Source organism: Staurois parvus, unplaced genomic scaffold (genome assembly GCF_062004578.1).
Source record: "Staurois parvus isolate SC_StPar_1 unplaced genomic scaffold, SC_StPar_1.0 ptg000361l, whole genome shotgun sequence".
Classification (NCBI taxonomy): Eukaryota; Metazoa; Chordata; class Amphibia; order Anura; family Ranidae; genus Staurois; species Staurois parvus.
In genome coordinates this window covers 13,704-157,882 of record NW_028318157.1, presented here as the reverse complement: position 1 = coordinate 157,882, position 144,179 = coordinate 13,704, and the positions used below count along the sequence as shown (strand labels likewise).

Sequence of the window (144,179 nt, the reverse complement as noted above, 5' to 3'; positions counted from 1 at the left end):
CCCTATGAAATGCCCCTGGTACCTTTTTTATAGGCTTTTTTGAGTGTGGGCAGGACAAGGACACAGGGGCCCCATGATCCCCTATTGCCCGGGGGCCCCATGAGTTGTCAGTCCGCCCCTGCCTCCAGCGCCATTTCCTTCACTTTCACCACATATGCCTAAGCCTTTTGTTTTCTTTCATCATGTGTTTCTCATTGTTTTTCAATAAATTTTCCACATATTGCACTTAGAGGCGCTTTTCTCATTTTTAGATATTGCCAAATTATCTGTAGGGCCGTATCAAACCGGAACACGGGCCGCAACTGGCACGCGGGCCGGACTTTGGACATGCCTGCACTAATCCCAGGGATACTGTATGGTTAAACATTTAATGCCTGTCCTTGTAAAATCCTAAAAATAAAAGAATCCCATGGAATATACATGATCTCTACATAAGTAGAGCCATAAGGCCACTTTCACACGGGGCAAACCCGTCAGCGGATCCATTTACTCGGCGCGAGATCTCTTCCCTGATTCCCGCTGAGCAAGCAGATGATAGGTCCATGTCCGCTCCGTTACTGCAGAGCAGACACAGACACAACCTGCTGTCCTCTATGGGCAGTCGGATTGAAACAGATCGCCTGTCCATTTCCATCCGACTGCCATCCGATCCTTTCCGACGGAGAGAAGGGGATGGATCCCCATCCGTCTCTTTTTGGCGGATCTGATTGGATGTTGGCGGGTGTGGATACATGTCCATTTACACCCGCCGCTCCATAGAGGAAAATAGAGGTTCTGATCGGGTCCGCATGAAAAACGGATAGGCGGACCCAATCAGAACATCTGTGTGAAAGGGGTCAAAGGGTATGCACAGGATTATTCTGACAGCAGCCATGTTAGAACATTTTGGTTCAGCCAGACCAGTCAGATTTACGAGTGTGTCATCTCTAATTTAGGAAAGGGCGACTCTTTCCAGCCTCTTAATAAGGTCCTGATTAATGTACTGTACCATGATAATTCACTCTTTACAGGTCATGAATATCTTGTCAGATCTTTCATAAAGACCCCCCTATAAATACACCCTGATATTTATTAGCATTGTTAAACTGACATGACCATTGTTATGGGAAACTGCTACTAAGATCCTATAAAAAGATCATCTCATAAATATAAATGTAATAATACCTTTTCATTTTACGAATATAAATGTTATCCCAAAAAACGAGTACATCTTTATGCAAACTCTGAATCAAATACAAAATTTGTCAGTCATGTGATTTAATTAGGTTTTTTATGAGATGAGTGACTTAAATTATTTTATAAAGTTTTAGTTTGACAAATTTGACATTGTAAAGCTTACCATATACAGTAAGATTTTGCCTTTATGATTCAAGAACAGGTGTGTTAGGAAGGTCTTAAACAATCCACTTGGCCAAATCCACAATGAGACCCCTTATAGGTAAAATTTATTGAATTAGCCCGCCAAACTCTTATCCTGCATGGGTAGCAATAACAGTCTGATGGGGGTCTTAATGTGTATGTAAACCCTAACAATAAACATTGGTCTCTTTAACCATGTGACCTCCAGAAGGATTTACCCCCTTCATGACCGAGGCATGTTTTGCTAATTTATCTGGCAATTACTCAGTCATGCAACACTGTACATAAATGAAATTTGTATAATTTTTTTCACAGAAATAGAGCTCTCTTTTGGTGGTATTTGATCACCACTGGGTTTTTTATTTTTTTTATTATATAAATTTAAAAAAATAAACATTTTGGGGGAAAAAAAACAATGTTTTCTAATTTCTGTTATAAAACATATCCAATTAAATCAGATTTCTTCATAAATGTAGGCCAAAATATATTCTGCTACATGTTATTGGTAAAAAAAAATTCCACATCTAACACTGCGTTTTTTGGAGTCACTATACTATTGGGGACACTAGTGTAGCTCTGATCATGATCAAGATACTAATCTGTACAGACACTATACTAGTAATGACAGTGATCAGCAATATACTTTAAGGTGTGACTGTGATAGCATGGCAGGCAATCTGGTGATAAATTACACTGACTGGGAGGGACACTAACTGACACTGATGTCGCTAATGACACTAATAAAGTGATCAGTGATAATACTGTACACTTTACTAATGACACCGGCTGGATGACAGGATTGATTACAAGGGCAATCAAAGGATTAACTGTGTACTCACAGATCTGGCTGGGTCTCTCCTTGCTGTCAGTTATGAATGGTAATTGATAGTAGGGAAAAATCCAGCCAGAACCTGTGTGTTGTGTTTACACACAGATCTCAGTGCTGTGATTGGCCACAGCCAATCAGCAGGTATACAGCCAAAATAATTGGTTGTAACCTGCTGAGAAACTCATTCTGTGTCCAATCACAGCACACATCAGCAGGGGGCACGTGCATGCACCTCTAAACCAAGAAGCTCACCTGGGGTAGCCACCCATCTGCAGTAAATGTACTGCTGGCAGTCGGCAGTCGGTTAATATACCATTTAAAGCATTTTGTTATACATTTTTAAAAACTGCAAAAGATACCAGTTGATCCTGCTAGAAATCCAATGAGCTGATAAATTCCTGTACACTATACAATATCATCAAGTACTCTTGTCAGCCCGGCCCAGTTTAATAAACTGAAGAACATCTTCAATCCATGTTATGCAGTCAAAGTGTTGCTAAACCCAGGACCCTGCATTCATTCTATCTGGTCTCCGACAGTACACAGAGCATGGAACTACAGAGCGCGAGGAAAGTACTGCTGAGAACCGGCAGTTGTCAGAGCAGGGATTAGCACCCTGATGATTGGTGCCCAGCAGTGCCCCCCAACAGTTCCACCCACCTGTGCACAGCAGTGCACCCACCTGTGCCCAGCAGTGCCACCCAGCAGTGTCACCTACCTGTGTCCAGAAGTGCCACCCACCAGTGCCCACCCACCTGTGCCCACCAGTGCCACCCACCAGTGCCCATCAATGCAGTGTTGCAGTGTTGCCAGTCAGTGCCATCAGTCAGTGCCCAGCAGTTGCGCCAGTCAATGTCTAGCAGTGCCGCCAGTCAGTGTCCAGCAGTGATGCCAGTCAGTGCCATCTATCAGTGCTGTCTATCAGTACCCATCATCAGTGCCGCCTATCCGTGACACCTCATTAGTGCTGCCTATCAATGCAGCCTATCTGTGCCTTTCAGTGCTGCCTATCAGTGCCCATCAGTGCCGCCTATCAGTGCCCATCAGTGCTGCCTCATCAACGCACATCAGTGAAGGAATAAATTACCTGTTTGAAAAATGTTATAATAGAAACAAAGAAATTTAAAAAAAAAAATTTTGCACTTTTTTTGTTTATAGCGCAAAAAGTAAAGCGCCCAGTGGCTATTAAATACCACCAAAAGAAAGCTCTATTTGTGAGAAAAAAAATGATAAAAATTTCATATGGGTACAATGTTGCATGACCGTGCAATTGTCAATCAAATTGCGACAGTGCTGAAAGCTGAAAATTGGCCTGGTAAAGAAGGGGGTATAAGTGCCTGGTAGGCAAGTGGTTAAGGTAATAACACTCCTCCATTGATAAGGTACGGTGAATGACAGAAAGTGTGTTACTGGCTGGATGACCAGGTTAAAAAAAGGAGATAAAACCCTTAAAAAGGAAAACTAATGGGGTTTACTAGACCTAAGGACTGGTAAGCTGCAATATATCAAATTTTTTTCTTGGGTTCAGATATGCTTTAAAATGGACCTGTCTTTATCCATGGCACAGTAACAGGTTCACTTAATAGTAAGCCTCCATCCATTGTGCTGATGCTTCATTTCCCAGCAATCCCACACCACTCTGTCCGCCTGCTGGAATGAGTGAAATACTCAGTACTTTCAGGTTTGGGGAATCACGTGACTCTCTGTCCTTCGCCCCATAATACAGATCTGGGTGGTGGAGCTGTCATGTTGCCCTGAAATCTGTTAAAAGTTCGACCATTTCATCCTACAGCTTTCACAGTGCTCCTTTACTTGGCTTTGGCAAAAAAAAAAGGCAACTAGAGGGTTTGGCGGGGGAGGGATATCAACAGCATGGTGGGGGGGGGGGGGGGGGGGAGGGGTTGGTCAGGCTATTAAGTTAACCTGGCTAAATCCAAGACAAGACGATAAAAGTATCCATTTAATGATCCTGAAGGATCAACTAGAAGTGGTCACATTTTCCTTGTTATCTTGTAGGACCTGTAGGTTTGTATCTGCGTAACCTTTTTGTAGACAGCCGGGCGTTACCACTATTGGATGTCTGTCATCTCATGCACTGGATGATTAGAGAACTAAACAATTATAAGGAATCAGGACTGGCAACAAATACTGTTTACAAACTCATTTACAGTGCGTCTGTAGCCAAACATTCTTTTCAGTTTTGGATAGAGTAGAAAATGGATAGGACCCCTGTGGGGATGTTTTTACTGTATGTGTCCCATTGGGGAAATTTCCCTTTACTTCCAGACCTTGAGACACAACGGGAAGTGAGAAGAAAACTAACCCTAACTAAAAGGGTAGGTGTCCCCTTTGGAACCTTTCCCCCACCTTCTGTTCCAGTGACAGCCATAGATTACTGCTGTCCCATCACTCTCTGCCCTAGTTAGGGACAAATCTCCCCAAGAGGAAAGGGCAATGAAAAGCCTCACAGGGGTTCCAATTCTAACTGTTCTCTACTCTCTCCAAATCTAAACAAAATGTTCTATCTATAGATGTACTTTAACTCCAATATATTTCAGTATCCAGGTTGTCAGAACGGTAGAGTAGGCATATGTTTAGATATTTTGGTTTTAATGTCACTAAGTCAATGTTTCCCGAACCCTTTCCCATGACGCTAATAGATGCTTTGCATGTGACCACAGGTTGTAAAGCCTTACCTATGCCCAATTAAGTGACTATCCTGAAGTGATATACCTAAATGAAACAAAGCCTTCTACATCAGTTGTACCAGTTTACCTGCAGCAATCTCTTCTCTACAGCATATTGGTCTATATTAGCTGGTGTCCTTATGGGTTGTTGGTCGTTTGGAGGATTGTGGAAGGTTTCCCTTTTATTTTTATTGTGGGTAAGAGCTATATATGGCTTCAATAATACCCTTGTTGTTCTTTTGAATATGAATAGATTTCATTTACTATTTTTTCATTTTTCTTTATTTGTGTTTCGGCTTATTTTATAAATACCCATTGTGTTTTGAAACCTTGATGTCATGTGAAGTGGTGGTCTCTCACCAATATGCCAATATACACCTCTGTCTGCTGTGTGCGATACCACATATATAATCAAGGTAAGATGAAACACTTATATAATTGGGATTGTATATAGTCATCCATATAACTATATAAATATATACATATAATTATTTTTTTTTTTTTGTATTGTTGCATCTTTTGTTGTATCATTCAGATTAGATTTTATATATTCCCTGAAGGATTATAGCTATCCCTTGTGCTATCTGTGGATGTTTGGAGGGGAGCCTCCTTGGAGACATCTAACCACACTCTGCCTTAGAGTTTTTGTACAAAACACATTGAGAATTTGAGGTATCAATGATACGTTACTCCCCCTCAATTATTGTAACTTGTGTCTGCACTGTTTTTTCTGTTATTTTGTTGTCTGTATTTATTTCAGACTTGATTTCAGAGAAATAATTGATAAATCCCTGAGGAAGACTTACAAGTTGAAACACATTGGGGTGTTTCTCTGCATATACTGAAGCAATACATGTACATGACCTCCATATTGCATACACAGCATGTAACGTTTTTCTCCTGTACGTTTTTAACATAAACATTGTATATGCTGGGGTATGTTGGGATTTGGGGACTTTTTTTTATCATTTTGCATAAATAAAAGCTTGATTTACTTTTTACACTACTATTTGCTATATGTTTTGGTACCCTAAATCCTTATTTCCTCATTATTCCATCTGTGGTTTCTATTCTTCTCTACAGCTGTTCAAAGTCCAGAATTTATACAATATGTCTTGGGTTTCAGAAATCAGGGGGCGGGGAGTTGAAGTTTTACTCTGCAGATCTCAGAGAAGAGAGCTCTGAGAGCTGATTGGAGGAGAGGGACACCCCCTCCCTTCACACAGTACACAGGACCAGAGCGGAGGCTGTCAATCACAGGCTGTGTGCTGCAGCTCCCTCCACATCCCATTTTTATCTCTGCTGTTGATTTCTTGTGTCCTGTAAATCTTTTGCTGGTTCTCCTCTCAGACCTCCACTTATTACAGGATGCAGTAGTGACATGTAGGTCAGCAGATGCTCTGAAAGACCACCTGCAGTGTATATCATCCTTTTTCAGCCTGTGCAGTAGGGCTACATTCACATGGGTGCAGATCTGAAGATGGTTTCATTTGCGGCATGCAGTTGTGGCTGTATACTGCCTCTCAATGCAGCAACACTCTGATATGGCGGCATACAAACTGGCCAATTAGCTGCGGTCAGAACTCCACAGAAATGCCTACTCTGGGCGCACATGATCTGCCTTCAGGGTCAGCAAGAGGCTCTATTCGCATGTAACTGGATGAGCAGTTACATGCAAAGAGCAATGGTGCCGGACATTCATTTGTACAGAGTACAAATTTGACAGCTGCTGACAGTCACTCACAGTTTGTGCAGGAAGTGTTTACAACCGCCAGCTTGAATCTATTGATTATTGCCGGTGGCCACCCCTGGCTGCTGATATGTCGCTGTCTTAATGGAGCCTTAGATATTAAACTGTCCATTCTCTGAATGATCACAGAAGATGCTAATTGAAACCTGACTAAGCCCTGGTTCACACTGGATGCGACTTGGCATGGGATTTGCATGCCCTGCAACTTGCAAATCGCATGTCAAGTCACACCCTATTGTCCGCAATTGAAGCGGTCATATCAATGCAGTTCCGACTTGGCCGGAGCCGCACCGATCTCAAAAGTAGTACATGCACTACTTTTGGTGCAATTTGCATAGACATCTGTATCAGATGTCTTGCAAATCGCACCTGAAATCAGCGGGTCCCCCGACTTTGAAATCGTGCGACTTCACTGTAAGTCACACGATTTCGAAATCGGGCTTGATGTGAACGGAGGCTTAGACAAATTCCCTGATCTATATTAAAACAGATCATGAGAAGATTATAAAGCACGCTGTAGGGTCAGGTTTGGCAGGAATGGGAATATTTCCTGTATACCTATAGCACCCAGTTCCATCTACCCCATTAAGAATCAATAATTTCATCTCCCTGTAGTGACATAAATCTTTCCACTTGCTTCATCTTTACTAAGAAATGAGATAAAACAAGGATAAATCTGCAAACCCTACACTGCCAATTATTAATTGTAATGCTCAGGTTGTCTGTATCTCTATGGCAGCCATTCTCAACCAGGGTTCCATGGAACCCTACGGTTTCTGCCAGTTCCTTGAGCTGTGGCTAATTGACCCCCCATTCGATGGAGTCTGCATAGTTGCAGGACCAATGCCACTTGGCAGAGTCAATGACACAACACCAGTGATCTTTTTAGCTATTTGCATTCTTCCCACTGACCATCTATGTAAAATGCATTTTTCTCATTGATCCCCAATGAACTGGTTTTAACAAGGTTTCCGAGACCTGAAAATTATTTTGCAGGTTCCTCTAAGGCAGGGGTCTCCAAGCTTTCTAAACAGTTTACTGTCCATAAGACTTTAGGGGGGGGGGGGCAAGATTGTGGCCAGTGGGAGTAGAAATTTTCCTGGCATCAGTGGAATTAAACAGTACTTTCTCATCTTTGTCAGTGGGCGGAATAGTGCCCTATTGTTGAGGTGGGTGGCAGGAATTATGCCCTGTTGGTGTCAGTGGCCACAATTGTGGCTCATAGATTGTAAGCTCCATGAGCAGGGCCCTCCTATTCCTTCTGTATGAAATGTCTTGTAATTGTATTGTCTTCCTTTATATTGTAAAGCGCTGCGCAAACTGTTGGCGCTATATAAATCCTGTATAATAATAATATCAGTGGGAGAAATAGTGCCCCAAGGGCCAGATAAAGGCAAGTGAAGGGCCACATCTGGCCCTCGGACTGCATTTTGGAGACCACTGCTCTAAGGTAAAGAGGCTGAGAAATAAAGAAGAGAAGAAGGGCCTCTAAGTGCAGTATAGGTAACTTAAATGGGTAAAAAATGTAGAACAACTCACATATAGCATGTATAAAGCAGGCTCAAGAAGATGGGAGAACGGCTGTGTCCGTGCTTTGACAGCCGCGTCTGCCCTCAGAGGATTATGGATGTAGGAGAGAAGCCGGCTGGCGGGTGGAGTCTCCTAAAGATGGTGTCTGGAATGCACGTTGAGGTGCGACATCGGCGTCAACGTGATGACATACATGGACCAGCATGCCTAGCGACGCGTTTCGGAGCATGCTCTAGACCTCTAAGGGTGGAAGCGAGCTACCTTATCAAGCTGATTGTTCTTTATTTAAGTCTTTTGTTCTTTATTTAAGTCTGTATTTAAGTTTTTTTATTAAAGAGGCTGAGAAAGACTGTTCTACAAAATTATCATATTAGAGAGATGTCTCCACCAAGTGGCTCAAAAGTCACATATGGCTCTCATCTACTCCTGATATGATGCCCAGAACCCTGATCTGGAGATGCTCATGCCTGATTTATCTTAGCTGTTTTATATACTGTCTGAAACCAAGCATACAATATCTTAATATTTATCAAATGTTTAACCATATGCAAACATAACATGTTTTGTATGCTCATTTTAGATTTTGCAAACAGTCCCTATGAGACATCATTAAATAACAACTCCAGAAAAACTTGGAGATAAAGTGGGGAAACTTTAAAACCTCTATCAGGTTTTATTGTTGCACATTGGGTTGATTTTCCCCCTTAGGCTGGCCATACACTACACAATTTTCTGTCCAATTTCCTTTAGATTTACCTTCAACTTTGTAGTGCAAGGGCCTGCCTAATTGGATACAATTGAAAGTGCTGTTAGGTTTGACCTCATATTATATGGTTTTCGGTAAATCTAAATCAAACATCTCAAGAAAATTGTATAATGTATGGTCAGCCTAATTACTCTCTGCCCTGGGGATAGGCAAGCTAGACCGACAGTGATGGAAAAGCTCTCCAACATGGGACAGAGAAAGCAGATAAAATTTAGTACAGAGGGGAAAAGTCAGAACCTCTGTGTAGTTTTTATTGCTATCTGTGCCTGATTAAATGGGTGATCCCCCCCCGCACTGCTTTGGTGTCACCGGCATAAAAAGGAAAGAAAATCTGCCAAGTGGAGTCACAGACAACAATAAAAAGCTAACAGAAGTTTTAAACCTTTCCCTCTCATTTCAAAACAAAAAAGGGGTTTTGGCTGAAGTTGTGCTTTCTAATCTATTTTAAATTCCAGTTCTATTAAGAAGGTATAGCACTGTATTATGTATACAGTTACACGCACACAGTATTCACAAGGACGTTCCACACTGCTGTTTAATGATATGATCATGTACCGTCCCTTCTTTTTTCAAAACCGAAAAAAAAAATGGTTTTGGCTGGAGTTGTGCTTTATTTTCTATGTCATAACCCAGTTCCATCAAGAAGGTATAGCAATACATTATGTATACATTTACATGCACACAATTTTCAGAAGGAAGTTCCACATTGCTCTTTAACAAAATGATCATGTACCAAGTACAGAGATATAGCATGAAAAACATTATAAAGTATACACACATTACATCATTGTTCTGTTTTATCAGGCAAAGTTGTTAGAAAAAAAAAATATATATATACATATATAAATGCAATTTTTTTTTTAGTTCTGAATGTTAAATATAATTCATAAGGGGATCCCAGTCACCTGCATTATTCTTAGTGAATAGTTATTTTACTTACCTCTCCCAGGTTTTAATATACTTCATTCTGCCGTCTGAAGGTAACAGTCACAAAAAATTGATGAAAAGCTTCCAGAATAGAAACAATTTAAAGTGGAAGAATAGTCTGTATAAGCTGCAGCTCTCTCATGATGAAGAAATAGATACCTCTAAAGAGGCAAATGTGTGCAGATCCTTCCTTAAATCTGTCACCTCCTTCCCCTATTAAACATCTCATTAAATGTTCCAGCATGGCAATAAAGCTGCTAATGTGTATACAGATCCGCCCAGTGTACATTACGTAATGTTTCTCACGACATATGCCTATGTCATACCATCAGTTGACTATGGCCCCTTTCACATGGGGCGGACCCGTTAGCGGATCCGCTTGCTCAGCAAGGGATCTGTCTGCTGACCTTCGATGAGCCAGTGGATGACAGGTCCATGTCCGCATTGCTTATGCAGAGCGGACACGGACACAGCCCACTGTCCTCTATGGGCAGTCAGATGGAAACAGAATATGAAATGTTGGGTTTAAATATTCTTTAAAGATATCAGTTATTTTGTACTTTTTTTATAAGTGATCACATACCGTCTGTTCTCAGCTGCATAAGGAGGTCAGGTAGGAGAAACAGCAGCAAACTGAACTTCTTCGTGAATGGCTGTGCAGAATGGGGGGAAAGAAACTTGATCATTGGATTAGCTCCCAGCACAGCCAGAAAACTGATCATGCTGTGCTCTCAGTGTCTAGTGTAGTCAGTTTTTAATAGGAAAGCACTGGCAGGAACACCAGCGATTTCACACAAGGGAAGCAATACAAAGAGAACAGGATACTTTTTCATACAAGTACAGCAGGCACATATCAGGAATATGAAATGTTGGCTTTTCATATTCTTTAAAGATATGTTATTTTATATTAATAGCCTTCTGAGCTTCTTAAAAATTGTTAGTAGGGTATTACAACACTTATCTAAACCAATTACAAACAAAAATCCTGCATGTTACACACTACCTCTCCTCTCCTTGGGTGACGACATTCACTTATTTATTTATTACAGGTACTTATATAGTGCTGTCAATTTATGTAATGTACAGCGCTGAGCTAACTATTGGCGCTTTATAAATACTGTATAATAATATAAATATATAGTACATTCACATCAGTCCCTAACCCTCATGGGGTGTACAGTCTAAGGCCCCTAACTCACATTCATACATAAACATACTAGGGATAATTTAGACAGGAGCCAATTTGCCTACCAGCATATCTTTGGAGTGTGGGAGGAAACCAGAGTACCCAGAGGAAGCCCACACAGGCACAGGGAGAACATGCAATCTCCAGGCAGGTGGTACCATGGTTGGGATTTGAACCAACAACCCTAGTACTGTCAGGTGGAGGTGCTAACCATTTAGCCACAGTGCTGCCCTCACTTCACTCACTCCACTGTATCTATGGAGGAACCATGGTTGTTACACTAGGCTGATCTGATTTGTGCTGTCAATGCATCTTTCTCTCTTGGATACCATTGCATTGAGGATTGGGCAAGGAATCTGTAATTTCCAGAAGACAGCTTGGAAGTAAGATAACACTGTTTGATACATTTCTGGCACGATCAACAGGTATTTTCTGCACTTCCTGAAAGTCCTAGTCTGAAAAAAAAGAAAACAAAGGCAACCACCAAATCTAAGAACAGGCAAGTTGCAATATACTACATTTTGTTCTTGATTTTAGATATCTTTTAAGAGTTCTGCTATAAAAACCCATTAAAAGCTATTGACCTTTTATTCATTTATAATGTACATTCAATCAGGCACGTAACAAAACACTCCGTATATTCCGTTCTTCTCCTTAGATCTTTTCTTTAGCAGTAATATTAATCATTTTTACAAGATAATTGTACAATGACAAGGAAAAAAAAATAGTCATCAAGTGCACATTATAGGATGGAGTCACTCATAAAGCCTGTTACGCAAGCACAGTCATCATCGTCATCATCATCATCTTTGCTCTCCTAGTGACCTCAAAGTAATTAGTAAACATTCCTGTATGCAGAATAAGGCTGCCCAGAGTCAGATATTCGCATACAGGTAGAGAGAAACTTGTCCATCCTCTAATCCGGAGCGCTAGGATCTGCTACAATGCTCGGCCATTCATTGTGCCACAAAGGCAGGACTATCAAGGATCAGCTGTACTAACTGAGATTTTACAATAAAATGGACACTGATAATGGCCTGATCATTTTAAGGAACTCTTACACCAAGAACAATGATTGTGATTTTTTGGTCGTTTATTATGATGCTTAGTATTCTATAGTCTTCTGTTGAAAATTTAATTGATATGGGGTCATATGGGCATTGTGTTCCTGCATTCGATGTGAATTTATATCTACTTTAAAGCCCATCTCCACTCAGCTAAAACATTATCACTTGCAGTGGGGCTGTGCCTGTACTGCAAAGGTTAATTCCTCATTTTGGTCTAAGGGAACAAAAGAAGAAGATATACTTACTTGATCCTCCACTTCTCCCTGCAGCTACACCTGTCCCTGGAACTTTCTCTTCCTCACACTCCAGCGGTCTACGGACCTGATTTTAATAAGACCAAAGTAGGGTCCATAGCCCCGCACTGGACGTGATGATGCCAAAGGACAGTTCATCACGGAAGCGTGGAGGAGAGCCATCTGCTAGGGAAGCGGAGGATCAGGTAAAGTAAATCTGTTTCTCCTCTCCCCTATAACCCTTGCAGTGCAGGCACAGCCCCACTGAAAGGGATAGTTTAAAATTTTTCTGGAGTTGTGTTTCACTGCCAGGTCCATATGGTGTATGGATCTACAGAGCTGCTTCCAGCAGGCCACCTCCATACGCCATACGGACCTGCACTCCTCCTCTGCTATGAGCTTATGGTCACTTCAGGGACCATAAACTTATATCAGAACTGTTCAGGAGACTCTGCTGAACACACCAATAGCTCTGATCAGTGGATGACAACCCGCTGAACACACCAATAGCTCTGATCAGTGGATGACAACCCGCTGAACACACCAATAGCTCTGATCAGTGGATGACAACCCGCTGAACACACCAATAGCTTTGATCACGGGATGACAGTTCGATGAATACACCAATAGCTCTGATCAGTGGATAACAGTCCGCTGAACACACCAATAGCTCTGATCAGTGGATGACAGTCCGCTGAACACACCAATAGCTCTGATCAGCGGATGACAGTTGGTTGAACACACCAATAGCTCCAATCAGCAGATGACAGTCGGAAGAACACACCAATAGCTCTGATCAGTGGACAATAGTCAGCTGAACACACCAATAGCTCTGATCAGTGGACAATAGTCAGCTGAACACACCAATAGCTCTGATCAGTGGACAATAGTCAGCTGAACACACCAATAGCTCTGATCAGCAGACAACAGTTGGTTGAACACACCAATAGCTCCGATCAGCAGATGACAGTTGGAAGAACACACCAATAGCTCTGATCAGCGGATGACAGTCCGATGAACACACCAATTGCTCCGATCAGCAGATGACAGTCCGATGAACACACCAATAGCTCTGATCAGCAGATGACAGTTCGCTGAACACACCAATAACTCTGATCAGCAGATGACAGTTCGCTGAACACACCAATAACTCTGATCAGCAGATGACAGTCAGATGAACACACCAATAGTTTTGATCAGTGGACAATAGTCAGCTGAACACACCAATAGCTCTGATCAGCGGATGACAGTCCGATGAACACACCAATAGCTCTGATCAGTGGACGATGCCCCCCCCCCCAAAAAAAAGCTCACTCTCATAGCCAATTGATACAACCCTCACTGGCCATTACTCTACCCCCCCAAAAAAAACATTTTCTCCTCTCAGGTCTTAATCCCCCCAAAAGAAACCCCCCACGAAAAAGACTCACTTTCACAGCCCAATGAGACAATTCCCACTAACACTTCTCCCCCCCCCCCCCCCCAAAAAAAAATACTTGCTCCTCTCAGGTGATTATGGCCTGAGAGGAGGGAGGCTTTTTTTTGTGGGGGGGGGGGGGAAACAGTGGGTTAGGGTTGTCTCATTTGGCTCAGATGAAGTAGTGAGTCTCTTTTTTTTTGTAAATGGATGTATTTTGTTTTTTTGGGGGGTAAAAACAGACTCACTCCTCCGTCACAGCCAAAACAAAACAACCCTCACCTGAGGCTCCCCCCAAAAAATGTTGCTCCTCTCAGATGATGCCCCCCCTCAAAAAAAAGACTCACTTTCACAGCCAAACAAGACAATCCCCACCTGCAGCCCCCCCCCCAAAAAAAAATCTCCCTCCTCTCAAGACATGATGAAGGGGAACAATGGGTTAGGGTTGTCTCATTTGGCTGTGATGGATTGAGCTGCTCTTTTTTGGGGTGGATCATTACCCCCCTTCCCCCCAAAAAAACAAAGACTCACTCCTTCATCACAGCCAAATGAGATAACCATCACCTGCTGCCCCCCCCCCCCCCCCAAAAAAAAATTGCTCTTCTCAGGTCATGATTTCCCCAAAAGAAGACTCACAAGCAAATGAGACAACCCCTACCAGCACTCCCCCCCCCCCCCCAAAAAAAAATAATCGCTTCTCTCAGGCCATGATTACAGAATCATGGCCTGGGAGAAGGGAGATTTTTTATTTTTTTGGGGGGTGGGGAAGAAGTAGGTGGGGGTTGTCTTATTTGCTCTGATGGAGGAGTGTTTTTTTTTTTCAGATTTGAGATTGCTAGATAGAGATAGATTACTGGATAGATGGATGGATGGATAGGATAGATAGATAGATAGATAGATAGATAGATAGATAGATAGATAGATAGATAGATAGATAGATAGATAGACAGACAGACAGACAGACAGACAGACAGACAGACAGACAGACAGACAGACAGACAGACAGACAGACAGATAGACAGACAGACAGACAGACAGACAGATAGACAGATAGACAGATAGATAGATAGATAGATAGATAGATAGATAGATAGATAGATAGATAGATAGATAGATAGAAATATGGATTATGCATTAGTCTTGCTACAGTAGACAATTTCTTTGTATTTTGCAGTGACTTTTGCAATGTATTGATGCTTATCCCTTGCTTATCCACAGGTCTCATCTGTTGCTGCTACAGTAGCTTCATCTAGCAAGCCTAAAGAAGACGAGCATTAAACGAAGCACAGGATTCCAAAGGCCATTGGGAGAGTCGGAGGGGAGAAGTATTTTGTTCCTGTAATCTACCATTATTTCAATTTAACGATACGTATTGATAAAGATAGATTGCTAGAGATAGAGAGATAAACATATGAATTATGCATCAAACAGTCTTTTTATTGTAGTCACTTCCTCTGTATTTTGTAGTAATAGTTTTCTTTTTTGACACTTGTCCTTTTCTTATCCTCGGGTCTCATCTGTTGCTGGCAAAGCAGCTGTTGCTACATCAGGGGGCACTGCAGTAGGTGCTGCTACTGCAGCTTCATCTAATTAAACCAAAGAAGAGGTAATGTGCAGAAACGTTTCCATTCCAAAATATTATAATATGGTGTCTTTTCACAGGCCCTTGCTATATGATCCTCGTAATCCAGTTCTAAAGAGTTGAATTTATGTACATCCTAAAATTGTCAGTGGATGATCTACATCCATGTTATGCACGAAGTACTGGTTGTGATCCAAACAGCAGCTGTTTGCCCTATTTGCGAGTCCAAAAAAAACCCCCGTTGTCAGAAAGCTGTGATGGGTGGAACCAGTAAAAAGGTGTCATATAATAAATCCGTATTCAGTAGCGATAATTCTTTGACTGTTATAAGCACATATTATGACACAGAGTAAAGGAAATTATTTCAAGATGAAAATGTTCTTTAGTAATTCTGCATCCTGTGATTGCTGAACCCATTATTATTTAGTGTTTCTAAATATTATGCCTGTTTCTCTGATTTGTAGAGCACTCATTGATACATTGGATAGACCAGAAGGTGTTCCAGAATGTCCGAAATTCACTGGACCAGAGGTAGATTTTTTGATGTGTAAATGCAAAATTTGAGCAATTAGAGAAAACGCCTGATAAAACATCAGCATACATGGCATATACACTCACCAGCCACTTTAGTAGGTACACCTGTTCAATTGCTTGGTAACATAAATTGCTAATCAGCCAATCACATGGCAGCAACTCAATGCATTTAGGCATCTAGATGTGGTAAAGACGACTTGTTGAAGTTCAAACTGAGCATCAGAATGGGGAAGAAAGGGGATTTAAAGGATAAGTTCACCTTTTAGACAAAAATAGTAACTGCACATTTTTTTTCAGGTAAACAAATGTGCATTTATTACTTTTATTCAAAGGAGCCTGGAAAGCATTGCACCAGTGACCAGTATATTGCTGATGCCATACAGGAAAGGGGATTTTAAGTGACTTTGACGTGGCATGGTTGTTGGTGCCCAACAGGCTGGTCTGAGAATTTTAAAAACTGCTGATCTACTGGCATTTTCATGCACAACCATCTCTAGGGTTTACAGAGAATGGTCCAAAAAAGAGCAAATATCCAGCAAGCGGTAGTTGTGTTGAGAAAAATGCCTTGTTGAGGTCAAAGAAGAATGGGGAGACTGCTTGCCATGACATTCAGTTGGTAGGGTCAGAATTTGGGGTAAACAACATGAAAGCATGGATCTGTCCTGCCTTGTATCAACGGTTCAGGCTGGTGGTGGTGGTGTAATGGTGTGGGGGAGATTTTCTTGGCACTAGCAAGGTGTACCTAATAAAGTGGGCAGGAATAGAGGGAAAACTTCCAGTGGGAACACTAGTTCTGGTAAACTGGGTTAGCCACATCCAGGATATGATTTCATCATAGGATAGACAGTCAGGACAGAACTGAGGCCAGCCAGGCCAGCCAGGTCTAAAACTAGTCGTCAAAATCTGTCTGCAGTAACAGATGTTCTGCCTTTAAGATGGTCTCCTGCATTAGACGTGTGGTGAACATTTAATTCTCAGACATGAGAATTTTTAAAATGAACGTGAATGCCAGGTTTCTCACCAAAGATACATTTACAGTTATGCAAAGTATATATTTTTACAGTTACATATGTTGCATTATATGTTGCAAAGTGCTCTTTAAGTCTACCTACTATTGAAAGTTAAAAAATAATGCTGGGTTATCTCACTGTCATTTCTATCTTAATATATTGATGTTGATGTAAATGCCCTGGTTTCCAGGTAGGCAGTTTCTACACCTAAATGGACCTCCATGCTCACCTTAACTTGTACTGTAATGTAAAAGAAATTTTACTTGCATTTGACACATGGAAGAAACATATATTTGAAATATATTTAAAAAAATATTCTTCCCAAATATATTCCCATATATTTTAAATGCTACAATTTTGCCATATATATATACAGTATATATACACAGTGGGGCAAAAAAGTATTTAGTCAGCCACCAATTGTGCAAGTTCTCCCACTTACAAAGATGAGAGAGGCCTGTAATTGGCATCATAGGTAGACCTCAACTATGAGAGACAAAATGAGAAAAAAAATCCAGACAATCACATTGGCTGATTTGGAAATAATTTATTTGCAAATTATGGTGGAAAATAAGTATTTGGTCACCTACAAACAAGCAAGATTTCTGCTTCTCACAGACCCGTACATTCTTCTTTAAGAGGCTCCTCTGTCCTGCACTCATTACCTGTATCAATGGCACCTGTTTGAACTTGTTATCAGTATAAAAGACACCTGTCCACAACCTCAAACAGTCACACTCCAAACTCCACTATGATGAAGACCAAAGAGCTGTCGAAGGACACCAGAAACAAAATTGTAGACCTGCACCAAGCTAGGAAGAGTGAATCTGCAATAGGCAAGCAGCTTGGTGTGAACAAATCAACTGTGGGAGCAATAATTAGAAAATGGAAGACATACAAGACTACTGATAATCTCCCTCGATCTGGGGCTCCACGCAAGATCTCACCCCGTGGGGTCAAAATGATCACAAGAACGGTGAGTAAAATCTCAGGACCACACGGGGGGACCTAGTGAATGACCTGCAGAGAGCTGGGACCAACGTAACAAAGGCTACCATCAGTAACACACTACGCCGCCAGGGATTCAGATCCTGCAGTGCCAGATGTGTCCCCCTGCTTAAGCCAGTACAGGTCCGGGCCCGTCTGAAGTTTGCTAGAGAGCATTTGGATGATCCAGAAGAGGATTGGGAGAATGTCATATGGTCAGATGAAACCAAAATAGAACTGTTTGGTAGAAACACAACTCGTCGTGTTTGGAGGAGAGAGAATGCTGAGTTGCATCCAAAGAACACCATACCGACTGTGAAGCATGGGGGTGGCAACATCATGCTTTGGGGACGTTTCTCCGCAAAGGGACCAGGACGACTGATCCGTGTACAGGACAGAATGAATGGGGCCATGTATCGTGAGATTTTGAGTGCAAACCTCCTTCCATCAGCAAGGGCATTGAAGATGAAACGTGGCTGGGTCTTCCAACATGACAATGATCCCAAACATACCGCCCGGGCAATGAAGGAGTGGCTTTGTAAGAAGCATTTCAAGGTCCTGGAGTGGTCTAGCCAGTCTCTAGATCTCAACCCCATAGAAAACCTTTGGAGGGAATTGAAAGTCCATGTTTCAGCGACAGCCCCAAAACATCACTGCTCTAGAGGAGATCTGCATGGAGGAATGGGCCAACATACCAGCAACAGTGTGTGCCAACCTGGTGAAGACTTACAGGAAACGTTTGACCTCTGTCATTGCCAACAAAGGATATATAACAAAGTATTGAGATGAACTTTTAATATTGACCAAATACTTATTTTCCACCATAATTTACAAATAAATTTTTTCCAAATCAGCCAATGTGATTGTCTGGATTTTTTTTCTCATTTTGTCTCTCATAGTTGAGGTCTACCTATGATGCCAATTACAGGCCTCTCTCATCTTTTTAAGTGGGAGAACTTGCACAATTGATGGCTGACTAAATACTTTTTTGCCCCACTATATATATATATATATATATATATATATATATATATACTGCATGTTGAAATGCATTTTTATTACAAAGTATATGGAAAATATTTTTAAAAATACATTTCAAATATACTGTAAGTCTTTAAAAGTACAAATCTACATTTTTGGAATGCATTTACAAATATATGTAAAAATATATGTTAAAATGACTTTTTTATATGTTAAAAAATATCTGAAGAATATATTTTAAAAAATATATTTTTAAAAATATATTGAATATGGCCAAAATGATAGCATTTCAAATATATGGCAATATATTTGGGAAGAATATTGTTAAATATATTTCAAATATATTTTTCTTCCATGTGGGTTGACACACCAGTGCTGAGATCTAGCTGTTAAACCAGCAGGTGACAAGGTCCATGCTTGGCAATCGCACTGGAAAACATAACATTTCAGGTCCAGTTTACTTCTAGTCTATTCACACTGTTTTCAATAATGCCTTGATGAATAGGGCACTCTTGGACCACCCAAAACACATGCATCTTTTTAGATTGTACCCCTGACTTTTAGTGGAATAATGTTGTAACAGGAAGAAGGGTCAGCCGCACACCGGAGGATAGATGAATATAGTGTATATTTATTGATCCATAACACAAAACACCAGGACATGAATACAGGACCTGTTAACACGTTTCACACAATCTTAATCATAACAAAGAAAACAACAAAAGTGCTGTCTAATATAGGTATTAGTTAATAAAGAACACCTGTCCTAATCAGCACTCCTGAATCCTGAGGATACAGCTACTACATTGTAACAAAGCATATAAAACCAATGTATCAAAAACAGTGATCTCAGAGAACAACAAGAAAGGAGGAAAAGAAATAGGAAAGCGAAGTGGAATAAAAAAAGAAACAAAGAAAGAGAAAAAGAAAAAAGAGGGCACTGTTGGACCACCCAAAATGCACGCAACTTTTTAGATTGTACCCCTGACTTTTAGTGGAATAATGTTGTATCTGGACCTCTTAGCAGTGGTGTGGCAATTCAGTTTATTAACTGTTTTACTGAGGCCTTGCTAGTTAATGAAAAAAATGCCGCAACCCATGGATCTTTGATTGCTTTCATGTTGTTTAGTTAGCTCTTTACCTTGCAAGCGTTGGCTACTGTTGTCTTATAGTGAACAGTTAATCTCAGCTATATCATTTTTAATATATTAATATGTTGTAATCCTATACCCCCTTAAGTGTTTCTTCAGAGTGCATAACTGTAATCTATGTCATCAATCCTCATAGCTAGAGTCCTCCATCACTTATTCATTTTGCTGCCCTTTGCAATATTCTTTCTAATTAAAGAGGACTGTGGAAATAACCTAAACTACATATTCTAGACGAGGATCTACCATTGTTTTGTAAAGGTGTTGAATGATTTATATATGGAATGTATGCAATTTTTTTAATGCATGAGTAACCCACAGGCTTTAACGGTAGTCTGTCATTGTATGCCATTGCAAAGTCTATGATCTGTGGCATGTTTTGGGTACACCAATATGGTAATGATTCTGTGTCTGCGGACACAGAGTCAGTATGTTGTCAAGACTGCAGACATATATCTGGTGTGTCAGTATGGTGCTGACTCTGTCTGCAGACATATATCTGGTGTGTCAGTATGGTGCTGACTCTGTCTGCAGACATATATCTGGTGTGTCAGTATGGTGCTGACTCTGTCTGCAGACATATATCTGGTGTGTCAGTATGGTGCTGACTCTGTCTGCAGACATATTTCTGGTGTATTAGTGTGGTGCTGACTCTGTCTGTTAGTATGATAATGATTCTGTGTCTTTGGACATTTTATGCTGAGTCCATACACTGCTGAGTCTGTCTGCAGACATATTTCTGGTATGTTAGTATGATAATGATTCTGTGTCTTTGGACATTTTATGCTGAGTCTGTCTACAGACACATTTCTGGTGTGTCAGTATGATACTGATTTTTCGGTCTGTGGTGTGTCAGTATGGTACTGACTCTTTGTCTGCGGGACATGTTTTGGGTGTGTCAGTACGCACTGACTGTTTGCAGGGCATGTCTGTGGTGTCAGTATTGTACTGAGTCTTTGTCGACATGTTTTTTGATGTGTCAGTATGGGACTTATCGTTTCTCCACAGGCATATTTCTGTTGTGTCAGTATGTTACTGTTTATGTCATCATGGAGATTTCTGCAGAGATGACTCTGGTTGTTAATGTTATATTCATTCAGATTCCAAAAGTGCGAACATTATTTGGATGTTGTAATATTTAAAAAAATTTGTAAACTAGTTTTGTATGCTGTATGCTTTGTGTATTTATATTGAGAAGTAAGGTACCAGGGGGAGGATGACAGCTAACACCAGTTAGCTGCCAAGGGCAGTATACACTCACTGGTCCTAAAAAGAAAATATAACCAATGAGCGGCAGTTCTGTGGACAAAAATGCCTTGTTGATGTCAGAGGTCAGAGAAGAATGGGCAGATTGGTTCCAGATGATAGAAAGGCAACAGTAACTCAAATAACCACTCGTTACAACCAAGGTATGCAGAATACCATCTCTTAATGCACAACACGATGAACCTTGAAGCAGATGGGCTACAGCAGCAGAAGACAACACCAGGTGCCATTCCTGTCAGCTAAGAACAGGAAACAAAGGCTACAATTCGCACAGGCTCACCAAAATAAGACAATAGAAGATTGGAAAAATGTTGCCTGGTCCAATGACCCATGAGTTTCAGATGCAACATTCAGATGGTAGGGTCAGAATTTGGTGTAAACAACATGAAAGCATGGATCCATCCTGCCTTGTATCAATGGTACTAGCTGGTGGTGGTGTAATGGTGTGGGGATATATTCTTGGCACACTTTGGGCTTCTTAGTACCAATTGAGCATCGTTTTAACACCACGGCCTACCTGAGTATTATTGCTGACCATGTCCATCCCTTCCACACACAGATTAGTCAAAATTCTCATAATAATTTGATGTAATATACTGTAGACGATGATATATTATAGTCTTTGCAATTTTACATTCAGGAATATTATTTTGAAATTTTTGGACATTTCTTAAATGCCCAATAGAGTTTAGGGTTTGTAGGTTGTGCTCTTATCCAGCTCAGTCAATAGGTCAACAATCTGCCAATGTTTTGTCTGTGACTATGGAAAAACTAATAAATAACACTTATAATCAGGGGCGTAGCTGCAGGGGTCACAGTGGTCACAAATGCGACCTGTGCCGAATGTGTGCGCGCAAATTTTGAAGCCAAGCAGCCAGAATAGGAAAGGTGCAGCATGTTGATCGATCCATCCATTCACTGTGAGAGAAGTCTCTCCTTCCTTCTCTCTACAGCAGTGGTTCTCAACCTTTCTAATGCCGCGACCCCTTAATACAGTTCCTCATGTTGTGGTGACCCCCAACCATAAAATTATTTTCGTTGCTACTTCATAACTGTAATTTTGCAGTGGGAGGACTAGTGCCACATCATTGGTGTCAGTGGAAGGAGTAGTGCCCCATCACTGATGTCAGTGGGATGAATAGTGCCCCATCGTTGGTGTCAGTGGGAGGAATAGTGCCCCATCGTTGGTGTCAGTGGGAGGAATAGTGCCCCATCGTTGGTGTCAGTGGGAGGAATAGTGCCCCATCGTTGGTGTCAGTGGGAGGAATAGTGCCCCATCGTTGGTGTCAGTGGGAGGAATAGTGCCCCATCGTTGGTGTCAGTGGGAGGAATAGTGCCCCATCGTTGGTGTCAGTGGGAGGAATAGTGCCCCATCGTTGGTGTCAGTGGGGGGAATAGTGCCCCATCGTTGGTGTCAGTGGGGGGAATAGTGCCCCATCGTTGGTGTCAGTGGGGGGAATAGTGCCCCATCGTTGGTGTCAGTGGGGGGAATAGTGCCCCATCGTTGGTGTCAGTGGGGGAATAGTGCCCCATCGTTGGTGTCAGTGGGGGGAATAGTGCCCCATCGTTGGTGTCAGTGGGGGGAATAGTGCCCCATCGTTGGTGTCAGTGGGGGGAATAGTGCCCCATCGTTGGTGTCAGTGGGGGGAATAGTGCCCCATCGTTGGTGTCAGTGGGGGGAATAGTGCCCCATCATTTGTGTGACTAATACCAACAATGGGGCACTATTTCTCCCACTGACACCAATGATGGGGCACTATTTCCTCCCCCCCCCCGCACTGACACCAATGATGGGGCACTATTCCTCCCCCCCACTGACACCAACGATGGGGCACTATTCCTCCCCCCCACTGACACCAACGATGGGGCACTATTCCTCCCCCCCACTGACACCAACGATGGGGCACTATTCCTCCCCCCACTGACACCAAGAATGGGGCACTATTCCTCCCCCCACCGACACCAACGATGGGGCACTATTCCCCCCCCTGACCCCAAAGATGGGGCACTATTTCCCCCTCCACCACACTGACATCAATGATGGGGCACTATTCCTCCCACTGACACCAATGATGGGGCACTATTCCTCCCACTGACACCAATGATGGGGCACTATTCCCCCCACTGACACCAATGATGGGGCACTATTCCCCCCACTGACACCAATAATGGGGCACTATTCCTCCCCCCACCGACACCAACGATGGGGCACTATTCCCCCCCCTGACCCCAAAGATGGGGCACTATTTCCCCCTCCACCACACTGACATCAATGATGGGGCACTATTCCTCCCACTGACACCAATGATGGGGTACTATTCCTCCCACTGACACCAATGATGGGGCACTATTCCCCCCACTGACACCAATGATGGGGCACTATTCCCCCCACTGACACCAATGATGGGGCACTATTCCCCCCACTGACACCAATGATGGGGCACTATTCCCCCCACTGACACCAATGATGGGGCACTATTCCCCCCACTGACACCAATGATGGGGCACTATTCCCCCCACTGACACCAATGATGGGGCACTATTCCCCCCACTGACACCAATGATGGGGCACTATTCCCCCCACTGACACCAATGATGGAGCACTATTCCCCCCACTGACACCAATGATGGGGCACTATTCCCCCCACTGACACCAATGATGGGGCACTATTCCCCCCACTGACACAAATGATGGGGCACTATTCCTCCCACTGACACCAATGATACTTACCTTGCTGACCCCTGCTCCAGCCTGGGCTCGCTCTCTCACTTACCTGTCAGCTGTCTTCCTTCTCTGGCCGCTCTCCTCTTCACTTACTCCGGCAGTTCCCTCGATCTTCTTAGATCTACGCGCGCTGCCGCTCGGCTCCTCCTCTCCAAGCTCCACCTCCTCGCCGGTGATTGGCCGCCTGTGTGCCTCTCCTGAGCTACAGTTCCGGTGGCCAATCAGCGGCGAGGAGGCGGAGTTGTTGAGGGATCCTGGAGGTGTGGCCAGGTGACAGCAGCGTATCATCCCGCCCACACATCGACTGAGTCAGAGGAGCGGTGTCTCGATTCCTAAGACCATCGGAAATATGTGTTTTCCGATGGTCTTAGGCGACCCCTGGGAAATGGTCGTTCGACCCCCAAAGGGGTCGCGACCCCCAGGTTGAGAACCGCTGCTCTACAGCCTCTCAGTGAGTACTCTGATGTAAGGGGGGACTCTGCAGATATAATTCTTCCTTTATTTTTCTTTTCCTTTCTTCTCCTCTTTTCTTTTCATTCCTTCCCTTCTCTTCTTTTTTTTTCCTTCACTCCCTTCTCTGTTCTTATCCTTCCTTCCTTCGCGCTCTTTTTCTTTTATTTTCCTTCCTTCCTTTCCTATCCATTTCTTTTTTTCCTTATTTTTCTTTGCCTTCTTTCCTTTTCTTTCTTCTTTTCCATTTCTTTCTTTCCTCCTTTTTTTTTTTCTTTCTTTCTTTCTCTTTCTTTCTTTCTTTCTTTCTTTCTTTCTTTCTTTCTTTCTTTCTTTCTTTCCTTTCTCTTACACTTTCTTCTCTTCTCTCTTTTCCTTTCCTTTCCTTCTTTCTTTTCCTTACCCTTTCTTTCTTCTCTTTTTTACAGAAGACAAAACCTTGGCAGATCGTTGACTTAGTAAATGTGCTCGATGATAGTTAATAGTTTTGCCACAAAAAGTGCAAAAGGCATAATCCTTGCCTAGAGAACTTTTCCTTATAAATGCATATTTAGGTTATCCATCATGGCCGGATCTAGGGGGGTGCTGGGATGGCTATGCCCCCCCAGATTTCAGATGCCCCCCCCAAGGCCATCAGGTCCCCCACTCCTGCCCCCAGGGCTGCTGATAAGGGGACACATTCAGACAGGGTCCCATAAGGTCTGCGTCATGGAGGCTGTACATAAGATTGCCAATATACTCTTTTAATAAGAGATCGCCTGTATTGTAATATATGTCCTCCTAGGCCACCCGCATAGTAAGATAGCTGTCTAGGACTGAGGAGATCTTGAGTGGCATCAGGAGGGAGGGGCGTAGGAGCAACATTCAGCTACCCATTGGCTGAGGAGGCAGCAGGAAGCAGACGGCACCGCCTCCCTTTGCCTCTTCAGCCAATGGGCATATAGGTTGTGCTGTCCATCATCGCAATCAAGTCTTCATCCCGCAGGCTTGGTGGATGGATCGGCTCTGCAAAGATCTTGCAGTGATTGAGGGGAGTGAGGAGCAGGCATGAAGAAGAGTGTTTTAACCCAGCAGCTAGAACTTTTAGAACTGCCTGTGTAGTACATAGCTTGTACATCTCCCCCCCTTTAACACCAGTCACTGTAATGCTACCTATATTTCTGTCCTATGCTGCATAGGTGTCAGCTTATTGTCACACTATTAAAAGGACAGCAATATAAGTGGCATTGCAGTGACTGGTATTAGGCTAGGTTCACATTAGCCAGTGCTCTAAAAAGCAATCCATGGTGGATCGCTTTTTAGAGTGCAGCTAAGAAGCCATGGTCAGGCATTCAGGTGCTCTGGGGGCCCTGACATAAGGGGAGGGGGTGACTCTGGGGACCCTGATGTAAGGAGGGGAGCTCTTTAAACCCTGATTGTAAGGAGAAGATGGGCCCTGATGTAAAGGGGGACTCCGGGGACCTGATGTAACTAGGGAAACCTTGGGGACCCTCCTTTAAGGGTCAAAGCTTTGCTGAACAAGATGGAGTTAGAAGCTGATTGGCTACCATACACAGTTGCACCAGATTCTGAATGCTCCAGTTTTAGTAAATCCTCCCTATTGTGTCCTTTAAAACACATTAGGAGATGAACCATCTAATGGATGGTGAGATAAACTGCACCACGGTCCGAAAACAGTGGAGTAGATTATCCCCCAAACATCTTGCCTGCTGTATATTTTTGGATGATTTCTCCCTCTGTGCTATTTTTACAATGGGAAACTTTTTCTCTACATGGCTCAAGCAACCTCTGCCTCCACCTTTTCCCATTAATTTGGCTGAGCGTGGGATAAACAAGCACAGACATAGTGGCTAGGTTGCTGTGTTCATCGGGTACACAGCACAGTTACCTTGGCTGAATTATTGGATAGGGTATGACTAGCCTGCCTTGGTGGTATATTTTTAAAATTTGGAAATAATACTTTTGAAAAAACATTTGCATTAATTTGTGCAAAATACAATGTCAGGCTATATTGTCTTCAATATGGCCAATATTTCTCTTTGTGTTATGGCCACTAGATGGAGCTGACAATCATAGTATATAAGTATGAATTACAATCGTCAGCTCCATCTAGTGGACATAATGTTGTATTTTCATGATACAATTTAATTTGTATAAATGAAAAACATTTTACTTGGATGGAAATTAACATCATAACATTCTTTTTTTGCCACCATTCACACAGAACAAATGTACATGCAGTTTCACATAAATAATAGCGCTGGCATTTTTTTAACCACTTGCCCTCCAGAGGATTTACCCCCCTTCTTGATCAGGCCATTTTTTGTGTTACGGCGCTGTGTTACTTTAACTGACAATTGCGCGGTCATGCAACACTGCACCCAGATAAAATTTACGTCCTTTTTTCCCCATGAATTGTGCTCTTTCATTGGTATTTGATCACCTGTGCTGTTATTTTTTGCGCTATAAAAAAACGACAATTTTGAGAAAAAAAAAACACAATATTTGGACTTTTTGCTATTAAACATGTCCGGTAGAAAATATTAAATCAAATTTAATCACAAATTTAAGCCAGAATGTATTCTGCTACGTCTTTGCTAAAAAAAGAATCCCAATGCGTGTAAATTAATTGGTTTATGTGAATGTTATAGCGTTTACAAAATGACGGTATAGATACTAGGATTTTTTTTTGCCTACTAGTAGTGGCGGCCATCAGCGACTTTTAGCGGGACTGCAGCGGGCATTCTGACACGGGGGGAGGGGTTAACGTGAGGGGCGATCAAAGGGTTAACTGTGTGCAGGGAGTGTTTTCCCACGAATAGACAAATGTGTTTGTTTAGGAAAAATCTTTCATCTTGCTCCTTCATAGCTCCTTATCACTATGATTTTCTAATCATTACCCTACTAACAGGGGCGGACTGACAACTTATGGGGCCCCCGGGCAATAGGGGATCATGGGGCCCCTGTGTCCTCACCCACACTCAAACCACACCCAAAAAAGCCTATGAAAGATACCAGGGGCATCTCATGGGGCCCCTTACTGACCCCGGGCCCTCGGGCAGTGCACGAGTTTCTGAATGGTCAGTCCGCCCTGCCCACTAATGATTAGAAAATCAAATGAACATTCCAAAAATGAAATATTGTGAACTTCTGCAGGTTTATTGCCAACCTTCTTCATGAAGCCCCTCTGGCCAGTCCCCATGACGCAGGAGGGTGTTTTGGCTAGATGTTTTCCTACCAGCCCAGTGCTTGCTCATATGTACACACATCATATTTACACACTAAGTACACACCTATATCACTGAGAGGATGCAAATGCTGACATTTGAGAATGACATATTCTGATTTTATGTATTTCATTTTACAATTAGAAAACTATCATATTGAATCCTTGTTTTATCTAAAGCAGAAATCCAGGAAACAATTTTTTGGCCCGTGCAGTGGGGCTGTGCCATCACTGCCTGGGGCCAATGCTCATTTTGTTCTAGGGGAGAGGACACAGAAGATATACTTACCTGACCCGCCGATCCTCCTCGCACAAGACTGGTCCTTTTGGCACCTGCCCCCACGTAAATCGGCTGTTCCTGACGTCAGCACACTCGGTGCACGCTCCACAGATAAGAACAGTCCACCGCTGGACCATGGGGGAGCACGGTTTTCCATAGGATTGGCGAATCAGGTGAGTATGAGCTTAGTTCTCACCCCTAGAAAAAACAAGCTGCCGATCCCTGCATTATGCCAATAAATGGTTTTCCAGCTTACGGCCCACACCATCCATACCTTCTCCTTACCTCCTCCTGTCGGGCCCAAGGTAAAAGAGGGACAGGGACATGTAGGAGCTACGTTACTCTCTTCTGTCTACCAAGTATTTCCAGTGGTGACAGGGTATCTTTAAGGCTGAATTCTGTATAGGAGCCTCTTGTAATAAGGACCACTCACTGCTCTCTCTCTCTCTGCTTGTGTGGGGTGACTGGTCTTGTCTCCGCCCCCTCCTCTAGTTTTCTGCAGACAGCCTATAGTGTGTGAGCCTGCTGGGCCTCTCCCACAGCTCTGCTCTCTGTACAGGGAATGGACAGCACAGTGATGATGTCACTAATACCTTTACTAGGTATTATCTGGATTTGTAAAGGTATTTGGTGCACAAAAAAGAATTTATATTCTTTTTGGCTTCTGAGGAATATATTTAAATGAAAGTCCCTGTGCCCCGAGTTTGGCTTTAAGGGTTATGGAAATGCTGTGTATTTTAAGCCAGCTCTGATTTGTAATGCAAATGAGCCTAGACTACTGGGATGACAAACGAAGAAAAGAACTCCACATTTTAAACCAGCAACTGGGAAGCATGCTGCTGACTTACACATCAATCCTCTCCAGCTTTCTGTTGCTAGGTGAGTAAAACACAATATATAGTGTACATAAAATGATTATTTCATATCACATGAATGTTGTAATTGATCCAGCACTCCCAATCTATTGTTCTGTAGATGCAGATAAAGACACAAGCCAATCGATGTTTGTTTGCACTGTACATGGCCCTTGGCTTGTGGCTTTATCAGCATCAATGGAACAAAAGTTTGGGATAACAAAGATATTGTGAACTATTAAACTTCACTGTCTTCATGTGTTGTAGTGTGTACTGTACACAGTGGTGACGAGATCTCTATTCCTCTGTACAAGATATAAAGGAGTGCTTGAAAAGGAACAGATGAAGAGCGTAGGGTAGTGAGCAGGGCCAGTGCTTTCACTAGGCAAACACACCTAGGAACGCCTGGCTGCAACACAGGCTGGCAATCTCTGTGTGGGACACCGCCACGCCATGAATGATCCTTTAGCTGAGGGGAGGGGCGGAAGAGGGGGGGAAAGAAAGGACAGAGGAAGATGGTGTCTGGAGCCAGTGTAGCAGCTGAGCTGCCACTCCTTCCAGTGTTCCTCTCAGACTCAGTCCCTTACTGCAAGCCGTCTGGCAGCTGCTGATGATCACTGTGGAGTTCCAGCCCTTCTCTTCCCATTCATCAGCAGAGGTGGAGCTGCACCTGCCGAGGAAGGTAATGTCTAATGTCTCATGTCTGTGTGAGTGTGACCCGGCCTGCCATCCATCACATGTACAATGTGTCGGTGAGTGATGACATCATCACGATCCCACAGCCTGCTCTTCTAGTGCCTGCTGATCTGTGCCAGTGTTGGTGGTGGTGTGTTGTGTCAGATCTGTCACCGTGTGGGATTACTCAGTTCAGGTGTTCACTGTGTATATGTGTGGGCTGGGCTGCCTGTTGTCACAGAATTGCCTGGGGAATTCCAGCCTGGGATCTGTCAGAGTGTGGATCCATCATCCTCTACTCACTGTAACTGTCACCCTGCCACAGCCAACCACAGATACAGTCCGTCCATGACACTGATTTTGTCTTTAATATTGGTGCTGGTGGCATTTTATGGTATTGATTTTTGAAAATTAAAAGTAATTTAGCAGTTTTATGTTTTGTTGATTTAATATTTTCTGTTTTTAAATGTATTTGTTTATTTATTTATTGGGGGGGGGGCGCAAGTAGCTGGTCTTGCCTAGAGCGCAAAATAGTCTAGCACCAGACCTGGTAGTGAGGGTACAAGTACACATCATCTGAAATTGTTAATTGCATACCATTTTCTATCTACAGCACCTCAGAATCCCCTAAATCTGGGCTCTTTGTATGCCAATACTGACTTTTTTTTTAATTCAAAAGTCATAGCTGTGCCACACCCTCCCACTACTTCATGTACATTCCTGTTGGTCAGAGGGACATGGGGAGGGTGTGGCCAAGCTCAGACCCAACATCATAGCAGAGAACCAACCATGCAGCAGGTTTTAGGATACAAATTGTCAATATGGTGTGATGGGTGCAGCCTGGGCTGAGATAAACTACATGGATGGAAAGCAAGGAAAGGGCCAAATCATCAGGACAAGTTCTATAGCTTTAGAGACTGCTGAAGAATCCAGTCTGGCACACTTAATTCAGCACTTCTGAGAAACTAACAAGGTCTCTGGGTGACAAAGAGACAAAAAGAGCAAAGTGCAGAGACTAGGTGTAGTCAGTGTATAAACATTTATTAAAGTGATTCTAAAGGAAATAATAAAAAAAAATGGATCAACATCCCATACTTACCTGCTCTGTGCAATGGTTTTGCACAGAATAGCCCCAATGCTCTTCTTTTTGAGTCCTGGCTCCTCCCCCCTCCTGAGTGACCCCAATAGCATCGATCCTGAATACGGCTGCCAGACTCATTCACCTTTCCAACTGCTCCGTTTCCGCCACCCCCCTCTGCCAATCCCTCCACTGGCTTCCGATTGCGCAACGGATCAAATTTAAAATCCTAACACTGACGTACAAAGCCGTCCACCATACTGCCCCGAACTACATCACTGACCTAATATCCAAGTACCGCTCAGCACGCACACTCCGCTCCTCACAAGACCTCCTTCTCTCTAGTTCCCTGGTCTCCTCCTCCCATGCCCGCCTCCAGGACTTCTCCAGGGTGTCACCCATCCTCTGGAACTCCCTTCCCCAACCCATCAGATTATCACCTACTCTCCTCTCCTTTAGGCGCACCCTGAAAACCCATCTCTTCAGGGAAGCCTACCTCACCCCCTGCTAACTTGCTGACCTCCTCCACTCTTCCTACCACTCCATCCCCCACAGCTATCTCCTCCTGTGCCACCATCCCCTCCCTTCTAGATTGTAAGCTCGAAAGAGCAGGGCCCTCGATCCCCTCGTGTTTTGCATTGTATTGGTATTGTTCGGTCACATGTTATGTCCCCCTTTGTAATGTACAGCGCTGAGTGAACTATTGGCGCTTTATAAATACTGTATAATAATAATAATAAAATAGCAAGCCTCTTGCTATGGGGGCACTCAAGCAGGCCCACTCCTGAGCCGCTCCTCTGTATGTCTCCTGCTGCTGTGTGAGCCAATGAGGAGAGAGATACCTGGGAGAGCCGTTGTTTTCATGCACATAGCTGGGTTGAGATTGAGTAAGTATAAGGGGGGCTGCGGGAGAGCTGCACCCAGAATGTTTTTTATCTCAATAGAATGCATTAAAGTAAAAAATACTTGAGCCTTTACAACCCCTGTAAGGGAAGACAATTAGCAACTCTCATGACATAAAATAATTTATGCTTCTCATAATTCTCAAAAGGATTTCCAGCTGGGGAGCAGGGCCATCTTAATAGCATCATGGCTACATGTTTCGAGGCCCATGCCTCTTTTTCAAGCCAGCTAAGAATCCTTTTGAGAACCGTAATAAGCATAATTTGTTTTTCTTCTTGTTAGTTGCTAATTATCTTCCTTTAATTAATGTTTATACACTTAGTCTGCACACTTTGCTCTTTTTGTCTGTATGCAGCAGGTTTTAAACCTAGTTCTTCCCTCTTTTTTCCTCACTTTATACCCTTCCCATTGTCTTCCCATATACACTATATTGCCAAAAGTATTGGGACACCCCCCTCCAAATCATTGAATTCAGATGTTCCAATCACCTCCAAGGCCACAGGTGTATAAAATCAAGCACCTAGGTATGCAGACTGCTTCTACAAACATTTGTAAAAGAATGGGTCGCTCTCAGGAGCTCAGTGAATTCAAGCATGGTACCATGATAGGTTGCCACCTGTGGAATACGTCCATCCGTGAAATTTCCTTGCTACTAAATATTCACTGTCAACTGTTAGTGGTATTGTAAAAAAGTGGAAGCAACCGGGAACAACAGCAACTCAGCCACGAAGTGGTAGACCACGTAAAATGAGAATTGGTAGACCACGTAAAATGACAGAGCGGGGTCACCGCATGCTGAAGTGCAGAGTACACAAAAATTGGCAACTGTCTACAGAGTCAATAGCTAAAGACCTCCAAACTTCATGTGGCCTTCAGATTAGCACAACAACAGTGCATAGAGAGCTTCATGGAATGGGTTTCCATGGCAGAGCAGCTGCATCCAAGCCTTACATCACCAAGTGCAATGCAAAGTGTTGGATGCAGTGGTGTAAAACATGCTGCCACTGGACTCTAAAGCAGTGGAGATGTGTTCTCTGGAGTCACCAATCATGCTTGTCTGTCTGGCAATCCAATGAATGTGTCTGGGTTTGGCAGTTTCTCGCGAAAACATTCTATTTTATCGTCATCTATATGGTACAGTTCCTCCATTTTATATATCTGATCCACCTTTCTTATCCGATGCGATACTTTTGGTACTTCTTGTTCCCTCCAAAATTTGGGGATCAAACTTTTTGCTGCATTAATATAATGCAATAACCCAGAATTTTTGTACTTTTTAACCGTTAGCTCTGTTCCATGTAAGAGACATATCCCTGGGTCTTTTGGTATTTTTATCCCCGTCACTTCCTGTATTTAGTGTATTATTTCCTCCCAGTATTCCTGAATTTTATAACACTCCCACCAGATATGTACCATCGTGCCCTGTTCCCTACCTCCCCGCCAACATAAAGGTGAATTGTCCCTATTTTGTTTGTGAACTATATCTGGTGTCATGTACCACCTCGCTAAACATTTGTAATTCATCTCTACATCCTTCATATTTACATTTCCGTGTGTTAACTTATATTTGCTTATCTCCCTCTATCCTAAAACCTAATTCTTTTTCCCATTTCTCCATATAAGCAGGGATCGTGTTTGTTGTCAACCTTGTAATAATTTTATATATTTTTGAAGTTCCATGTTTCCCATCACCTCGTGTACTAAGTAAATGTTCAAATGGGTTCCACTTTTCTTTTTTCCTTAAGGGCCTAGGGAGTTTTCCTATGAAATGCTTCAGTTGACAATACCGCCACTCATCCACTTTAGTAAACAGCTCAGTTCTCCTTTTCATTTCCTCTATCTCCCTTAGAGAAAAAGAGTAATAATGATAATAATAGTATGTATTAATCGATACAGTATGCATATTGTAATGTGATGTTTTATCCTTGAATTCACAGCTGTAAAGGATGAAACAAGTGTGGAGGCTGCAGGTAAGTAGAGGTGTGGTCTGCATGAACAATGTTCCAAACCCAAATACATATCTCTGTCATACAAAGGGAATAGGTGTAAAGAGCTATAAGTATTGCCACAGTAGGCATATTTCAGCCACCATTGCTCAGTGAGAGCGACCTGCTAAATTATTTGGTTGTAATAGACAACAAAAGCTGGCCATACACTATATAGTTAGATTGTACAATCTCATTTAGATCTACCAAAACATGTAATATGAGGACAGACCTACTGTGGGTATAGAAAAGGATCACCCCCTGTAAAATAATCACATTTTGTTGCTATGCAACCTGAAATGAAGACAGACACTGTTTTTGTTTGTGAAAGATAAAACACCAACATGTCAGGAAATTTAAAAAAAAAAAAATAAAAAACAGAGTCGCTGTGTCAGTATTTTGTTGAACCAGCTTTTGCTTTAATTCCAGCCTTTAGTCTGTTGGGATATCTCTCTACTAACTTTTCATATCTGGACTTTGCAATATTTGCCCGCTCTTTTTTGCAGAACTGCTCAAGTTCAGTTAAGTTTGTGGATTGCAGTCTTCAAGTCATTCCACAGATTTTCAATGGGGTTTAAGTTTGGGCTCTGACTAGGCCATGCAAGGACATTTTCCCTTTTCTCCTTCAACCACTGTGTGCTCATTTCTGTTGTGTGCTTTGGGTCATTGTCATGTTGGAGAGTAAACTTTTTCCCCATTGACAACTTTCTGGCAGAGGGCAGCAGATTTTCCACAAGAATTTGAGTATTTTGCCCCATCCATTTTTCCTTCTATCCTGACAAGTGGTCCAGTCTCTGCTGCAGAGAAACACCCCCATAACAGGATATTACTACCTCCATGCTTTACTGTAGGAATGGTGTTACTTGGATGGTGAGCTGTACTGGATTTCTGAAAGACATATTGTTTAGTGTTCCGTTTTAGTCTCATCTGACCATAACATCTTTTTCAATGGGGCCTCAGAATCTTCAATTTGCATTTTGGCAAAGCTCAGTGGTGACTGCGTGTGGCCTTTCTAGGAGTGGCTTTTTTCTTGCAACCCTCCCATATAAGCCAAATTTGTGGAGAATTTGTGATATTGTCACACGCACACAAATTCCTGCAACTTGCTGTAGGCCTCTTGGTAGCCTCTCTGACCAGTTTCCTCCTTGCTCTTTCATCCAGTTTGGAGAGATGGCCTGATCCAGAGAGGGTCTGTGTTGTACCAAACACCTTCCACTTCTTAATAATAGACTTCACTGTGCTTTTAGGCATTGATAAAGCCTTTCACATTTTTTTGTATCCATCTCAAGACTTGTTCCTCTCCACAACCTTATCCAGGAGATCTTTTCACAGTGCCTTACCTCCCATAGTTGATTGTTTGCTTCAGTTGCACTACCGGGGACTGAAATGCTCCAGGAAAGCTCTTTTCATGCTGAGCTAATCAAAATGACCACAGCTGATCACAGTTGAAAGTCAAATGGCTTTGTGTATGTTATTGAGAAGGCGATACATAGTCACACACAGGTAGGTAAACACAGCAGATCAGGCCTCAGGACACACAGAACAAGTTGAATGACATTCAGCAATTTCTCCCAGTGACACATCCATTTAAATAAGCAGCTGGGTGCCAAGGGAGCACGCAAATTGCTACCTGCAAATACACACACGGACAGACATGCGCCAAACTGGCATGGTGCATCCGGTATTGCTCTTTCACCTACAAGTATGAGCAACAGTACAATTCACATGCCCATGAGCATAAATCTGCACTAGCTTTTTGATTCTCAGAATCCGGTTTGCCTTACAGCCTCTCTATGGTGTATGCAACATGAGTTGCATGTAATATTGATCAATTGCACACAAAACATTAAAAGAGAAGTATGGGATGATTTTTAATGCCAAATTATACTTGCCTAGGGGGATACAGCACTCTAAGTGTGAGAACTGAGCGATCACATGACCACTGATCGTTGAGTTCTCACTGCTGCTGTGAGCAGAGAGCGGTGACTGTCAGTCACCGCTCTCTGCTCTGCCCCCCCACGCTCACTAGAGCGCTGGGCTGTGGAGGGGGAGGGAGCGGGTGGCTCAGGCTCTCAGCGGATCACTGAGAGGCTGAGCCAGGTGGCGCTCCAGACTCTGGGGTGAATCCTGGCTGGATAGGCTGAGTGACATCAGCCGACAGCGGACTTCAACCCGCTGTCAGCTGAAAACAGGCCACAGGAGTGCAGATTTTACAGGAGATCTGTGATCTACAGAAGTACAGCCAAAAGAGCTTCTCCTTTAAACACTACTATATGCTACTTGCATAGCTCACACTACAAGGAGACCTTTATTCTATCCTATTAACAATCACTACTACTAAACTGGTGCACAGATTCACTTTCACAAGCAATCAGTACGCCCCAGAAGATGCTGAACACTACATAACAAATGGCTCATATTTGTAGAGAAAATAATGTAATGAAATCACATTGGATAAGCACAAAAGAATGTGCAACTTTTTATTTATTGTATGTATATGTGAATGATTTTAATGAAAAGACAACAATGGTTAACTAGATATTGATGCTCTTTTCCAGTTGCAAATATGGCTCTCCAGGGTCTTGCCTTTCAGTCCAGCTCCAATCTAGGCTGGGGAGAAGCTTACCTGGCAATAGATAATAATACCAATCCCAACCTCTTGTACGGGTCCTGCAGCCAGACTACCTATGAGTTCCAGCCATGGTGGACAGTGGACTTGAGACGTGGCTATCTCATCAATAATGTTACGATTACCAACCAGATGAGCAACCAGAAAAGCCTTCTGTCTGGGGCCGAGATCCATGTTGGAGAAGACATACAAGGCTATGGAATATATAACCCAATGTAAGTAAGGCACAGAGATTGTGCCTAGTTTGTGGCAAAAATGTTGTAACGTTTTTGAGACCACCAAAAATAAATGTTATTGATATAATCAACAGATTCTCACAAGCAGTCTCAAATACTACAAAACTATTTCCTTGTGTATCAAATCAAAAAATAATACACTACAAAAAGCAGCTCACACTGATACATACTCATACAATGTGCATGAATTCCAATGCATTAACATAACAGTGCCACGCTTTCTTTACATATATGTGAATGCAGACAAATTATATAAAAAACAGTGATAAAAAGTCTCTAAATATAGTGATTTCTTCAACTTGAAAAAACTTCACAATTCCATATCTTCATGCAATTTTAATCCTCCACCACAAACACCAGATGTGCCCTCACCTGGAGTTTTTGACCTCATATATAGTTTGGTCAAAAAACGCATGTGTCCCTTGAAGTGGACATAAATAGGCAGGTATATCCTGGAAATGGACTCTTCTTCAAGAGATCACCGATCCCTTTAATCTTTCCTCCTCCATTCAGCATACATGTCAAAAAAACGAGTGAATTGATACCATACAACATAAAAAGAATAAAAAAGCTTGGTTATTGACAAAAGCAAAAAACAGCTCTTGATATCAAAAGCAACCAATTGCATGCTCCTATTTTGTACTGCTAATGGAGAATGGGAGAAGATGAAACCGACTGAACGGGCAACAAAAAAATTTCATTTAGACATTTATACTGTATGATTTTCCCTTAGGTATTTATTTACAGTGCTTTGAAAAAGTATTCATACCCCTTGAAATTTTCCACATTTTGTCATGTTACAACCAAAAACGTAAATGTATTTTATTGGGATTTTATGTGCTAGACCAACACAAAGTGGCACATAATTGTGAAGTGGAAGGAAAATGATAAATGGGTTTCAAAATCTTTAACAAATAAATATGTGAAAAGTGTGGCATGCATTTGTATTCAGCCCCCCTGAGTCAATACTTTGCAGAACCACCTTTCGCAGCAATTACAGCTGCAAGTCTTTTTGGGGATGTCTCTACCAGCTTTTCACATCTAGAGTGACATATTTGCCCATTCTTATGCATTCTGCAAAATAGCTCAAGCTCTGTCAGATTGGGTGGAGAGCGTCTGTGAACAGCAATTTTCAAGTCTTGCCACAGATTCTCAATTGGATTTAGGTCTGGACTGTGACTGGGCCATTTTAACACATGAATATGCTTTGATCTAAACCATTCCATTGTAGCTCTGTCTGTATGTTTAGAGTCGTTGTCATGATGGAAGGTGAACCTCCGCCCCAGTCTCAAGTCTTTTGCAGATTCTAACAGGTTTTCTTCTAAGATTGCCCTGTATTTGGCTCCATCCATCTTCCCATCAACTTTAACTAGTTTCTCTGTCTCTGCTGAAGAAAAGCATCCCCACAATATGATGCTGCCACCACCATGTTTCACAGTGGGGATGGTGTGTTCAGGGTGATGTGCAGTGTTAGTTTTCCGCCACACATAGCGTTTTGCTTTTAGGCCACAAAGTTCAATTTTGGTTTCATCTGACCAGAGCACCTTCTTTCACATGTTTGCTGTGCCCCCCACATGGCTTCTCGCAAACTGCAAATGGAACTTCTTGGCTTTCTTTCAACAATGGCTTTCTTCTTGGCACCCTTCCGTAAAGGCCAGATTTGTGCAGTGCATGACTAATAGTTGTCCTGTGGACAGATTCTCCCACCTGAACTGTTGATCTCTGCAGCTCCTCCAGAGTTACCATGGGCCTCTTGGCTGCTTCTCTGATTATTGCTCTCCTTGCCCGTCCTGTCAGTTTAGGTGGACGGCCAAGTCTTGGTAGGGTTGCAGTTGTGCCATACTCTTTCCATTTTGAATGTTCAAAGCTTGGGATATTTTTATAACGTAACCCTGCTTTAAACTTTTCCACAACTTTATCCCTGACCTGTCTGGTCTGTTCCTTGGCATCCATGATGCTGTTTGTTCACTAATGTTCTCTAACAAAGCTCTGAGGGCTTCACAGAACAGCTGTATTTATACTTAGATTAAATTACACACAGATGGACTCTATTTACTAATTAGGCGACTTCTGAAGGCAATTGGTTGCACTAGATTTTAGTTAGGGGTATCAGAGTAAAGGGGGCTGAATACAAATGCACACCACACTTTTCACATATTTATTTGTAAAAAATGTTGAAAATGATTTATCATTTTCATTACACTTCACAATTATGTGCAACTTTGTGTTGGTCTATCACATAAAATCCCAATAAAATACATTTACGTTTTTGGTTGTAACATGACAAAATGTGGAACGTTTCAAGGGGTATGAATACTTTTTCAAGGCACTGTAAATGGCTGGTATGAAAATAAGAAAATCTGCTTGTTGCGACCAATCAGATTGCACAGGCAAGATTTAACAAGCATTCCACTGACAGCTTCACTTTTGCTTTAGTTCTTCTAGCTATGGTTTGCAGCTAACAGCCCTTGCCTCTTTCTTTACAGCTGTGCTATCATACCTTTAATGTCCTCGGGAGAGACTAGGTCATTTCCATGTGGGGATATATATGGACGTTACATCACAGTGGTCATACCAAACCGTAGTGACACGCTAACACTATGTGAAGTTCAGGTGGCTGTTCTGAACATGCCAGGTATAATGACTTACAGATAAATTGATTGCTGTACCATATGTCTATGCATGTAATTCTTTTAAAGATATATAAATAGCTCCCCTTCATATACAACAGGGGTCCTCAAACTACGGCCCGCGGGCCACATGCGGCCCGCCGAGGACATTTATACGCCAGGCAGGGGCGCATCTGCCACGAGGCAAGGGACTAGGGTTTGGCAGGTCGCGACCTAAAATCATCAGGAGGGCAGCCGCCGAGCAGAGGTGTGCAGTGTCCTGTCTCTCCGCCCTCTCCGAGCTGCGGAAGTTTCATGTGTGTGTATGGGGCCGGGAGAGTGCCGCTCCTTTGTGTGCGATGATCGGATCAGATAGGATGGGGATGGCCGGGGATTTACAGCGGGATTTACACCCGGGGTGACATGTTGTCTGCCAGTCTGGGAGGGGGGAGGTGAGGAGGGGACAAGTTAGTCTGGAGAGCGGCACTTTTCACACATCTGGGACCCCGGGCTGTCACCAGGATATGAAGGTGACTCCGGACTACACATCCAGGGAGGGGGCATTCTACAGGAGGACCAACACACTCCTCATATATGGAGTCTATCCTCGTTATCAGTATTCACCCAAAACTCTCTGTGCTCTGCTTCATACATGGGGGGTCAGTGTATATAGAATAGATGGGGGAAGGGGGGGAGCAGTGTATATAGAATAGATGGGGTCATGGGGGGGTCAGTGTATATAGAATAGATGGGGGGGTCAGTGTATATAGAATAGATGGATCATGGGGGGTCAATGTATATAGAATAGATGGGGTCATGAGGGGTCAGTGTATATAGAATAGATGGGGGGGTCAGTGTATATAGAATAGATGGGGGGGGGTCAGTGTATATACAATAGATGGGGTCATGGAGGGTCAATGTATATAGAATAGATGGGGTCATGGGGGGTCAGTGTATATAGAATAGATGGGGGGGGGTCAGTGTATATAGAATAGATGGGTCATGGGGGGTCCGTGTATATAGATGGGGTCATGGGGGGTCAGTGTATATAGAATAGATGGGGGGGTCAGTGTTTATAGAATAGATGGGGGGGTCAGTGTATATACAATAGATGGGGTCATGGAGGGTCAGTGTATATAGAATAGATGGGGGGGTCAGTGTATATAGAATAGATGCGGGGGTCAGTGTATATACAATAGATGGGGTCATGGAGGGTCAGTGTATATAGAATAGATGGGGTCATGGGGGGTCAGTGTATATAGAATAGATGGGGGGGGGGGTCAGTGTATATAGAATAGATGGGTCATGAGGGGTCCGTGTATATAGATGGGGTCATGGGGGGTCAGTGTATATAGAATAGATGGGGGGTCAGTGTATATAGAATAGATGGGGGGGTCAGTGTATATACAATAGATGGGGTCATGGAGGGTCAGTGTATATAGAATAGATGGTTCATGGGGGGTCAGTGTATATAGAATAGATGGGGTCATGGGGGGTCAGTGTATATAGAATAGATGGGGTCATGGGGGGTCAGTGTATATAGAATAGGTGGGGAGGGGGGAGTCAGTGTATATAGAATAGATGGGGGGAGAGGGTCAGTGTATATAGAATAGATGGGGTCATGGGGGGTCAGTATATATACTGTATACACTGACCCCCCCATGACCCCATCTATTCTATATACACTGACCCCCCCACCTATTCTATATACACTGACCCCATCTATTCTATATACACTGACCCCCCTCTCCCCCCATCTATTCTATATACACTGACCCCCCTCTCCCCCCATCTATTCTATATACACTGACCCCCGCATGTATGAAGCAGAGCACAGAGAGTTTTGGGTGAATACTGATAACGAGGATGTACTCCATATATGAGGAGTGTGTCGGTCCTCCTGTGGAATGCCCCCTCCCTGGATGTGTAGTCCGGAGTCACCTTCATATCCTGGTGACAGCCCAGGGTCCCAGATGTGTGAGAAGTGTACACAGATCTGACAGGTGTCCTGCATTTACCGTATATATCGCTCCATAAGACACACTTGGGGGGAAATGTCTGTGCGTCTTATGGAGCGGCCGGCCCAGTATTCCTGCCGCCGTTGTATGTCCGCAGTCTCTGGTCATCTCATGTACTGTGTCTGCATTTGTTCATAGTTTTTTTTTTAAACTATAATCCGGCCCTCCAATGGTCTGAGGGACAGTGAACTGGCCCCGTTTAAAAAGTTTGAGGACCCCTGATATACAACACCACAAATCTCACTGAGCAATTTCTATCATGCAGTGATAATGTTACAAGTGAAACAGGCACCAAATCAAATAATGAGAAGAATTAGATATATTGTAAATTGATTCAATTGGTAACCAGGCAAACATAGGGTAGTTTTAACATTGTAATAACATTACCTGACATGCCAGGCATTTACAGCCAAAGTGTAAGGCAGGTTTGGAATTTAGCCCTCTATATCAGCATACACAGTAACACCACCACCTGAAGTGCAATGGAAAGCAGTTAGTGGGATAAAAGTTATCAACTTTACTGGATCTTTACTGCTAACGTGCACTGATGGTGGTTTTGTTTGGCCTAAGCGGATTGGATATTAGGCACAGACCATACTGTATGTAGATGGTAAAACTAGTGGGACTAAAGGGGAAGGGGGCTGCTGGATAATATACGATACGGGCAGTCTCTAATATGGTTTTTCTGCTGGCTACCATTGGGGTCTTTTAAGAACGTTGGTGCACTTGACAAGAGTACCTTTAGAGACCTGCAGACAGTGAAGCATACTAGCTTATTTCAACATCAGGTTTGTGGCATCAGTCAGCTATGGTATCATTTTAATATTCTCATACATTCAAATGCATGGATGTCCTGCTCTCAGGGGCTCTGTGTATGACAGCAGAAAGAAATGTGGGTTGCGGCCCCCTCACTACCTCATGGAACGTAGCAGTAGGTTTTTGCAATGGAGGGGGGCCTTCAGCTCCACTCTGTTGAATCTGGCATATATCGGTCTGTAGTGATGAACCCAATGGATGCTCTCTCGGCGACAGTGTGAAAGAAAGCTATGATGCCGGCTCTGCTGCTGGGTGACTTCTGCTCCAGCAAATGGATGGTGATGGATTCGACCAGCTTGGCTTCTCTACAGACAATGATCCAACATATGTGTCTGCCTAGACTCCCATGATGGCAAGAGAGCAGGCTTTTCCCAGGTGATTCTATTGAGCTCCTCCTGTGCCCAAGAGCATGTTGATATTTGTGAAGGTCAGTTGCTCCTTTACATGGCTAGCAGTGTGGACTACACCTCTCAAGAGTCCCAGCACTCTGCATTAAAGGCTAAGTCCACCTTTAAAAAATAATAATAAATGCACATACAGGTGAAACTCAAAAAATTTGAATATTGTGCAAAAGTTTTTATTTCAGTAATGCAACTTAAAAGGTGAAACTAATATATGAGATAGACTCATTACATGTAAAGCAAGATAGTTCAAGCCGTGATTTGTCATAATTGTGACGACTATGGCTTACAGCTCATGAAAACCCTAAATCCAAAATCTCAGAAAATTAGAATATTACATGCAATCAATAAAACAAGGATTGTACATAGAACAATATCGGACCTCTGAAAAGTATAAGCATGCATATGTACTCAGTACTTGGTTTGGGCCCCTTTTGCAGCAATTACTGCCTCAATGCGGCGTGGCATGGAAGCTATCAGCCTGTGGCACTGCTGAGGTGTTATGGAAGACCAGGATGCTTCAATAGCGGTCTTCAGCTCTTCTGCATTGTTCGGTCTCATGTCTCTCATCTTTCTCCTGGCAATGCCCCATAGATTCTCTATGGGGTTAAGGTCAGGCGGGTTTGCTGGCCAATCAAGCACAGTAATCCCATGGTCATTGAACCAGGTTTTTGTGCTTTTGGCAGTGTAGGCAGGTGCCAAGTCCTGCTGGAAAATGAAGTCAGCATCCCCATAAAGCTCGTCTGCGGAAGGAAGCATGAAGTGCTCCAAAATCTCCTGGTAGACAGCTACGTTGACCCTGGACTTAATGAAGCACAGTGGACCAACACCAGCAGATGACATGGCTTCTCAAATCAACACAGACTGTGGAAACTTCACACCAGACTTCAAGCATCTTGAAGTGTGTGCCTCTCCATTCTTCCTCCATACTCTGGGTCCTTGGTTTCCAAATGACATGCAAAAGTTGCTCTCATTAGAAAAGAGGACTTTGGCCCACTAAGCAACAGACCAGGTCTGTTTTTCTTTAGCCCAGGTAAGAAACTTCTGACGTTGTTTGTTGTTCAGGAGCGGCTTGACAAGAGGAATACGACATTTGAAGCCCATGTCCAGGATCCGTCTGTGTGTGGTGGCTCTTGATGCACTGACTCCAGCCTCAGTCCACTCCTTATGAAAGTCCCCAACACTTTTGAATTGCCTTTTCCTGACAATCTTCTCCAGGCTGCGGTCATCCCTGCTGCTTGTGCACCTTTTTCTTCCACACTTTTCCCTTCCACATAACTTTCTATTAATGAGCTTTGATACAGCACTTTGGGAACATCCAACTTCTTTTGCAATTACCTTTTGAGGCTTTCCCTCCTTATGGAGGGTGTCAATGATGGTTTTCTGCACAACTGTCAGGTCAGCAGTCTTTCCCATGATTGTGATTCCTACTGAACCAGACTGAGAGACCATTTAAAGGCTCAGGAACCGCAGGTGCTATGGCTTAAGTAGCTGATTAGAGTGGGACACTTTGAGACGAGAATATTGCACTTTTTCACAATATTCTCATTTTCTGAGATTGTGGATTTGGGGTTTTCATGAGCTGTAAGCCATAATCATCACAATTATGACAAATCACATCTTGAACTATCTTGCTTTGCATGTAATGAGTCTATTTCATATATTAGTTTCACCTTTTAAGTTGCATTACTGAAATAAATGAACTTTTGCACGATATTCTAATTTTTTGAGTTTCACCTGTATGTTTGAAGGTAAAAATGGGCATTTATTTTTTTTTCCTAGGAGACAGTAAAGCATTGCAACCACAATCAGCAGTTCAGGAGTGCAATGCCAGGCTCCTGCAAACTGTCAGCCTGTATCACCAATAGAGGCAGTTACTGAAGTCGAAGTGGAAGATCAATGAACTACAAAAGCACTCACCAACGCCCTTGTAGTTCATTGAGAACTACAGGCTGTCAGCCGTAATGGAAGATGGTAGTTGTAGTTCATTAGTTCACAGAACTCTGTGAATGAATGATGTGGCCATGTGGGTAGAGCCGCAAACAGCCGTACTGTTTTGAATTCTGACAGCAGGTGCAGGGAAAGGATCCCCCTCCCGCTGTCACAATGGAAGATTGGTTCAGGGTGGCACCTAAATATTGGTGTAACATAACATGTTACTAAAGGTGAACTTATCCTTTAAGGTCTATGGGCGCACTTAACTTTGGATCTCTCCCTGCTGGCTGGAAGATAACTGTACAGCAAAACATCAATATCTCCGTGAAGGGAAAGACAAATATAAAAAAAACAATATTTCCTTTTACACGCTGTTGTAGTCCAGAACTTGGCTACACACACAAATATATATATATATACACACACACACACCACACACACATACAGACACACAGTGGGTAAAATTAAATATTGAACATGTCACCATTTTTCTAAGTAAATATATTTCTAAAGGTGTTATATCGACATGAAATTTTCACCACATGTCAGTAACAACCCATGACATCATACATCCAAAGAAACCAAAACAAATAAGTTCAGAAATTAAGTTATGTGTAATAAAATGGTAAAACAGAGAAAAAGTATTGAACACGCTAACTGAAATGTATTTAATACTTCGTACAAAATCCTTTGTTGGTAATGGGAGCTTCAAGACCCTCCTGTATGAACTAGTCACATGCATTGCTCAGGTGTGATTTTGGCCCATTCTTCCACACAGTCTTCAAATCTTGAAGGTTCCATGGGCCTCTTCTATGAACTCTGATCTTAGTTCTTTCCATAGATTTTCTATTGGATTCAAGTCAGGTGATTGGCTGAGCCATTCATCAGCTTTATTTTCTTTCTTTGAAACCAATTGAGAGTTTCCTTGGCTTTGTTATTGGGATCATTGTCTTGCTGAAATGTCCACCCTCGTTTCATCTTCACCATCCTGGTAGATGGCAGCAGATTTTTATCAAGAATGTCTTGGTACATTTTTCCATTCATCCTTTCTTCAATGACATGAAGTTTGCCAGTAACGTATGCTGAAAAACAGCCCCACACCCACAATGGGAACGTGGGCATCGCAACTGGACCACAGAGCAATGGAAGAAGGTAGCCTGGTCTGGTTAATCATGTTTTCTTTTACATCACATTGTGGATGGCAGGGTGCCTGTGCGTCGCTTACCTGGGGAAGAGATGCAGTAGGGGAAGAAGGCAAGCCAGAGGAGGCAATGTGATGTTTTGTGCAATGTTCTTCTGGGAAACTTTAAGTCCTGCCATGCATGTGGATGTTACTTGACATATACCACCTACTTAAACATTGTTTCTGGCCAAGTACACCCCTTCATGGAAATGGTACTCCCTGATGGCACTGGCCTCTTTCAGCAGGATAGCAGGCATTACCACACTGCAAAAATGGCTCAAGAATGGTTTGAGGAACACAATAAAGAGTGTGAGATGTTGACATGGCCTCCAGATTCTCCAGATCTCAATCAAATTAAGCATTTGTGGGATTTGCTGGAAAAACAAGTCCAATCCATGAAGGCCCCACCTCTCAACTTACAGGACTTAAAGGATTTGCTGACGGTTTGGTGCCAGATACCACAGTATACCTTCAGTGGTCTAGTGGCATCCATGTCTCCATGGGTCAGGGCTGTTTTGGCAGGAAACAGGGGAACCCACTCAATAATAGGTGGGTGGTCATAAAGTTATTGCTGATTGGTGTATATAAATATACTCGTATACTGTATTTAGTCACAATTTTATTAGGATATTGTCTCTTCTCACAATCCTTAAGCTGACATACAGTTGTGTTCAAAATAATAGCAGTCAGACATCACTAACCTGATCAATCACTGTTTTTGGCAGAAATTATATTTCTACATGTCAAATAATTTACAAGCAGGTGTAGTATAGTAATAGAAATCCAACAGACCAAACAGTGATGACATGCATGCTGCTGATTCTGTGTAATGGAATCACTAATTGAAATGTTCAAAATAATAGCAGTGTGGAGTTCTACTAGTGAGGTCATTCGTTCTTTGAAAAACAGGTGGCAATTATTGCCTTTATTTAAGGAAGAAAGGCAGCAAATGTTGGACATGCTGGTTACAGTGCATTTCTCTTTGAAATTCTGAGGAAAATGGGTCGTTCCAGACATTGTTCAGAAGAACAGCGTATCTTGATTAAAACATTGATTGGAAAGGGGAAAACATATAAAGAAGTGCAGAAAATGATAGGCTGCTCAGCTAAAATGATTGCAAATGCTTTAAAATGGCAACCAAAACCTGAAAGACGTGGAAGAAAGCGAAAAACTACCATTCGAATGGATAGAAGAATAGCCAAAATGGCAAGGACTCAGCCAACAATCAGCTCCAGGAAGATCAAAGGTGGTCTAAAGTTACCTGTGATTACTGTTACAATTAGAAGACGCCTATGTGAAGCCAAGCTATCTGCAAGAAGCCCCCGCAAAGTCCCGCTGTTGAAAAAGAGACATGCTGAAGAGGTTACAAGTTGCCAAAGAGCACATTGACTGGCCTAAAGAGAAATGGCGCAACATTTTGTGGACTGATGAAAGTAAGATTGTTCTTTTTGGGTCTAGTGGCTGGAGACAGTTTGTCAGACGATGCCCAAACACTGAATTCAAGCCACAGTACACTGTGAAGACAGTGAAGCATGGTTGCGCAAGCATCATGATATGGGGATGTTTCTCATACTACGGTGTTGGGCCTATTTATCGCATACCAGGGATCATGGATCAGTTTGAATACATCAGAATACTTGAAGAGGTCATGCTGCCTTATGCTGAAGAGGAAATGCCCTGGAAATGGGTGTTCCAACAAGACAACGACCCCAAACACACCAGTAAACGTGCAACATCTTGGTTCCAGACCAACAAGATTGACGTTATGGAGCGGCCAGCCCAATCCCCGGATCTTAATCCAATAGAAAACTTGTGGGGTGACATCAAAAATGCAGTTTCTGAGGCAAAACCAAGAAATAGAGAAGAACTGTGGAATGTATTCCAATCATCCTGGGCTGGAATACCTGTTCACAGGTGCCAGAAGTTGGTTGACTCCATGCAACACAGATGTACAGCAGTTCTCAGAAACAGTGCTTATACAACTAAATATTCATTAAGTGATTCAAAGGAAAGAAAAATCTTCAAACACTTTTCAGTTTATATAGTGAATGTTTGAGTTTGTAAAGAAGAATACAAACACTGCTATTTTTTTGAACAGTCTAATATTCACTTTTCTTCAATTTTTTTTAGAGGAACAACACAAATTTGATATATTTTTCTTCATGTTTTGATTTGGAATAGAATGTGGAGTGTTCCCAATGCATTTGTGTGTATGGAAATAAAAGCTATTAGAAGGATTTTGAGCTTTATTCACTTTTTTCAACACACTATTATTTTGAACACAACTGTACATACACTATAGGTCTACCACCAACTATGTAATGTAAAGGCCTGTATAATTGGATAGAAATTGATTGCATTGTATAGGTTTGTCCCCTTATAAACATAGCTTTGGCAAATTTATGGAATCAGATTGTAATGTGTATGGGCACCCTTAGACAAAGGGATACTTGTTGTGAAGAACCCCATTGCAATTTGTAATGTTCTTTTTGTGTGGTCTCTCTCTAAACATAAATAGTAAATTTTCTCCTAATTTTCTTAACAGATCGTCAGCTCGGACTCAAGATCAAGAGTGTGTTTAATGCTAGAGCAAACCTTTCAGCAGAGGTTGTGATAACAAAGGTGAGTCAGCTTCTCCCACACAAGGAGGACCCATCTCTCCCAAATGGATGGCACTCAGATAATGATATCTCCATCTCATTTATTTCAGTTCAAACAGCAAATTGCAAACAAAGTCAGAACATTAAGCGGGGGGATCATCGATGTTCTGCAGAGAGGTGGGTGTTTAGGTCATTCTCAAAGGTTTTCACTAAATCAGTGTATTGTTGATTCTGGTAAACCATGACACTTCTTTATAACCTATCTTCCCAAGGCAAAGGCCTATTGAACGCATGAGGTGGGGAATAACTGCTTTAAACGGAACTTAAATTTGAATTCCAGTCTATCAGAGGTTTATACCACTATTGCAGGCAAGAGTTGAATTCTAGTTAAATCTAGGGAAAGTTTAAAGCAGAGGAATACTTACCTTATCCCTTGCTCCGGCATGCTTCTCCCTTCTATACGACCAGTCCCACAAAGCTAATTCTCTTCACCAGTTAAGTAGCCACCCCCCCTCCCTCCACCATTGGTCCTGTGCTGCACATGATGAAGTTAGGGACCCACCAACATTATGACAGCAGAAGAGAGTTCTGGCTCTCAGGGGAGTGAGGAATAAGGTAAGTATTCTGCTACTTGTAAACTCCACTAAACTAAACAAGCAACTAACCCAGAAGTTCAGCTTTAATCACAGGTATTTTGCTTTGTAGAAAACTATAATGATCAATTTTATGTTCCCTATGCCTGCCAAATGAACACCATAGCTCCATGGGAGGTAGTCTCCCATCAGCAATGACTGTGGTTGTAGGAAAGGAAATAACATCATTTATAGCCCACCTTAGTCCTCCATTAAGGGATAAGTCACTGCTGATAAGTCCATAAGCTATAGAACATGCATGTTTTATCAAACAAGCTTGAGAAGGAGCCTTTATTTCTATCTGCAGGTTGGTGTCTAGAAGACGAAGTAATATTCTTTTCCACCATTAGATTTGCTCAACCCCCTGCCATACTGTGCAAAAGTATGATTTTTGCATCTCTTGTCATTAGAGTGGTATATGTTCTGCATTTTGAGAGAAGACAAAAAAGTGGCCATGGCCATACCTCTACTTAAAAAAACAGCACCTCACATTTATAAAACACAACAATGTGTGTGTCCACTGCACTCTCTGATTCCGGGAGTCAGAAGCCAGAGGATCTTAATAAAAATGAATTTCAAAGGAAAAAGAGTTGAGCTCAGTAATGTGACTTATACAGTCCTCCAATCACAGAGCCTTTTCTGCTGTTAAACAGAGAACTCAATGGGGTAAAGCAGGCTCCAGTTCCCTGATGATTTTTAGGAGTTGAATGTGAGGTTGCACTTTGCAGTGTCATTATTTCTGCTCTTAAAACTAAATGTGTGAATCTCATCTATGTAACTGGGGTGATCCCAGTATAGGATCTGGGTTAGTTATTCTGCTTATCCCTAAAGCTAAATTCAAGTCAATCATGAAATACATATGTGTGAGCTGTTTCACCTGCCTGTTTATTTAAATTGTGTTCATTTGTGGAATCCAGGCATGCCTGCCAGACAGAAGTAGCAAGTCCTAGACCTCCTAGCAGGCTACACTGTAATTTAGCAGTGCATCCCTGTCCAGGAAACACAACGTCATATGATTGAATAATAAAGAAGCAGTGGTGTCTCACACAGGAGTTTGCCCCCAGACTCTCCTCGCTTATAAATCTGTTCCCCCAGGTACAGCTCTATGCAAACTAATGGGCCAAGATTGGCTCCTATTGCTGCCCTTCCCCACCCAAACCTTCCCAGTCTGCATACTGCTGTGCTGACACATATGTGAATTATATGCAAAGATACATTTAGTAAATACAGAATTGGGCTAAATGAGGAGTCTGTATAGAGATATACTGTGCAATAACAAGTCAACCTTTTTCCCCCACAGATAACCAGACCTGTATACTGATGAAGACATAACCGGACTGTCCTGTCCTAGCAGTGTGTCTGTTCAACTGGGTTATTTTATTGTTCCCCAATAAAGACAGCCAAAACACTGTCAACAAAATAGTCAAGGTGTATGAATATACAGTATATTTCCTGGCCACTTCATGTCAAGCGTACTATGGGTCAGCTCCTCCTCCTCCGACATCCATAGGATCACCCATAACATAGCTAATAAAAAAAAGAGAAGGTAGATTGCTGCTCTTCATTTTGCTCAGATTTACCCCACCCGTGTTTAGCCTCTCCTGGAGTGCAAGGCTCTGATGTCAGAGGTAAACTCTTAATTTAGTGGCATCCTATAGTGCTGGCATTTCTTTGTTAGACCTTATTTACACACATGGGAAGGGTGGTAAAAAAAAAAAAAAAAAACAGGTGGTTGAGCTGTGGTTTTACCACTCCATTTCCCCCTGAACTAAAAGATAACATGTAGGCAGCAGGGGTCTCACACTTACTGCAGCCGCAATGCTTAGTTTCATGGGCATGGCAAATTTAGCTTCTCTGGTCGAAATGTAGGCAGCACCAGTCGAATCTTTTACTGCATGGGACTACTCCGAATCTGCAAACCAAGTGCTGGGCTCTTGCTTGGGCACAGTATTTCGATATAAAACCCAGCTTGATATGGGGGAAATAACTGGCAGGATAGTCTCCCACACTCTGTACTACCATATTCAGAGACATGGTCCACCACAGATTGCCCAGAGGGGAGGTAGAGACTGCTGCCTCTCTAAACAAGGCCTTGGGATCTAAATGGCTTGTTACTCTTTGTTTAATGGCAGGGAGATAATAAGGTTCAGTGGTTGGCAGGTAAATACAGCAGGGAAAATAATTATTTGATCCCCTGCAAGTGTGCTTACATACAAAGAAATGAAGGGTCTATAATTTTTATCATAGGTGTATTTTAAATGATAGAGACAGAATATCAACCAAATCTCCACAAAAAACACAATACAAATGTATTCGAGTTTTAGGTCAGTGAGCAAAATAAGAATTTGATCCCCTACCATCCAACAATTCTGGGTCCCACAGACTGGTTATGTGCTTATGTGGTACACAGATTAGTCCTATCAATATAAGAAGGTGCTCCTAACGACAACTCGTTATATGTATAAAATATACCTATCCACAGAATCTCATTCTCTGTAGACCTGTACAAGGCTGGAATGGGCTACAAGACCATCAGCAAGAAGCTTGGAGAGAAGGAGACAACTGTTGGAGCGATTATTCACAAATGGAAGAAATACAAAATAACCATCAATTGCCCTCAGTCTGGAGCTCCATGCAGGATTTCGCCTCATAGGGTAAGGGTAATCATAGGAAAAGTGAGGGATCAGCCCAGAACTACACTGGATGAGCTTGTTAATGATCAAGGCAGTTAGGCCCAGATTCACCAAACAAATGATATGTAACACAATATTCCGCTATGGATTGAAATCCTTCAACGCCCACAAGGTCCCCCTCCTCAAGAAGGCACATGTACAGGCCTGTCTGAAGTTTGCAAATGAACATCTAGATCAGGGGTCTCCAAACTATGGCCCTCCAAGTGTGAAGTACTACAAGTCACATCATGCCTCTGGGAGTGTTGCCAGTGGCTGTCAGAGTCTTGCAAGGCCTCGTGGGACCTGCAGTTCCTCAACACCTACAGGGCCATAGTTTGGAGACCCCTGATCTAGAGGATTGGGAGAAAGTGCTATGGTCAGATGAGACCACAATTGAGCTCTTTGGCATGAACTCAACTCGCCGTGTTTGGAGGAAGAAAAATGCCATCCTTACAGTCATGCACAGAGGTGGAAACATTATGCTTTGGGGCTGTTTCTCTGCTAAAGGTACAGGCCAACTCTGCCACATGAAGGGGCCAATGCACAAGGCCTTGTATTGTATTGTAAAATCTTAGATGAGAACCTTCTTCCATCAGCCAGAACAATGAAGATGGGCCATGGATGGGTCTTCCAGCATGACAATGACCCAAAACATACCGACAAGGCAACAAAGGAGTGGCTCAAGAAGCACACCAAAAGGTCATGGAGTGGCCTAGCCAGTCTCCAGCCCTTAATCCTATGGAAAATTTATGGAGTGTGCTGAAACTTTGAGTTACCAAGCAACAGCCAAGAAACCTTAAGGATTTAGAGAAGCTATGTAAAGAGTGAACCAAAATCCCTCGCGAGATGTGTGCAAACCTGGTAACCAACTACACGAAATGTCTTACGTCTGTGCTTGCCAGCAAGGGTTTCTCCACCAAGTACAAAGTCATGTTTCGCTTGGGGACCAAATACTTTTTTTACTTACTGAATTGCAACTCCATTTAGATCATGTGTTTTTTTTGCATTTTTGGTTGATATTCTGTCTCTGTCATTTAAAAAACACCTATAAAAATTATAGACCATTCATTTCTTTGTAAGTGGAAAAACATACAAAATTTGCAGGGGATCAAATTATTTTGCTCACTGTATAGGCCATGCATGCTGCTGGCCCAATTTTTCAAAGGAAGCAGAGGCTTTCAGTTGGCATGTATCTTCATTACACTCCTGTTCTATCTATATGCAGGCAAATATCTATTGTCTTTGTCCTGAGCAAATCTTATTGTGGCTATATCATGTTTTAGCCACAAGTCAGAACACTGAGCCTGGGCACCAGGCAAGATGTTTGTGTGAGATTGCAAAATGCATGTTATCCAAATTAGTGTTGAGCTTAGGGTGTCTGTAATTTGTGTTATTTAGAGGGAGAAATTCAGCAAATTCACATACTGATTTCTCATCTCATCTTCCTTCACACATCGCAACCATTATTTTACCGAGTTGCATCGGTACGACTTTCATCTCACAGATGCTTCATATCAAGGTAGCACCATCACCATCCTCAAAAGGGTGTATGCTTGGAAGGTAGTACAACTTCTTTTACCAGGCAGCTTCTGGGAAAGGTCTTTGCTATTATTCTTGGAAAGTACAGATGGGTAAATCATCCTTAAGTACCTAGGTCCCTGCAGGTGGCCTTCAGAATTAACACTTTTCAGTGTAAAATGTTACAACAAGTAGTATTCTGCTGGATGGAACAGAGCTTGCAACATAGTCAAATTGTACCTGGGGGAGGGAGGAGGAAGAAGAAAAAAAACAAACAAAAACCTTTTGGATGGTTTTTGATTGGTGCACCCTCAGCAAGAGGGGTGTCTGAGTTTAGAACCTTTTTCAGCTGAAGAGCCTTTTAAACCAGAGTTTTCAGGGCAAAGTGGTCTTAAGTCCATCATCTTAATGCCTTTTCAACAAAGCTTGGAGTCAGCGGTCCCACTTTCCCAGTAGATGGAGAAGAGATCAACCTGTTAAATCTGCTTTGATTTCAGCATGCCAGCAAGCATTTTTTTTTTTTTTTTTTTTTTTGGAAGGGTCCAAAGAAGAGTTAAGCAAAGTCAATTAGGCAATACATAAAGCATGTTTTACAGCTAGGACCTCTGCCATCGAGTGCATTGGTGCCCATTCTAGATGATGTGGCTACACCCTGGGCAGCTTATGCCAGAAGATTTTTTTTTTTTTTTTTGTTAAGACTGCAAGTTGGGTTTTTGTCAAATACCTTCAGGAGTCACAATTTTATAGACATGGCTCCTTTTGGGGCCTTGGTATCATCAGCCAGGTCTTCTTGCTACATTTCATAGTATGCCAACAATAACTAGCCAAGAATATGAAAAATTGGATAGATACTTGCTATAATTTTCATGTCAGCATACAATCCCACCCTTGTTATCTGTCACAAATTCTGGTGACAGAACATAAATGGGATAAACTTTAGTTAGATGGACCTATAGGGGTCACAGGGAAAGTGCCAACTTGCAGAATGCCGGCATGAAGACATGCCAGGAAACAGAATTATGGTAAGTATGATAAAAAAAAAAAAAAGGGAAATTCACTGTTCATTACACACACCATGCGGCAGGTGTCAATTTTAAGAGCCAAACCTCACTGGTCAGTAGAACAACACGCATCAGTGCGTGCATGATGTCATTTACCTCTACTATGAGTACAAGCAGTAGCACAGAAAGAGGGTACCTGGAAAGTATTTAAAGCAAAATAAAAGCTGTCACTCTGGTGTGTACTCTGCAATCTTGTATTTATTGGCGGGTAACAGATAACAGCCATGTCAGCCCGTTTCAACCACTCTGGCCTAATTCGTGACTCATGAATATGGCCAATTTGACTGAAGTGCATTGACATTTATGGCTGTCATCTGTTACCCGCCAATAAATACAAGATTGCAGAGTAATACACCAGAGTGACGGCTTTTCTTTGCTTATAAGGATCTTGTGGATGAGGAATCAGTTGCCTCTGCGCCAGTGATAAAGCTACATTAAAAAACACTGGGAGGTAGTAGCACCTACTTTCATGTATTTGTACCTGGAAAGTGTTGCAAATAAGCATTTAAAGTAAACTATTGCTAAGAGCACCATGAAAGCAGCCATTGCAGTCCTACTTCTGAAAATGCTAGTTGCCCATTATACTGATCCACTGTACAAAGTATTAGGGCAGTTTCTGTAAAGTCAGGTCTTGTGCACACACTTTTTCTGTGTTATTTAGATTGAGGTCAGAGGTCCAGCATTGCATCCAAGTAATTAACATTTTGCAGCATGAGAAGTCACCAGTGGGCAACTCACGGGTTTTTCTTGCCCACAATGTACTTTATGTGAATGCCACAGCCATCACCTAGTGTATAGGATACTCATTTATAGGCCTGACATGTACAAATGGCACTTACCTAGAAACGGCTTTCTACTTCTGTAAAAGGACTACACAACAAAACATGGTTGGGCACATAAAACAATGGAAAGGTCTTCAGATTTTTAGAGATTCCTTTGTCAACAGTGGTGAACAGAGACCACTGGTATGCAGACGGCAATTTATTACTGCTAAAGCAGGCATGAAATCCTCATGGTTAGAGAAAACAGGTGGCGCACACACCTAGTGCATTATCCAAGGTTTATTGTAGGAGTGAAAGAATAAAAAACATACTCACAGACAAAGCATGTATTTAAAAAGCATAGAAAAATGACAATGGCCACAACGGCAGGCAAGGTGTTCTCACTGTCAGTGCGGTCAAATGGCTGATGCGTTTCGGGGACGAATCCCTTTCCTCGGAGTGGATGACCAACCTCTGATGCTGATGTATGATGACTGGAAAGTAAGAGCCTTGCTGTTGATGCCTGAGTGGGATGGTGTGGGAGTGTGCTTTATGCCTGTGGGGAAATGGCTGCTGGAATGCAAACCACGAGACACTCCCACACCATCCCACTCAGGCATCAACAGCAAGGCTCTTACTTTCCATTCAGCATACATCAGCGGTTGGTCATCAGCTCTGAGGAAAGGGATTCGTCCCCAAAACGTGTCAGCCATTTGACCGCACTGACCATGAGAACACCTTGCCTGCTGTTGTGGCCATTGTCATTTTTCTATGCTTTTTAGATACATGCTTTGTCTGTGAGTATGTTTTTATTATTCTTTCACTCCTACAATAAACCTTGGATAATGCACTAGGTGTGTGCGCCACCTGTTTTCTCTCTATCCAGTGGCTGATTTCCCCGTCTGAGGAGGGCTGCACCCCTGAAGCATTTCCTTTGCTTGTCGCTGTCCTGGTACCCTTGGCTTCCATTTTGGCTGTGCATATCCTGAGGCGCTGGAGAGTACATACGATATCCGGTTCGGATGAAATCCTCATGGAACCATAACACATGATCCCTTGTCCTATTCGATATGCTGTGTCAACACTAGAAATTCTGAAGGACCCTCTGAACACTGGTATATACCCTTTCAAGCAGACTATGCAATAAATAGGGATATTTAGTTCACACATATTGCAATACATGCTTAAGCTGGCCAACTGCGTCAAAGTAATCCCTCTATGGCCAGTCCTACTCTGCTCTGCCTACGCAAATACTACTGTGGACACAATGCTAGCATAGGGGAAAAGACACAATGGGAGAGAGCTACAAGGTTCAGGTCTGGCTACTGACCCAACAAACAAGAGATACCTGTGCTCAAATCCCAAAAGCTAGTGCATGCATTTATCCATCAGGTGCTAAGGGGGTGTAACCACATATTAACACTAGAAATTCTGAAGGACCCTCTGCACACTGGTATATACCCTTTCAAGCAGACTATGCAATAAATAGGGATATTTAGTTCACACATATTGTAATACATGCTTTTATGCTGTGTAAACAAACACTTTTAGCTGTAGGTTTTTAAAATGTCTAGGTGAGACATGAACATTTTAGAGTTGGACACTGAATACAGCAGGCCAGGTGAAACCCAAACAGTATTTTATTTAATATATATAAAAAAAAAAAATGTGGGGGGTTTCTCCCCAGACAGACATGTTTCTGAAAATCCTTTAACGTTACATGAAAAAAATATATATATATACTTAACAAATGAGTTTGATGCATCCTTACAGAATTGTTTTCAAGCCGGTTGGCTTTACATTGTCCTACGGAAATTAAAGCTCCCTTTGAACATAAATAAACCCCCCAAAAAATAAAAAAAATCTTTAAACTGAATTGGCACCTGGAGGTTAATTTACTAAAGGTTGTTCACTTTACAAGGGAGGTTTCTCTTGGCTTTGTGGTGAAAAAGCCATGTATAAACACACTCAATCATGTGAAAAGAAAAAAGGTAGGAGGAAAAAAAAACAAAACAGCACGCACACACAGGTATTTTTGCTTGCATGTGATTGGATGATGGAAGTCAACAGAGCTTCTTCCTAATCACTAAGCCAAGGGAAAATGCTCTTGCAAAATCAACCTATTTGCCTTTAGTAGATAAACCGCTATGACTCCAAAGAATCAGGGTTTCAAACAAATCCCAACAACACATAAGTAAAAACTTCCATACCAGCCTGCAAAATGAAATTGAAAAAGTCTCAGCATACTTGTAGCACAATAGCCAACACAGTCATAAAAAGAAATGAAAGCCTGGCTTGAGTGCAATACCCAGGTTTCATCTGCTGGTGTCAGTGTTGCAACAGCTGATGGTAGGACAAGCCCATCAATAAAACAAGTGGAAAAACATAAAAGTCACAATATTAGTTTGATCATGAGTTTTTAAAGGCTTCTTCTTTAAAGGTTAGCAGGTTATCACATTAGCCTGCAGAGAAAAAAAAATTTTTTTTTGGATCATTTGTGAAACACCCAAGTTCTTAAATGTGATCTATCTGAAAAATAAGGGATACACTGATCAGCCTGAACACAAGGCAACAGTGGCCGGTAGTCCCTGTATGGTCTGATAAAATTCTATCCCAGTAGGTCACTGTTTCTGCTGCACGGCCTCCTTCCTTGCTGCGTCCTGAAGTAACTGAGTGTCCACCTCATCAGCCGGAAGCTGGACATAGCGTACCACTGAGCCCCGGATGAAGCAGTTCTTCACAGACAGCTGTTCAAGAAAGCAAAAGGGCCAATATAAAATAGAAGAAAATCAAATTCTGGTTCAGGATGCTGAGCCAAGATAAAGATATGAAGCAACACAGCTGCAGCAATGCATATAGAGATGTTCCTGGCTACAAACATGTAGCACTTGTAGAAATGGCACCCTAGAGTGCTGGATGGAAGCCTGGACTGTGATTTAACTGCCATCCTGAGAGTTCACCAGAGAGGAAATGTAATACAATATGTAAATTGTTTCTAAAATGCGTGAGGATCATCTGCGTCTGGCTGCAATAGAGTTACTAATCCAGGAAAGAATGAAATCAGAACTCCTGGGTCAAGACAGCCAGGTAACTAACCCCCCCCCCCATTATAATGGCCCTTATAAATCTAATCTCCTTCACAAAAGTACAAGGAAAGGCTACAATACTTCTGGTGAGCATTAGAAGTAGAAGGCACCTATGTCCCTTATGGTAACAGTGGCTCTGTTTGTTCATTAAAGAATATTAAACCCAAAAGCAAAAAAATGTATATTTCAGCTTGCCAATCCTTCGATGTAGTAGCTGCAATAGTTTTTTGTTTTCCCTGGTTATCCAGCTAGTAACACTTCCGGTCTTAGTGTGTCTGCACTTTGGATGCAGTAATAAAATAAGACACCTTTGGACAGCAGCATTGCCAGTCTGCGTAGAGGGAATTGTTAAAAGCACTAGCAGATTTAGATGGATTTGACTGACAAATTGAAGCTGAATGCCACACTTCATAAGTAGTTACAGCACACCGTTTTGTTCCTTTTGGGATAAAGGTTTTACATAAATTAATAAAAAGCAGACCATTGTATGCACGCCTCTCAGTGGTATATGGTTTGTCTTGACAGCTTGGTCTGTCAAAGCAAGTTGAAAAACAGACTTACTGGCTGGATCAACAGGTGAAAAGAAAAAAAAAAAAAAAAAAAAAAAAAAAACCCCACACACCACAGCCACCATATCGAAGAATTCTTAAACCCAAAAACAAAATGTATTAAATTGTGGCTTAACAAATGTATTTTTTTGGTTTAATACCACTTTAAAAGTAAGGCCTACAATAGACAGTGGCCACACACTAAGCCACCTCTGTCCACTTCTGTGTGAATAGGCTTTCAAAAGAATGTTTGGTGTGGAACATACGGCTTGAAAGCTTCAGGCATTGTATTAGTATGGACTCAGGAATTAATAAATATACCCCTATGGATGGGCTGATAGTTGTGCATGGGCAGCTAGAAAAACTGGGACTCACCATATGCGGATATTTCTCCGGGTCTGTCACACTGATATCTGTCAGTTTGATGTTTAGGTACTAGAAAAATACATGCAGAAGTATAATGTCGCATTAGCATGGATTACATATAAACAGAAAAACAAAAGAAATTAGAGGTTGCCATTGAGGGCTTCTATAGTTGACTGGCAGTCACGCAGATCCTCTGCCTACAGTACTTTCTAAGCCAATCGGCTATATAAAAACAAATATTATATATATATATATATATATATATATATATATATATTTCTAACTTGCTACATATATGCTCTAGGCTACAGTCCCAGGAACAACTGAAGTCAGAGAAAATTAGCTAAGTAGCTTTCATAAATAGATCAGTAATTCTAGCCTCATTTCATATTGGGTAAACTAAATCCAAACTTTTTTTAGCTGTTTTGCATAGGATAGGGCTTCATTTACATGGCTGCTGAGGCCTGTAGCCCGTGAATGAGCTGTGTAGTTATGTGGCTTGAGCTGCCAGGTGCTATGTGAAAGCAGTCCATGTTTTGTGTATAGGGATGCAGCAGCCCTTTCATGGACTACAGGCCCCAGTGCCCATGTAATGAGATCTAGGGGATGGTTATAACACCTGTCAGATTTTGCCATCTATGTCCTGGGGGGGGAAAGGGGGGGGGGGTCCCATAGCCACAACAGGAAGAGGAAATCACTCCAAAGTGAGTAAAATCCCTGGTCACAAGAACTAGTGCCCCCGCTTGATGCTTGCCTGTCTATTCCTGTTCTGCTAATCACTCTCAAAACTTGGATTTTCTTTCACTTTCTATGATGATTGTCACCGGGACAAAGAGGGTGAATCTCCCTGACTGGGACACAGACCGCAATAAAACACTGACAGGTGTGCCGATACCTCTCCACTCCAAGACAAAACGTTTGGCTTTCAGTTATGGGCTTGTTCACACTACAACGCGGCAAGGTAGACCCATGGTCCTGGGCGGTTACCCGCACTCCATTTTGGTCGCAATGCCTTTGTGATCTGCTGCAGGGGTTAAAAGTTAACGACATGCCAAATGCAGGTCGCAATCATACTGCGTTTACCTGCTCCAAATCGCATGGTAGAAAGCAGTTGCCATGCGTGCCAAAAAGTAGCACATGCACTACTTTTGGTGTGGTGCAACTTCAGTCCATTCAAATGAATGGGCTTGAAATCTCACAGCACAGAGCCACACATGAATTGCACAGGAATGCACAGCACGTTCCTGTGCGATTCAGCTCGGGGCATGGTGTGAACTGGCCCTGAATGTTTACTTGTAAAAGAAAGACTGCAGACCTATAACCAAAATAAATATCCTAAACCAGATATCATCATCTTGGACTTCCTGGGAAACCATTATACATGTCTATTAAAAAGGACAATGCAATAAACCATACTTCAAATACAAGCAGAAAAAGTTCTTCAGTCTTACCTGGTCAACTGAGTGTAGTGTACCGCAAATACTGAAATATGAGAAAAGGTATTAGTTCCAAAGCAGCAAAGGTGCTTTAATGTCATTTTCACATGTGAAGCTTTGCATCATCACAAGAGTGTCACATCACTACCCTTTACTACTGGGAGACATCGTGCAAAGTAAAAATGTCTGCTGCCATCTGGCCAAAACTCTCACACAGATCATTATTAGCTCCTGCCCCTCACATTTGCCTACTGTAAGGAACCACAAAACACCAGTACCTATAATAGAACCACCAAAACAAGCTGCAATAGAGCTGGAATCAAAATGTGCACCCTGTAAAGATGGTATTAACCTAAGTTCACACTTTTTGCAGGTTAAAAAAAAAAAAAAAAAAAAAATGCATTCATTATTTTGTTAAGCATTGCATCCACAATCAGCAGATCACAGGTGTAATGCCACAGTCCTGCAGACTATCTGTATATCTGAATGCCCGTACCTCCAATACGGGCGGGCAGTTACACAACGACAGGAAGCTCAATGACTACCTAGAGAGCTCAACAGCGGCCTGGTAGTTCATTGAAAACTACAAGCCAACAGCCGCAAAGGGTAGTTTTCCCATTCACAGAATACTGTGAATGAATTACATGTTTCTTTTAGATTGTGACATCCAGTGGGGAGGAGAGCGGAGGACGGTGCATCTGTAACATGTTATAAAACAACCACTTGCCCTCCAGAGGATTTACCCCCATTCCTGACCAGGCCATTTTTTGCTTTACATTAACTGACAATTGCACAGTCATGCAACGCTGCACCCAGATGAAATTTACGTCCTTTTTTTTTCCCCCATGAATTGCGCGCTTTTGGTGGTATTTGATCGCCTGTGCGGTTATTTTTTGAGCTATAAAAAAACAATTTTGAGAAAAAAAACAAAAACAAAAAAAAAAAAAAACAACATTTGGACTTTTTGCTATTAAACATGTTCAAAAATTTTAAATCAAATTTAATCAAAAATTTAAGCCAAAATGTATTCTGCTACGTCTTTGCTAAAAAAAAAAAAAATCCCAATACGTGTAAATTAATTGGTTTATGTGAATGTTATAGCGTTTACAAAATGGCGGTATAGATACTGGGATTTTTTTTTTGCCCACTAGTAGTGGCGACAATCAGCGACTTTTAGCGGGACTGCGGCGGGCATTCTGACACGGGAGGGGGAGGGGCGATCAAAGGCTGTGCACAGCCATCCCGAACAGTGTGCCCGAGCTGACAGGGAGGAAGACTGATTATAAACAAAACAGTCTTTCTCCCCATTGGTGATTGTCGGTAATCACTGGTCAGGACCCGGTGATGGACGTCCACGCGCCCCCTAGCCGGAAATGCAAAATCATGTACACATACACACGTGATTTTGCACACCCGTGCCACCGTGTACCAGTACATCTGCTATACAGCGGCGGGTAAGCGGTTAAAGGATAAGTTCACCTTTTTGTATGTATACATAAATGTTTTCCTTTCATTTCTATTTTAATGGGTTGTTATACAGGGTAAGAGTTTACATATACTTTAACTGCTACCAAAATCAACCATGTGACAGTGCTTGTGTTTGGTTAGCACTTAAGCAGGGCTTCTGCTCTTTTCTTCCAGCAGCCAAAGGGGAGAAAAAGAAGAAAAAAAAAAAAAAAAAACACCACTACTGTTACTGGAGGGTGGCATTAAAGTAGTACTAAAGCATATTTTTTCAGCAACCCACTGCTCATCAACTATGTACTGTACAGCACATTAACTATTTGCTAAACAGTTCCCAAACAAACACTCGCTTTTCAGTGTACTGTCTCAGTTCCTTGTATGCAGCTTCCCCAAACATCCTGCTGAGGAGAGTGCACACATTACAAGGCCAGATTTATTCAGCGGGACAGATCTTGCGCCAGCATGAACACACCCCCAATGTTATTTATTTTGTATTTACGTAGTAATCTCAGGCTGCATGGGTGTGCAGGCAAAGGCAGCATCAGCATATTCCCCTATAGTTCACTGGCAGAAGCAAGCACAAGAGCCACCATAGAAACAGACGGCGTGGCAGAGCTCAGGGGATAAGCAAAAGTAGTATGCCCAAAGCTTTCTTTGGCCATAGTTCTCTTTAGGGTCGCAGGAGTACACTTACTTTTGAACTCCCGTGCCCAGAATCAGCTGGCAGGGGATCCACCCAGATGCCTGATCCTTATCTGGCTCAGGCTCTCCCTTGCCCACGGACAGTCATTGCTCTCAGCTCAGAGTGGACTGAGAATTGACCGGTTGGTGATGAAGGTTTAGTTCTCAGGCCTCGATCCAGCAGGGGACAACTGCAGCATCACATCTATTCTGCAACCATATAGGTATGCATGTTTTTTCCCCTTTTGTTTTGTTTATTCCCACACTTTTCCTTTAACATCATAATATCAATATAAAGATGTTAAGATTAATTTTTCTGTGTCTCTGCACGGACAAAGCACAAATTCACCTTTAAGTGAAATTCTGTGTGTCACCATGAATTTTCCAAGGATATAGCTCTATGGGAGGGTGAAGAATACAACAAAGCCATCAATGAAGAGAATACTCACCTCAGGTCATTCTTCAGCTCCACTACAACATCCTTACCCACAAGTGATTTGAAGAAGGAGTAAAACAACTGCAGAAACAAACAACAATGCAGACAAATTAATGTCAAATATTTCAGAATGTTAAAAATAGCTTAAAGTATACATACGTAAACCCTCACCTTCTAAAAACAACCCAGTAAATTTAAAATAGAAATGAAAGGCAAAATATTTGTGTATACATATAAAAAATAGTGGTGCACCGAAACTAAAATTGTAGACCAAAACAGAAAATTCAGGATGCCCTAGGCCAAAACAGTTTTTTTATAAATAATTGTATTATATTTGACTTTTTACTTATTATGAATTTAAAATATACAATCCAGTAACAGAATATTTTTTGATAGTACTGAAATATATATAAAAATTAAAAACTTAAATAGAGGCGAATTTGCATTGAAGTCAACGGGACGCGATTTAGCATTGAAGTTAATTATCTGAACCTGTGCCGATAACCCTATTTTCAGCCAATAATTTTTGGTGCCAGATAGATTGATGCTTCACTTCTCCATCAAGACCAACACCACCATCAGTCCCTCCCCTCAAGCCAGAATACTAGGTGTCATCCTAAACTCCAATCTATCCTTCCAGCCCCAAACGCTGACAAACTCATGTAGACGTCACCTCCTCAACATCTCCAAAATACGACCGTTCCTAACCTCGGAAACCACTAAGCAACTCATTCACTCCCTCATCATATCACGACTCTATTACTGCAACTCCCTCCTCATCGGCTTACCCCACTGCAGGCTATCCCCGCTTCAGTCTATCTTGAATGCTGCGGCCAGACTCATCCACCTTACTAACCACTCCGTATCCGCCACCCCTCTCTGCCAATCCCTCCACTGGCTCCAGATTGCCCAACGGATAAAATTCAAAATGCTAACATTGACTTATAAAGCTGTTCATAAAACTGCCCCAAACTACATCACCGATCTGATAACCAAATACCACCCAAAACGTACTCTCCGCTCCTCACAAGACCTCCTACTCTCTAGTTCCCTGGTTTCCTCCTCCTGTGCCCGTCTCCAGGGCTTCCCCCATCCATCAGACTATCACCTACTCTCCTCACCTTTAGGTGCACTCTGAAAACCCATCTCTTCAGGGAAGCCTACCCCGCCCTCAGCTAATTACTGAACTCCTCCACTATTCCTACCACTCCATCCCCCACAGCTATTTCCTCCTGTACCACCATCCCCTCCCTCCTAGATTGTAAGCTCCAAGGAGCAGGGCCCTTGAACCCCTCGTGTATTGAATCATATTGTTATAGTACTGTCTCGTGTATAATGTACAGCGCTGAGCAAACTGTTGGCGCTATATGAATCCTGTATAATAATAGTAAAGATAAGTACCTTTTTTTCCCCAGTTTTATAAGTGATCACACACCCTCTAACCTCCTTATGCAGCTGAGAGGTGGGGGGAGGAGAAAAAGCAGGACACTAATCTTCCCAGTGAATTGCTGTCACTTCCAGCACTCCCACAAATTTGCCTCTTATCTTTCATCTCCTTGTTTTTTTACTCACCATCCTATAAATGGATGCCCAGCCTAGTCACTCTACATAGTGCTTTGGTCTTGTATTTCCTTTATGTTCTCCCTCTCACTTTTTTTTCCCCTTCTCTCCGGTTCTACAATATCTCCTTTTCTTCCTTGATGCTAGGTACCTCCTAGGCCAGGGGTGGGCAAACTTTTTGACTTGAGGGCCGCAATGGGTTCATATATTGGACCCGGGGGCCGGACCAAGAGTAGACTTGCTTTAACAACCACTACTTACTGTGTAGCAGGGGAAAAGATGCAGGCCGCACAATCGCCACCAGTCACCAAATGAGACTGCGCAGTGCTTTCTTATTGGCTCAATCCGTACTCCCCCACAGCCCCGCCCCCCACTAGCTGCTGGCCGGCCCAGCCACTACCATGCCATCCATAGTAAGTATAGTTATATTCCCCCATAGTAAGCATAGTAATTAATCCCCCATATTAATTCATCCCCCATATTAATTCATCCCCCATATAGTATTTCATCCCCCATATAGTATTTCATCCCCCACAGTACTATTCCCCCCCAAGTAGTAAGCCAAGTCCACCCTGTGTCAATTCACTTACCTTTGCTCCGTGCGTTCCTCTCGCCGTGTTCCCGCGCCGTTCCAGTCTTCAGGGCGGACTGTGAGAGGAGCCTAGCTCCCCTCACGTTCGTCACGCTGCCCCACCTACACACATCCTGACAGCCAATGTTTGCCTGCCCTGGCTGTTTTTTTTTTTTAATCACGCTCCGCGGGCCAGATTAAAAGGTCCGCCGGGCCGTATACGGCCCGCAGGCCGTAGTTTGCCCATTGCTGTCCTAGGCATTTCTTGTTTACTTGGTCATTGCCATATTAGGCTGCTTTTACACTGGTTCGCCTCAAAAATGCTTGAAAAATGACTAGTGTTTTTCAAGCAGAACATCCTGGATATCCGACTTACTTTTGTTGCTCAAATTGGGAAGATTTGCACGTTTGAGTTCACAAAAAAAAAAAGGTATTAAAATACCGTCAGTTATCAAGTCATGTGGTATTTTAGTAGTGAAAACCATTCAGCGTTAATGTTTCAGCTGTCAGTAGTGTTGAGCTCAGTTGGGATCAGACATGAGTCCAAACCAGCCTAAGCAAGGGGTGTGCACACATGGCTGCAGGGCAGGGAATGCCCTGCCACCTATGATTGTCTGTCGGCTTTGACAACATCATGATTTGACAGTTCAGGTGGGTTCTGACTTGTGCCCAAACATGCCCAAGCTCATCACTTGTTACCAGAACAGGAATAGGAGGGAAAATCTTCTAATGGACACACATGATGTATTGCAAACTGTCTAAAAGGGGACTTTTGTTTACTTTGGAGAGAAAATTCACCCCTTGCTTCCTGTTTTTGTACAGGACAGGAAGTGAAGAAAAATCAATTCAAAGGTTTCCCAAAACAGTTACATTCAGGAGATGCTGTAAATGATAAGGATCACAGTCACTTGTCTGCTCAACTGAAGTATCAAGCAATCAAATGGCTGGTGTAATAACTGATCACATGTACAACACCATGGCAACTGCAGATCAGACAGAGGCCAAGATGGCAACTTGCTTGGCTGTAAAGGATAGGGGCAGTGATAGGCATGTTATACCTAAAGGAGGTCTTCTTCCCTTTATAGAGATGAAAGTCAATTTCAGCCTAGACATGCAGTCCATGCGCACTTTCCAAATCCCATAACCCATACTTCTCACCCAGTCGAAAAACTTCTCACGTCCCATAATATAGATAGAACTCTGTCCACTATTTATGTTAGGCTGTAAAGGTACTTGCAGCACGACATGAATTTATCTTGCTTGGCAAAAAGATACCAATTCTAACCGAGGACGACTGGACTGAGGGGCCTTCAACAATATATTCCTCTTATTATCTCAGCTAAAAACAGATTTGTACAATTAACATTTCTCCATAGAGTGTATTATACGCCCCAGAGACTGATGGCCATTTACCACACGAATAATGAGATTTGTCCTAAATGTTGCCGGGAGGTGGGAAATTTTATACATATGGTCTGACCCTGCTCATTGCTCCAAACCTTTTGGAGAACAGTGGTTGCTGACAATGTGATTAGTGACATCACCATAGCCATGGATCCCTTGATTTTACTACTGGGTGTAACCGATAACTTGCCCACCACCACTCACACTAAATTGTTTAATTTTTATGCCACATATTATGTAGAAAAACGTATTTTGTCGAAGTGGAAACTGACGGAACCTCCAACGGTCTCTGCATGGCACTATATGATCAACACCACTTTGCCAGTGTACAAGTTAACCTATATGGGGCATAACTGCCCTAAAAAGTTTGACAAGATATGGTCATCCTGGGTTGAAGCTAGGCACCTCACGATGTGATACTCTGACTCTAGGCCATTTCCCTTTTTGTTGCTCATTTGCTTCTGTACTCAGGATCTCTTCAGGGAATCTCTGGATATAGGCCCTTCCTAGCTGTACACCCCACTCGTCTATCCCACTCTCCCTGCCATCCGTTTCCCCCCCCTTTTCCCTCTCCAATCCCTTCCCCCATACCCCTTCCTTTTCCTTCTCAGACATTGGAACAAGGTGAGGATAGCTAGTGTGCAATCTGTCTCGTAATTCTGTTTTTGAAGCTCATGCTCCTTGTATTGCTAATACGATTCAAATGTACCTTGGTATAATGTTTCAATAAACATTCCTTCTGAGAAAAAAAAAAAAAAAAAAAAGACTACATTTACAAAAAAGAAAATCGGCTACTGTAAAAACAAAAAAACAAATACGAGCACAGTGCCTGGAGCTTCAGGCATCATCCTGGTTTAAGTCTTTTAAACTGGAGACCGGTCTTAGAGTGGTTAAAATGAAACCCTCCAGCTGCACGCTGTCAAGGCTGACAGGACTTCCATCCTCACCCAGTCTTCCTTCCGGGTCTGCGGGCTCTGACTGTTTGAATGGCAGAGCCGCTATGATGTCAGTCCCACGCATGCGCACATAAGCACATGACCGCATCACAGTGCTCTGAAGGGACAGCAAACTCAATATACTGTTGCTTCAGAGACCAGTGTGCCTGCACTAGTGATGTTACTGGATATAAAAACACATGAATATCTCCTCAACAGTGCACATTCAGAAGATATTCATTCTACCTACAAATATACTTTGTAGCTTTTACCTACAGGTAAGATAATAAAGTGACATTTCCTAGAACTGTCACGGTATAGGGTCCTGGTTAATCCTCTCATTAATGTCCCCAATATTATTTATTAATTCCCTCATTAATCCCTTGTGTCTAGAGGAAGTGCATCCTCCAATTAGTATTCTACTCCTGTGTGCCAAAGGCCCCTAGCTGTAATTATCGCGCCCCCTCCACAAAAGGTCCCAAATTCAATTAGTGTATCCTCCCCACTGTTATCCTGTTTACAGCTGCAAATTCAAATATTGTGTCTCCTTGTCCATCCTGTCTTGTGCCCAGATGTCCTACATCCCTAATTAGTGCCTTACTTTTGTATTAAGGTATTCTCCCCACTGTTATCCTGTTTACAGCTGCAAATTCAATTGTGTTTCCTTGCCCATCCTGTCCAACCAGTCTTTTGCCTAAATATAATATCCTCCCCACTGTCCTCCTGTTTACAGTTACAAATTCAATTACTGTATTTCCCTTCCTGTCCATTCTCTCCATTGTCATCCAAAATGTCCCTAAACTCAATTAAGGCAGTCCCTCCATTGTTATCCTGCTAATGACCCCCCCTCTACCTCTCGTCCTGCTCGGGGTTTAAGAGGTCAGTGCTGGCCGCTCCTATTGAGCCATTCTGCTGTGCAGCCACTGAGGGACCCAGCTGCGGCTGGACTCTAGTGGCCCAGGTTCTGCCTGGGACCCCCCAAGCCTAGGGGGAAGATCGCCTGCCACCTTATCCGAGACCCCAGTCCAGGGGTAGGTTGCCCGCCTGTTGCCCTAGACCCCAGTCCAGTGGTAGGTTGCCCGAGACCCCAGTCCAAAGGTAGGTTGCCCGCCTGTTGCCCGAGACCCCAGTCCAGGGATAGGTTGCCCGCCTGCTGCCCGAGACCCCGGTCTGAGGTGTAGTCACGGAGGGAGCCCAGCTGAGGCGGGACCCTCATGACCAGGCTCTGCCTGGGGGGAGGGATCGCCTGCTTGTTGCCCGAGACCCCAGTCCAGGGGTAGATCGCCTGCCTGCTGCCCGAGACCCCAGTTCAGGGGTGGATTGCCTGCCTGTCGCCGGGGACGTCAGCCTAGAGTGGAGATTGTTTGCCTGCTGCCGAAGACACCAGTCCAAAGGGGGGGGGGGGTTTGAAGAACGCACAAGCCAGCCTGCCTGAGACGCCTCGCCTGTCCCGGACCTCCATACAGGTATCTGTGTCTTACTTTCTTATCCCTGGGGGACCAGACACCCTGTTGGATCCGTGGGCACATGCTTTCCCGTTTTACCTGAACTGCTTCTGGAACAATTCCGTTTTACCCGAACTGTTCCTGTGATGACCCTTGCCCCTTGTGGGATTACCACCTGCCACAGAGACATTTCCTTTGCCCTTGGTGCTGGTCTACAAGTATCTTAGCCCCTCCTCGCTGTCACCCACCTATTGGCCAGGACTCGTCCCTAGTTAGCGCACAGATCACTCTTCCTGCCATTTCCCCATCGATTGCTGCATGGCAGGCCTTTTATCACTCTGAGTAGATGTCATGTGACAACCTCCATGTCATGCCATGCAGCAATCAATGGTGAGCTGTGTCCTCGGACACGCCGCATCACTGATCAGGGTAAAGAGCCAATGATGTTGACTCTTTACCATGTGATCAGCTGTAACTTTCATGTAAGGGCTCATGTACATGGGGCGTTTGGAAAACTCTTCTGAACAATGGAAACTGACTGCTGGAAAATGTAGGCCAGTTTAGCCACGTTTGCAAACCGCGTTTAGAAGCGGTTTTAAAAGATAACCTCAGGAGACCTCCCAAAATGCACCGAAAAAAACAGTAAAAAAAATTAACTATTTGAGACATTTTGAGAGGAAGAGAGCAGTAGCAGAGAGCAGTATGTGTTGAGATGACCTGTCTTTTCTGGTTGTATTCACTATGGATCACATCATGGGCATAATGCGGCACGTTCTACCATTTTTTTCCTTCACAAGAAACCTGGAACTGACTGCGCTGGTGTACCGGGTCCATTTGAATACATGGAAAACACTTTGCATGCATTTTTGATGATGAAAAAAGACTCTGGACAGCATCTGGACATGAAACAGTTCTAAAAGCGGTTAGCCGCATCTACAAGCGTTTGGCATTTGAAACGCCGGTAAAATATACTCCTGAATGCAAGCTTGATGCGTTAAAAAAAGAAAAGAAAAGAAGACTGTAAACGACGATGTGTACATGGACACATGGGAAAACATTAGGGAGAGTTCAGGGGCTGCTGAAAAAGAAACCCAGAAAAGCTCCTTAACGTGAGTTTATCAGCTTCCGTGTACATGAGCCCTAAATCAATTAATTTACACATACTGGGAATTTTTTTTCAGCAAAGACATGGAGCAGAATACATTTAGGCCTAAGTTTATGATGAAATTTGATTTTTAAAATTTTTTTACTGGACACGTTTAATCACTTGCCTACCGGGTACTCCTACCCCCTTCCTTACCAGGCCAAATTTTCAGTGCTGTCGCACTTTGAATGACAATTGCGCGGTCATGCAACATTATATCCATATGAAATTTTTATCATTTTTTTCTCACAAATAGAGCTTTCTTTTGATAGTATTTACTTGCTGCTGGGTATTTTACTATTGGCGCTATAAACAAAAAGAGGGCAAAAAAATTTTGCAAACAGGTAATTTTTCTCCTTCACTGATGTGCATTGGTGAGGCTGCACTGATAGGTGGCACTGACTGGCACCACTGCTGGGCACCGATCATCAGTGCCCTGATGATTGGTGGCGATCCCTGCTCTGACAGCGTGAGGAAAGTGCAGCAGAGAACTGGCAGTTGCATTTCCCAGTGATCAGCGTGTCATTGGAGACGGCTGATCACGTGGTAAAAGGCTGCTGTGATTGGCCTTTTACCACACCACATGATCGGCTGTGTCCGTCATTGGAGACGGCTGATCACGTGGTAAAAGGCTGCTGTGATTGGCCTTTTACCACACCACATGATCAGCTGTGTCCATAATACACAGAGATCGCTGGGGGCGCACAGGAGAGCGGGTTCTGGGAGAACATCATATGAAGGCCTCCCAGAACTGACCGGCCACAGAGCAGCTGTCATTTAGCTACCTGCGGTCGGCAACTAGTTAATAGCAAAAAGCCAAAAATTGTTTTTTTCTAAAAAAATTGTGAGTCTTTTTTGTTTATAGTGCAATGAATAAAACATACAGGCTATCAAATAACACCAAAAGAAAGTTCAATTCATGGGGGGAAAAAAAAAAAGACGTAAATTTCACTTGGATGCAGCACTGCACGACCACACAATTGTCAGTTAAAGTAACGCAGTGCTGTATTGCAAAAAAGAAAATGGCCTAGTCAGGAAGGGGGGGGGGGGGGTGGTAAATCGTCTGGAGGGCAAGGGGTTAAATACCACCAAAAGAAAGCTCTAGATGTCCCAAAAAATTGATAAAAATGTCATTTGAGTACAGTGTTGCACGCCCGCGCAATTGTCATTCAAAGTGTGACAGAGGTGAAAGCAGAAAATTGTCCTGGGCAGGAAGGGGGGAGCCCAGTATTGAAGTGGTTAATGTCCTCCTCTACACTCACTCTCCTGAGAAGCTCAGAGCCAACCTACCAACCCTAAACACGCGCCCCATATTGAACTGACAGGCTGAGTAAATGGCGAACTTGGTGCAACTACAAGTCCCAGCAATTCAATAGTCCACCACCTCATCAGACATCACCTGCGGCTTCGCGCTCTTACCATGGTGACGTCACCCTCCGCCGGTCAGAGCCGATCTCCTCTACAACCGCCTCAGACTCACTCAGCACAACCAGCACTTCACGTTTTGTGTTCAATTTCAATGCCGGCCACAAAGCCTCGCGAGAACTCGGGACCCAATCACAGGAGGTCTCATGTGTATTCTATTTCTGACACTAGAGAGGTGATTTGCTAAGTGTGTGCTGCGGCGCAAGGAGTCCTGTGGCGGCCATGATTGTGTAGTCGGAGAGAGGCGTACCCTAGTTTTGCATATTGAAACTTTCAATAAAAATCAAAGGCAAGTCACTGACTTTTTATAATAGAACTCAAAGTATTTCTTTATTGTTACATCTTCTCACTTCTGTAGAGAAAAAAATATCTGCATATGGGGACTAAAATGTAAGGTAAGACAAAAGTTTTTATTTCATTTTGTGTAGAAAAAGGGCGAATTCACACTATACAAGCCAGCGAATCGCAGAGCAGCCAGAGCGATCACCGATCCGGCCGCACTAGGGGCAGTGGGATGTGCAGTTCAGCGCATAACACTGCTCCTTGTTCAATTTTTGTACAACCTTTTTTTGAAGTGTACAAACGTACACTACTTTCACTGCAATGTTGGACGGCGTTGGGGTTACCACCTCGTCCCTTTAAGGCCCGTCACTCATCTATAGGACATGGAGAATAGCAGAGGTACATACCCTTAAGGTAGGCATGTCCAAAGACTGGCCCATGGGCCAATTGCAGCCCATGTTCCAGGTTAATATGGCCCCACAGGCAATTTGGCAATATCTAAAAAGGAAAAAAGTGCCTCTAAGTGCAATATGTGGCACATTTATTGAGGAACATAATGAGAAACACATGATGAAAACGAAAGACTTAGGCATATGTGGTGAAAGGACATGGTGGCATCCTCGATGTATACGCCATAGTAAGCGCTGGAGGAGACTCGGGATGTTCACAGGGAGCCGGCCGGCATGTGTGAGATCCAAAGATGGCGTCCGGAGTCCACCCTGGATCGCAGCGTTGACGTCAGCATGATGACGTAGGGATGTCCATCATGCAATGCGATGCGTTTCGGAGTATTCGCGAGGCCGATGAAAGGCAAAGCTGCGCTTCCTTCTCAAATATTGAAGGAAATCAGTGAGAGTAATTTCGCTTTTTTTTTTTTTTTTTTTTTTAGGGGGAGAAACAAGTACAGATTTAAAATATGTCATGACCAGAATCAGTCGCTCCTTTATCCATTCATTTTTTTTTGCCGCAAAATGGTCGGCCCTCACGCATGTTTACTTCATCAAATCTGGCCCTCTCTGAAAAAAGTTTGGACACCCCTGCCTTAAAGTGTATGTACACTGTAAAAATATTTTTTCTTATGTGCTCATATTTAGTCTGTTAAATATGCCATTGAAAGTGTTTTATTATATCTGTGCAGAAAATAAAGAAAGCTGTTCATCCAGCCAGAAAACCTGTGAGCTTATAACTTGTTCCCTGCTATCTCAATGGACAGGTACCCCCTCTTATAATTACTATACAGGATTTATATAGCGCCAACAGTTTGCTCAGCACTTTGCAATATAAAGGGAGACAATACAGCAACAATACAGTTCAATACAAGAGGGATAGGAGGGCCCTGCTCCTTGGAGCTTGCAATCTAAGAGGGAGGTGCTGGTGGTACAAAAGGTAATAACTGTGGGGGGTGAACTGATAGGAGGAAGAGAAGATTCCATAATTAGCTGAAGGCAGGATAGGCTTCTCTGAAGAGATAGGTTTTCAGAAATCGCCTAAAAGTGGGTAGAGTAGGCGATAGTCAGATTGGGGTATAGAGTTCCAGAGGATGGGGAGGCTCTGGAGAAGTCCTGGAGACAAGCATGGGAGGAGGAGACAAGGGAGCTAGAGAGCAGGAGGTCGTGGGAGGAGAGGAGAGGACGGTTTGGGTGATATTTGGAGACAAGATTGGTGATGTAATTTGGGGCAGAGTTATAAATGGTTTTATATGTTATTGTTAATGTTTTTAATTTTATTCGTTGGGCAGTGGGAAGCCAGTGGAGGGGTGGCAGATATGGAATGGTTAGTAAGGTGGATGAGTCTGGCAGCAGCATTCATGATAAACTAAAGAGGGGATAGCCTGCGATGAGGTAGGCCAATGAGGGAGTTACAATAGTCAAGGCGAGATATAACAAGGGAGTGAATAAGTTGCTTAGTAGTTTCCGAGGTTAAGAACGGGCGTATCTTGGAGATGTTGCAGAGGTGAAGTCTACAAGATTTGGACAGTAATTGGATTTGGGGCTGAAAGGACAGATGGGAGTCTAGGATTACACCTAGTACCCTGGCATGAGGGGAGGGACTGATGATTGTGTTATTGATCTTGATGGAGACGTCAGGGGAGGGGGCATGGGCTGGGGGGAATACTAAGAGCTCTGTTTTGGAAAGATTGAGTTTGAGGAAGTGGAGTGACATCCATGCTGATATGTCATTTAGTAGGTTAGTAATGCGAGAGAAGACTGAAGGGGTGAGATGAGGAGTAGAAAGATAGATTTGTGTGTCATCAGCATAGAGATGGTACTTAAAGTCATGGGAGTTTATCAAGTGACCAAGGGAGGAGGTGTAGATGGAGAAGAGAAGGGGTCCAAGGACAGAACCTTGAGGGACCCCTACAGAAAGAGGGAGTGAAGAGGAGGAGCCAGAGTTATAGGTAACACTGAAGGAGTGCTGTGATAGGTAGGAGGAGAACCAGGAGAGAGCAGAGTCTTGGAGGCCAAGAGAGTGGAGTTTTTTGAGGAGGAGGGAATGATCAACCGTATCAAAAGCCACAGAGAGGTCAAGTAGTAAGAGTACGGAGTAGTGGTCATTGGTTTTAGCAGTTAGTAAATCATTAGTTTTAGTAGGACAGTTTCAGTGAAGTGTAGTGAGCGAAAGCCAGACTGTAAAGGGTCAATAAGGTTGTTGTCAGTGAGGTAGGAGCTCAGGCGATTGTAGACTAAGCGCTCTAAGAGTTTAGAGGTAAACGGGTGCAGGGAGATGGGTCTTAAGTTGCTCAGGTTGGTGGGGTTCAGCGAGGGCTTTTTAAGTATGGGAGTGATGTGTGGGCAGCACAGTGGCTAAATGGTTAGCACTTCCGCCTGGCAATACTAGGGTCGTTGGTTTGAATCCCAGCCACGGCACCACCTGCCTGGAGTTTGCATGTTCTCCCTGTGCCTGCGTGGGTCTCCTCTGGGTACTCCAGTTTCCTCCCACACTCCAAAGACATGCTGGTAGGTTAATTGGATCCTGTCTAAATTGGCCCTAGTATGCATATGTATGAATGTGAGTTAGGGACCTTAGATTGTACACCCCTTGAGGGTTAGGGACTGATGTGAATGTACAATATATATGTGTAAAGCGCTGCGTAAATTGACAGCGCTATATAAGTACCTGAAATAAATAATGTGTGCATGCTTTAGAGGAGAGGGGAAGGCACCGTGAGAGGGAGAGATTGAAGATGTGAGTGAGGGAACATAGGAGAGAAGAACAGGGTGACCATAGTAGTTGAGAGGGGAAAGGATCCAGGGAGCACGTGGTAAGACGGGCTTCTGAGAAAACTTCAGTGACCTCTTCAGTAGTAGCAAGGTCAAAAGAGGAAAGTGTTGAGGTTCAGTATAAGGTATGCTAAGTGGGATAGATGTCTGTGTAGTGGAGATGCCCCTACCAATTGCATCAATCTTGTTTTTGAAATGATTAATAGAGAAGAGAGGGAGGTGTCACACCTCATTCACAGGGAGTGATTACATTCATGCCCCACACAAGGCCGTGTTTTACTGACACAGGGATGCACAGGTGATGACTGTATCTCCTTTCCAACAATCTCACTGTGTCCCAACATGACATCTGACATTTGTGTGTGTTCGGAGACTCATACCCACACAGATGTCATTGGGATACAGCGGCTGTGTCCCAACGGACGAGACTGCTGAAAAGGGGATACAGTCATCACCTATACATCCCAATCAGAGGGCCCTGCTCATTACAGCTTACAATCTAAAAGGATATAATGTGATATGCCTATACAAAAACCTCTTTACATTTCCTGATAAAGTGGATGCAAGATATACGAATACTGCTCCCTACAATTCCACCTTATTGTCTCTGATTAACTGAATCCTGTGTTTTTCAATGATTAAGAAATAAATGTTGTTTAACCACTTGAGCTCCGGAAGGTTTTACTCCCTTCATGACCAGGGCATTGTTTGCTATTCCGCACTGTGCTAATTTAACTGGCAATTGCTCAATCATGCAACACTGTACCCAAATTAAATATATATCATTTTTCTTCACACAAATAGAGATTTCTTTTGGTGGTATTTGATCACCGCTGGCTCTTTAAATTTTTTATGTGCCGAATTTGTAGTGGCCGATCTGCTGACAGAATTAAACCCTCCTGTCCTTTACAGCCAAGAAAGCTACTTATGTTTGATCTGCAACTGCCATGGTACTGCACGTGATCACTTTATCACACCAGCCATTTGATGGTTAAACTGGTTGAGGACAGAAGCAAATGTGACAGTTAGCAATCCCGGCATTCCAGGAATGTAACTGTTTTTGAATCCGCTAAATCAATGGGTTTATTTCCGCTTTATAATTTACTGCTGTTTTGGGGCTCTGTGCTTCAGCAAATGACAGCCTCCCGCAAGAGGAAGCAGGAACAATGCTGGAGACAATTTACAGCACACACTAATTTTGGTACCATGATTATTATTGTGAAATGTCTGTTCCTTGCTAAAGAACATTATTTTTATCAAGTTGTTATGGGTAAAGATGCGCTTTAATATAGTGATCAGTAATAATACTGGACACTGTATAAATGACGCTGGCTGGGAAGGGGTTAACATTTAGGGACAATCAAGGGGTTAACTGTGTGCCTAACAAGTGTAATATGTGCTGCTTTTACTTACAGATGTAGCTGTTTTTTTCCCTGCTTTTCAGGGAGAAGAAACAGCCAGATTGCTGTTCTGTTTACACAGAGTCCTGTGTCTTTGTAAACACAGGAATCTGTTCTGTGATTGGCCACAGCCATTAACAGGTTTCATGCCAAATCATTGGCTGTAACTTGTTACAGAGTTGTGCTGTGGCCAATCACAGCACGGAACAGCAGGGGACGTGCATGCCCCGAACCCAGAAGAAGGCTGGCGACATACATGTATGTTGCCGTGCCTGCACCTGCCGTCTGCTTGCAGCATATTTGCTCTCAGCGGGTCAGCAAATGGTTAAACAAATGCAAAAGTGTCTTTTGCACATAAAGTGTTGTTAACGTCTGACATGCACTGGCAATTTAAGTTGTTTCAGAAGGAACTTTATTTGAAAAACTGTAATAACAACAAACATAACCTGAAAGCAAGCTGTAAACAAAGACTGCTGATAACAGTGTAAATGAGAACAATCCAATACAGATGGCCCTTGATGCATCACTTGACCCTATTATGTGCCACTGGCGGATTTACCACCTGAAGCCTCACTGATCAGTAGTTGTGGGCTTAAAACTAAGCTGAACAGATGTTTAAACTAATCTATTTCCCACCCTTCACCCTCCTGAGACCCAGATTCAGCTGACAGCAGGCTAATGTCTGTTGTCAGCTGACATCACAAAGCTGCTCCAGGCTTTGGAAGGATCCTGATCATATTTTTGAGATCCACCAAGATGCCTGACTGGCAGCTGTATCAGCCTGTCAACACGTTGCTGAGAGCCTGAGCCAGCTGCTCTCTCTCCCTCCACAGCCTGTCATTCTAGCAAGCACTAGTGGGGCAGAGCAGAGAGCTGGTGACTGACAGTCACTGCTCTCTGAAGGCCGAGAACTGAGCAATCAGTGGTCATGTGATCGCTCAGTTCTCGGTCTTAGAACTGGCAGGGGACAGCTGCAGCTTTGGACCAAACCTAGCCCTGCTTGGGTTTTTTTTTTGGAATCTCGCACTTCTCTTTTAAGAAAAATCCCCATTGCCCTCATAACCTAAGATTATAGTTGTGGTGATCTATTTTAAAGTCATTATTCTTGAATAAGTATTTACGTCAGATCAAATTTACTTGTGTAATTTCTGGACTGTATTCACACATGGGGACCTGTCTCTAGCAGTGTTCTTCTTTTGCTTCATACGAGTGTCTTTCTTAGAAGTAGTGCCTACATCATTTTTATTTCCAGAGGAATAACCAAGAAAACCATGGCCTTCAAGCTGGATAAACTTTGAGCAAGGATCTGCTGATATAGCTTTACACTTGCCTTTAGATGTTTTGCAATGATATTGCATTCCGGCACTACCATGTTTTGTGGAGACTTCACACCGAGTAGTAGGAAGCTTCGCCAATGAACAATCATTACTTTCCAAGTCCCAGTCATGTTTTGGACTAGGATGAATGGCTTGGGCCTTATGCCTACTTTCACATGAACACTGCCATGGTTTTGCTTGCATTTGAGCTGACCAAGCTAATATACAACAGAAAACATTACTGGATTCTTCATTCTCCACTGTTTGAACATCTGATCTAACTTCATCACTTTTGTTCTCATCTCTTATTTGTTGCATTACATCATTTACAAGAATGGGTGTATTGTACTGATTCATCACCAAAGGATCTTTCTGTAAGGAAAACCTAACTACTTGATGTTTGGAAAGGGTGGTTCCACGAAGACACTCCGGTACTTTTGTGTCACACACAAGGTTTTCTGGGTCATCTGTAGGCAGATTATCTTGGTTTCTTTGTCCTCTGTCTGTCTGTAAAGAAGATAACTGTAACTTTGCTGCGTTGTCAATGGGGTGCAAGCCTACTTTTTTCATTCCAGAACCACACTTTTTTGAAGGTATGTTCAAAATGTCGGAATCCACTGAATTGTCCTCTGCTATAACCTTACGTACTTTTGTCATTCCAGAATCAGTTTTGTTTGAAGATATGAACAAATCATCAGAATCCACTGAATTGTCCTCTGCTTCAACCTTACTAATCATCTCAAAGTTATATTTCACAGGTCTCTGATCACTGTCTGGATTGTTTGTTGCTTGGTCACACCAGTCAAACAACTGTGCCATAGAAGAGCTGTAGCATTGACTTTCCTGAGACAAAGAACAGGGGTGTATTATCCGTATATTGTATAAAGGAGACATCTGCCTGTCATAATAATCCAGTATGTCACATTCTGTGTTTATTGCTTCTGTGTCTGAAGCTTGCGTGTTGCCTGGATCTAGAGCTAAATCCAATGCATCAGCCTCCATAGCCCTACTGTGATACTGCCAAAAACAAACACAATTTATTAGAAAGATCATTAAAATTGCTAATGTAGATGTCAAATGGTAGCAGAATCTAAACCTTATTACTAAACTCTCTTATTAATTTTAACATGTTTATATCATTTCAAAGGTTGTTTTTATTCCTTTTAAATCTGCATCGTTATCTCTTTGTAAATACCTGGTTATTCTGCCATGAGCATCCTTGTTCAAACACCTCCTGTTATAGTGTGTCTACAAAATGTGCTTCAAAATTGTCACCGGATACATTTGATCCCGGCAGAGAACACAAGAGGCAGTGCCAACACACACAGGAGTGCCTACAATGATCAGCTTTTATTTACTTATTTATTTATATGAAACCTTTATCCCAAAAAAGAAAAAAAACTGTGGCTGTAACTGTTTATATAGTATTAGCTGGAGCTTGACTTCAATTTGTCAGTGTATCTAAATCTGCTAGTACATCTAACACTCCCCTTCCCCCAGGCTGACAATGCAGCTGTGCCCCCTGCACTCATTCATCCAGCGTGGGGGCACTTTAATACAGGAGCTGTGTTACTGACCCGGTCACTAGTTGAAAACAGAGGGGAAAAAACTAAAAAGAAAACTAATGCAGCCACCACATCTAATAATTGGTAAACTGCAATATATAAAATTTTTGGTTTTAGTTTAATACCACTTTAATTTATTCTGGCCACTGGAATACAATTACAGTCATACGTGTGCGTTTATTCACATACGTGTAAATTATGCTCATAGACTCCTCTCTGAGCGCAGTTTTGGTGCGTTTTTTTTTTATTGCCTCTAAAAGCTGTTCTTAACCATTAGCCGCCCGGCCAATAGCCGTTTGGCGGCTTGAAAAGCGCTGCAGCTTTCCGGGTCCACGCCATTTGGCGTGCTCCCGCACATGCGCCGTTTGCGCTATTGCAGAGCGGCGCAGCAGCGGGATCTGTCACCGCCCGTGCACCTCGGACACGGCCGATGACAGATCCGAGTACCGGCTCCCGTTGCCGGTACCATGTGACCTGCCGCGACCAATCACAGCAGGTCACATGACAGTTGTATACAATGGATGGCTTCATTCATGATGCCATCCATTGTATACTAGTGCCTAGCTGTGAATGGTCATAACTAATCACATGCACATGTCATGTGATTAGCTGTGACCAAATCACAGCTAAGCACAAAAAAAAAAAAAAAAAAAAAAAAAAAGCTGAATGAATCGATTTCATTCAGCTAAATGCTTGCTTATAGCAAAGTAATTCTTTGCTATAAGCAAATTGTGTAAAAAAAAAAAAAAAAAAAAATACTGATCACTTACCCAAAGTAGTACAATGTTACTATGGTAACATTGTACTATTTTGGTCATAGTAAAATATGAAAAAAAATCTTAAAAAAAATAAAAAAAAATGTAATAAAAAATTAAATATAATAAAAAAATAAAAAAAAATTAAAAAAAAATATAATTTTTTTTTTTTTTCATACTGTCACCAGTCAGTGTCCCTGTTCACCGCCATGCCAGTTATATGATGACGCTGTACTGCACTGGTGACAGTATGTAAAAAAAAAAATAGTGAAAATAATATTTTTCATTTTTTCATTTTCGGAAAAATTATGACAAAAAAATACAACTTCAAAAAACTCGCCATGCCTCTTATGAAGTACGTCCGACTGTCTACTCAGCAAAAAGGGGTCATTTGGGGATATCTGTACTATTCTGACATTCTTGGACCTCAAGAAATTAGATTGGCTGTCAGTACTTCAGGATTGATCAATATTCAGATCTATACCATAGTTTGTGAACTCTATAACTTTCCTACAAACTAAATAATACATCCTAATTTGGGTTATTTTCACCAAAGACATGTAGCAGAATACATCTCGTCCTAAATTTATGAAGAACAATTATTTATTTGTAAACTTTTATAACAGAAACAAAGAAAAATGTGTTTTTTTTTTCAAAATTTTTGGTCTTTTTTTGTTAATTTAGCAAAAAATAAAAACCCCAGCGGTGATTAAATACCACCAAAAGAAAGCTCTAGTTGTGTGAAGAAAATGATAAAATTTTAGTTTGGGTACAATGTTGTATGACTGCGCAATTGTCATTCAAAGTGTGAGAGCGCTGAAACCTGAAAAATGGCCTGGGCAGGAAGGTGTAAAATTGCACGGTATTGAAACGGTTAAAGTATAACTAAAGGCAAACCTTTCTTATTAGTGTTGGATAGAGTGGAGATGGATTAGATCCCCTGTTAGGTTTTCATTGCTGTCTGTGCCCCTGTTATGGAGATTTACCCTCTCTATGTGTCCTGATTACTATTATTATTGAAAGTGAAAAGAATGAAAATCCAACATTTTGGGTTGTCCCCAGAAAAGTAATAGAGGGAAAAATGTAATTCTGGTTTCCAGGGGGTCCCCTAAGAGATTCCCTTAATTTGTAGGGATTTCCTCTCACTTCCTTTTTGGCTATGGGACAGGAAGTGAAGGGAAATCTTCCCAATGGGACACAGATGGCAAAAAAAACCCTGACAGGGGTTATAACCTTCCCTTAGGCCTTGTTCATACCACGTGAGTTTTTCTGCACATGTTCTGCAAAACCACAAAGAAAACAATTGCTCTCACCTGTAAGGACCCTTTTCACACCACAACACTGATATGACATGTGGATTTATTTCTACGCAGGAATCTGCAACATGTATAAAACTCACTAAACATGCATGAAAACTGATGTAAACTCATGCCTCTCCAAGTGAAATCTACACGTTTTTGCCAGCAGTTTTTCTGCATGTATGGTGTGAATAAGGTTCTTTCCAAAATGAAAAAAAAAGCTTTTCTTTTACCTTAGATTCACACCTAAGCATTTTCTGAAATATTTTTCAGAAACGCAGTACAGTCCATTTAACATGATTTCCTATGACATGTTCACATTTGTGCGTTTTCACCTGGTGCGGTTTTTGGAAAGGGTCAGGGACTTTTGTGAACGCAAAACGTTGCATTTTTGGTTCTATAGACTTCAATGGAAACACTGCAGAAAAGCATGTAGTGCATTTTTGCTGCGTTTTAAATCTGCCTAGCAACAAGAAAAAAAACGCAAAATGCATCAAAAACACGGCAAAAATGCAGGTGCGGAAACGCAACACGCAATGCAGATATGGCTCAAACACAACCTGCATAGGTGTGAACCTAGCCTACGTTCTACTTTAAAATACTGATCTACAGGGCTGGGACAAGGGGTGGGCAGGAGGGACAGCTGCCCAGGGCATAGAGAAGCAAGGGGGCAAAGAATAGATGTATGGTGGTACACCCATTCTATGACATGTATTAACAGTGGGCGAGGGGGGCGCAATTCTGGATTCTTGCCCTGGGCGTTGGATGACCCTGTCCCAGTACTGTTGATCTAAATTCCTGATGTGCATGGCCACACAAGCTAAAATAGAACTGCATTTAGAAGCATTCAAAATAAAAATGCTGTATGCCTGTAAAATTGGCATTTTTTAAGCCCATGTGAATAAGGCCTTTCATGTTGCTATGGTCCCTCCATTTAACCCCTTGGTGCCGGCACCTCCTGATCCTTTAAGGAGTTTGTGACACTGGGAGGCGGGGGCTAGGGTCATGTGACACCGTTGATTGGCTGTCACATGATTGGAAAGGTCCCGATCGCAAGTAGCGATTGGGACCTTTCCACGAGGCACCAGTAAATGTGCTGGGAGTGCGCAAGGTGCGCACACTTGACACGTTTTTATTCCTAAGTATGCAAATATGCAGCTTCTTGGCATTAAGGCCTAGCTACCGTTAGGCTAAATATTTGCGTACAGGCCACATTCATACTTGTGTGACACAATGTGTTTTTTACCGTCTGATTGACACATATGCGGTGCGGATTGAAGCTCCGGTTTCACAGTTAATTGATACAGTAGTTGTTCAGCAGTTCATGTCAGGTTCAGGACAGGATCAGCTCAGGATTTTATCCTCTTCACACATGTGCGGTTTAGAAACGGTTCTCATAGAAGTCGATAGCCTGTAATCTGCACCTGACCCAGACCGCACTGCTCAGAAATCAAACAGCACTGAATCCGCACCACCAGTGCACCGCAGACATGTGAACAGGCACCATAGGAAGCAATGTTATTTCATGTCATGCAGATTGGATACCGTTCAAACCAAATCCAATCCGCATACAGTTGTGCTCAAAAGTTTGCATACCCTGGAAGAAATTGTGAAATTTTGGCATTGCTATTGAAAATATGACTGATCATGGCAAAAAATGCTCTTTTATTGAAGGATGATGATCATATGAAGCCACTTATTATCAAAGAGTTGATTGGCTCCTTTTTAAATCCTAATGATAACAGAAATCACCCAAATGGCCCTGATCAAAAGTTTACATACCCTGGAATGTTTGGCCTTGGTACAGACACACAAGCTGACACACACGGGTTAAAATGCCAATTAGAGGTTAATGTCCCACATCTGTGGCTTTTTAAATTGCAATTAGTGTCAGTGTATAAATAGTCAATGAGTTTGTTAGCTCTTACATAGAAGCACTGACTAGGCTAGATACTGAGCCTTGGGGATCAGAAAAGAACTGTCAAAAGTCCTGCGTAACAAGGTAATGGAACTTTATAAAGATGTAAAAGAACATAAAAAGATGTCACAATTTCTGCCAGGGTATGCACACTTTTGAGCACAACTATATATGTGAACCGGCACTTACACACCGGTCGCATCAAACCCTACTTTGAAATCGTGCGACTTACAGTGAAGTCGCACGACTTCAAAGTCGGATGACATGCCGATTTCTTTTGAAATCGGTGCGGCTCCGACCAAGTCAGAAGCACACCAATATGACCGCTCTAATTATGGACAATAGGCTGCGATTTGCAATTCGCATGGCATCCAAATCACATGCCAATTCGCATGCAGAGTGACTGGAGTATTAGTGTGTTTGTCACAGGACAGCATAGAGCAGACCATTTTCTTAAATGAGCTTCCCTACACGTAACAAACGCGCCAAAGTAGCTCATATACCTTTTTTTATCACCGAGCCTGCTTTGCAAAACACGTGACAAAATGCATGACTGCTACTCATGTTTGGAGTGTCATTAATAATGGTACCGTAAGCATGATGTGTGTTTTTTGTGCGATTCTGGAATCCTGAGCAGAAATGCGTGTTTCTGGCCGCTTCCATAAAACGCTTGGGTGTGAATGCCACCCCATAGCCAGGGTTATACGCTTCATTGGATTACATCATTCCATCCACACTGATATTTTCTTCCAGACTCGGGCTCCTTTGATCATTTCCCCTTCTATAGATCTCTGATCAGATCCTTGGTGACCTCCTCTCAGGGATCTCTACTCTGGGCTGGCTTCCTCATCCAGATCCCTGTTATGGTGACACTTGCAATACAAACACAGCATTATTCTTATTCCTGGAGAACTACAAGGCTCAGCAAGCTCAGTTGCTGTGTCAGATTCTGCAGTGCGATCATCAGGACAGCCCCATAGTATGTAAACAGGATCTATATGTCAATAAATGCCAACAGCTACTCAGTGACATGATACCATCGGCAGTACATGTCGCTTCTAGGCCGTTCCCCGCCGTTCATGTGTCCTTTCCCGGCCTTTCTTCTGCAACGGCTGGTCCGCCCCTCTTCATGCACTGATTGGCTAAGAGATCCTCTGACTGACGGCTGAGTGGACATTCCGCTGCTGCTGATTGGACAGTTTTCAGTCCAGTCTGAGTCCTGCAGAAAGTTTGCGGGGATGCCTGAGAAGCAGCTTGTTGATTGGCTGGCCGTTGCACAAGTGTCTAGAATGAGCTGGAATATAACTGAATGACAAGGAACGGCATAGAAAGTTCGGAGGTTCCCATGGGGACAGCAGAACCTTTACGAGGACCGCGCTGTTATTGGATTTTATCTCTTTACAGTATATAGATATTTATCGCCTCACCATATACGGCTCTCCGTGAGTTCCTGGAGATTTCTAGACTCATCCAACATCGGACACAAACCCCGCCCCCTCAAAGCGCTGATTAGCTTAGTTGTCTGACAGGTCCACCAGGAACAGTAGGGAAGCTTCTCCTTACCCCGTCCCCTCGCAGCACTGATTGGCCAACTGTTGTCTGACTGACAGCTCCATCTGGGACGCTCGCGAAATTTCTCCTTACCCCGCCCCCTCGTGCACTGATTGGCCGGGCTGTTGTCTGACTTGTCAGCTCCATCTGGGACGTTCGCGAAACTTCTCCTTACCCCGCCCCCTCGCAGCACTGATTGGCCGGGCTGTTGTCTGACTTGTCAGCTCCTTCTGGAACACTGGCGAAGTTTCTCCTTTCCTATTGACGTAATTGACCAACCCACCGCCGCTGATTGGACAAAGCTCCCTCGGTCTGGAAGCCTCGGGAACGTTCTGCGGCTCAGGTGCTTCATGATTGGCTAGTTGTGCGGAGAACTCTCGGGATACTTCGGGAGAGTTGTTAGGCGACGTAAAGAGCATAGCGAGGACCTCTCTGCGATTGGCTGGAAGCGGCGTGACGTTCCTGCACAGGAGATGAATATATAGAAGCTTCGTAGAGCGTTGTGACAGTTCATACCGAGTCCAATATCGGCCATAGAAGTGTGCGGGGAGAAGAGAGCGGACACACAGCGATCATATCACAGCCTGCTACGTGTGATCACCGAGAAGAATCCCGCAGAGACCCCGACAGCCCAGCTCCTTCACTGCAAGACTTCATATTACTTCCAGCTGAGTATCCAGAGACATGGCACCTAAAGGAGTGGCGATTGGCATTGACCTGGGCACCACCTACTCCTGTGTGGGGGTCTTCCAGCATGGCAAGGTGGAGATCATCGCCAACGACCAGGGGAATCGCACCACCCCCAGCTACGTGGCCTTCACTGACACCGAGAGACTGATCGGAGATGCTGCCAAGAACCAGGTGGCTCTGAACCCCCAGAACACCGTCTTTGATGCCAAGAGGCTGATTGGCCGGAAGTTTGATGACCCCGTAGTGCAGTCTGACATGAAGCACTGGCCTTTCCAGGTGGTGAGCGAAGGAGGAAAGCCCAAGGTGAAAGTGGACTATAAGGGAGAGATGAAGGCTTTCTACCCCGAGGAGATCTCCTCTATGGTGCTGCTGAAGATGAAGGAGACAGCAGAGGCGTACCTGGGCCACCCGGTCACCAACGCTGTCATCACCGTTCCTGCCTACTTCAATGACTCTCAGCGCCAGGCCACCAAGGATGCCGGGGTGATCGCTGGGATCAATGTGCTGAGAATCATCAATGAGCCAACAGCAGCAGCCATCGCCTACGGCCTGGACAAAGGGGGCTGCGGAGAGCGTAACATCCTCATCTTCGACCTGGGAGGTGGCACCTTTGATGTCTCCATCCTCACTATTGATGACGGCATCTTCGAGGTAAAAGCCACAGCGGGGGATACTCATCTAGGTGGGGAGGACTTTGACAACCGCATGGTTAACCATTTTGTAGAGGAATTCAAGCGCAAGCACAAAAAGGACATTAGCCAAAATAAGAGGGCCCTGAGAAGGCTGAGAACAGCTTGTGAGAGAGCCAAGCGCACCCTGTCCTCCAGCACCCAGGCAAGCATTGAAATTGACTCACTCTATGAGGGCATTGACTTCTACACCTCCATCACCAGAGCCCGCTTTGAGGAACTCTGCTCTGATCTCTTCCGTGGTACCCTGGAGCCCGTTGAGAAGGCCCTGAGAGACTCCAAGCTGGACAAATCACAGATTCATGAAATTGTCCTGGTGGGGGGCTCTACACGTATTCCCAAAGTGCAAAAACTGCTGCAGGACTTCTTTAATGGAAGAGAACTGAACAAGAGCATCAACCCAGATGAGGCTGTGGCCTATGGGGCTGCTGTTCAAGCTGCTATCCTGATGGGAGATAAGTCAGAGAATGTAAAGGACCTGCTCCTCCTAGATGTGGCTCCTCTGTCCTTGGGCCTAGAGACAGCTGGTGGTGTCATGACTGTCCTCATCAAACGCAACACAACCATTCCTACCAAGCAGACTCAGGTCTTCACCACCTATTCAGACAACCAGCCTGGTGTCCTCATCCAGGTGTACGAAGGAGAGCGAGCCATGACGAAAGACAACAACCTCTTGGGTAAATTTGAACTGAGTGACATCCCCCCTGCTCCCCGAGGGGTGCCACAGATTGAAGTCACCTTTGACATTGATGCCAATGGCATCCTCAATGTATCAGCTGTGGACAAGAGTACCGGCAAACAAAATAAGATAACAATTACAAACGATAAAGGTCGTCTGAGCAAAGAGGATATTGAGAAGATGGTGCAAGACGCAGAGAAATACAAAGCTGATGATGATGCACAGCGAGAGAAAATTGCTGCCAAGAACTCTCTAGAATCTTATGCCTTCAATATTAAGAGCATGGTGGAAGATGAGAACATGAAAGGCAAAATAAGTGAAGAAGAGAAAAGGTCCATCTCTGAGAAGTGTAAAGAGACCATTGCTTGGCTGGAGAACAACCAACTAGCAGAGAAAGAGGAGTACACCCATAAGCAGAAGGAGCTGGAGAAGGTGTGCCAACCCATCATTACCAAGTTGTACCAGGGAGACATGCCAGGCTCTAGCTGTGGTGCCCAAGCCAGGCAAGGCAACAGCTCAGGACCTACAATTGAAGAAGTAGATTAAAGGGGACACTGTTTAAGAAGACTGTACGTTTACTGCACTATGGGTCTGTGTGCCAGTAATATAAGCTAAGTACTTTTGACACGTTTATAAAGACTTTGCCAGGATGTAGACATTCCTTACCAGTTTATTTTTGTTTACTGTTTACTCTCCATTCTTTTTGGTTTTCACCTTTTTGTGCTTACTTGTGTGCATGAATAAATGGTGCACAAAATTTGAAGTGTTTATAGGAAACATTTCTTTAAGTTTTGTTATTTAATAAAATGTTTCTAAAATATAAATAATTTCTGATATCCTGTTTGTACAAATCATTTTTAGTGTTCAAATAAATACAGATTTGGGTGGGGAAGGGACAAGGGTTTAAGTCATATTTTTTTCCTCAACTTGGTGATGGGAAATTTCTCCAATGAGCAGAGCAACAAAATATGTTTAGGTTTTACTGATGTCTGTGTTACACTGTACCAGTGTCCTTATTACTTTTCCTTATAATCCTGGTGTCTCTGGAATAGATAGGGAGAGAACACAAGAGAAGGGCACCAGACAGCAGTACAAATCCTTTAAAATTGAATGTATTAGTTGAAGGTCAAGTGTATGCATACTCTAACAATGAACTTCTCTTCTTTGCTGCCTTTTGGTCTGTTTAATAAACTATCAAACACATTCTTATAGCTGTTTAAATATGTGCTAAATAGAAAAAAAACAGTTGATCCTGCCAGAATTGCAGTGCTGTTCTTTGCATTATGCATTGTTATCAGCACTTCTCAGGTTGCCAGAAAATCTCCCTCCTATATTATGGAAAGGGGGAGGTGTCCTGTCCTAGGGTGACAACACTACTCCAAAGTACAGTAAAGTGAGTGTTGCCACCCTATGACAGGAACTGTATTACTGGCAAGCTGATCAGGTGAAAAAGAAAGTACAAAAGAAAACTAATATAGCCACCACATCTAAGGGCTGGTATGCTTAAATACACTATGTTTTCAAATGTATTGGGACAGTCCTCCAAATCATTGGATTTAGGTTTACCAATCACCTCCATGGTCACAGGTATATAAAATCAAGCACCTAGGCATGCAGACTGCTTCTACAAATATTTGTGAAAGAATGGGTCGTTCTCAGGAGCTCAGTGAATTTAAGCGTGGTACCACGATAGGTTATAGAATAGGGAAAACCTCCCGCACTGCTACTACAATACTAAACTAAACCCTATAGTCTAGGAAAGCAGCAAGCACCCAGCTATATAACCAGATAGTGAACATGCAACAAAAGGTGTGTGGGGGGAGGTGCTGCACTAACGTATCTAAATTAACTAAGAAAGGTTGGAAAAATGGATAACCCACAGAGACCGTAACACATGTGCACATATTGCACAGGTGGCAACCTATCATGGTACAAAAGGGGGGTGGGGGGGGGAAATGCTGAGCTATGGAATCTAAATGAACTAAGAAAGGTGGGAAAAATGGATAACCCACAGAGACCGTAACACATGTGAACTACAACTTAAACAGCAAAAATACCATGAGTGTGCTAACATACATGAGAACAACACAAACACGTTCTGAACTCAAGACATGTGCCATAGTACTAAAAGTGAACTGTATATATGAATAAAGTGGTAAAATATATGTTAATAATAATAAACTGGTATAAGAATAATCAATACAGAAAGAGCCCAAAAGTGATATATAACAGTGCAAAATTAAACGTGGATGACATGAATGTCAGGGAAGAATGTAAATAGATGATGAGTGAAACATAAACAAAGAAATATACATAGCATAAATAATGGCATAAATAGTGCCAGAGAGGTGTGAATGAGCACAAATATCACAAGTGCACTACCATATGTGAAAACAACACAAATTAACACATCCTTAGCTCAAGACATGTACCGTAGTGATAAAAGTGAACTGTACATAAGAACCTGGAAGAAATAATGTGAATAGATGGTAAAAAATATATATATATAACTTATATGAAAACCGGCATAACAATAATCAATAAATGAAGAACGCAAAAGTGATATATACCAATGTGAGACTAAAAATAAAGGTCACAAAAGAATATAAATAAATAGTGGACGAAAGATAAGCACAAAAAAAACACATCATAAAATTGGCATAAATATTGCCACAAAATGTGAATAAACACAAAGGATGGTGTAATAGTCCACGATACACTAATACATGTAAAGTCCAATATTTAACTTCCCAAATAAACCTGATGGGTGATAGTGATCAACTTGACAAGAGATCCACCACCGGCTAAATTGCCTCCTTACCTCCAAGCTGCGACCCCTAGGGGCCAACGCACTTCCAAGGCACTCAACACCAAACAGATCAGCATCCCATGGGGGCCTTACGCACTAATCAAGGAACCATCAACAGTGGTGGTATCCCCCTCATGGAAAAAATGTACCACACAGCCACTCAAACGATCCCAAAAGAGGAGAAAAGGAGCACTTCCACAGTGCAGTAATTAATATAATTTATTGAGCAGCATATTGCCAAATGCCCACTTACATCAAATAAAAGGTATAAAGAGCTCAGAACAGCATTTAACAGTCTGGGTGTACTTGCATGGATGTAGCAAGATGGCAGCTGCCGTCCATGCCGAATGTCCACGCCACCACGTTTCTGTCCTACGCAATGTGTCACGACCCTGAAGAAGTCACATGTGCGGTGCATTTTTTTCCGTGAGGGGATACCACCACTGTTGTTGGTTCCTGGATTAGTGCGTAAGGCCACCATGGGATGCTGATCTGTTTGGCGTTGAGCGCCTTGGAAGTGAGTTGGCCCCTAGGGCCAACTCACTTTTATCACTACGGTGCATGTCTTGAGCTGAGGACATGTCCATTTGTGTTTTTCACATATGGTAGTGCACTTGTGATATTTGTGCTCATTCACACCTCTCTGGCACTATTTATGCTATGTTTATTTCCTTGTTTATGTTTCACTTATCATCTATTTACATTCTTCCCTGATATTCATGTCATCCACATTTAATTTTGCACTGGTATATATCACTTTTGGGCTCTTTCTGTATTGATTATTGTTATACCAGTTTATTATTATTTTTATTTACATATATTTTTACCACTTTATTCATATATACAGTTCACTTTTAGTACTATGGCACATGTCTTGAGTTGAGGACGTGTTTCTATGTGTTTTCACATATGTTAGTACACTTGTGGTATTTGTGCTGTTTAAGTTGTGGTTCACATGTGTTACAGTCTCTGTAGGTTTTCCATTTTTCCCACCTTTCTTAGTTCATTTAGATTCCATAGCGCAGCATTCCCCCCCCCACCCCCCTTTTGTACCATGATAGGTTGCCACCTGTGCAATATGTGCAATAAGTCCATCTGTGAAATTTCCTTGCTACTAAATATTCCATGCTCAACTGTTATTATAACAAAGTGGAAGCAACTGGGAACAACAGTAATTCAGTTACGAAGTGGTGTCCATGTAAAATAAAATGTAGAGCGGGGTCAGCACATACTGAAGCGCACAGTGTGCAGAAGTCACCAATTGTCTGCAGAAGCAATAGCCAAAGACCTCCAAACTTCATGTGGCCTTCAGATTAGCACAATAGCAGTGCATAGAGAGCTTAATGGAATGGGTTTCCATGTCTGAGTAGCTGCATCCAAGTCTTACCTCACCAAATGCAATCCAAAGCATCGGATGCAGTGGTGTAAAGCACGCTACAACTGGACTCTAGAGCAGTGGAGATGTGTTCTCTGGAGTGATGAATCATGCTTCTCTGGCAATCCGATGGACGTGTCTGGGTTTGGTGGTTGCCAGGAGAATGGTACTTGCCTGACTGCATTGTGCCAAGTGTAAAGTTTGGTGGAGGGGGATTATGGTGTGGGGTTGTTTTTCAGGGGTTGGGCTTGACCCCTTAGTTCCAGTGAAGGAAACTCTTAAGGCGTTAGCATACCAAGACATTTTGGACAATTTCATGCTCCCAACTTTGTAGAAACAGTTTGGGGATGGCCCCTTCCTGTTCCAACATGACTGCGCACCAGTGTACAAAGCATGGTCCATAAAAATTTGGATGAGAGTTTGGGGTGGAGAAACGTGAATGGCCTGCACAGAGTCCTGACCTCAACCCGACAGAACATCTTTGGGATGAATTAGAGCAGAGACTGCAAGTCAGGCCTTCTCATCCGACAGTAAGACCGTACCTTTTATTTGCCCTGACCAGCACTACAACTATCACTACTGTAATTAGCAATACCAAGCAGATTTATCCATTGCTGGCTATGTGGACATGAATGTTTTAGCTCCCTGGATGAACTAGCACAAAAGGTGAGCTTGGAAATTCCATGTATAGCCATTGATCCTGTTCAATTGCTGGATGGACATTGAGGCTGAGTTATTGTGCCCTCTACTTCAATGTGGACTGGCTACGGACTTACAGACTAATCTGTACAGCCATTGTTGTGTTACTAAATGGGCAATTTGTTATCTCAACGTTGGCGGATTTACCTTACATCAGCCAAGCTGGTGCTATCCATATGATTATATACTCCCAGGTCAAACAGTGACTCTATACCAGGTCGAACTGAATTAGGATTACCAGCTATACTACAGATGTGCAACATGGCAACTACTATCTCTCCAGCAATTTTTTGGTCCCCCTCTAGTTCCCATTCTTGGACTACTGCCGGTGACCTTGGGACCGCTCCTGATATCTCCTGTGGTATTCATCACGCAGGGGGACAGCTCTCCCTATTTAGCATCATCATTACAACCACCTACTGCCAATGCGCCCTGGTATGTATGTATATATATATATATGTATATATATATATATACAGAATCTCACAGAAGTGAGTCCACCCCTCACATTTTTGTAAATATTTTATTATATCTTTTCATGTGACAACACTGCAGAAATGACACTTTGCTGCAATGTAAAGTAGTGAGTGTACAGTGTGTATAACAGTGTAAATTTGCTGTCTCCTCAAACTAACGCAACACACAGCCATTATGTCTAAACCGCTGGCAACAAAAGTGAGTACACCCCTAAGTGAAAATGTCCAAATTGGGCCCAATTAGTTATTTTCCCTCCCCGGTGTCATGTGACTCGTTAGTGTTACAAGGTCTGAGATGTGAATGGGGAGCAGGTATGCTAAATTTGGTGTTATCGCTGTCACTATCTCATACTGGTCACTGGAAGTTCAACATGGCACCTCATGGCAAAAAAAACTCTGAGGATCTGAAGTCAGAATTGTTGCTCTACATAAAGATGGCCTAGGCCGGGTGTCGGCAACCCGCGGCTCCAGAGCCGCATGCGGCTCTTTTTCATCTTTGCTGCGGCTCCGGAGCACACTGCCCACCAGGTGACAGGCAATAGGGTTTCAGTGGTCGGCAAGCCGCGGATCGCAAGCCACATGCGGCTCTGCTGTGTGCCGGGCGCCCGCTCCCCTCCCTCCTCTCGGGCGGCCGCCTCAAAAGTCAGGACTCTTTTAATCCGGCCCGCGAAGCGTGGAACATTAGCTGTCAGGATGTAGGCGGGGCAGCCAGGATGTAGGCGGGGCAGCGTGACGAACTCCTCTCACAGTCCGCCCTGAAGACCGGAACACAGCACGGGAACACAGCGAGAGGAACGCGCGGAGCAAAGGTAAGTGAATTGAGACAATATGGGGAATTAATTACTATAGGGGGGATGAATTACTATGGGGGATGAATTACTATGGGGGATGAATTATTATATGGAGGATTAATTACTATGGGGGATGAATTACTATGGAGGATGAATTACTATGGGGGATGAATTACTATGGGGGATGAATTACTATGGAGGATGAATTACTATATGGGGGATGAATTACTATGGAGGATGAATTACTATATGGAGGATGAATTACTATATGGAGGATGAATTACTATATGGAGGATGAATTACTATATGGGGGATGAATTACTATGGAGGATGAGTTACTATGGGGGATGAATTACTATGGGGGATGAATTACTATGGAGGATGAATTACTATATGGAGGATGAATTACTATATGGGGGATGAATTACTATATGGGGGATGAATTACTATGGAGGATGAATTACTATGGAGGATGAATTACTATGGAGGATGAATTACTATGGAGGATGAATTACTATATGGGGGATGAATTACTATGGAGGATGAATTACTATATGGGGAATTAATTACTATAGGGGGGATGAATTACTATGGGGGATGAATTACTATGGGGGATGAATTACTATGGGGGATGAATTATTATATGGAGGATTAATTACTATGGGGGATGAATTACTATGGAGGATGAATTACTATGGGGGATGAATTACTATATGGGGGATGAATTACTATGGAGGATGAATTACTATATGGAGGATGAATTACTATATGGAGGATGAATTACTATATGGGGGATGAATTACTATGGAGGATGAATTACTATATGGAGGATGAATTACTATATGGGGGATGAATTACTATATGGGGGATGAATTACTATGGAGGATGAATTACTATGGAGGATGAATTACTATATGGGGGATGAATTACTATAGGGGGGATGAATTACTATATGGGGGATGAATTACTATATGGGGGATGAATTACTATGTGGGGGATGAATTACTATATGGGGGATGAATTACTATATGGGGGATGAATTACTATGGGGGATGAATTACTATGTGGGGGATGAATTACTATAGGGGGGATGAATTACTATATGGGGGATGAATTACTATAGGGGGGATGAATTACTATGGGGGATGAAGCTAACTGCACGATCCTGTATATAGCATTAAGGTAAGAAACAATATATGCAGTGTCGGATTTGTTTTAAATGTTGCAATGGTTTTGCGGCTCCCAGTCTTTTTTTTCCCTTCGGAAACGGGTCCAAGTGGCTCTTTATGTCTTAAAAGTTGCAGACCCCTGGCCTAGGCTATAAGAAGATTGCCAAGACCCTAAAACTGAGCTGTAGCACGGTGGCCAAGAGCATACAGTGGTTTAACAGGACAAGTTCCACTCAGAACAGGCCTCGCCATGGTTGACCAATGAAGTTGAGTGCACATGCTCAGCATCATATCCAGAGGCTGTCTTTGGGAAATAGACGTATGAATGCTGCCAGGATTGCTACAGAGGTTAAAGGGGTGGATGGCCAGCCTATCAGTGCTCAGACCATACATGGCACACTACATCAAATTGGTCTGCATGGCTGTTGTCCCAGAAGGAAGCCTCTTCTAAAGATGATGCACAAGAAAGCCTGCAAACAGTTTGCTGAAGACAAGCAGAATAAGGACATGGATTACTGGAACCATGTCCTGTGGTCTGATGAGACCAATATAAACTTATTTGGTTCAGATGGTGTCAAGAGTGTGTGGGGGCAACCAGGTGAGGAGTACAAAGACAAGTGTGTCTTGCCTACAGTCAAGCATGGTGGTGGGAGTGTCATGGTCTGAGGCTGCATGAGTGCTGTCGCCACTGGGGAGCTACAGTTCATTGAGGGAATCATGAATGTCAACATGTACTGTGACATACTGAAGCAGAGCATGATTCCCCCCCCCCTTCAGAGACTGGGCCGCAGAGCAGTATTCCAACATGATAACGACCCCAAACACACCTCCAAGATAACCACTGCCTTGCTAAAGAAACTGAGGATAAAGGTGATGGATTGGCCAAGCATCTCTCCAGACCTAAACCCTATTGAGCATCTGTGGGGCATGCTCAAACGGAAGGCGGAGGAGCGCAAGGTCTCTAACATCCACCAGCTCCGTAATGTTGTCATGGAGGAGTAGAAGAGGACTCCAGTGGCAACCTGTGAAGCTCTGGTGAACTCCATGCCCAAGAGGGTTAAGGCAGTGCTGGAAAATTATAGCGGCCACACAAAATATTGATACTTTGGGCCCAATTTGGACATTTTCACTTAGGGGTGTACTCACATTTGTTGCCAGCGGTTTAGACATTAATGGCTGTGTGTTGAGTTATTTTGAGGGGACAGCAAATTTACACTGTTATACAAGCTGTACACTCACTACTTTACATTGTAGCAATGTGTCATTTATTCAGTGTTGTCACATGAAAGGAGAGAATAAAATATTTACAAAAAATGTAAGTGGTGTACTCCCTTCTGTGAGATACTGTATATACATTGTATACGACATGCGGTCATCCTCAGATTGATATTGTTTGTATGTGTATGTATACACTGTGGGTATTGAGCACTGTGCATCACTACTTTTTATGCATTGCAATTTTTTCTGCTATGAATAAGTAATAAATCTTTTCTACTACAATTCCTGATACAGGCCTTGTTTGTCGGATTAATCACTTGGCTCATATAGGGGGCTTTACCCTTAGTGTGCGACTTTGTTTTTTCTGCTTTGATTACAGTTTAGACGGAAACACTAATAGTAATAAGGCAGTCAGGGTTTTGATTATTCCCTCCTTTTTTGTATAGTTCTTTATTAAATGAACCCCACTATCTCAAATGTCTCTAGTGACCTGTATATTAAACCCTCACCTCCCTTATCCTGCCCATCTGAACATTAACCCCTTCATCACCATCCTGTCACTGTATGTGACCAATACAATAACCCCTTCTCTGCCTCTTTCCTGTTTGTATGACCTGTACATTAAAGCAGAACTAAACCCATCGATTATGACCCCATTCATGACTTTACAGCAAAACTGCATGGCAAGTCATAACCAATGTTTTCCAATGATAACCAATCATATATGTGCGACTTAAATTTGAAGCAAATTCAAAGTAGTTCTGCACTACTTTGGTCTGACTTACAACTCATACAACTTGAGGGCCATAGACTTCAATGTTAACCCTCAAAAGTTGCATGAAAGTCATACCTGAATGTTTTACATGCAACAGTGGTGCAACAGTGGGTCAAACTTTGCAGAGGGACAAGTTACATCCAAGTCACACCCATCCAAAGTTGCACTTTAAAGTCACACAACTTTGGAGTTGTACAAGTGTGAATGCAGCCTTAATGGTTTCAAAAAACAGTTCTATCCCCCGCATGCTGGCAATGCTAACTGCCACATATGCTTCTGATGTTAACCAAATAGTCAACCCATCAAATGGTATCATAACTGATCACAAGTGCAGAACCATGGCAGTTGAAGATCAAACAGAGGCTAAAATGACAACTTTCTTGGCTGAAAAAGATAGCAGGGTTTAGTTCCGCTTTAATGTATCTAGTGCGCCATTCTTAAACTCGGTGTTTAACTACATGCCGCCCAGCCACTGTACATATACGGCATAGGGCGGCACTCGCAGGCAAAACCACGTTTTAAAACGTGTGTTTTGTAAACAAATAGGGGGCGCGCCGCCGCCCTATTTGTCCCGCGGATCACCGCCGCAGATGTCAGTCGCCAGGTCACAGCCGCTCCTTAGCGGCTATGTCCCGGCGATCGGCGGCAAACAGTGACAGACAGCACAGCTGCAGTAGCTGTGCTGTCTGTCACTTCCCTGTCAGCTCGAGGATGAGCTGATCGAGGAACAGTTTCTCTTTCTCAATCAGCCTTGTCCCGCCCAGTACACACCCCCGCCCCCTAGTAAAACACTCCCCTCACTCCTATAACCCTTCCCTGCAAAATAAAGTTAACCCCTTCCTCCCCATTGCCATTAGTACAGTGTCAGTTTTTTTTTTTGCACTGATCACTGTATTAGTGTTTTTGGGGATGTCAGTGACCCCAAGTCAGTACCCCCCAATGTTAGAATGTCCGCCGCAGTCCCGCAGTTCCGCCATAAGTCCCTGGTAGCTGCCATAAGTCCCTGATCGCCACCATAATTCGCTGATCACCGCCATTATTAGTATAAAAAAAAAACTAAAAATCCCAGTATCTTTCCCGCCATTTGTAAACGCTATAACTTTCACGTAAACCAATTAATTTACACGTATTGGGTTTTTTTTTTAGCAAAGACATGTCGCAGAATGCATTTTGGCAGAAATTTATGACTAAATTTGATTTTTGCATTTTTTTTTACTGGACATGTTTTATAGCAAAAAGTCCAAAATATTGTTTTTTTTTTCCTCAAAGATGTCAGCCTTTTTTTTATAGCACAAAAAATAAAAACCGCACAGGCAATCAAATACCACCGAAAGAAAGCTCAATTTGTGGGGGAAAAAAAGGATGTAAATTTCATTTATGTACCGTATTGCATGACCGCGCAATTGTCCGTTAAACTAGAGCAGTGCTGTATAGCAGAAAAATGGCGTAAATTGCAGTATTTATACCATAGTTTGTAGATGCTATAACTTCCACACAAAGCAATCAATATACACTTAATGGGATTTTTTTTACCAAAAACATGTAGCAGAATACATTTTGGCCTAAATTTATAACCAACTCTGAGTTTACTATATATTTTTTATAGCTGAAAATAAAAAATATTGTTTTTCTTCAAAATTTTTGGCCTTTTTTTGTTTATAGTGTGAAAAATAAAAAGCGCACAGGTGATCAAATTACACCGAAAGAAAGCTCTATTTGTGTGAAAAAAAGGACATAAATTTCGTTTGGGTGCAGCATTGCATGACCGCGCAATTATCAGTTGAATTAGTGCAGCGCCGAGTAGCAAAAAGAGGCCTGGTCATTAAGGGGGGTAACAACCTCAGTATCGGCATGTTTCTTCATTTCCAAAAAATTGTGGCAAAAAATTAGAACACCATGTGAAGTCTACTTTCCAAAAAATTGTAATTTCTGGGGTTTTCGTACTGTCCTGGCATTTTTACTTTAACAGAAAGTAAGGGAATAAGTATTTTTTCAAATGTTTTGGTCTTTTTTCCTTCTTATAGTAAAAAAACTAACATCGAGAGCTCAATCAGTCTAAAAAATTATCTAAACCTGATATAGATACAGTGTTGCTTGACAGAGTAATTGTTGATCAAACTATCACAGAGTTGAAATGGTAAGGAATAGGGTATTACAGGCTGGTACTCAAGTGGTAAAGTGGAGCTCCACCTAGAAGGGGAAGTTCTGCTTTAAGGACTGCTCCCCTGCTCCCCATTAAGGATTGGCACCTTTGAGGGGCGGGGGGTAGCGGGTACCCAAATTTGACAGGTACCCATCCCTGTAGCAAACTTGCTCATCAGAGTTGGACGCGGAGTTCCCCTTTTTTATTAGAAGTATGCCTCAATCCTTTATTCTCCTTTCCCCTCCCTTCCTGAGAGGCACAGTGACAGATGTGTGTGTGTGTTAAAAATGTCACTGGCAGGCTGGAGCAGCAGGGGGCCCAGAACTACAAAGCCCCCCCATGGAGGCAGAGCCTCTCCGTCTAAGACCCATGTAAACTCACACCTCCTAACCAAGATAAGAAAGTTCTTTTCCCGGACTTGAAAGAAGTTGGAACCTCATAAACCTTACCAGCCAGGTGACAGAAAGTAAATGAACATTCCTCAGGTCAGCTGTCACCTATGTTTCATATCATGCATTATGAAACTGTCAGTTTTAATGCAGAGCCCATCCGAGGATCCCGCCCAAAACAGGGTATTGGCCAGTATTCAGAGCCCCCCCCCTGCAGGGGGACTTTAAAAGACAGGCTGGCAAGCCTAAAAAGCAAGAAAAAGACATCTCCTAATTTTAACATCGTAACAGCAGGAGATCAAAGACCCTTTCCGCTCTGCAACTTGGATCTGCTTACCTTAAGGCTTAACATGGCAAGTAACTTAACCTTTTAACTTCTTCCTGTTATCTCTTTGCTGTGCTGGGCTGTTTCCTATTTTTTATATATAAATATATATCTTAGTTACCGTATTTTTCGCTCCATAAGACGCACCTGACCATAAGACGCACCTAGGTTTTAGAGGCGAAAAACAAGAAAAAAAAATATTCTGAACCAATGGACTGCGGACATAGTACAGGAGATGACCAGAGACTGCGGACACAGTACAGGGGATGACCGGAGACTGCGGACACAGTACAGGGGATGACCGGAGACTGCGGACACAGTACAGGGGATGACCGGAGACTGCGGACACAGTACAGGAGATGACCAGAGACTGCGGACACAGTACAGGAGATGACCAGAGACTGCGGACACAGTACAGGAGATGACCAGAGACTGCGGACACAGTACAGGAGATGACCAGAGACTGCGGACACAGTACAGGAGATGACCAGAGACTGCGGACATAGTACAGGGAAAATACCAGGGACACAGTACAGATGACCAGTGCAGGGAATGACCAGAGACTGCAGACAGTGCAGGGAATGACCAGAGACTGCAGACAGTGCAGGGAATGACCAGAGACTGCAGACAGTGCAGGGGATGACCAGAGACTGCAGACAGTGCAGGGGATGACCAGAGACTGCAGACAGTGCAGGGGATGACCAGAGACTGCAGACAGTGCAGGGGATGACCAGAGACTGCAGACAGTGCAGGGGATGACCAGAGACTGCAGACAGTGCAGGGGATGACCAGAGACTGCAGACAGTGCAGGGGATGACCAGAGACTGCAGACAGTGCAGGGGATGACCAGAGACTGCAGACAGTGCAGGGGATGACCAGAGACTGCAGACAGTGCAGGGGATGACCAGAGACTGCAGACAGTGCAGGGGATGACCAGAGACTGCAGACAGTGCAGGGGATGACCAGAGACTGCAGACAGTGCAGGGGATGATCAGAGACTGCAGACAGTGCAGGGGATGACCAGAGACTGCAGACAGTGCAGGGGATGACCAGAGACTACTGTCTGCAGTCTCTGGTCATCTCCTTTACTGTGTGCAGTCTCTGGTCATCCCCTGCACTGTCTGCAGTCTCTGGTCATCCCCTGCACTGTCTGCAGTCTCTGGTCATCTCCTTTACTGTCTGCAAAGGAGATGACCAGAGACTGCTGACCTTTGGGAAGGGAAGGGGAGCGGGTACCTGAATTTGACAGCTACCCGCTCCCACTTTCACGGAGTTGTCCTTCACTCTTCTTCCCGCGCCGGCTTCTATGACAGCCGGGTGCCCACTGCGCATGCGCGAGAAGCGCTGCACTTTGTGAATGGCCCGGCGCCTTCTGGGACCTGTCATGTGTCCCAGAAGACACCGGATCATTCACAAAGCAAAGCGCATGCGGAGTGGGCACCCGGCTGTCACAGAAGCCAGCGCAGGAAGACTGTACAGCGCTGGAGCGAGGAACAGGTAAGGCCCTGCAAGAGAGAACAGCTGAGCGGCCGGCCCGGTATTCTGACATGGTGGCGGCAGAAGTACCGGACCGGCCGCTTTATATTCGCTCCATAAGACGCACTGACATTTTCCCCCCTTTTTTGGGAGGAAAAAAGTGCGTCTTATGGAGCGAAAAATACGGTACATCTTTTTTTTTGTAAATATTTTATTGCACCTGTTTGACTCTTTTAGTAATAAATCTTTCTCTCTGAAAGTGTTAAACTGTCTCTAAAGCGCTTAATTGCAATTTACGAATCCCTGCCTTCTGAAGAGACGCTACTGTGTTTGTTCAATTCTCTGCCCAATCGGCCTGCGGTGACCGTATTGGACAGGCGACTTTTCAACCATTACAGTGTATATTTGATAAAGAGTTTCCCCTTTCTCTGTACAAAAAGTGGTGGTGGCAGTGAAGGGTTAGTTGCGTAATTAACCCGACCCAGTAACAAGCGCATTCAGGCTGCTGGTGCGTCGATTGCGTTCCATTAGCTGGACAATCGTTGTGCAGGGCGCAGCTGAGTGTGGCATTGTTACGCACATCACATCGCGGTTTTAGATCAGCCGGTCCTTTGGTCACGAGTTCGGTGAGAAGGTCTGGGGTCTGACGCCGCAGGCATGACGTATTATTGTTGGTCGCGTTCGTGCGATTGTCGCATGTTGAGGGTGGCGATCGGGCGACCGTGACAATCCCCACTTCCGGTCCGATCGCCTACGTGATCGGAAGCGGAGGATGTCCTCTCTCCCTGTAGTCTTTTGGGACATGTGACAGCAGAGCAATACAAAGCAGTGTGCTTACAGTGTAAAGCTCTTCAGCTCTGTGTATACAAAGGAGCATGGGGGAGCTCTTGTCCATAATGAGCATGGTATTGACACAGCTCCAGATGATTCACATTGGCTCACAACTGATATGATCCAAAAATATTTAGACAGAATAAAGGTGAATAAAGCACCTGGACCGGATGGCATACATCCATGGGTCCTTAAAGAATTGATCTCTGTCATTTCAAAGCCATTGTTTCTCATTATTAGGGTCTTTTTAATGACTGGCATAGTACCACTGGATTGGCGTAAGACCAATGTGGTGCCAATATTTAAAAAGGGGTCAAAATATTTACCAAGTAATTATAGATTCGTTAGTTTAACTTCTATAGTTGGAAAGTTACGGGAGAGTTTAATAAAAGACCACATAGATGCGTTCTTGCTGGAAAAAAATATTTTAAGCAACAGACAGCATGGATTCATGAAAGACAGCAGTTGTCAAACAAATCTGATTTCTTTTTATGAGGAGGTGAGCAAATCCTTGGACAGAGGAGTGGCGGTGGACGTGGTATACTTGGATTTTGCAAAAGCATTTGACACAGTTCCCCACACACAGCTAATGTGTAAGGTCTACGGGCTTGGAAAAATCTGTATGTAAATGAAAAGAAAACTGTAAGAGGATAGTGGTTAATTATTCATACTCGCATGGTCTGGGGTTATTCAGTGGTGTACCCCAAGGTTCAGTGTTGTAATTGGGCAATTATGTGGCAAATGAGGTCTAACATGCTGAGAGGCATTATTTTTATCGTAATTGTACTGTCTGCCTTTTATGTTGTAAAGCGCAGTATAAACTGTTGGCGCTATATAAATCCGGTATAATAATAATAATGTATATTCCCCTAAATCTCTGATCCTATGGTTTCTACTGTGGCTATCAAGGAAGAAAGTGATGATACTGGCAGTACTACCTTTCTGGCCAAGCAGGCTGTGGTTCACACTGCTATCTCTTCTTGCAATGGAAGAACCCCTGAATCTTCCAGTAATTCCAGAAACTTCGGGTTTGAGAGTTTGGAAGTTGAACCATGCAGACTAAAGAACCTAGAGTGTTCTCACAGTATATTAAGTAGTGAAAAAAAAAATTCCAGTATCTACACCGCCATTTGTAAATGCTATAACTTTCATGGAAACCAATTAATTTACACGTATTGGGATTTTTTTTTAGCAAAGACATGTAGCAGAATACATTTTGTCCTAAATGTATAACGAAATTTGATTTTTTACATTTTTTTTACTGGATATGTTTTATAGCAAAAAGTCAAAAATATGACTTTTTTTTCAAAATTGTCGATCTTTTTTGTTTATAGTGCAAAAAATGAAAAAGGTAGAGGAGATGAAAAGAGAGCTCCAGGGGCGGACTGACAACTCATGGGGCCCCCGGGCAATAGGGGATCATGGGGCCCGTGTCCTTGCTCAAACTCAAAAAAGCTTATAAAAAAGGTACCAGGGGCATCTCATGGGGCCTCCTACTGACCCAGGGCCCTTGGGCAGTGCCCGAGTTTCCAAATGGTCAGTCCGCCCCTGGAGAGCTCTATTTGTGTGAAAAAAAGGACATAAATTTCATTTGGGTGCAGCATTGCATGACCGTGCAATTGTCAGTTACAGTAACACAGCGCCGTATCCAAAAAAATGACCTGCTCAGGAAGGGCAGTAAATCCTCTGGAGAGCAAGTGGTTATACAAAAACTGCCCCACTAGTCTTCCATTTCTATAATTATTCCCCCAAAAAATATCTTTCCGTTGTGACTAAAATCTATTTATGTATTTGTGTTCATATAGCATTTAACATTGGTGTCAGCAGTTAACAAAGCTATAAAGGATGACAGAGCCCCCACCTGAAGACTTAGGTCTGTACGGTCTTGTCTGCGCCTCTCCTATTGGCCTGTCTGTTGGATGACACAAGTCTCTGTGCACACAGACACACAGCACCCTCCCACGCACTGCTCCATTCATAAAAGCCAGAGCAGTGCGCAGTGCCTGCTATACACAAACATACCTCAACAGGACTGCAATAGACAGCATCAGCCACACACACACACAGAGGAGGATGAGAAAACCACTCAGGGGAGACGCAAGAAAATTAGACTTGCATTAGACACACGCAGAGTACATGCTTACCAACCTAACAAAAACAAAAGAAAAGTGAACAGTTTAGGTGAAGTAGAAGTAGGAAGTGCTGTTTGTGTGATCTTTGTTTGCGCTCACTTCTTTGTTGCTTTTTATGCATGTGATTTGCACTCCGATCAATCTGTAATCTCTATCACTAAATACACATAATCATTTTAGCATTTCTAATTTGCAAATGATCCAATTCTAGTACACATCTATTTGCTGCAATTTGACTCATACTCAGTGTTGTACTAAAGCCTTGCTAGGTCATTCGTGTTTATTGCACGCGTGTAGAAATAGCTTGCATAATGGTGGTACGTGTATTTTTAGTGGGTAAACATTGCACTTGGAAATTTAAGTAGATTAATCTAGCTGTGTGACTTCATAGTAAGGGTTGTAGCACAACTGGACATTCGTAGGTTAATATAGATGGACCATTGATGTAACATCTGCGTCGCATCAGTGTGCAAAGGATACGGTCGTTTAATGCGTTAGGACAGGATGGTGGTCGTTGGCGTGATCGTCCTTCTCGTCCTTCTCGTGGCAGTAACAGGTAAGACGGAGTTTTATTCTAAGTTGGGTATGGGGATTTCACGGTACCTGCTTGCTGTCTCTTGCTCTCCCTCCATCCCCTCCTCCTCTTCTGACCCCACTCTCTAGTTCCTGTATCCAGACTCTGTTGCTGTTGCCACGGAAACGCAAACACGTCATTCATGCAGAATCTAATAAGTTAAAGTCCATTTTTTTTATTGCATGCGTTATGTTATTTAGCTGCGTTGTCTTGTGTGTAGCTTCTGTCAGCACGGGCGATCAAGCTCCATGGAAACCTAAGGTGGCTTTTGTAGAAGTCTTCTATTTTGATGTCAAAATCTAATTGACATTGTGAATACCAAGGACATGTGATAAGTTTGTCCCAAAATGGCACAGCCTTCTTGTGACATCATTTACAGTCAAGGCCAGGCTGATGTAACTGGAAGTTGTGTGATGAAATCAGACGGTGCCCCTAATTACAGTAAACCTGGTTGGCCAAGAATAATCTCATTCTAGGCGCCTTGAAAGGAAGGCTCTGGTCTTTTTTTTCCCTGTGTGTGTGTGTGGGGGGGGGGGCACCTAGTTCTCAGCTGCTGCCCCACCCTACCATGTGAGTCCGAGAAACTACCCCCACAGCTTATATCTTTAAAGCGGAGCTCCACCCAAAAGGGGAAGTTCTGCTTTAAGTCTTTTCCCCGCTCCCCATTAAGGATTGGCACCTTTGGGTAGCGGGTACCCGATATTGACAGGTTCCCACTTCTACTGCGATCTCCTAGGCGATTGGAAGCGGAAGTTGTCCTCCCCCCCCTTTCCCTGTAGTATTCTAGGACACGTGACAGGTCCCAGAAGACTATGGGGCCATTCACATAGCGCAGTGCTTCTCGTGCATGTGCAGTGGGCACCCGGCTGTGAAGCTGCAACCTGTCACACCCGGGGTCCCCACTGAAAATGCCAGCGCCGGGTTGAGAAGACAGACGGTGAAACCACCCGTGGTGAGGACACTACTGGACCAAAGGACAGGTAAGTGTTTGTATTTTGAAAGTCAGCTACAGTTTTTGTAGTTGCTGACTTTTATTTTATTTTTTTTTTCCAGCTGGAACTCTGCTTAAAAGTGTTACTAAACCCACAACAATAAAATCAGTCTGTATATGCAGTAAAGCATGCTTGTTATACTCACTGGTACCTAAGGGGTTAATCCTCTGCATTGTGTAAAAAGGCTGTTTGATCCTGTCTTCTCTGATCCTCCCCTTCTTCCAGTGCCCCCCCCCCTTATCTTCAGATAAGACATATCGTGTGGAGTCACTCTGCACATGCTCAGTTTGGTGTGCATTGCTAGAGAGGTTTTTTTCTTTCTTGGGAAGCTGCATGTGATCAGAACAGGGCCAATCAGCAGTGTCCAAACAGAGGTCAGGAGTCCTGCATCCTCCTACAGGAGAATAAAAACTCCTCCTACAAACTGTAACTAGTGCTCTGCTGAACACTGATAGATGTCACAAGACTGCTCTAACTGCTGATGAGAAAAGGTATTTAGCAGTTTATATTTATTTCATGTTGTGTGTACTGTGGGAGACCAGATATAGTGAATGCAGGGTCCTGGGTTTAGTAACACTTTAAGACCCGATTCACAAATATGCGGTGCAGGAAAAGCAATGAACTCTGAACATTTCCCGCACTGAACTGAAATCTGCCAAAAAACCTTGCATTTTGTTCATGCGATCTGCCACCGGTGTCAATATTAAAATAGTTAGCCAATCCCCCAAAGACGTCATTTATGATGAAACATGTAGTGTGTGGCCTAGTCGTGATGACATCACGCACGCTAGTCAGTTGGAGCCAGCGTTTTTTTTGTAACCATCAGCCTGCTAATTTTTGCTTATTGGATTACAAGTGAATCTGCTACTTATATCTTGCTGGATTTTATACTGTAGTCCAGTAAAGGACATTTTTAAATTTGCTACACTATGGAAGTGTCTATTTTTTTTCAACCATGAACTGCTTTGAATGGGAGTGCGCTGACCTGCAGATCTTATGAGAAGAGCGGTGGAAGGTGTATGACCTAAAAGCAATCGTGCCCATTTATAACTTTATGATCCAACATATTTGGTAAGAGGCCTCTATCATTGATTACTTACGGTGGTGGAATACACAGAAGCATATCTATATGAACGGAAGAATCACATGTTCATTTTTTGTGCACTGGATTAATCTAATCACTTGGAATAAGGTGGACTTTACTTTTGGAGTGTATATGTACTTAATATATAACCTATGTGATATGTGAAGTTTGGCTATTTAGTGCTGCTTATATTTTTTCTTTTTGCACTTGGTAATTGGTATCACAATTTTATAGTAGCTGCTGCTGTGTATTTTTGACTGAGCGTGGATTTTAATATGGATATTTGAATGTTAAAATAATGACACCCCAAAACAGATCGCAAAATGCAGTGCAATTGCAAGAATCAGACCTTATTTTAAGGTTTCCTAATTCTTTGTATTTTTTAATCTGTAAGGCCTCTAACTCCTCTGTAACTCATTTTCTAAACATATCTACATACCTACTGTCTGTAATATTGGGGTTAAAGGTAAACAAGCATCTGCCTGTTTGCAATTTTGTGCCTCCAGTTCCACTTTAAGTTTTGTAGTTTTCAGTAAAGAGCAAGTAATATGAAAGCAGCAATTTTTAAATTTTAGTTATGCTACGTGAATGGGAACAAATATAAAGTAGATTCTGTCCCAATTTGGTTGCAAAAGCAGAAATAAATTTTAAGGCTGGTGTGTACTGCCGTTTTTTTGCTGAAAAGAATCACTGTAATGGTACCATCCAAAACTGTCAACCCTTATTGTCCTCAAGCACATTTTAAGTATGCTGAAATCTGCCCAATTTCTAAAAATGTCTAATAATAATCCCTGTTCACTCGGTGCTCTTCTGTACCACGAGTCATGACATGGAAGTAATTTTTGACAGGTAGTGCAGAGGAGCTACAGGAGTCAGTAACAGCAGTATGTATTCAGTAAGTAGATTATGATGATTAAATAGAACCTTTGCCCCCTTACATCACAGTCGCCATCAGGGTGGCACTTCATCCATGTTCCCCTGCTCGTTGGGTGCCAAATGTGGGTCTCATAAGAGACCTACCCCGGGTTGGGTTCTTCTGGGCTATGCTAGGCACCTTGGAAGGGTCACTCCATTTGCGCATGGAGTAACTTTTACTTGTGCTGTGCTCACCAATGCCCCTGGACAGGGCAGAGGTTGCTTTCAGGGATAACTCAACCTTAAGGTGGACCTCCAGCTTAGAGATGGCCATACACCATGCACACCGAACAATAAACTGGACTCCAGTTAACTCTCTTGTCCACTTGTCAATGTATACCTTCACTGTCAGTTGTTGCAATTCTGAGAGACTTGCTGAGCTGATGCCCACTCCACCTGTCCAGCGTATATCTGTACCTTACTTCCAGTGTGAATGGAGTCCTACCGAGCACCTATCATGGACTTCATGCATGCTCTGTTGACTCTTCCTCTTCTGTACCTATGATCAGATCGGGAACCTTTGAGGTGCTGAACTGCTCCCAATGCTATGGGAGATGGACCATTCATAGAGAGTGCCGATAACAACTCCCACATTGCTAGAGGACATCCCACCTGTCACAGGTACACTCTTTACGACAGGCTGCTTGTACTGGCTGTAGACTTCCATTACCCCTGGCAACCACTTGCTTGTACTCTACAACATATTAACTCTTGTAGTGCTGTCTTCATACCTCAATGTGAGTAATTGACCCCAAACTGCAGATGACTATATATGATGTGCCAGTTATTTTTTGACACCCCTGTAATAACTTCAGACAAGGCATGGAAATGTTTCAAAGCTTTACTCATGAAACTCAGCATAACAGGTAAACAGTGTAACAGTTCTTCCCTAACCTAGTCCCTAACTACAGTGGCTGCTCCAGCATACCTGCACAGGCAAGAGTCCATTCTTGGCAGAGTCCATAGTGGCAGAATCCAGATGCTGGTGCTTTCAAGGCAGACTTCTAGTGCTAGCAGTCCCCCCACATGGTGGTACACTTGCAGGAAAAGAAACCCTCTCTGTGGAAAAGCTAGTCTGTGTCTTCTTCCCATTCAGGAGATGGACTGACTGTGAGCAGAGCCCTCCCTCCTTTTAATTACAGCACAGGGAAAGAGACAGAGTTCTGCAAAAAGTGCGGGAACTGCAATAACGCTTCCCTCCCAACTAGGGTAGCCAGCTGTCTCAGTAACCCAGCAATTCAACCAGATTACAAGGGTACCCCCTTGCATTAGGTGTCCTCATGAGAATGCCCCCTTACATCAGTTCTCCTCGTCAGAGTGTCCACTTCCATCAATTGCCTCATCAGAGTGGTCCCTTACATCCAGAAACCCGCGAGAGGGGCCCCAAGGTTTTGACTGCCTAGGAGCCTCCACAGAGTTTAATCTGGCACTTCCAGCCCTCCCCTAGATCCGGACCTGAATTGGATCTGCTGCACATGTTGGTAGAGGTAATGAAACTGGCAGCAGGAATTTCCCTGGACTCCAGCCTGTACCTATTTTCCTTTGATTTATCCCTAAATCAATAATCTGCCCTAGAACAAATTCCTTTAACCCTGGCAAAACAGAACAGCTGTATATTCCAGTGTTTTGCCTTGTTGATAATGGCAACTAATAGGCTCTTTTTGTTTCACTCTCTTACTAAAAAAAATAGGGTCAAAGAATCTGGTTGCTATGACAACACAACTTGTCTGAACTTATCTGAACACACAATGGGAAATGATAACCATTGTTATTAGTCTTTAACAGTGAACTAATGCTAGATTTCCTGACATATTTATTCAAGCAGTGCAAGGTGCAGTGACCCATAGCAACCAAATGTCATCCTTTCGTTGGCCTAATTACAGAATACAGAAATATCATTGGTTGCTAGGAGCAGGGCTGTGGATAAGGGGGTATCGCCAGTCGTCCTGTACGGGGCCCAGGCAGCTGGGTGAACTGGATGTGGGCAGGGAGGGTGATCGGTATGGTGGGAGGGGGGTAATTTCTGGAACCGATCCCCTGTATGGCTCTCTCTGCAGCAGCTGAAAGTTGGCTTCTTCTCCTCTCCCTCCCGCTGGCTTTCAGCTGCTGCAGAGAGTGTCATACAGGGGATCAGTTCTAGTAATTGCCCCCCACCGCACCCATCACCCTCCCTGTGCAACGTATGTTTCCCCCTGCTGCCCAGGCTCCCCTGTGTGCCCCCACCTCCACAGTGCTGCCTGCTTCCCTCCACTCCTTCAGCAGCTGCAAGCACACAATAAGATATTTCAGGATGGAGAGTGAGAGACATGTCTGGCAAATACATCACATTTACCAGCCCCTTCCTTTCCTGAATGAACACAATGAGTGATCGGTACCAATCACTCACTGTGTACATTCATAACTGAAGCATAGTAAACCTATGTATTTTGGGGGGGAGGGCCCTGTCAGGTTGGCTGTATGGGGCCCTGTGGTGTCTAACAGCAGCCCTGGCTAGGAGTAACAGCACTCTTTGTGTTACCTTCATAAGCTATTAGAATTTCCCATTTATTAAAGTAGATTTAAAAAATGAATGACATCTAGTTTGCTAAATTGCTTTGCATTGTAAGCAGTTACCTTTTTTAAATAAAATACTTGTTGACCCCATTTATTACATCTCCGTTCTGCTAATCATCTACTACAGCCTCTTTACAGCCAATCACTGTCTACATGCAATCAAGCAGTTGCTGCATGGCATATCTCAGGTCAGGATTCCTGATAGTGACAAAAGTGGACTAGCCCTGCTTAACCCCTTAACACTGCACCTCCCTGCCCTTTGATGAGTTTCCGATGCCGGAAGGTGGGGTTTTAGATCATGTGACCGCTGTGATCGGCTCTTACAGTGGTCTCATGATCGGAAAGCTCCCTATCACAAGTAGCGATTGGGAGTGTTCCATCAGGCGCCATGTTTGTTTACATTTGGGTACGCAAATATGCGGCCTCTTAGCATCAAGGCTCACCCACCGAGAGGTCACATACATGAGTATTGTCAGCGCAAACGGGTTATTGTTTAAACCACTTTGACAGAGTGACAACACAGGTGCAGAATTGGAAGTCAGGACTTGTTCACACCTAATGCTTTCAGTCTGCGTCCAGGGCCAATCATTGTAGGTAATCAATCCATAAGCGATTACATGCGAACGACCATGATTAGCTGTAGAAGCCTCGCATTGCTTCCAATAGGGCTTCAGCCCACAGCTAATCCACCCACTGGGTCTCCTGCATATACTAGCTAACAGCCCCATTCGCAATTGTGGTTGGGACTAAATGCATTCTGAACGTGTGCACAATAAAATTAATGTTTTCCAATAGACCTAGTTCACACCATTGCACTCAATGCCAGTGTTTCAAAAAAATGTACATCGGCATACTTTTTTTGCAATGGAATGCCATATCCAGCACTATGATTCCTTAACAGACATATTTTCTGTGATGTTACTTCAAAAGCTTTAGCAGTTCACATGTAAGGCCTTGTTCACACAATGGGTGTACTAAATTGTATTCCTGTGGAAGGCCGTATTTACCCACATGGGGATGCACAGGTATTCCGAGCATCCCCATGCAGGCAGTCCCATTGCTGTTGTAGTCAGGTGCTTGAGTAAGAATGAGAGAAACACTGGCTACAGCTGCTCTCTGTAGCTGCTGCGCTTCGGAGCGGAACTATTACAGTAAGGGGAGGGAGCCGCTGGGCAGGAAAAATTAATTAGACTGATCTAGACAGCAATGCACTGTGGGAACTGTAGTCCTAAAGAGAGACTCTGTTGTGTAATCAAGAGCTTTTGAACTACATTCCCTAGAGAGGGGATTGCCATAAGAAGGGAAAGAGCTGCATTTGTCCAGGCTGTACAGGGCACAACTACCTTTTGCCTTGAAGGAGACCAGAGAGGAGACACGGGAGCTTCTTTGACTACAGACAATACTCACTAGACTCTGCTACACATTTCCTTTAAAGGGGCTAAAGCTTGCCACATGAGCAGCAATCACATTTTTAATTCTCTTTTTGTCCAAATCACAAAGCAATCAGACATATTACAATAATTTGGATTGACCTCAAGGAGATGGGATCAGAATTGCCCCAATCGAACATGGCAGAAGAATCAAATTGGTGTTGATACAATTGCCATTGTTTTTCTTGTATTCCCCTTTCAACTGTATTGAAGCTAATAATTTGTTGTCCAGTTATGACTTTGCAGTTGACCACATTCTGTTAATTTATTGACCTTGTGGGTGGTATATTGCTTTCTTGTAATTACTTGTGATCATATTTGCAATTCCTTATTAATTGAAAGTTGTAAAACTTGATTGAAAATTGCTACCTTAAAGCGGAACTTCACTCTCTCAGTCAACATTCACAATTTCAAATTTTTATGCTGCTAGCATTAGTAAATAGATAGGAAAGTATATCATATTTTCTTGTTTTAAACTTGTTTTTCCATTTCTTCAGTTACTTTCTGGTTTCCATGCCTCAGCAAATGTCATACATCCCAGGAATCTTCAGGAGGGGAGGAGGGGCTTTCTCAGCTAAACACACCCTCCTGCCTACATGTCTGAGCTAAGGGAAGATGGATTCCAGAAAGTAAATGCCACATAAACCATCTGCCCTTACTCAAGATGCCCACAGCCAGAAATGCTAGGGTGTGTTTTTCAAAGTGATTTCTCAGCAAAATAAAATATGGAGGCATGGATGGAGGAGTTTGCTTTGAATATAAAAAATAAATGAAATAGTGTTTTTGGTTTGTGGTGCCCAGATGCAGTGTAGTTCTGCTTTATTGGCCAGTTTACAATGTAAGTAATCCCTAACTGAATTTTTTTAATTGCTCTTGTTTAATCTGTTAACAATAAAATTAATGTATTATTTTTATAAGTGTAAAAGACTTCATCTTGTTGATCGTATCAGAAATTTGGAGCTGTCCTGTATTCTGTCCTCTCTACCTGGGTTATCTCGAAGAGTCTATTTAGACTGTCACCTTGGGACTAAAAGTCAGCTACTGGTTAGGCTTTGCAGATGAAGACAGTGGAATGGGTTGAGTAGTTTAGCAAAAGAAAACTGGGCAGGGCTGACACTACTCAAAATGCTGTGTGTTGTCAACCTACACCAGGATGTAGTTGCTGAGGGCATTTCTGGAAAATCAACAGGTATTTTTCTGTACCTATAGGATAAAACATGGAGACATGTGCACATTAGCAGAGATTTACTGCATCTGTTTATGTTTTAATGCTGCAGGGGAATTAATCCTTTTTTGTTCAGAGGAAGAAGTATCATCAATGCCAAAGTATGTAAAACAAAAAAAAAAAAGCAAAACCAAGATCATAAGTTTTTTTAAGCCGCATACCAATTTGAAGGATGCAAACAGATTTCATTCCTTGCTTTGTGTGCTAGAGACTAGAGAGTGTAAACATATTCATTGAATCTGCCTAAGAAAGGAGTTGAGAATATTCACACAATAAAATATTCAGTCATGTGAAGATGAAATAAACAAACAGGGATTTGCTTATCATACAATTAGCCAATTGAAGTGAATATTCTCACAATTTATTGTATTAACATTCTCAAATACTTTAGCAAAACAGGGGCATTCCATGCAGCAATATGAATCTGTCTGTGTACTGTAAACTGTAACTACACTTTTCATTTTCTAATATCTTCATTTTCCCCATACAGTGGACAGCCGTTGTCCAAGTAAACTGGATTGCGTTTTGCAGAAGAGAGAGCTTTGTGCCCCAGGGAGCAATGTTTGTGGCCCCTGCCGACACCTGTATGAGGAAGCAAAGACTGGCCATTGTATATTCAAAGGTAAGCTTGATTGGGAAAACTAAGGTAGCTCATAGATGGATCAGTTTTTTTCATTCAACCAGTGGGTTGAATGAAAAAAAAAAACAGATCCAGTTCCCCCATCCACAAGGAATCCCCCCAGCTGAGTTATTGTATTCTGACAGCAGGGAGACTTCCCCACCATCAGAATACACTGATCAACATTACAGGCTATAGCCTTGCCCATACAAGGCTGAAAATTTGGTTGATTCCCTCCCAAACCATCTGAATTTTGATCCATATATGGCCAGCTTAAGTTGTTATGAATATCGAATGGTAATGAGTAGGAAGATACTTTGACTCCCTCTCTCTTAAATTTTTTTTTTTGTTTTACTGATTTTTTTAATTTTTAAGTATCAGTTCACTCAAAACTGATCTCAGATTTTGGTAGCTGCAGTGCCGGTTCAAGGTCCTCTGACACCCAAGGTGAGGATGCCAAAATGTGCCTTCATGTTCTTTAATACAGTGCCCAAAAGACTAATACCATCACAAAGAGCAGCTGTTCCATCTCTCCAGCATGTTTCCAGTATAGGTGAGCGCCTTACAGTTTTAGGCTCTAATGCAGGGGTCTCCAATCTTTTCAGTACAAAGGACACATTGTATATTGTAGAAATATTAAAATTCAAGAGAATGAATAAACACACTCCAAGAAATATTTTCACATCAGAAGTCCCCTTTTGCATCAGAAGTTTCCCTTTTCACATCAGAAGGTCCTACATGACATCAGAGCCTCCCTTCCCATCACATCCTCGCTTTCCATCAGAGTCTCCCTTTCAGAAGCCATCACATGAGTTCCTGTGTGCAGGGTAAAATCTTGTAGTAGGCCAGATGTGGTCCATGGGTCTTAGTTTACAGACCCCTACTCTAACACAAAGAAAGAATGTTTATTAGTTATACAGCCTAAAAAAAAGACTTCAGTTGGGGTTTAAACTCCGTTAATTCTTGAAAAAGTAAAAAAGGAGCAGTTCCAAAAAAGGCAGACAGAGGGTAAAGGGCTAGCTGACTGTGGTCTTCCTACAGCTGACCTTTCCCCTTTACTGACTTACCATGCTTTGTTTTGTGCTGTGTCTCTGGGTGGAGGTGGCCATCTTGTAGTGGTAGTGTTCTCATGTCTGAAGTTCATGCAAGGAGAACACTGAACAGCAAAGTAGCGACATCATCGAATCTCACCAGGTCCTACACTGCAGATATCCAGCTATGGGACTGTAGGTATGGCAATACTTAGGCACCCTCACACTCTAGGAAACTCAATATTGTTTCCCTGGAGGAATTCCAGATGAAAGGTATAATTTTCAGTGCTTTGGTACAGTTACTGGTTCTAGATTCTCCTTATAACACAGTAAATCCTCACTATTTGAGTTTAGTGCCACTTTATAGGCTCCAAATACAACCTGAGACTATGATTCAAGGGAGATCTATAGGGACACAATGGCCCATTTGAAGACTGCAGGTTGCAGGCTCTGTAAAGGGTGTGAAGTTTCAGTACTTATGATGTAAAAAAACATTGTATGTAAGGTCACATTGTAGGTACAGGCTTAAGGTTTTTACCTTAATGCATTCTCTACATTAAAGTATAACTAAAGGATAGAGTGGAAGGGATTAGAACATGTTTTTATTGTTGTGTATGCCCCCTTCGGGAGATTTGCCCTCTCTATTTGTTCTGTTTACCATTATCATTGAAAGTGAAAGTAAAGAAAACCCCAAATTTTTGGTTGTCCCCTGAAAAGTAATAGTGGGGAAATTTTCCAATGTGGACAATTGTGGTGACCTGGGGGGCCCCAAGGAATTCCCTTAATGTACGGAGATTATATCCTGTTTTGGCTATGGGACAGGAAGCAAAGGTAAATCTCCCCCTTGGGACTGAGATGGCAAAAATTAAACTGACAGGGGTTATAACCTTCCCTCACTCTATTCAAAATGAAAAAAAGTTCTACTTTAAAGTAAAATGCCTTCCATGGTCAGCTCCCCCCCTTACCCCCTAAATACTTACCTCAACCTGATCTTTATCCAGAGCTGTGCCTGAGAGCAGCAGTGCTGCTCTCTCTCCTCGTAGGACATAAAAATAGCAATGGGAGCCATTGGCTCCTGCTGCTGTCAATAAAATCCTGTGAGGAAGGAAAGGGGGCAGGGCCAAGCTGCTCTACATGTGTAAATAGACACAAACAGCCTGACACAGGATCAAGCCTGCATAAGTACCCCTATAACAAGCTGCTTTTTATGAAGGGCACTCGGAGAAGAGAAAAAGGAGCCTTTAGCGCCGATGGGGTCCCCCAGAAGATGAGGTTCTGGACCACTCTGTGCAAAACCACTGCACAGTGCAGGTAAATATAACATGTTTATTATTTTTAAAAATTCTAACTTTGCAATCACTTTCATGTTTTTAATAATGGAGTTTTTAATTCACCCCATTGACATGAATTTGTGAGTCTAGACCAGCCTTCCTCAACCAGGGTGCCCAGATGCCCTGGGGTGGCTTGAAGTTTCTTCAGGGGTGCCTTGGCAAAATGTCTAAAAATTGTCCAAAAACTTGTATACAAGCCAGCGGGTGGAGCAAGCCTACCTTTTAGTTACACAAGGTCACAGGTTTTCAACGTGCACCATTACAACCTTCTAGCTGCCAGCGTTCTGACAACCAATGACATCAGTTGATAAGGAGGATATCAGCTGCCTGCACAGCATCCAAGTTTGACCCTCCCCAGCCCCTCTCCATCAGTGTTAGGGTCACATTAGCTCAGTGATGGAGAAAAACTGAGGCAGAAGAGAAATACTGGAATACTACTCAGTACCAGTGTGCAAAAGTATGTGCTTTGTAAGAATAAATCACCTCCAATGTTAGGTGTCCTACGTGTGTGGATGTTGCTGTGTTATATAAAACTATTAGAATAGTTTTTCACATTTTAGAATTGGGTGCTATTTTAAAATTATGGACAGCCTAGAGCAGGGGTGTCAAACCGGTAGCCATCCAGCTGTTGCTACACTACAAGTCCCATGAGGCATTGCAAGGCTGACAGTTACAAGCATGACTCCCAAAGGCAGAGTCATGTTGTAGTTTCACAACAACTGGAGGGCCACCAGTTTGACACACCGGGTCTAGAGGCTTTCCATTTTAGAATGGGGTGCCTCAAGATTGTCCATAAATTTTAAAGGGTGCCTTGTCTGAAAAAAGGTTGAGAAACACTGGTCTAGACATAATGAGGTTTCATATTTTGTTTTTACAGCCGGAAGCAGAACAAAGTTTACAGGACCTGATTCAGTGATTGACATTATCCAGGAATACAGGCTGACCAAAGGCCACAGAATAATATCTACAGGCATTGGTATGTAAAAAGGTCTAAAAAGAGCTTCTGAACATTTTTTATTAAAATACAGTATAAGTGTATTAAAGCTTTACATTTAAATTGGTTCCATAGTATATATGGTTATCATGAGGTCTCCAACAATTCAAATTTCGTCAAACGCTACCTTTTATTTAATTTTGGATAGAGTAGAGAAGGGTGAGAGCCCCGGTTAGATTTTTATTGCTATCTTTTCCCCATATGGGAGATTTTTCTCTAACTGGGACGCAGACAAAAATAAGAACACTATTTAGGTAAGATAAGGAAGACATACTACTTTTTGTCTTCAGTATTCTAATTACTGTTTGTGCCTTTCTGCCCCTGTGACATCCCCGCACCCCAATTTCCTCCATAGAAACCTTCAAATAGGAAAAAGAAACCCCACAAAATAGGTGCACTACTACTGTATGTTACAGTATCAAAAAGTGTATTACTATATAGAAAAAGTCAAAAACACTAATCCATAAAATTATCCAAAATTATTAAAGGATTGTTTACTTTTAAAGTGCATATTCCCTTTGCAAAGGGTCCACGTACAGTATCTCAGTGATTGGGTTGAAATTAAAGTGGAAGTAAAAGCGTGTTATAAATGTTAAAACCATTGAATCCCTGATCCTCCTACCTATGCTGCATAGCCTTTAGAAAAGCCAGCAGAGGAAATATATTTTCTTTTGTTTGCTCTGGTGCTGTCACATTATGCAGAAGCTGCCAGATGACGTCACTGCTCCAGGAATTCAGAGATGCTGTCAAGTGCTCCCTGATTAAGGGCATCTGGAGAAACTCAATCACATGACCATACTGGAACGGGTAAAAGAAAAGGTATTTCCATCTATCTCTTTTATAAAGACTATGCAGCATGGGTAGAAGGGAGAGAGAGTGTTTTTAACAACATCCATAGTTAGCCTTTACTTGCAATTTGAGTAAAAACAGAATACAAACTTGCAAGGGAAAAAAAAAATCAGGCTTTTTCATGCACCTGATTGAAGTCAACTCATTTGCTAAAGTTAGCCATACATGAGCCATCATGCGGTTCACCCATCTTTGCTAAACAGTGCAGATGAAGGGATTTCCCCTGATGGCTATTGTATTCAAGCAACTGCAGTGCCCAAGTTGTCTCAATTCCCAAACAGTGACTATATCTGATTGAATGCATCAGCTATATCTGATTGAATCTATCGCAGGGGCGGACTGACCATTTGGAAACTCGGGCACTGCCCGAGGGCCCCATGAGATGCCCCTGGTACCTTTTTCATAGGCTTTTTTGAGTTTGGGCAAGGACACAGGGGCCCCATGATCCCCTATTGCCCGGGGGCCCCATGAGTTGTCAGTCCATCCCTGATCTATCATCTGACAATTTTCTGCCCAGCTCCTTAATTTTTTACATCACTGTTTTTAGAAGTTTGCGGTTGGTGCTAACAGGGCTACCCACTGCTTTAATTTCAGCTGATCCAGGAAAATAAATATGTAAAAATCCAAGGAAATTTTTAAATTTTTCCTTGCACATATGCTTTGTAAAGTGAATTTTCTTTTTTTTTCATCGCATTCACTAAAGTAAGTGAAAATTCCCTCTGTAATGGAAAAATTTACTTTGAAAGTGAGCATGCTCTCCTCATTTAGTAAATCACGGTCAATATGTAAAGGGAATGTGATGACAAGCAATTTGTCAATGTGGTTGAGACCTGGGTCTGTGTTGGAATATCACACACAATCAGTGGGGCATTTAGTTTTTGTGCTGCCCTAGGCAACACAAAAATCGCCCCCCCCCCCCCCCCCCCCCCGACACACACACACAGAGAGCCCAACATTGACCAACATTGACCCATACATCACACACACCAGCACTCCCAAACTGATAAATGTAGTAACCATGTGAATATGTTTTGGCTCTAGATATGCTCTAATCTCTATATAAATAGGCCTATGGTGGTGATGGGTAGGTTCCATTCACACCAGCCTCCGCTTTATAATACAACAGCTGGTGTGTGGTGCGGCCAAGAGGGAATCACTGCTCTGTGACGCACCAGTCCGTTTTTTTTTTGTGTATTAAACTTTTTTCAAATGTCACACAGACATTTTATAAAGTTTGATTGGCGAGGCAGTGCCTTGCAAAAAGTTGTATGAATCGGGCAAACCGGAGACAAGGTATTTTACCTTGTCATGTGTGGGACTATGCTGGAATGATGCAGTCCTACCACATCTAGTGTGACTGGACCCTTAAAAGAGGTTTTAAAAGCTCAAGGTTTTTTACCTTCGTGCAATCTTTGCATAAAAGGTAAAAAACCTTCTGTGTGCAGCAGTGCCCCCAGCCCCTTCAACACTTACCTGAGCCCCATCACGATCCATAGATGTGCACAACAGCTTCGACTGCCCCGGATCTCTGCCTCCTTATTGGCTCAGACAGCAAGTGAGAGCCATTGGCTCTTGCTGTTGTCAAAACCAGCCAGTCAGTCAATGAGGAGAGACAGGTCGTGTGGCCAAGCCACAGCTCCATGTGTGTAAATGGACACATGGAGCAGTGGGTGCCCCCATAGCAAGCTGCTTGCTGTGGGGGCACCCAAAAGAAGGAGCCAAGAGAGCCCGCGGGGGACCCGAGAGAGGAGAATCCAGGATGCTCTATACAAAACCACTGCACACAGCAGGTAAGTATAACATGTTTGTTATTTTACAAAAAAATATGAACCTTTAATATCACTTCAAAACATATGTATAGACAAAAAAAAACCCAAATGCAATACATACACGTTTTTCTTTGTTTTATCTCTTTAATCAAGCTGCAAAAAATGACTGTTGATATGGCACAAGTATAACGTGCTCCTACCATTTTTTGCATGACAACAGAGCTCTGATTTCCTAAGCATCTGTTGTCAGCTCTGTCTGCTTCATTTCTGATGGATTAGAAAGCACACAGATCTCTCCTCATTTTCCCCCTCCTCATTTCCATAACTCCTCTTTGTGCAGAGGCACAGGAAGATTCCTGACAAAATCAACAAATGCTTGTGCATCCATGAAGCAGACATAACACAAAAATCAATGGCTTGTTTAGCAGACCAAAAGAGAGGAAATAAGAGAAGTTCATCAATAGGGTTACATACACTTCAAAGGTAAAAGTAGCACTGTTGCACATATAGTTACATAGTTAGTGTGGCTGAAAAAAGACAAAAAGTCCATCCAGTTCAACCAGTTATAACCCTATACCCACAGTTGATCCAGAGGAAGCCAAGAAATCTCAGCAAAGCATGATCCAATTTGCTCCAGCAGGGAAAAAAATTAATTCCTGATCCCCGAGAGGCAATCGGATATTCCCTGGATCAACTTTACCTATAAATGTTAGTATCCAGTTATATTCTGTGTATCTAAGAAATAATCCATGTATTTTTTGAAGCAATCCACTGAGCTGACCAGAACCAACTCTTGAGGGAGTCTATTCCACATTTTCACAGTTCTCACTGTGAAGAAACCTTTCCGTGTTTGGCGATTAAATTTCTTTTCCTCCAGACGTAAATAGTGCCTCCTTGTCCTCTGTGATGACCTCAGGGTGAATAACTCTACACCGAGTTCACTATATGAACCACTGACGTATTTATACATGTTCATCATATCCCCCCTTAATCTCCTCTTCTCAAGAGAGAATAAATTCAGTTCCTCTAATATTTCCTCATAGCTGAGCTCCTCCGTGCCTCTTATCAGTTTAGTTGCCTTTCTCTGTACTTTCTCCAGTTCCCCAATGTTCTTTTTGTGAATTGGAGTCCAAAACTGATCTGCATATTCCAGATGAGGTCTTTCTAATGATTTTTATCAACCTAAGAAAGCCACTGATCGGGCTGCTCAGGAGCACTCTTCCATTACATCAGCTCCACTTTTTATATATCATATACACTTTGGAAAGTTGTAACCAAAAGTCTTCTCCTTTCTATGCAGCTTCTGTTATCACCACAAACACCGCTGCCTCTGCACAAGCTACGTCTCAGGGGATTCAATCCCCAAATCTCTATAATGTCACTCCAACAAGGAGCCCTTCCCCAGCTGTCGCAACCTTTGCCCCTCAGCTGAAAGTGAAGAACATGGGGAGGAGGAGGAAGTCTGAGATGAACCAGTCCATGTCACTAGGTAATGTCTGCTCCATACAATCTTTTTTATTATTATAATGAGTGTTAAAATAAATCACAGCTCCTGTATTAAAAGTAGAGAAAGGGAAAATTGAGGCTGTTCGGTCTACAAAGACCAATAAGATAATATTGTATTTTGTTGACCTGTGAAGTGTTCAAAGTTGAGCTCCGTGCAGGTATAAAAGACATAAATGATGCAGATCTGTATTCATTTGGGCTACATTCACATTTGTGACTGATGTGAATGTACAATATATATGTAAAGCGCTGCGTAAATTGATGGCGCTATATAAGTACCTGTAAAAAAAAATAAATTTGTGCTTCTGCATTTTCATGTGTTAGAAGTGTGTTTTTTAATGCATGTTTCACACGCTCCCATTGAAATCTATGGGGCCAAAAGGTGTATGTGTGCAACAAAGAAAGCACCTGCTTGTTTCCCCAAGATGCACAGAAGAGATACTCTCAGGTGTGAACAGGCCACATTAAAACAATGGTAATCCTCTTGTCATGCACAGTTGTGAACAGGGACTAATACTTCATTACATGCATCTTTATTTTCCACTACAAGCAGTGTAAGGGTCCTTTCACACAGAGCGAACACGTTTAGCGGATCCGCTTGCTCAGCGTGGAATCTCTCCGCTGATCCCTGCTGAGCAAACAGATGACAGCTCTGTGACTGCTCCGCTGCTGCAGAGCAGACACAGAGCTGCTTGCTCTCCTCTATGGGCAGTCGAATGAAAATGGGCCACCTGTCCGTTTTCATCTGATCCGATCCAACGGATGGAAAGGGAATTGGATCCCCATCTGTCCCTTTTTGACATCGGATCAGATGTCGTTGGGTGTAAACGGACACATGTCCATTTATACCCGCTGCTCCATAGAGGAGAATGGAGGTTCCGAGAGGATCCACCTGAAAAACAAGCAGGCGGACCCGATAGAAACATTCATGTGAAAGAGCCCTAAAACATCCTTCACACTGCCAATACCATTTTTGTGATTATATGCACTGATATGAAGTCCATATAAATGCATGTATTGGTTTTAAATGGTATCATTTCTGCTGCACAGTGTGAATTGGATAGATACTTTAAAGGCATGTAAACACACAAAACTCATGTACATTTAAAGTGTTATTAAACCCACAACAGTAAAATCATTCTGTATATGCAGTAAAGCATGTTTAGTATACTCACTGTGGAACCTAAGGGGTTAATCCTCTCCATTGTGTAAAAAGGATGTTTGATCCTGTCTTTTCTAAACCTCCCCTTCTTCTACTGTCCCCAATCCATCTGCTAATTGAACAGAGCCTTGGGTGCAAGCTGCACATGATCAGTTTGGTATGTATTGCTAGAGGGTTTTTTTTTCTTGGGAGAGTGCATGTGATCAACACCGGGCCAATCAGCGCTGTCCAGACAGAGGGTCAGGTTTCCTGCAGCCTCATAGGAAAGAATGAAAACTCCTCCTACAAGCTTTAACCAGTTCTCTGCTGGACACTGTTAGAAGTCACAAACAGGGGTGGACTGACCATTTGGGAACTCGGGCACTGCCCGAGGGCTCGGGGTCAGTAGGGGGCCCCATGAGATGCCCCTGGTACCTTTCATAGGCTTTTTTTGGGTGTGGTTTGAGTGTGGGTGAGGACACAGGGGCCCCATGATCCCCTATTGCCCGGGGGCCCCATGAGTTGTCAGTCCGCCCTTGGTCACAAGACTGCTCTAACTGCTGATGAGAAAAGATATTTAGCAATTTATATTTAGTAAAATAATTGCATTTCCATGTTTTGTGTACTGTGGGAGACCAGATATAGTGAATGCAGGGTCCTGGGTTTGGTAACACATTAAAAGCAGGAGAGCTTGACCTTGGGAGCAAAAAGATTTTTTTTTACTTCCCAGATCATTATAAGCCAAACACAGGTGGCTAGTATGAATGTAGCCTTAGTATTTGACTGGGTTTCAGCCTATTGCAATATATTGTACAACAGAGCTTAGACTGCGAGAAGGAGAAGCAGCTCAATGAGCCAATCATCTGTGTTACACTTCTCATGAGCTAACAAGGAACATTCTGAAGGAGAGTGACAGCAAAATTAACTCATCAGTCTTCACCTTCTCTTTCACTGTCCAGTCGCAGGCTAGGTGAGGGACAAGATCTGTAAGTGCTACTTAAAGCGGAGCTCCACCCAAAAGGGGAAGTTCCGCTTTAAGCCTTTGTCCCCCACTCTCCATTAAGGATTGGCATATTTGGGGGCGGGTACCCAAATTTGACAGGTACCTGCTCTCACTTCTGCTACGATCACCTAGGACAGTGGTCGGCAAGCCGCGGCTCGCGAGCCACATGCGGCTCTTTACAAACTTAAATGCGGCTCTTCTGTGTGCCGGGCGCCCGCTCCCCTCCCTCCTCTCGGGTGGCCACCCCAAAAGTCAGGACTCTGCAGCTGTCAGGATGTAGGCGGGGCAGCGTGACGAACTCCTCTCCTCTCACAGTCCGCCCTGAAGACCAGAACGGCGCGGGAACACGGCGAGAAGAACGCGCGGAGCAAAGGTAAGTGAATTGACACAGGGGGGACTTAATATGGGGGATGAATTAATATGGGGGATCAATTACTATGGGGGATGAATTAATATGGGGAATGAATTACTATATGGGGGATGAATTACTATGGGGGATGAATTACTATATGGGGGATGAATTACTATAGGGGGGATGAATTACTATAGGGGGGATGAATTACTATATGGGGGATGAATTACTATAGGGGGGATGAATTACTATAGGGGGGATGAATTACTATATGGGGGATGAATTACTATATGGGGGATGAATTACTATATGGGGGATGAATTACTATATGGGGGATGAATTACTATATGGGGGGATGAATTACTATGGGGGATGAATTACTATATGGGGGATGTATTTTCAGTTTTAAAAATGTGGCTCTCAAAATAAATTTCAATCGTGGTTTTGGCGAGATTTGGCTCAGTTGAAAAAAAAGGTTGCCCACCACTGACCTAGGAGATCGGAAGCGGAAGTTGTCCGCCCTCCCCATAGTCTTCTGGAACACATGACAGGTCCCAGAAGACTACGGGGCCATTCACAAAGCGCAGCGCTACTCGTGCATGCGCAGTGGGCACACGGCTGTAAAGCCGCAAGCTGTCACAGCCGGGTGACCACACTGTAGATGCCAACACCAGGGAGAGAAGACGGCCGGTGAAACCAGCATTGGTGAGGACACTGCTGGACCGAGGGACTTTCTTTTTTTATTTTTTTTTTAGGTGGAACTCCGCTTTAACTACACAAAAATCAGGTCTCCTCCCCTTCTCCCCCCTGCCAGACAGGATGTGCTGTGTAAATCTCAGAACTTGGTGGACAAAAATAAAAATCCTATGACAGATAAAACTGCTCTCATGTATGAATTTAATTTGTGTATATAGCAGTTTTCCCAGTGTCCTGGTTTAAAGTGAGAGGACAGTCAAAACGTCAACTGGAACTATGTGTGGGAGATTTCTGCTCATTTCCTGTTCACACGATACCAATCACTAGAACTGGAAATGGAGAGAGAATTCTCCCCAATATTGTACATTTAATTTTTGTTGCAGCTCATGGAACTAGGAATATTTCCCCTTACTCTTGAACTGGCATCAGTGGACTGGAGTCCAATCTTCCAAATAGGGACAACAATATTTTTTTCTTTTTTTAGGAGAGTGGGTAAAAATTAAAATCCTTGTCAGTTTTTGTTGCTGTCCAGGTTCCACATTAGGAATATTTTCTTCACTCCCTGTCCTGGAGACTTGTGCCAGACAGGAAGTGAGGGGTAATCTCCCAAACAGGGTTAATTAATGCCTGATAGAGGTTCTAACAGTTCTCTATTCTTTTCTTTCCTTGGTGGATTTCCATTTTAAAGCAGTACTAGACTTGGCAAAGGTTTAAGGGAAAGGGAGTGTTGTATATTTTCTGAAAAGCACCGTGTTTTTTGTCATACTGTCATAAATGCTGCCAACGAGGTTACTTCTCTTTTGAACAAATAAACTTTTATTAATTGAAAATGTATTAAAAGGCCATGTTACTGACACATGACCTAGATTAGATATCCATAGCATAGACACACTGTGGGCCAGCCTGGAGAATAATGAATAAAGGTAGTTTTTTAGAGGTTGCAAAATAAATTACCGTATCACCCAATAGATGGCTTCCATTCAGTAGCCCAAAAAGGCATGCAGAAAAAAGGAATTTGTGAAAAGGAATTCACAGAAAAGCGGCTACTTTATGAACAGAATGTGATACTCAGAAAAATTTCCAAAAATTATGCTTTATTACACATAAATATTTGACATATGGGCAATCGCCCTGGTTTACCATCACCTCAGTATGAGACAATACACACAGACCTAAAACCATATAAAATGACACCAAGACCGGTCTGGATAGATGTGCAACAAGGACAATGACCGCTATAGTCTAAAGTCCTTGCAGCACTGGCACATAGGTTGACACTTCCTAAAGGAGGTGTATGCAAAAATTATACCATAGGTATACAGTGTCACATGCTATATATATAGACATATGACATAACCATATAGGTTATACCCCATATGGGGGGATTTCCAAAAATTATACCAAGGGTATATCATATCACATGCATGCAGTACAGCGAGCACAGTAATCGTCAAAAGAGAGGCATAACCATAAGCCTATATTAGGCAATAGATGGATATCACATAAATAATGCAGTACAATCCTATGCCGGCACATGTGGTTGGGGCCCATTAATCTATAATAAAAGTGACTGGTTATTAGGACTCTTAAAATGAAAAGAGCCCCGATTGTTGCCTTGATGGAGAAATAGATGCAAGTAGCAGAACACTGCTTTAAATGGTTTCTTCACCACAACATGTGGACTGCAAACCACTTTTTGTTGGAAACAAGATAAGGCCCAATGGATCTTCCGCCTGTTGAAATATACGTGGTATGCCTTGTTTCTATGTGAAGCACCATAATGTCCCCATCCTGTAGTAAGACAAGCAATATGAGAATAGTCACTGTAAGAGCTTTCACTCTATGGTAGACGTTATTGTCATATAAATCGCATGGGACCTTTTATCTAATGTCCTGTAACAGTCCACTCACCACCTGTGCAATGGGTAATAGGAAAGGAAAAGAAGTCCTTCATAAGTGCTGCCGTGTGGAACCAGGGAACCACCGCTTACATCAGCCGACATATCGCGGGTTCCGACCTCTCCATGGCGCCTGTACTGCCTTAGCATGACTCATGGCATGTGAAAATGGCTACCTCCTTGTAGGTCGGCGTGCGTTCCACCTAGTGCGCATGACCGGAAGTGACGTATCTGACGTATGACGTCAACGCGTTTCGCCGATGGGCGTATCTCACTCAGCTTCGTCAGGACCAATGAGATTCCTGCATTTCAACTTCCTATTTATAGTGGGTTAAGACCCACCCACTTATGCAAAAAAATTACTTAGCACAGCCGCTGGTCATTATTAAATTAAATTAAAAAGACAGGCGACTGGATATATCAGGTTCCCTGGTTCCACACGGCAGCACTTATGAAGGACTTCTTTTCCTTTCCTATTACCCATTGCACAGGTGGTGAGTGGACTGTTACAGGACATTAGATAAAAGGTCCCATGCGATTTATATGACAATAACGTCTACCATAGAGTGAAAGCTCTTACAGTGACTATTCTCATATTGCTTGTCTTACTACAGGATGGGGACATTATGGTGCTTCACATAGAAACAAGGCATACCACGTATATTTCAACAGGCGGAAGATCCATTGGGCCTTATCTTGTTTCCAACAAAAAGTGGTTTGCAGTCCACATGTTGTGGTGAAGAAACCATTTAAAGCAGTGTTCTGCTATTGCCTAATATAGGCTTATGGTTATGCCTCTCTTTTGACGATTACTGTGCTCGCTGTACTGCATGCATGTGATATGATATACCCTTGGTATAATTTTTGGAAATCCTCCCATATGGGGTATAACCTATATGGTTATGACATATGTCTATATATATATAGCATGTGACACTGTATACCTATGGTATAATTTTTGCATACACCTCCTTTAGGAAGTGTCAACCTATGTGCCAGTGCTGCAAGGACTTTAGACTACAGCGGTCATTGTCCTTGTTGCACATCTATCCAGACCGGTCTTGGTGTCATTTTATATGGTTTTAGGTCTGTGTGTATTGTCTCATACTGAGGTGATGGTAAACCAGGGCGATTGCCCATATGTCAAATATTTATGTGTAATAAAGCATAATTTTTGGAAATTTTTCTGAGTATCACATTCTGTTCATAATGTAGCCGCTTTTCTGTGAATTCCTTTTCATAAATTCCTTTTTTCTGCAGCCTGGAGAATACCCTGACTCCTCTTCCCCTATCTTCTCTAGTTTGGGTACATCCATGATGTTGTCCCTCCCATTCAACCCTTCTAATCCGTATATTTCCCCTCTTGTAGTTATGGGACTCATCACTTAAAAGGATCCAAGTTTCCTCTTATACAGGCTCCATGACCCTCACTTGGGAAACCCAGGTTTAACTCCTGGCCTCCATCTAGTCATTTTCTTGTGGACAAGTGGGCACCTTCCCCCTGTTTTTACAGCATTACAAGCTGGTCATTTGGAATCTCTCTCCCCTTTATCCACAGACCAATCCCCTCAACCTGGCCTCTGATTCCACTATTCCCAGCTGAAGTTTTACATTGCTTACCTCAACAAAGTAGGAACTATCTGTAGGTATTTTACCACATCCTACATGGTGATCCCCATACAGTGTGGGTTTCTACAGGCCCTGACCTGACCTACTGGCACAGTTGATAATGTATCCTTTTTGTGACTGTGCATTGATTTCTCTTATACCCTATAGTACATATAGTACACACCAACTCTTTGCACCTCTTCTGTGCTTTGTTGTATATTGAAAATGTTAAACTTCCATTCCTTTCTGTCTTCTCCTTCAGCTCTGACTGTGATATGTAGTCTCACGGCTGTGTCTGGACTCCTTGTGGCAGCTTTGTGTTGGTATAGGTAGGTGATATGGTGCATTATTATTATACAGGATTTATATAGCGCTCACAGTTTGTGTAGCACTTTACAACATGAGGGCAGACAGTAAAGTTACAATACATTTTAATACAGGAGGAATCAGAGGGCCCTGCTCGTTAGAGCTTACACTCTAAAAGGAAGAGTCAAGTGATACAAAAGGCAATAGCTATGGGGGATGAGCTGATGGGAGAAAATAAAAGTACAGTTGTTAGGTGGGGGTAGAATAGGCTTCTCTGAAGAGAAGGGTTTTCAGGGATCGTCTAAAAGAAAACAGAGTAGGAGATAGACAAATTGGGGTAAGGAGTTCCAAAGGATGGGAGAGGCTCAGGAAAAGTCCTGGAGGTGATAATGGGAGGGGGTGACGAAGGAGCTAGAGAGCAGGAGGTCCTGGGAGGAAAGTAGAGAACTATTAGGTTGGTATTTTGAGACCAGGTTAGTGATGTAGCTGGGGGTCAAGTTGTGGATGGCTTTGTAAGTTGTTGTTAGTATTTTTAATTTATTTTGTTGGGTAAGCGGAAACCAGTGGAGGGATTGACAGAGAGGAGCAGCAGACACTGAATGGTTGGTAAGGTGGATGAGCCTGGCAGCAGCATTCATGATGGACTGAAGTGGGGGATAGCCTATGTAAAGGTAATCCAGTGAGGGGGGAGTTGCAGTAGTCGAGACAAGAGATGACCAGGGAGTGAGCTAGGAGCTTGTGGTGTAATTGGTTAGGAAGGGGTGTATTTTGGAGATGTTGCATAGGTTGAGACGGCAAGCTTCGGACAGTGATTAGATGTAGGGCAAAAAGGATAGTTCAGAGTCCAGGATTACACCTTGAACCTTGGCATGTGGGGACGGGTTGATAGTTATGCCATCGATCTAGAAAGAGAAATCAGGGGAAGAGGCATGCGGGGAGGTAATATTATGAGCTCAATTCTGGATAGACTGAGTTTGAGGAAGTGGTGTGACATCCAGGCTGATTATCTTTTAGTAAAGATACATTGTATAGTTTATATCAGAATAACAATTTAAATTTCACACAGACGCAAGATGGCATATTTGATACCAGAGAACCTAGATCACGTTTTCCCTCCTAATTCACATGCCTTTCTGGAAATACAAATTTCAGCATACCCTCTCAGATGTATGGTACAAACCTGATATATGCCTAGCACAATCCTTAAAGCACATATCATGTCAAATAAACAAAAGAAAAAAAACAATACTTTTTTTCAAGACATTTTCCAAGACCCTGCAAGTACAGAAAAATACCTATTGATGTACCTGGGAATGCATTTGGTTCCAAAGTTCCAGTTACAGGCTGACAACACATAAGCAGTATTACAGCAAAGGAACCGATTTACTTGTAGTCCTAATATAAGAACTAGAAGGGTGTATAGGGAGGATTGTACCTCCTGCGCAAGTTCCTCTATTTTTAAGGAAACTGGAATAATTACCTGCAGACGAGTTAAGGCTCCGAATTATATTTATTGTTGCATATACGTATATGGGAAATACAGTGTCCGCCCGCACTGTATTCCACTTTTCATAGAGTTCTTCTCTGCTTATGTATCCTTTCTTATCAAGTAGCAACAGGGAGGATTAAAGGACCAAGGCAGACACTCCACCTAAAATGTTACGCACGCCTGCTGGCACAGTCACAATTTAGATATGTGTGTGTCATTTGCAGTAAACAACTTGAAGCATCTCTGATGAGACAAAATGGAGTATACATAGCCATCTTATAATACTCTATATATGTGACTCAGTAAGGATAATAGTCATCCCTATACAAGGGTTAAATAGAATATTTGAAATACCATAGGCAGAGGGCACGGGACAAGTTTGATTTATTTGTGTTAAATAAAGGAATTACAAAAAAAACATAACATATTACATGCATAGGCAGATCACCATAAATCTACCTAAAGGAGTGCAATGTCATTCAAGCATTACGAATATGACTGCCATAACCAGTAGGGAACATGTACATTGGGCGGCTTTCAATTTTTAACAAGAGCAGCTGTTTTTTTTGCATTTGTAAAACAGGTATAACAAAATACCTTGAATAATATATGTAACAGACAAACAGAGAAAATAAAAGGATACCTTGCATGAGGACATGTCCCCTCAGGCATCCCTCCTATAACCCTACCCCACACCACGAGTCCTTAATTTTTTACTAGTCTTTTAAGGTGATGGACCTCCTCTGCTTTATGGAGAAATCACATTAGATGAGGCAGAAATGAGCCACCTCAAACTTTGAAAACATGAGAACAGAAGACCAGGCAGTCTTGCAGATCTAGAAAACAGACCAGATACCAAAAAGCCCAAAAGGCACTCACTGCACTAGTACAGTGAGCCTTAACTGGCAAGGTGGAGGGGACCTGATCCTTTAGATCATAAGTTTGAACAGTGATTGTTCTGAACCACTGAGGAATGTTGGATTTTTTTGAATGGCAAAAAGGTAATTAGTCTTCCTGAAAAAAACAGTGGATGAAACCTGTACAGGAAATAGCAAAAAGCAGGGCACTGAGGTTAATACCAAGAAAAAAAAAATCACCTTTATTAAAAGCAGCACACTTGTCAGACTTGTTGACACATGTCAGAAATCACCAATCCACCAGTGGATAATGACACAGCTGGTTGAAACACCAGACCTGATCTGCTGAAGGTACACAACTGAAGGTTCCTGCTTTATGAGGTGATCCTGCCCAAATCTCACAGGAGCTGCAGAGGTGAATCACGTTCCATCCATCCATCCATCCATTCATTCATCCACCCTTCATTCATTCATCCCTTCATTCACTCCTCTACCATTCATCTACTATTGCAGTAATAGCTGCCATACGACAGATTCTTAGTTTGTTTATCCATGGGCTAATTGTTACACAGGACAGAGGAGCACTGGATGTTCTGTGTAATTTTTACACGTTTCTTTTAATGAAACTTGTACATCCCAAACCAAATCTAGGCAATAGATGAAATGGGTTTTTTGTATGCTGGTGCTGGACAGAGAGAGACAGAAGAACAATGTTCTGACTAAGGTGGAAGGCAGAGACTACCTTGGAAAAAAAAGCCCTGGGTCTCAACACCACTTTATGCAAAACCAAAAAGGGTTCTTTGCAGGATAAAACTGCCAATTCAGACACTCACCTAGCAAAGGTGATGGCCACAAGAAATACAAGGAATGTCCCCATTAGGTTTAAACAGGGACTTCTAAATGCCTAGAGAAGTAGATTCAAGTCCCACTAAGTCTGAAACTGGACTGTGGAACAACCAAGGGAAACCCCCTGCACCAAGGTCTTAAACAGAGAGTGGGAAGCCAAGGGTCTCAAGGGAACAGAATAAAGCAAAAACTTGGCCCTCTGTTCCAGACCCAACTGCAGGAAATAGAGAACTCTTTTTACAGAGAAACACCTAGGATGAAAGCCCCTAGACTGACAGCAAGTAAAGTACACCTTCCACATTCAATGATGAGTTTGTAGGGGAAAGGCTTGCCAGTGGATTTGTCAGTCTTGGAGTGCCATACCTTGTGGGCACAGAGGGAAGTACCCTTGGCAGGTTTTGAAGTGAAAGGTGAGAATGAAGCGAAGAGACAGCAAGCCAGCTGGGCAGTACCATGTGAAGATGGCTTAGCTGTTTTCTCCTTTGGCTTCTATTGATAAGGAAGATGAGTGCTTTTGCCCCTGGTAAAAACTTTGATGACAAAATCTAGAGTCAGTTCAAAGAGACATTATACCTTGAAAGCCATGATCAGGTGCTTCTTGCAAGAAAACTCTGCAGTCCAATAATAGCCAAATATGGTATTTCACTACTGTGCATAATAAAAGAAATGAAGGTTTTTTTCTCTTCTGAATGAATGTTGTTTCATTATGGGTAGCAGTAAAATACCGCATTATGGCCACTAGATGAGTTGAGGAGGATAGGAAATACATACGTCTTTGAAACAAGAGATATCATGTAACAATTCCAGAGATTTCAAAGGAAAGTTGTAAAAAATAGATAAATAAAAAAACAAATAACTACATTCACTTTCTAATTCACTCTAGTGATCTCTAGATGTGTTACATCATATCTCTTGTACGAAGTCATATGTATTTTCTATGCTTTTCAGTTCTATCTAGTGACCATAATGCAAAATTATACTACTGCCCATAAAAAAGAACATTTGTTCAGAAAGGAAAATAGGCTAAATGTCTTTCATTTTTGACCAATTCACACAGAACAAACGTACAGGCAAATTCACTAGATGAATGACTATGCATATGTTCCTCAATGGTAGAGAAAGAAGGGTTTACATACACTTTACAACTAAACCTTAGATGTAAAAACACTAAACAAATGACATTTAAATGAGAATAGCCAAAGCTACCTTGCTTATAGGTCTCCTATGGATCACAGGAGTGCAGTTTGTTCTTCACTCCTGTGACCCATTTTCAGCCGACAGCGGGCTAAAGCCACTCCAGGCTCTGAAGCGGTCCCAACCATATGGTCAAGATTCACCCAGAAGCCTGAACCAGCACCTGGCTTAGCCTCTCAGCAATCCGCTGTGAGACTGAATCAGCCCCCTCCTGCCCCCTCTACAGCTCAGCACTCCAGTGACAGTTCCAGCTCTCCGCTTAGAGTGGAGGGGGAATCAAAAAAGCCAGAAAGAGAGCTCCGTCACATACCAGGGAATTAAGGAATATGGCTGTAGTAGTTCTTTAACTATATGAAAGTGGTTCATCACTCCATATAAAATCCTATAGTCAGCTAATTGTGACTATTTTGTCTTCAACCTTTCCTAGGTTACAGAAAGAGGTGAGACTGGCTCAGGAGATGGCATACAAGGGCAACCATCACCACCCCTGCAAGAGGGTAAGAGAGTGAAAACACACCCAGCCATAACTGCACATTAAACATAAACTGATCACCAGAACAGTTTTCTTTTTTTTTTGGTATAGAGGTTTCAAAATATATTTGTTTTATCGGGTGACTTATCTATTGAGCAAAGTCAACTAACAGGACTGGAAATTTAGAACTGTTAGCAACTGTATAAACCAGAGCTGCACTCTGCAGGAAAGGGCTCTGAATGAGCTACAAGAATGTTTTTGATGGCTCCAGATTTTCATATACAATACTCTGAATTAGAGGAGAAATACGTTTTCTATAGTACACTAAAAAAATGAAAATGTAGCCTTACAGAGTAATGGTATACAGATGCATGGGGGCCTGAAATAAAGAACTGGCACACTTTTTACTCTTTAGCTTCTATAATGTAGCCAGATATATCAAGTAAGTTTTCAAATATTACCCGTTCATCATTTTTTTTTTTCCCTGTTTCAAGAACTCTGGGAACCGTCATCTGTAAATAAAGGGTTTTCCCAGAAAATGACACACAAAAAACACCCTTGCTATCCCTAGAATTGTGATGCTACATAAAGCCCCTTTTATATTCAGGGATGAGCAAACACATTAGATGAATTAGATGGATGCTGTTCTTCACACAGTAACAAAAATGTAAGCCATTACTTAGTTGCACTCATTCATTGAGGTAATGTGACTATTATGAGGTTATCAGTTCAGAACTTCATTTGAATATGACATGCTGCACTAAACTACTGTATGTACACCCATTAATGGTTTCTCTTCCTTTATCTTCTCAATAGTCTGCGGCTCACATGTCTCATTACGTCCAGCAGTACAGCAGTCAAAAGAAGCAAATCAAGGCAAAAGAGAGGTAAGTAAGAGGTGTGCATGGTCCTTTAGATTAGAGCAGAATAATATAAAAAATAATTGGGTGTAACTGTTAAGAAAAAAAAGGGGTATTTCAGAAGGTTCCATCTGAGAAAGAATGTGCAAGGTGACTGTGACAAAGGTGAGGATGTCTGTGTGGGGTTTGTGGGTATTCCAGAGAACTTGTCAACAATCTGCTCTTCTGGAAGTGTCATAGTTCTCTCTACCCTATCACTGACACCATGTGAATATGGAGAAAAATATACCCAAATGAATGCTAAAGAAAAAGCAATCAAGACACTAAATGCGATCACTGCATGTGTAATTCATATTATTATTATATAATGTAACTCATAAAAAGCTTGAATATAAGTAATTTAATTCCAGCTGATTGATGGGCAATGATATGATCCAGTATTGACCAGTGGTAGTTATTGTCTCATCCGCCATACGCAGTGGACTTGTTGGCTGAAATAAACTGTTCTATACCATGCACTGTGTGTGAACATCTTTTCAAGCCTCTCAAATCTTCAATTCTAATGCCAAAGCAGACTGTGTTCCGTTTTCTAACTTGTCAAAGCATAGGAAAATGAGTAAGACCAAACTGGGACACACCTACCATTTAGAAAGATCTTATTCCCCAGTAGACCTGCAGTTCCTCAATACTTTGCTAATGTTGGCTGAACATGGCAATTTTCTGTCCTTTTCTACCAGTTCTCAGTAGCAAAAACACCTGAGCAGACCAAGCCAACCTACCACTAAAATTATAGAATTGTACAACACCAAAGGATTATGGTGGTGATAGGTTGCATTCATCTATTTGCTCATTTTTGCTCATGGCTGAAATTACTTTGGGGGGGGGGGGGGGGTGCTCAGCGTTAGTATAGGTTTGTCTGCCCAACTACTGTACCAGCCACCTGGCTTCACGGTTTAGTCACTGAGCTGGACTATGTACAGTATGTATTTATCCTAACACTTCATATTTGCTTGTTCCAGATCAGAAACTCACTAAGCAGTAAAGAAAGAATAAAGAGGGCAGGTCACACCTTAAAATGCCAGGCAATGTTCACTCCCGTATTTTTCAGTGTGCACAAATTTGGCTTGGTACAAATGCCAATGCTTTTTGAGTTGTGGTGGTCTGCATTTAGAAAGGTAGTGAAGAATGAAGGGGGCTGCCTAACGTGCCTCAATGAACATATATACACATAAATGAAGAACCTGCATTGAAATGTGATCAGGTCCTGAATAACCTATTATGCTAAAATGAGCACAGATGTCAACAGCTGTGGTTTTGAAGATGTGGTCCATGTTAATAGCCATTGCTAGGGGGTCAATGTGGGTATAATTTACCCAACATGTTTTTTTATTTCTCTATTCAGTCCAGAAAAGAAGCCTTGTCAACAACTTTCCACAGACTCTGAGGCGGATATTGAGGAATTTGCGATCTATGAGTGTTCTGGACTGGCACCGGTAGGTATAATCATTGTACATGGGCAAAAGGTACCTCTAGACATTAGACGTAGCACAGCCATGCATGCAGGTACTGGATAGAACAAGAAGGCGCTTCTAAGTGCAGTATATCCAGAAGAATCTCTAATAATGACGGTTAGAAACATTTACAAACTTGTAGTTTAAACAGGCTCAGTAGAGTCGTCAGAGTGCAGAGGCTCAATCCATCATGCAAGAACCCACTGTGCCGGCCAGCAGCTGCAGGGGGACCGGAGGATAAGCTGTCTAAGATGGCCACCGCAAGTTACGGGATCGCTGGAACGCAAGCCGGAGCACACACTGTCTAGGAGACTGCAACCAGAAGTGACGTGGGTTAGGAACGGGCGTGGTACAATGACGCGTTTTGGAACGTGCACAGAGCTCCTTCTTCAAGACAGATTCCATATACAGAGTGTGCTTTTACTCCTAGAAATGCTGCCCGGTGCCTGTTGTCCAGTGTCTCCTCCATCCCTGGCTGACATCTCTCGGTCCACAGCCTCCTCCATTGATGCGCCCTATACATATCCCATGCATGCAGGTACTGGCTGCTGCTCAGTTATCCCTATGAATGATCATGGTACAAACTTGCAAGTTCACAATAGTAACGTTGTTGCCTATGGAGAGGGGAACAGTGGGGTTTATTTACTAAAGCTGGTTCACCATAATCTATGCACCTGTGCATGGTACCCATTCAGTTTCTAATAAATAAAAAAAAATTAAGATGTAGCGCTGCTCCTACTTATAAAAGTGATGTATAAATGTCATATGCCTCCCCCACTGAAAAATAGTATTCCTAAGTGTTAACAAGTGCTCCTGTTGTGAAAATGCAATAAGACTCCTATCTCCATAGGAGAAATCAGTCTGTACTACAGAACACCTTCCCCCATTTGTATAAGCAAAGGGTGAGGTGTGCAGGAAATAAACAAAATACAGTATTTGGTAAAAAGTGCCGGTCTGTGAAGGCCCTTCCTGTGAAAAAGTACCAATACTGAACTGGTGCTACAATGCACCTTCTCTTTCAATAGTGACAATAATATACACTCAAAATGTACATATAACAATATGATACTGAATTCTTGATTCCCGAAAACATATGTTCAATGGTAAATATCAACAATAAGTGAAATATCAACTGAAAAAATATATATATGTGAATGACCAAAAGCTAAGTCCTCATATAGTCCAACAAAGTCTTGTACTCAAGTGAACTGTGAGTGATGAAATTAACCGGTGCCCCCACACATGCTCCCCCTTAGTCACCGCAATGTTTGACCCCTGTTTCCAGTGGGTCCAGCGCGCTTTGTAGTGCTCTCCACTCCACTGTATAAGGAACTGTATGTAGCTGTATTCCACCAATCCTAGATGTAACCATGCTTCATCATACAGGCCATGATTGGATATGTCAAAGAGAGCGAAGCTTCCACAGTGTAAAAAAAAAAAAGCCAAATTCACAATTACAAACATAAGCAGATAAGGCACTTTAAAATGGAAAGTGGAACGCCAGTTCCACAGCCCAGAAACTGAAACCGGTAGTGATGTCGTTAGCTCCAACACGTTTCGTCATCATGAGGTCAACAGGAACGATCAAGTTTCTAACCAAAGCTTGTTCAATTAAGCTATAGCAATAAAACCTGTAAGCCGATTGGTTTCTATGCAGACGTGCACGAGATTCTGAGTGAACCAGCATTAGTAAATAAACCCCACGGTGTACTGACTTGTCTCAGTAAACAATAGCACTTACTGTAAAAATCCATCTAAACTAATCCATATCTCCCCTACTGTGAAACCCCTAAAGTCATATAAACTCTGCCTAACACCTTTACAATCAACTCCATTTGGCTGTTTCAAATGCATTATTTATTGCCATAAAATGCAGACTAAATTGGGCTGTTCTATGGAGAGAATTGTCAAATGTCAGTTGCTGAGCCATCTCCATCTATAACCACTACTCTTGGTTGTAGACTTATGCAGATCAGTGATATGTGACTATAAAAGGAGTCTCTGACATGGGGGTTGTGGTTACAACCTGGATTTGCCTTTATTATGCTGTGCGATAAAGTGTCTCCCAATGAAGGAATACATGGTTCCCGACAGCTTGGAGCACAGTTATTCCCAACAGTTGCCTACTATTAGAAAGCAGAGATCTCTTTGCAGTGGTCCTACATACATGAACTAGAGCTATGCAATCAGCAAAGCTCATGTTTCTTGCTGATTGGGCAGCTCTAGCTCTGACGTAGCAGGGAATGAGTCAGACTGGTGCAGAGGAATCACACAATGTAGCGTCCACCTCTTCAGCTGAATGATGGGGATCAGGGGGTTGGTGGAGAAGTTTGAACTGGTGCTGAGACTCTAGCACCACTTTTCTGTGCTGCTGTGGAGCCAGTGAAAGCTCCAAATGGCAGAAGTGATATCACAACCGGAAGTCCCATCTCTACGCAATTAGTTACATCATCAGAAAGCCTCCTGATTTGGAGTGCATGCTGGCTCCATAGCAGCTGCACTTTCTAAACAAGCTATCAGCTGGTCATTCTGGGTGCCAGGAGGGCACCACAGTATGTAAGTGTATCATTTTACGATGTGAAATGGAATTACCCGTTCCAATGATTAATGTCAAAAAGGGGATTACCCCTTACTTCCTGTTGTGTTTGCAGGGAAAGAAGTAAAGAGATATCTCTACAATTGGATACAAGTGGCAAAAAAAAAATATATTTTGGTTTTAAGATACTTTATAATTACATAGAAAGTTTTACCAATCATGCAGCTCAGGGGGGCTTTTTGTTAAAGTGGAACTTCACCCAACAGGGAAAGTTCTACTCGTTTGTATCCTACCCCCCTCCACTGGCAAATTTGGCACTTTTTGTGGGGGAGTGTGTACCTGGATTTGACAGGTACCCACTCCCACTTGCAGTCAGTCGTACGCAGCGATCTATGCCAGAAACTTGGCCCCTCTCCTTCCCCCACAGCCTTCTGGGACACATCACAGGTCCCAGACCACTGCAGGACCATTCACAAAGTGCAGAGCGCTTCGCACATGCGCAGTAAAACAATCAGCTGTGAAGCCATAAGGCTTCACTGCCAGTTTCCCTTACTAAAGATGCCGGCACCTGCACCCAAAGCAGAATGGAGAAATTGCTGGATCCATGGACAGGTAAGTATCCTTAGATTAAAAGTCATCAGCTACAGAATTTGTAGCTGCTGACTTAATTTTTTTGGGGAGAGCCTGGAGCTCCACTTTAAGCAGTATGCAATTTATGGAAAAGAGATCTTCGATCACCAAGCTACTACCCCTAAAGAACTAACCAATGTTTCACTTTTTCAGACCGGAGAGATGGAAGTCCACAACCCTCTGTTTGACCCTTCGAAGACCAAGCAGTGATGAAATACATCATTGAAAAATCTCTGTATCTTATAATCTATATTTATTATAGCTGTATATCTAAACGTATCCTGTGTGGTTGTTGTGCATTAAACTTTTGAGCTAGCTGCGCTGTTAGTGAGCACTGTGTATTAAGGCTTGCAGATGGCCTTTGATTTTGGTTTTGACTAGGATCAGCATGGAGCTTTCCACATGAGCAAATGTTTAACCACTTGCCTACCGGGCACTTTTACCCCCTTACTACCCAGGCCAATTTTCAGCTTTTAGTGCTGTCGTACTTTGAATAACAATTTTGCTGTCATGCAATGCTGTACCCATATGAAATTTTTTATAATTTTTTCACACAAATAGAGCTTTCTTTTTGTGGTATTTAACCACCACTGGGTGTTTTTTTTTTTTTGCTGATAAAAACAGAAAAAGATAAATTGTGAGGCATTGATGAGGAGGCACGGATGATCCTGCACTGATAGCAGCAATGATGGGCACTGATGAGAACAGGCTGGCAGCACTGCTGGGCACTTTTGGGGCTGCACTGATAATCCGTGCCCTAATTATCAGTGAAGATGTCTGCTTTGACAGTTGCCAGTTACCGGCAGTATGGTATGAACATGGTGTCAGACCTCTGCCCTTCTCACCAACTTGTGACAAAGGACCAGCCAATTTCACACCACACTGTCACTTACATAACAATGCCACTCTCAGCTGCACCCTGCACAAAGATTTTCCAGCTTGCTGGACCACAATCTAGGAGCCAGCAGCCTGAGAGCGATTGTGACTGGGTTAGGTTAATTACACAATTAACCTTTCAAACTACCACCAGATAGCTTTGGGCCGATCAACCCTTCACAATGTTAGCAAGAAGAATAAACATCTGTAACACGCACTGTCACCACAGACAAGTACTGTATATTCAGAGGATTATTATATACAGTAGCACTCCAAGAGACAGGGATTCTTTAGTTTGCATTACACAGACGGGAGGTACAGTCGCAGATCGGGGCATTGTCCTGCATGAGTGCATTTTCTGCTGGAGTGCAAAACAGCAGTTTAACACAACCCCCTGATTATGTCCCCTTTGCTTTTTCAGCAGTAAACGCTGTTATGTGATCTCCACTTTAAACTATCCCCCTACTATGCAATGACTTTCTGCAAATTTAGGGGAAATGCGGTTATGTGATCTCTACCTTAAACTGTCTCCCTGCTGTGCACTGACTTTCTGCAACACTGAGAATTAGTCCTATATCTTTTTGTCTGTTTGTGGTGATTGATTCTCACCTCCTTTGCCTTTCTGTGATCAGAGAATCAATCATCTTTTCTGACTTTGGCCTGTGTCTGGTCTGGCTTTGACCAAAATCCCCCCCCCCCCCGAATTCATGTAATCCTTATCAGTTGCTAATTGGGGCGGAGAAGAGTTGCTCATTTGATCATCTCCTTATAAACCTAGACCAGCTTATGGGGGAAGTCACGGGGGGGGGGGGGGGGGGACGGGGGGACAGTCGCAGATGGGGGCATTGTCCTGCACGAGTACATTTTTTGCTGGAGTGCAAAACAGCACATGAACACAGCAGTTTAACTGAGTGCATTCTCTACTGGAGTGCAAAACAGCAATTGAACACAACAGTTTAAAGCAGGATAACTCAAGCAGCAGGAAGATACAACAAAGAACTCTACTGCACCTGCTGACCCAAACACCAGGATAGGAAGGCATGTGCACTCATATACATCCTGCGCCCATCTTACTTTCCTCACCCTCCTTCTCCTAACCTCTGGGGATATCTCCTTAAACCATGGTCCTCCAGTATCTCACCCCCACATCAAGCACCCTCCTTCCTCCAGGAATAGCAACAATCCACTCAATTTAATCTCAATCCCCATGCTCCTAAAAACCACCCTCTCTTTTTCATGTGCATCTGGAATGCCCACTCTGTAATAAGCTCACCTCTGTCCATGACCTTTTGTCTCCCACTCCCTTAACCCACTAGCAATTATAGAAACCTGGCTTCAAGCAGCAGATTCTGCTTCTCCCACAGCACTTTCCTATGGAGGCCTTCTCTGGACCCACTCACCCAGACCCAGTGGTTGGAAAGGAGGTGGAGTTGGTTTGCTTCTATCCCCACTGAGCACCTTTCAAGTCCTCCCTAACCATCCCTCTCTATCCTACTCTTTCAAGACTCACTGCATTAGGCTGTTTTCTCAAATTTCTTTGAGGATTGCAGTGATCTACCAGCCTCTTGGACCGGTTTTCTTGATGACTTCTCTGCTTGGCTACCCTACTTTCTCTCCTCTGAAATTCTCACTATTATTGTTGGAGATTTTAACACCCCCATTAATGTGAACAACCCAGCCACATCCCAACTCTTCAACCTAACCATCTTTTGCCTTAACACAATGGACACAGTCCTCCACACACTCTGATGGGAATACATTAGACCTTGTTTTCTCCCATCTTTGCACTCCCTACAACCTCACAAACATTCCATTTTCTCTCTCTGATCACAATCACATCACCTTCACAGTGTCCTCATCTTCAAAACACTTATCCCTCCTAGCAGCAAACAATTACCCACAGAAACCTTCACAACTTAAACCCTTCTCTTTTTCACTCTGCAACTGACCGCCTCTCCCACCTATCCTGCCCTGACCTGGCCACTGCTGTCTATAACAGCTTTCATTCACACTAGACTCACTTGCTCCTCTAACTACACAAAGTATCAGGCCCCGACCATTACAACCGTGGCAGACTGACGGCACCAGAAATCTTAAGCGACAGTCATGCACTGGAGCAATTGTGGCGTAAAACCAAATCTCAGCAAGCATTCATCCTATATAAATCTGCTTTCTTAACATACAATTCCTCCCTCCATGCTGGCAAACAAGCCTACTTTGTCACTGTTATTAATACCTTGTCATTCAGTCCTTGTTGTCTCTTCTCTTCTTTTAACTCTCTCCACTCTCCACCCAGTAACTCACTCACTGCTTACGAGATTGCAAATCATTTCAAAAACAAGATTTATGCAATTCGTAGGAGCATCTCCACTACACAGACATCTATCCCACTTAGCATACCTTATACTACAACTCCATCAACACTGTACTCTTTTGACCTTGCTACTACTGAAGAGGTCACTAAAGTTTTCTCAGAAGCCCGTCTCACCACGTGCCCCCTGGATCCTGTCCCCTCTCAACTACTACGGTCACCCTCTTCTTCTGTCCTATGCTCCCTCACTCACATCTCCAATCTCTCCCTCTCTAATGGTGCTTTCCCCTCCCCTCTAAAGCATGCACAAATCATTGCCATACTTAAACAGCCCTCACTGGACCCCACCAACCTGAACTTAAGACCTATTTCCCTGCTTCCGTTTACCTCTAAACTCTTAGAACACAGTCTACAATCGCCTGAGCTCCTACCTCACTGACAACAACCTTCTTGACCCTTTACAGTCTGGCTTTCACTCACTACACGCCGCTGCAACTGCCCTACTAAAACTCACTAATGATTTACTAACTGCTAAAACCTATGGCCACTACTCTTACTACTTGACCTCTCTGTGGCTTTTGATACGGTTGAACATCCCCTTCTCCTCAAAAAACTCCACTTTCTTGGCCTCCAAGACTCTGCTCTCTCCTGGTTCTCCTACCTATTGCAGCGCTCCTCTCCACTTCCTTTCTGTAGGGGTCCCTCAAGGTTCTGTCCATGGACCCTCTCTCTTCTCCATCTATACCTCCTCCCTTGGTTGCTGTATAAACTCCCATGGCTTTAAGTACCATCTCTATGCTGATGACACACAAATCTATCTTTCTACTCCTCACCTGACCCCTTCAGTCTCCTCTTGCATTACTGAAATCTCCTGCACAGTTATTACCTTTTGTACCACCTGCCCCTCCCTCTTAGATTGTAAGCTCCAAAGAGCAGGGCCCTCCTAACCCTCTGGTATTGTTTCTGTATTGTCTCCCTTTATATTGTAAAGTGCTGAGCAAACTATTGGTGCTATATAAATCCTGTATAATAATATTAATTAAAAGCTTTAGAGACAGTTTCAAACACTTTTCAAAATAGGGTTTATTACTAAAAAAAGGTCAAAATGGTGCAATTAAAATATTTACAGAAAGGGATGTTACAAGGAAAAAAAGGACAACAATAAAGCAACAGAGAGATAAAAGACAGGAGTTAAGAGGGCAGAATACTTGCAAAGTCCTGGCTTTAGCGAAGTCCAATTGTCCAAGCAAAAACGTTGCCTTGGCTCTCAAGTCCATTAAGATCCATGGTTGATGTTAAACGAGAGCTCATTTACTAGATCCGATTAGTCTCTTTTCTATGATATCAAAGGGGTGTCGCCCAAGACCAACAATCTGGTTTAAGGGATGGGTGCTAGGAGGTCACCAAATTTATGACCAAGTTCATACTACAGTTTTACACCAATATTAATAACCTCGAATATGTGGAGGTGGTATTTTAACAAGTGTCAGATTATTATTCAGAATTATATTACAAACCCAAGGATACCAAACAGCGTACTTTTGTTATCCAGGAGGGAGGAGACTGCTTTCTCCCCTTTCCTATGTGCGAACAGTCATACAGTGCATCCAGATAGCATTCACAACGCTTAACTTTTGCCACATTTTGTTATGTTACAGCCTTATTCCAAAATGGATTCATTTTTTTCCTCAACAATCTACAAACAATACACCATAATGACAACGTGAAAGAAGTTTTTTTTTTTTTTTCTTCAATAAATTGCAAAGATTTCTAAACCAACACACATGTACACAAGTATTCACAAACTTTGCGCAATACTTTGTTGAAGCACCTTTAGCACCAATTACAGCCACAAGTCGTTTTGAGTATGACGCTACAAGCTTGGCACACCTATTTTTGGGCAATTTCTCCCATTCTTCTTTGCTGTACCTCTCAAGCTCCATCAGGTTGGATGGGGAGTGTCGGTGCACAGCAATTTTCAGATCTCTCCAGAGATGTTCAATCGGGTTCAAGTCTGGGCTCTGGCTGGGTCACTCCAGGACACTCACAGAGTTGGCCCATAGCCACTCCTTTGTTATGTGGGCTGTGTGCTTAGGGTCGTTGTCCTGTTGAAAGATGAACCATTGCCCCAGTCTAAGGTCCAGTGTGCTCTGGAACAGGTTTTCATCAAGGATGTCTCTGTATATTGCTGCATTCATCTTTCCTTCCATCCTGACTGGTCTCCCAGTTCCTGCCACTGAAAATCATCCCCACAGCGTTATGCTGCCACCACCATCCTTCACTGTAGGGGTGGTATTGGCCAGGTGATGAGTAGTGTCTGGTTTCCTCCAGACATGACACTTGGCATTCAGGCCAAAGAGTTCAATCTTTGTTTCATCAGACCAGAGTTTTGTTTCTCATGGTCTGAGAGTCCCTCAGGTGCCTTTTTGCAAACTCCAAGCAGGCTGCCATTTGCCTTTTACTGAGTGGCTTCCTTCTGGCCACTCTACCATACAGGCCTGATTGGTGGAGTGCTGCAGAGATGGTTGTTCTTCTGGAAGGTTCTCCTTTCTCCACAGAAACGCTGAAGCTCTTTCAGAGTGACCTTCGGGTGTATTCTTATGTGACAACACTAAAGAAATGACACTTTGCTACAATGTAAAGTAGTGAGTGTACAGCTTGTATAACAGTGTAAATTTGCTGTCCCCTCAAAATAGCTAAACACACAGCCATTAATGTCTAAACCACTGGCGACAAAAGTGAGTACACCTCTCAGTGAAAATGTCCAAATTGGGCCCAATTAGCCATTTTCCCTCCCCGCTGTCATGTGACTCGTTAGTGTTACAAGGTCTTAGGTGTGAATGGGGAGCAGGTGTGGTAAATTTGGTGTTCTCCATCTCACTTTCTCATACTGACCACTGGAAGTTCAACATGGCACCTCATGGCAAAGAACTCTCTGAGGATCTGAAAAAAAGAATTGTTGCTCTACATAAAAGATGGCCTAGGCTATAAGAAGATTGCTAAGACCCTGAAACTCAGCTGCAACATGGTGGCCAAGACCATAGTGCGGTTTAACAGGACAGGTTCCACTCAGAACAGGCCTCGCCATGGTCAACCAAAGAGGTTGAGTGCATGTGCTCAGCATCATATCCAGAGGTTGTCTTTGGGAAATAGATGTGAGTGCTGCCAAGGTTGAAGGGGGGGGTCAGCTTGTCAGTGCTCAGACCATGAAAGCCCGCAGTTTGCTGATGACAAGCAGACTAAGGACATGGATTACTGGAACCATGTCCTGTGGTCTGATGAGACCAAGCAAAATTTATTTGGTTCAGATAGTGTCAACCAGGTGAGGAGTACAAAGACAAGTGTATCTTGCCTACAGTCAAGTATGGTGGTGGGAGTGTCATGGTCTAAGGCTGCATGAGTGCTGCCGGCAATGGGGAGCTACAGTTCATTGAGGGAACCATGAATACCAACATGTATGGTTACATACTGAAGCAGAGCATGATCCCCTCCCATCAGGGACTGGGCCACAGGGCAGTATTCCAACAGAACAACCCCAAAACACACTTCCAAGACGACCACTGCCTTGCTAAAGATAAAGGTGGACTGGCCAAGCATGTCTCCAGACCTAAACTCTATTGAGCATCTGTGGAGCATCTTCCAATGGAAGGTGGAGGAGCGCAAGGTTTCAAACATCCACCATCTCCGTGATGGCGTCATGGAGGACGACTCCAGTGGCAACCTGTGAAGCTCTGGTAAACTC

At 42.9% G+C, this 144,179-nt stretch overlaps 5 protein-coding genes across 8 annotated transcripts; 3 read left to right on the top strand and 2 right to left on the bottom strand.

The window, feature by feature from the left end:
* The first annotated feature begins 28,743 nt into the window (after positions 1-28,743).
* Positions 28,744-50,043, top strand: LOC149456457 (fucolectin-like). Its single transcript, XM_089684870.1, has 7 exons — positions 28,744-28,819; positions 33,388-33,420; positions 35,994-36,279; positions 38,787-38,935; positions 47,808-47,884; positions 47,973-48,039; positions 49,795-50,043. The coding sequence occupies exons 1-7, from the start codon at positions 28,774-28,776 to the stop codon at positions 49,824-49,826; spliced, it is 690 nt and encodes a 229-aa protein (XP_089540996.1). The 5' UTR covers positions 28,744-28,773; the 3' UTR covers positions 49,827-50,043.
* Positions 50,044-56,128: 6,085 nt separating this feature from the next.
* On the bottom strand, positions 56,129-71,142 carry LSM2 (LSM2 homolog, U6 small nuclear RNA and mRNA degradation associated). Its single transcript, XM_089684884.1, has 5 exons — positions 71,002-71,142; positions 62,537-62,604; positions 59,958-59,988; positions 58,516-58,575; positions 56,129-57,253 (listed from the first exon to the last, which is right to left on the bottom strand). Exons 1-5 carry the CDS (start codon positions 71,002-71,004, stop codon positions 57,128-57,130), a joined length of 288 nt encoding a protein of 95 aa, XP_089541010.1. The 5' UTR covers positions 71,005-71,142; the 3' UTR covers positions 56,129-57,127.
* A 5,163-nt stretch (positions 71,143-76,305) lies between these two features.
* On the bottom strand, positions 76,306-84,508 carry LOC149456455 (uncharacterized). 4 transcript variants are annotated; one of them, XM_089684882.1, is made up of 2 exons: positions 83,266-84,508; positions 76,306-78,243 (listed from the first exon to the last, which is right to left on the bottom strand). In XM_089684882.1, exon 2 carries the CDS (start codon positions 78,226-78,228, stop codon positions 77,044-77,046), a length of 1,185 nt encoding a protein of 394 aa, XP_089541008.1. In that variant the 5' UTR covers positions 78,229-78,243; positions 83,266-84,508; the 3' UTR covers positions 76,306-77,043. The 4 variants fall into 4 exon arrangements, with proteins under 4 accessions (XP_089541008.1, XP_089541007.1, XP_089541006.1 ...); XM_089684881.1 differs by having other exon boundaries at positions 84,190-84,508; XM_089684880.1 differs by having other exon boundaries at positions 83,353-84,507.
* Positions 84,509-84,718: 210 nt separating this feature from the next.
* On the top strand, positions 84,719-87,198 carry LOC149456454 (heat shock 70 kDa protein). Its single transcript, XM_089684879.1, has one exon. It carries the CDS (start codon positions 84,998-85,000, stop codon positions 86,915-86,917), a length of 1,920 nt encoding a protein of 639 aa, XP_089541005.1. The 5' UTR covers positions 84,719-84,997; the 3' UTR covers positions 86,918-87,198.
* A 15,633-nt stretch (positions 87,199-102,831) lies between these two features.
* Positions 102,832-137,567, top strand: LOC149456453 (neural proliferation differentiation and control protein 1-like). The gene is made up of 9 exons (XM_089684878.1): positions 102,832-103,535; positions 112,243-112,374; positions 115,611-115,709; positions 119,646-119,834; positions 126,812-126,878; positions 131,669-131,738; positions 132,530-132,600; positions 133,976-134,066; positions 137,404-137,567. Exons 1-9 carry the CDS (start codon positions 103,484-103,486, stop codon positions 137,458-137,460), a joined length of 828 nt encoding a protein of 275 aa, XP_089541004.1. The 5' UTR covers positions 102,832-103,483; the 3' UTR covers positions 137,461-137,567.
* Positions 137,568-144,179: the final 6,612 nt, after the last annotated feature.

Bases quoted from the DNA above. Each gene is read 5' to 3' on its own strand.
- LOC149456453 (XM_089684878.1), top strand. From the start codon at position 103,484: ATGGTGGTCGTTGGCGTGATCGTCCTTCTCGTCCTTCTCGTGGCAGTA. The intron at 112,375-115,610 runs GTAAGCTTGATT...TTGTTTTTACAG, and splicing joins TGGCCATTGTATATTCAAAG to CCGGAAGCAGAACAAAGTTT. The intron at 134,067-137,403 runs GTAGGTATAATC...TCACTTTTTCAG, and splicing joins AGTGTTCTGGACTGGCACCG to ACCGGAGAGATGGAAGTCCA.
- LOC149456454 (XM_089684879.1), top strand. From the start codon at position 84,998: ATGGCACCTAAAGGAGTGGCGATTGGCATTGACCTGGGCACCACCTAC.
- LSM2 (XM_089684884.1), bottom strand. The intron at 59,989-62,536 runs GTGAGTATTCTC...CTCATATTTCAG, and splicing joins GAGCTGAAGAATGACCTGAG to TATTTGCGGTACACTACACT. The intron at 58,576-59,957 runs GTAAGACTGAAG...GTATTTTTCTAG, and splicing joins CACTACACTCAGTTGACCAG to TACCTAAACATCAAACTGAC.
- LOC149456457 (XM_089684870.1), top strand. From the start codon at position 28,774: ATGCTGCTGACTTACACATCAATCCTCTCCAGCTTTCTGTTGCTAG. The intron at 28,820-33,387 runs GTGAGTAAAACA...TTGAATTCACAG, and splicing joins CTCCAGCTTTCTGTTGCTAG to CTGTAAAGGATGAAACAAGT. The intron at 47,885-47,972 runs GTGAGTCAGCTT...CATTTATTTCAG, and splicing joins CAGAGGTTGTGATAACAAAG to TTCAAACAGCAAATTGCAAA.
- LOC149456455 (XM_089684880.1), bottom strand. From the start codon at position 83,475: ATGAAGCGTATAACCCTGGCTATGGGGTGGCATTCACACCCAAGCGTT. The intron at 78,244-83,352 runs GTACCATTATTA...TGTTTTTGGCAG, and splicing joins AAACACACATCATGCTTACG to TATCACAGTAGGGCTATGGA.